This window comes from Dendrobates tinctorius, unplaced genomic scaffold (assembly GCF_039654945.1).
Source record: "Dendrobates tinctorius isolate UK_male_01 unplaced genomic scaffold, ASM3965494v1 ptg000084l, whole genome shotgun sequence".
NCBI lineage: Eukaryota > Metazoa > Chordata > Amphibia > Anura > Dendrobatidae > Dendrobates > Dendrobates tinctorius.
Window position 1 is genome coordinate 50,181,406 of NW_027361752.1, and position 144,179 is coordinate 50,325,584.

The 144,179-nt window shown below is 44.3% G+C and overlaps 1 long non-coding RNA gene across 1 annotated transcript; it reads left to right on the forward strand.

Annotated features, from left to right (window-relative positions):
* The first annotated feature begins 15,288 nt into the window (after nucleotides 1-15,288).
* LOC141097475 (uncharacterized) lies at nucleotides 15,289-114,056 on the forward strand. Its single transcript, XR_012233967.1, has 5 exons — nucleotides 15,289-15,488; nucleotides 20,348-20,423; nucleotides 20,528-20,653; nucleotides 111,460-111,485; nucleotides 113,538-114,056. It is a non-coding gene; the product is annotated as an uncharacterized lncRNA (long non-coding RNA).
* Nucleotides 114,057-144,179: the final 30,123 nt, after the last annotated feature.

Genomic DNA, 144,179 nt, shown 5'->3' on the forward strand with positions numbered 1-144,179 from the left:
GTACGACCATGGATGGGATAGTACGGTCATAGGGATAGGCACAGGCAAACCTCCTGCACTGCCTGTCAGATCGCTGGTCTGACACCTTGCAGTGCAAAGTGTCAGATTAGCGATCTGACATTATATAATAATGTCCCACCCTGGGACAATGTAAAAATGTAAAAAAATAAAATAACGTGTAAAAATATATTTTTAAAAATTCCTATATATATATTCCCCAATAAATTAATTTCTTTATGTAAATAAAAACAAACAAACAATAAAAGTACACATATTTAGTATCGCCACGTCCGTAACGACCCGCCCTATAAAACTGTCCCACTAGCTAACCCCTTTAGTGAACCCCTTCAAAAAAAAGGCAAAAAACAATGTTTTATCATTATACCGCTGAACAAAAAGTGGAATAACATGCTAGTAAAACGACAGATATAAATAAACATGATACCGCTGAAAACGTCATCTTGTCCCGCAAAAACGAGCTGCCATACAGCATCATCAGCAAAAAAATAAAAAAGTTATAGCTCGCAGAATAAAGCGATGCAAAAATATTGTTTATATAAAATTGTTTTCATTGTATAAAAGAGCCAAAACATTAAAAATGATATAACTGAGATATCGCTGTAATCGTATTGACCCGAAGAATAAAACCGCTTTATCAATTTTGCCACACGCGGAATGGTGTAAACGCCCCCCCCCCAAAAGAAATTCATGAAACGCTGGTTTTTGTTCATTCTGCGTCCCAAAAATCAGAATAAAAAGCGATCAAAAAATTTCATGTGCCCAAAAATGGTACCAATAAAAACATCAACTTGTCCCAGAAAAAATATGACCTCACGTGACTCGCTGGGTCAAAATATGGAAAAATTATAGCTCTCAAAATGTGGTGATGCAAAAACTATTTTTTGCAATATAAAGCATCTTTTAGAGTGTGACAGCTGCCAAGCATAAAAACCGCCATAAATAGTAAATCAAACCCCCCGTTATCACCCCCTTAGTTAGGGAAAAATAATAATAAAAAAAGTATTTATTTTCATTTTCCCATTAGGGCTAGGGTTAGGTTTAGGGCTAGGATTAGGGCTAGGGTTGGGGTTAGGGTTGGGATTAGGGTTAGGGGTGTGTTGGGGTTAGGGTTGGAGTTAGAATTGAGGGGTTTCCACTGTTCAGGCACATCAGGGGCTCTCCAAGCGCCACATGGCGTCTGATCTCAATTCCAGCCAATTCTGCGTTGAAAAAGTCAAACGGTGCTCCTTCCCTTCCAAGCTCTGCCATGCGCCCAAACAGTGGTTTACCCCCACATATGGGGTATCAGCCTACTTAGGACAAATTGCACAACAACTTTTGGGTTCCAATTTCTACTGTTACCCTTGTGAAAATAAAAAATTTCTGACGAAAAGATCGTTTTTGTGGAAAAAAAATATGATTTTTTTTATTTTCACTCCCGGATCTTATAAACTTCTGTGAAGCAATTGGGGGTTCAAAGTGCTCACCACACATTTATATATGTTCCTTGGGGGGTCTAGTTTCCAAAATGGGGACACTTATGGGGGTTTTCTACTGTTTAGGCACATCAGGGGCTCTCCAAACGTGACATGACACCCGCAGACCATTCCATCAAAGTCTGCATTCCAAAACATCACTACTTTCCTTCCGAGCCTCGACGTGTGCCCATACAGCAGTTTTCTACCACATATGGGGTATCAGCGTACTCAGGACAAATTGAACAACAACTTTTGGGGTCCAACTTCTCCTGTTACCCTTGGGAAAATAAAAAATTGAGGACTAAAAAAGATCATGATTGTGGAAAAAATATGATATTTTTATTTTCATGCCCGGGCGTTATAAACTTCTGTGAAGCACTTGGGGATTCAAAGTGCTCACCACACATCTAGATAAGTTCCATGGGGGGTATAGTTTTCAAAATGGGGTCACATGTGGGGGGTTTTCATTGTTCAGGCACATCAGGGGCTCTCCAAACGCGACAAGGCATCCAATCTCAATTCCAGCTAATATTGCGCTGAAAAAGTCAAACTGCGCTCCTTTCCTTCCGAGCTCTGTCATGCGCCCAAACAGTGGTTTACCCCCACATATGAGGTATCAGCAGGGCCGCCATCAGGGCATTACTGTCCTGACTGGCGTATGGGGCCCGGTGGGCAGAGGGGGCCCACATCGGGCCCGGCCTCCTCTGCTCACCGGGCCCTACCGGCGCTAAACCGGGCCACCCGCATGTCAATAGTTAACAAACTTAACAGCTGCCCGCCAATCGGAGGCTGGCGGCTGATGTCCGCCGCAGCGCATACCTCACCAGCGTCTGACGTCATTGTCAGTCGCCAGCGAGTGCGCGCTTCTGCATGGAGAGAGTCGGGGACGCCCGGAGGCAGGTAAGAAGAGCTTGTGTTTTTTTTTTTTCTTCTTATTTATTGAGAGCGGCGATCCGGGGGGCCCGGGGCAGATGGCAGAATGCTGGACACAATGGGGGCAGAATGCTGAACACGATGGGGGCAGAATGCTGGACACTGTGGGGGCAGATTGCTGGACACTGTGGGGCAGATTTTCTGGACACTGTGGGGCAGATTGCTGGACACTGTGGGGGCAGAATGCTGGACACTGTGGGGGCAGATTGCTGGACATAGTGGGGCAGAATGCTGGACATAGTGGGGGCAGAATGCTGGACACTGTGGTGCAGATTGCTGGACACTGTGGGGGCAGATTGCTGGACATAGTGGGGCAGAACATAGTGGGGGCAGAATGCTGGACACTGTGGGGCAGATTGCTGGACATAGTGGGGCAGAATGCTGGACATAGTGGGGGCAGAATGCTGGACACTGTGGGGCAGATTGCTGGACATAGTGGGGAAGAATGCTGGACATAGTGTGGGCAGAATGCTGGACACTGTGGGGGCAGATTGCTGGACACTGTGGGGGCAGAATGCTGGACATAGTGGGGCAGAATGCTGGACATAGTGGGGGCAGAATGCTGGACATAGTGGGGGCAGAATGCTGGACATAGTGGGGGCAGAATGCTGGAAACTGGGGGAAGATTGCTGGACTTTTTGGGGGCAGAATGCTGGACATAGTGGAGGCAGAATGCCGGACACTGTGGGGCAGATTGCTGGACATAGTGGGGCAGAATGCTGGACACTGTGGGGGCAGATTTCTGGACATAGTGGGGCAGAATGCTGGACACAGTGGGGCAGAATGCTGGAAACTGGGGGCAGATTGCTGGAAGTGGGGCAGAATGCTGGACATAGTGGGGGCAGAATGCTGGACACTGTGGGGCAGATTGCTGGACATAGTGGGGCAGAATGCTGGACATAGTGGGGCAGATTGCTGGACATAGTGGGGCAGAATGCTGGACATAGTGGGGGCAGAATACTGGACACTGTGGGGCAGATTGCTGGACACTGTGGGGCAGATTGCTGGACATAGTGGGGCAGAATGTTGGACATAGTGGGGAAGAATGCTGGACATAGTGTGGGCAGAATGCTGGACACTGTGGGGGCAGATTGCTGGACACTGTGGGGCAGATTGCTGGACATAGTGGGGGCCGAATGCTGGACACTGTGGGGCAGATTGCTGGACACTGTGGGGCAGATTGCTGGACACTGTGGGGCAGATTGCTGGACACTGTGGGGCAGAATGCTGGACATAGTGGGGGCAGAATGCTGGACATAGTGGGGGCAGATTGCTGGACACTGTGGGGGCAGATTGCTGGACACTGTGGGGCATATTGCTGGACACTGTGGGGGCAGATTGCTGGACACTGTGGGGCAGATTGCTGGACATAGTGGGGCAGAATGCTGGACACTGTGGGGGCAGATTGCTGGACACTGTGGGGCAGGTTGCTGGACATAGTGGGGCAGAATGCTGGACACAGTGGGGCAAAATGCTGGAAACTGGGGGCAGATTGCTGGCCATAGTGGGGCAGAATGCTGGACATAGTGGGGGCAGATTTCTGGACATAGTGGGGCAGATTTCTGGACATAGTGGGGCAGATTGCTGGACACTGTGGGGCAGATTGCTGGACACTGTGGGGGCAGATTGCTGGACATTGTGGGGGCAGAATGCTGGACACTGTGGGGGCAGAATGCTGGACACGGTGGGGGCAGAATGGACACGGGGCAGAAAGTGACAGTGAGACACAGGAAGGGGCAGAATGAGATACAGTGCATGATTGGAGACACGGGGCAGAATGGAGATACGGGGCATTATTGGAGACACGGGGCAGGATCAAAGACATGGGGGCATGACTGGAGACACTGGGGGCAGGATTGGAGACAGATGGGGCAGAATGGATACAATGGAGACAGATGGGGCAGGATGGGGAGATCATATGGGGCAGAATGGATTCTCATGAGGGTGGGATGGGAGAACGTATGGCTGAAGCCAGGAATGAGACACACAGGGGTCAGGATGGGGGATATTATTACCACAGGGTCTAATTAAGGGATATTATTACTGCAGTTATGTATTCATTTTATTTTTTGAGTATGCTGTTTTAAATGGGGGGCGGTCCTGTTACTGTGTAGAACGACACTATGTCGCCTTTTTTCTTCATGTGATGTAATGTCGAAGTTGGCAAAAATAAGTAATGTGTTCTGCAAGCGGAGCTCTAGATAACCGTGTTATTTCCTGCAGAGACGAGCCCTGGCTGGAAGAAGTGATGGCGATCTGTGCTGGATGAAAGATGAAAAGCAAAGATGAAGGACTTCACCTAGAGACATCACTGGTAAGTTAGTGTGTTACCTATGAACTGAAACTATGCACAGTATAGAGGCCCTGTGTATAATGTCATTGATCGCTGTATTACCAGTACACAGACACTGCATGCTAAGTACAGCTCTCCTGTGTATAATGGCACTTATGGGTTTTTTTATTACTGATCAGTATTGTAGTATTCAGTCACTATGTGTTGGTAATATGTGGTCTGGACATGGTGTTGCGGTATTTGTTCCTTGTATGTGATATTATTCAGTCACTATGGTAGTAATATGTGGTCTGGTCATGGTGTGGCGGTATTTGTTTCTTGTATGTGGTATTATAGGTCACTATGTGGTGGTAATATGTGGTCTAGACATGGTGTGGCGGTATTTGTTCCTTGTATGTGGTATTATAGGTCACTATGTGGTGGTAATATGTGGTCTGGACATGGTGTGGCGGTATTTGTTCCTTGTATGTGATATTATTGGTCATTTTAAAAATTGAAAAATAAAAATATACCTAAATTGTATCACATATTTTAACAAATATTTAATAGGTTACAGTAGATTAGAGCTCGGCCAAAAGAGTCTACCGTGTTATGGTGGCGGCTTAAAAAATCTTTTGGCCAAAATAAAAGCTGCCGGCTATATGTGTGATCTGGTGATGGGAACTGTTAATGTGTGATAGTTGGGAAGTGGAGTTTTTCCAAGAGAGAGCGGTGGGGCAGTGGACAGTTTAAGGGGTGGAGGCGGGGCTGGGTGGGGCCTGGACGGAGTCTCAAGGGGGCCCCAAAAATTTTACCAGTATGGGGCCTCGAAATTCCTAGTGGCAGCCCTGGGTATCAGCGTACTCAGGACAAATTGCACAATAACTTTTGGTGTCCTGTTTCCCTTGGGAAAATAAAAATTGAGGGTGAAAAGATCATCTTTGTGGAAAAAATATGATTTTTTAATTTTATGGCTGTACGTTATAAACTTTTGTGGCGTCCTTGAGGGTTCAAAGTTCTCACCACACATCTAGATAAGTTCCTTGGGGGTCTAGATTCCAAAATGGTGTCATTTGTGGTGGGTTTCCACAGTTTAGGCACATCAGGGGCTCTCCAAACATGACATGACACCCGCAGACCATTCCATCAAAGTCTGCATTCCAAAACATCATCGTCCAGCCAATTCTGCGCTGAAAAGGTCAAACAGCGCAACTTCCCTTCTGAGCTCTGTCATGCGCCCAAACAGTGGTTTACCCCCACATATGGGGTATCAGCGTACTCAGGTCAAATTTCACAATAATGTTAGGAGTCTAATTTCTCCTGTTTCCCTTGGGAAAATAAAAATTGGGGGTGAAAAGATCATTTTTGTGGAAAAAATATGATTTTTTAATTTTATGGCTGTACTTTATAAACTTCTGTGAAGCACTTGTGGGTTCAAAGTTCTCACTACACATTTAGATAAGTTCCTTGAGGGGTCTAGTTTCCAAAATAGGGTCACTTGTGGGGGTTTCCACTGTTTAGGCACATCAGGGGCTCTCCAAACACGTCATGGCGCCCGATCTCAATTCCAGCCAATTTTATTTTGAAAAAGTGAAACGGCGCTCCGTCGCTTCCGTGCTCTGCCATGCCCCGAAACAGTGGTTCCCCCCACATATTGGGTATCAGCGTACTCAGGACAAATTGCACAATAACTTTTGGGATACAATTTCTCCTGTTACCCTTGGTAAAATAAAAAAAATTGGACCTGAAATAATTTTTTAGTGAAACAAAGATACATTTTTTTAAACATTCAAAAAATTCCTGTGAAGCACCTGAAGGGTTAATAAACTTCTTGAATGTGGTTTTGAGCACCTTGAGGGGTGCAGTTTTTAGAATGGTGTCACTTGTGGGTATTTTCTATCATATAGACCCCTCAAAGTGACTTCAAATGTGATGTGTTCCCTAAAAAAAATGGTGTTGCAAAAATGAGAAATCGCTGGTCAACTTTTAACCCTTATAACTTCCTAACAAAAATAAAATTTGGTTCCAAAATTGTGCTGATGTAAAGTAGACATGTGGGAAATGTACTTATTAAGTATTTTGTGTGCCATATCTCAAAATTTTTTCAACATTTTTGCCAAATTTCCATTTTTTTCACAAATAAACGCGTTATATCAATTAAACTGACCACTAGCATGAAGTACAATATGTCACGAGAAAACAATGTCAGAATCACTGGGATGCATGGAAGCGTTTCAGAATTATTACCTCATAAAGGGACAATGGACAAAATTGTAAAAACTGGCCCGGTCATGAACGTGCAAACCACCCTTGGGGGTAAAGGGGTTGAAGCATGTATTTAAATAATGCCAACATATACAATCATGGACGAAAGTGTTGGTACCCTTGAAATAGTTTCAGAAAATGAAATATTTCTCCCAGAAAATGATTACAATTACACATGTTTTGCTATACATTGTTTATTACCTTTGTTTGTATTGGAACAACACAAAAAAGCATAATTTCACACAAAACCACAAAAATGGCCCAGACAAAAGTGTTGGCACCTTCAACTTAATATTTGGTTGCACACCTTTGGAATAAATAACTGCATTCAGGTTCGGACTGGCCAATAGGGTAACAGGGGAATCCCCCGGTGGGCCCCTGTGCAGATCTGAGCACCCAACCCCACTGTATGAGAAGCACTTGGCATAATTCAATTGATTCTGTATAGAAAAAGGCAGCATCTCATCATTCATTAATCAAACTACCCAGTTTCTTATTATATAGAGATATAAGTACATTTGTGAACTAGGGTAATGTAATATTTGTATGCATGTGGGCCCCCAAAGTCAGTGTTACTGGTGGGCCCTTGGCACCCCAGTCCAACACTGACTGCATTCAATCGCTTTCTATAACCATAAACCAGCTTCTTACACCTCTCAATTGGAATTTTGGACAACTCTTCTTTTGAAAACTGTTCCAGGTTTCTCATATTTGAAGGGGGCCTTTTCCCAACAGCAATTTTAAGATCTCTCCACAGGTGTTCAATAAGATTTAGATCCAGACTTATTGCTAGCCACTTCAAAACTCTCTAGTGCTTTGTTTCCATCCATTTCTGGGTGCTTCTTGAAAAATGTTTGGGGCCATTGTCCTGCTGGAAGACCCATGATCTATGATGCAAACCCAGCTTTCTGACACTGGGCACTCCACTGCAACCCAAAATCCTTTTCTTCATCTTCAGATTTCATGATACCTTGCACGCAGTCAAGACACAGCATGCCAAAGGCAACAAAACAACCCCAAAACATGTTTGAACCCCCACCATATTTTACTGTAGGCACTGTTATTTTCTTTGTAGGCATAATACGTTTTCAGTAAACAGTAGAATGCTGTGCTTTACCAGAAAAGCTCTATCAAAAGGATTTTGGCTTACTTGTGTACACTTTGGCACACTGCAGTCTAGCTTTTTTATGTCTCTGTGTCAGCAGTGGGGCCCTTCTGGGTCTCCTGCCATAGCATTTCATTTCATTCAAATATAGACGGATAGTTCGCGCTGACACTGATGTACCCTGAGCCTGCAGGACAGCTTGAATTTCTTTGGAACTTGGAACTTATCCACCATCCGGACTATCCTGTGTTGCAACCTTTCATCAATTTTTGCCTACCATCCACTTCCAGGGAGATGAGGTACAGTGCTATGTGTTGTAAACTTCTCGATTATGTTGCATACCATGGACAAAGGAACATGCAACATACAAGCAGAGTCAGCATGAGTTTGGAACTAATAAGTCATGTCAGACTAACATAATTTCCTTCTATGACAGAATCACTGACTGGGTGGATCAGGGAAATGCTGTAGATATAGTAAATCTTGACTTCAGCAAAGCATTTGACAAAGTATCTCACACAATCCTTTTTGAAAAAATGACTAAGTATGGAATACACAAAGCAACTGTTAGGTGGATTCATTACTGGCTTAGTGATCGGACCCAACGAGTGGTTGTAAATCACTGCACATCCAGTTGGAAGAATGTCTCAAGTGGGTTACCACAGGGCTCTGTCCTGGGCCCTGTATTGTTCAACATCTTTAGCAATGATTTAGATGAAGGAATTGAGGGTAAACTGATTACATTTGCTGATGACACAAAGCTAGGAGGGATAGCTAATACTAGAGAAGAGAGAGAGGATTCAAAAAGATATAAATAAACTGGAGCAGTGGGCAGCAACTAACAGAATGGTTTTGAACAGTAAAAAATGCAAAGTACTACATCTGGGCAATAAAAATGAAAAAAGCAAATAGAGAATGGGAGGAATAGGGCTAAGCAACAGCACATGTGAAAAAGACTTGTGTATACTAAAAGATCACAAACTGAACATGAGTCAACAGTGTGATGCAGCAGCAAAAAAAGGCAAATGCAATTCTAGGATGTATTAACAGAAGCATACAGTCTAGATCACGTGAAGTCATTATTGCCCTCTACTCCTCTTTGGTCAGACCTCATCTGGAATACTGTGTCCAGTTTTGGGCGCCACATTTTAAAAAAGACATCAACAAACTGGAGCAAGTTCAGAGAAGAGCGACAAGAATGGTGACTGGTCTGCAAACCATGTCCTATGAGGAACGGTTGCAGGATTTGGGAATGTTTAGCTTTCAAAAGAGAAGACTGAGAGGAGACTTAATAGCTGTCTACAAATATCTAAAGGGCTGTCACATGGCAGAAGGATCATCTTTATTCTCATTTGCACAAGGAAAGACTAGAAGCAATGGGATAAAACTGAATGGGAGGAGACACAGATTAGATATTAGAAAAAACTTTTTGACAGTTAGAGTGATCAATGAGTGGAACAGGCTGCCACAAGAAGTGGTGAGTTCTCCTGCAATAGAAGTCTTCAAATAGAGGCTGGACAGACATCTGTCTGGGATTATTTAGTGAATCCTGCTTTGAGCAAGGGGTTGGACCAGATGACCCAGGAGGTCCCTTCCAACTCTACCATTCTATGATTCTATGGAGATGGACTTGTAACCTTGAGATTGTTGATATTTTTCAACGATTTTGGTTATCAAGTCCACAGACAGTTCTCTTCTACTCTTTTTGTTCTCAATGCTTAGTGTGGCACACTCAGACACACAATACAAAGACTGAGTCAACTACTTCCATTTTTATCTGGTTTCAGATGTTATTTTCTTATTGCTCACACCTGTTACTTGCCATAGGTGAGTTTGAACGAGTATTTCATGTTTGAAACAGAGTTGTTTATCTACAATTTTGGAAAGGTGCCAACAATTTTGCTCAGATAATTTTTGGGATTTTGTGTGAAATTATGTCCAATTTGCCTTTTTTTCTCTTTTTGTGTTGTTCCAATACACATAAAGGAAATAAAGATGTGTACAACAAACCAAGTGTAATTGCAATAATTTTCTGGGAGACATGCTTTTTCTGGAACAATTTCAAGGGTGCTAACACTTTTGGCCATGGCTGCATATAATGTAGCATACAACATAAAATAATAAATAATATATTACCTAATAAAAATATACTGACAAGTTCTTGAAATCAAAGCAAGTATATCAAAGCAAATCAGATTAAATGCTCTGAAAACAATGTCTTGGCTTGGCTTATTGGTTCATATGATTAAAAGCCATTTCTAAAGCCTATTCCGTGACACCAATATTCTATTTTTGATGAGGAATGGTTCTGAAGTGGCAGACTGTGGGATGAAGTCTCCTCCTACACACAGAACATACCGGATATTTAGTAATATCTTATGTGTCATGTCATGAGTATATTGTAATTAGCATAAAATAAATGTTGCTTTGTTATGTAATATATTGGATTGGACTAGATCAATAGTCCCACCTGTGGCTCTCCAACTATTGCAAAATCACAACTCTCAGGTTGTTTAGACATGCTGAGAGGTGCAGATTTGCAAAAAATGGAGAACTAGTTGAATAATCATTGGAAATTCATTCAAATGCAATATACACTCTGTTCTGCCTTCTTCCACGTATGGCGCTGTGTGGATTCCAGCATACGGCTTAACCTTTCATCCACTCCCAGAAACAAGACTGGGGGTGCTTAAGTCTATATTTATTAGGATGATATGGACAACAATGGGAGATGATAACAGATTGTATAGTAGAACACAGTAGTAGATGAGATCAGGGGTTGTTGAACACAGATATGGATGATTCAGCAGATTGTTGTACAAATGTGGATGATTCAGGTAAAAACTACAAGAGATAGATAATACAGCATGTCAGTACTGGTAGACAGTATACAATACACAAATACTGGCAGGTAATAGCAATGCAGGGTATTATCACAACAGTAGCAATGATACAGGATGCTGTTATCATGCACTATATAAGAGCTGAGGGCTATAACATACACAGCAGCAAAGGAGAAAGAAATATCTAACACAACTAATGGCTGCAGCTTGCACTCACTGAACGGAGGATGCATAACTATCATGCAGTGTACTGGATTTACAGGAGCTGAACATGCATTGCAAACATCATGAGGAATGCATTATGGCCAGCTAACAGAGATTCATAACTAATAATTGCATTATCCTTACCAGAATCCGCTTGATGTAGCAATGGTTTGCAAAGAGCTGAGCTGAGCAGGTGTGAGATACTCAGGAGATGGGCGGTTCAGAACAATTAACCATTTGGGGAACAGAAAATTCCAAACACATGAATAAAAGAGAAGGGCAACTTATGACACCTAATGGCCATAGCTGTAACAGCACTTAAAATATCTAGCTGCACAGAATGGGCAGAACACACTCCCCAACATTGGAATTGAAACAGCAAGATGGAAAAGTCATGGAATTAAGGAAATTGCAGGATCAATAAACATGTTAAAGATATGCAAATGATGAAAAAGATGTAATCATAAACATCTTAGATGTATTCAGTACGGGAGTAGTTTGGAGATAGCAGGTGACCTCCGCTCTTGGTGTGTATCCCATCAATGAGTCAGAATCAGATAAAAGTATTGGAAGGGAAGTTTATTCTCTACACATTCTGAAGTATTCCAATGAAAAGTTTTTCTCCTGAGGAAGAGGTTGGAATATTTCAAAGGTGGTAATGAGGGGGGGGGGACAATTTAGTCTTTTGTTTTTGAAATGCATATGTCACGGTTCTGGAGCGCCTGCCAGGGCCGTGGGGGTACTCGGTACCTGGCAGTTCTTAAAGGGCAAGTGTCACGACAGCGGTGACCAAGTCCTTGGCCCTGGGCATCCAATGAAAGTGTTCAATAAAGTTTATAGGGGATGATTTAAAAGGGAATTAGTTTGTGACGCCACCTGTGGTATTCGGCAAATAAGGTTTTAGCCGACGCTGCATATTCAGTCCACTGGGGCAGATAGTGATGTAGCAGAGTTGGTTCAGCTCTCCACAGGCAGAGTTATTCCCCAGGGCAGATTATGGTGAATGGTGATGATGGTGGTTGTAGTGCAGGGCAAGTGACGCAGTAATAAATTGGAGGAGACAGCAATGTTCAGTTTTCACAAGTTTTACTCACAGTTCAGATGTTACAATCCCCAGCCGGAGTGCTGTGTCCTCAGGGTCAGTGGTCCAGACAGCTCTCAGGTAGCTTGGGGTGCACGTTGCCAGGGCTCCCTTAGATGTTCCTTTTCTGGCCATCTCACTACGTTGGCTACCGCCTCTCCTGCCCTGTGTCTTCATACACAGTGTCCCAAGCCAGCAGACTCGAATCTTGTCGGGCGACATTGGTCAGGCCCCTGGATCCTATATGTCTGCCTTTTCAAGGAATATGTTTCCTAGCTGAGTCCTTAGTTTATCCACTAGTTTTTTGGGCCAGTCCCCTAACTACGAGGGAGCGTATATGTTCGGGCACCTCCTCATTCGGCAAGCTATAATGCTTACTGAATAAGCTGCAGAGGGAACCCGGCTACCTGGATCGCTCCTGCTGACCAACTGTCCGGTGCCGCAGCTGCATGGGTCGCGGCTGTTTCACTGTCACAGCACATGCATGGAGAGCCTGTTTGTTGGGCTCTCCATGCATGTGTTGTGACAGTGAAACAGCTGCAACACTTGCAGCCGCGGCGCTGGACAGCTGATCAGCAGGAGCGATCCAGGTAGCCGGGTTCCTTCTGCAGCTTATTCAGTAAGCATTATAGCTTGCCGAATGAGGAGGTGCCCGAACATATACGCTCATCTCTAATCTAGATAAACTACTGATTAGTTATACAAGTGGGTCCCCAACAGCTTATCCCCCTCCCTGCTGACAGTGACTGGCAAGCATCTGCTTGTGCATATAGGTAGAGGCTTTTCAGTGGGAGAATCCACAGGGGAGCCACCTGTACGACTAGTAAGTAGCGTGTACCTTGGTCCCTGGCAGCCATTAAAAGTATGGTTTTCTCTGAAATGTCGCAGTGTTTCAGAGTCAACCATACAGTTGTGGCCGAAAGTATTGACACCCCTGCAATTCTGTCAGATAATACTCAGTTTCTTCCTGAAAATGATTGCAAACACAAATTCTTTGGTATTATTATCTTCATTTAATTTGTCTTAAATGAAAAAACACAAAAAGAATTGTCCTAAAGCCAAATTGGATATAATTCCACACCAAACATAAAAGAGAGGGTGGACAAAAGTATTGGCACTGTTCGAAAAATCATGTGATGCTTCTCTAATTTGTGTAATTAACAGCTCCTGTAACTTACCTGTGGCACCTAACAGGTGTTGGCAATAACTAAATCACACTTGCAGCCAGTTGACATGGATTAAAGTTGACTCAACCTCTGTCCTGTGTCCTTATGTGTACCACATTGAGCATGGAGAAAAGAAAGAAGACCAAAGAACTGTCTGAGGACTTGAGAAACCAAATTGTGAGGAAGCATGAGCAATCTCAAGGCTACAAGTCCATCTCCAAAGACCTGAATGTTCCTGTGTCTACCGTGCGCAGTGTCATCAAGAAGTTTAAACCCCATGGCACTGTGGCTAACCTCCCTAGATGTGGACGGAAAAGAAAAATTGACAAGAGATTTCAACACAAGAGCGTGCAGATGTTGGATAAAGAACCTTGACTAACATCCAAACAAGTTCAAGCTACCCTGCAGTCTGAGGGTACAACAGTGTCAACCCGTACTATCCGTCGGCGTCTGAATGAAAAGGGACTGTATGGTAGGAGACCCAGGAAGACCCCACTTCTTACCCCGAGACAAAAAAGCCAGGCTGGAGTTTGCCAAAACTTACCTGAAAAAGCCTAAAACGTTTTGGAAGAATGTTCTCTGGTCAGATGAGACAAAAGTAGACCTTTTTGGGCAAAGGCATCAACATAGAGTTTACAGTTGAAAAAAAGAGGCATTCAAAGAAAAGAACACGGTCCCTACAGTCAAACATGGCGGAGGTTCCCTGATGTTTTGGGGTTGCTTTTCTGCCTCTGGCACTGGACTGCTTGACTGTGTGCATGGCATTATGAAGTCTTAGACTACCAACAAATTTTGCAGCATAATGTAGGGCCCAGTGTGAGAAAGCTGGGTCTCCCTCAGAGGTCATGGGTCTTCCAGCAGGACAATGACCCAAAACACACTTCAAAAAGCACTAGAAAATGGTTTGAGAGAAAGCACTGGAGACTTCTAAGATGGCCAGCAATTAGTCCAGACCTAAATCCCATAGAACACCTGTGGAGAGATCTAAAAATGGCAGTTTGGAGAAGGCACCCTTCAAATATCAGGGACCTGGAGGCGTTTGCCAAAGAAGATTGGTCTAAAATTCCAGCAGAGCATTGTAAGAAACTCATTGATGGTTACCGGAAGTGGTTGGTCGCAGTTATTTTGGTTAAAGGTTGTGCAACCAAGTATTAGTCTGAGGGTGCCAATACTTTTGTCTGGCCCATTTTTGGAGTTTTGTGTGAAATGATCAATATTTTGCTTTTTGTTTCATTCTCTTTTGTGTTTTTTCATTTAAGACAAATTAAATGAAGATAATAATACCAAAGAATTTGTGTTTGCAATCATTTTCAGGAAGAAACGGAGTATTATCTGACAGAATCGCAGGGGTGTCAATACTTTTGGCCACAACTGTACATGTCTGTGATCGTATAGCCAGTGCCTGATACATGCTGCCCACAGATTGTGCAGCATGTATCAGCTAACAGGTTCACTTTTAGGGATAGTCTTGAGGGTAGGGCATAGGGTTATGGTTAAGAATTGGGCTAAGATTGGGGTTAAGGATAGGGTTAAGGTTAAGTATAAAGCTAGGATTAGGGTTAAAGGTAGGGCTATTGTTAGAGATAAGAGTTGAGCTAGGATTGAGGATATTGGTAGAGCTAGGGTTAAGGATAGGGTTAAGATTAGGGTTACGGGAAGGGTTAGAGTTAAGGCTAGGGTTAAAGGTAGGGCTAGGGATAGGGTTATTCTTAGGTTAAGAATTACATAAATTACTTACATAAAATAAACTCACAATTAAATGATCACAAACTACAGTAGATTCAGCTGGCCGATAAGTAGAAACTCTACTAGCTGGCTGCATTTTCTGATGTTTCAGATTAACCACTCCTTTTTCAAACTCCTTTCCAAAATCCAACATCTATATATGGCAAAAGTCAGGAGAAGTTGCCCAGAGGTTTTACACAGCAGACTCCTGTCAGTAACTGCTGCATTTTTTTTGGAAGGGGGTAATGGGAGGAGACAATTTAGTCTTTGTTTTTTTTGGCCCCATAGTTTCATGTAAACCACTGATCTTGATGCATTTGGATAGAGTGTCACGATTTGCAAGATATTTATCCCAGTTAAGAATTACAAAGCGCTGGTATGGAAAAACAGGAGTCATCTTAAGATTTCTCATATGGGTAAGAAATAATTAAGAAAATATTGTTTTTTGAAAATCATCCGTAGCAGAAGCTCAAAGCCTTAGCTAGTTTGTCCCATGCTACCAGCGGGTCTTTCATATGAGAGAATCAGGTAGATTATGGAAATCAGACTCTCATCAACCTCTGATCAGAGTGTGATCCGATTTTCCCGGATGAAGAAAAGATGGAGAAAAAAAATATCTCCAACTTCTCCGTTCTGTCACTGTGAAAATTGGACCGCAATCAGATGTCATCTGAGTGCAATCAGAGCAACATTGATGTATAGTCGGCCATAGAGTCTATACCATGGTGATGCTGCACAATAACATTAATGGTGGTTCCATTGAGTAGTGGTTACTATCTAGTAATCTTGTGGACATGATCCTACATCTGATGACCTCAAGTGATGATATCTACACCTTTACATGTATTGCCAATGTTATTACACATCAACCTCAATTGAGAGCTGTAGCTCACCACACCTTAACAGAAGATTACAAAACTTTGTACTTTCCTACCATATCTAGAGCGGCACTGTGCTGGAAGCAGATGTTCAAACCCAGATAATATGTGAAGTTGGCACCACGACATAACCTCAATGATAAGTGATGGGTGTGTATATTTTGGCACTGTAGCCAAGATTTAATAGTGTACGTGTCTAATATTGTATTGGAAAATGTAAAAGTGATCTAACTTCCAAGGAAGACTTTTGTTTCTCCTCATATCTTATGACTGTAAATCTTGTGGCTCATTAAAAGATTATTAATTTTGATTCGGTGATTCTGAAATACGATTACAGTGCAAAAGTATTGTACTTACAGAAAGAGGATGAAAAAGAAGATATGTTTTAATCCTAGAATTTATTCAACTTTTTTCCAAAACTGCGCTGGCTATATGCCGACATTGTAATGCCAAGGGGAAGAGCGGCTCAATGTTAGTGTATCTCAGATTTCAAGTCACACATTGCAAAAAAGCAAATCCCATGATAGTGAAACTGTCATGTTAAAGCAAGACAGACATTGAGTTTTGGATGTATGGTAAGATGTCATAAAAAAAGATACAAAAAATGTCTTGCATTTGCGGCTATATATCTACTATGGGTATTGGTAAGCCATCTGGCACAATGATGTATGACTTTGTGGCAAAAAATATTGGGTTGCCTAAGATCTCATCAGACTGGTCCCTTTGCTCTTCACACAATGTATACCAGTATAAGGGCCCTTGTGCATAGCCGTATTTTCAATCCAAGTGTCATCCAGCAAAATATCGGAATCACACTTGGATCTATGTTATTCTATGGGGACATGCACATGTTCAATTTTTTAATCGGACAAAGTAGGAACACAGAAAAAAATCACAGCATGCCCAAGTTTGATCGGCCATGTAAGTCAATGAGTCTGTAGAAAACCTCGGATTTCACTCATATAATATCTGAATGCGGTCCGATTTCCAGAGACTGACAGAATGGAGAAGGTGGAGACATTTTTTACTCCATCTTCTCTTCAACCGAGAAAATCGGATCACATTCTGATCAAACTCTGATCAGAGTTTGATGACAGTCTGATTTGCGTAATCAACCTGATTCTCTCGGTTGAAAGAATAGATGTTAGTGTGTCCCTAACCTCAGGTGGAAAGTCAAGCTCTGAGCAGATCTGGCCACAGGGTAAATGGCCAAAAGGAAACCCATGTCCCCAGTGTTGGTCAGTACTACCCATAACACTGCCTATATACATAAAGGTGGTGGAGTGAAGAAGATGATAAGAATAAGTGAAAATGGATCTATTCGGGTCTTCTTACCCAATTTTGGACCCTTTTTGGTTCTATTGTGCTAGAATTAAAGGAAACCTGTTGGGCAAAAAAGAGGTCCTTACCTGCCGCCTTAGTGGCAATCTGCAGGTGAGTCCCATTTTTAACAAGTGCAGAGAAAATTGCGCAGTTTGGTGTGGACACCGGCAGAAAACCGTATTTATGCTACATGTCAACATGGATTTACAGAGACAAAAAGGCCAGATGTCAAAAAATGAAGATTACAGAAAAATGAGAACGCTCTGGCTGCTGCGACTGTGAATCAATGAAACAAAAAAAATCCACAGGTCCCAACTAGAGACGAGCAGATCGATTCACGGCACTCTAGTCCAGCCTCCAACGTCCAGGTCAGAGATACCCGGCGTCTAGACGGAAGGCCCACGTATCTGTCACCTTCCGACATCCCAGCAGGGCAATTGATCTGTCAGAGCTGACGTGACATCGTCTGTGTGAGATGATGAACATGGCTCATCTCTAGTTTGAGCTGTCCCACATTTGTGTCTACACCCAGCAGTCCCGAGTGGTCTGCTGAAGTCCTTCACTGCCACTGCCTCTTGCCAGGGTATAATAAAATGGTAAATTTGTGTCGCTTGGTGGGTGGAAGCTAACGAAGTGGTCAAAATTTGCTGTATAATTTATCCCCCTTTCTTTTCAGTAAAAGTTTGGAGGTATGGATTGGTGACTTCCCACAAACTGCCATACATATACGGCACAATAATGGCACCAGGTCACAAACAGAGCCGGCATCATCATCAGCTCTTCCCCTCTCTGACCACAACATTCTCTCCTTCACGCTCACAAATCCTCGCCCACCCCAGCATACTCATACCTACCGCACGTTCAGAAGTCTACAAACCATTAACCCTCATACACTTTCAGACTCCCTACACTCATCACTGTCCCCAATCTCCTCTTTTTCCTGTCCCGATCTGGCAGTAGATCACTATAACAACACTCTCAGAAGCACCCTTGACCAAGTAGCGCCCCTCACCCTCAGAACCTCCAAGCACAAAATAAAACAGCCCTGGCTCATATCGCAAACTCGACTTCTCCAGCGATGCTCTAGGAGTGCTAAACGCTTCTGGAGAAAAATCCGCACACCAGAAGACTTCATCCACTTCAAATTTATGTTAAGAACCAATAACTCTGCCCTTCACCTCGCCAAACAGACCTACTTCACCACCCTGATCTCCTCACTATCCAATAACCACAAGAAACTTTTTTACACCTTTCACTCCCTCCTCAGGCCGAAAGCACAAGCCCCTATCACAGACTTTTGTGCTGATGACCTGGCCTCCAAACTTTATAGAGAAAATAGATATCTGTCAGGAAATCCGCTCCCAGCCAACAGGTGCCATGACTCCCATCACTCCCTGCATTTCACCTGGCTCACTCTCCACATTTGATCCCATCACAGAAGAAGTCTCCAGGGCTCCTCTCTTTTTCTCGTCCAACTACATGCACTACTGACCCCATTCCCTCACATCTTCTCCAGTCTCTCTCTCCAGTTGTCACAACTCACCTAACTACAATCTTTAATCTCTCCCTCTCCTCGGGCATTTTCCCCTCCTCCTTCAAACACTATCATTACTCCATTATTAAAGAAACCCACTCTCAACTCATCCTGCACAAACAACTACAGACCAGTCTCCAATCTCCCCTTCATCTGTAAACTCTTGGAGCAGCTGGTCTACTACCGCCTTACCCGTTACCTCTCCACTCACTCCCTCCTAGACCCTTCACAGTCCGGCTTCTGCCCCCTACATTCGACAGAAACTACTCTCATCAAAGTGACCAACGACCTTCTGACAGCAAAATGTAACGGTGACCACTCTCTGCTCATTCTTCTCGACCTTTCTGCAGCTTTTGACACTGTTGACCACCATCTCCTACTCTCTAGGCTCCAGTCACTAAGCATTAAGGACACTGCCCTCTCCTGGTTCTTTTCCTATCTTTCTGACCGCTCCTTCAGTGTTTCGTTCGCTGGCTCCACTTCATCTCCTCTTCCTCTCACTGTTGGGGTACCTCAGGGCTCAGTCCTTGGCCCCCTTCTCTTCTCCCTCTACATGGCCCCAATTGGACAGACCATCAACAGATCTGACATTTCCCTCTCCGTGGGTGACACCATAATTACATCCCGGCAGCAGGCGCACTGTCTGGGTGTTATGTTTGACACCAATCTCTCCTTCACCTCCCATATACAATCTCTTGCCCGCTCTTGCCGCTTACACTTAAAGAACATCTCTAGAATCTGCCCTTTTCTCACCATGGAGACAACAAAAACCCTCACTGTCGCCCTGATCCACTCCCGCCTGGACTGTAACACTCTATTAATTGTCCTCCCCCTCACTCAACTCTTCCCTCTCCAGTACATCCTTAATGCAGCAGCCAGGGTCGTCCATTTGGCTAATCGCGTCTGCTCTTCGCCAGTTGTTACACTGGCTGCCCATTCATTATAGGATCCAATTCAAAGTACTTCTTGTCACCCACAAAGCTCTCCACAGTGCGGCACCCCATTATATCTCCTCCCTCATTTCTGTCTATCAGCCTAACCGACTGCTGCGCTCTGCAAATGACTTTGACTAACCTCTGCACTAATCCGCACCTCCCACTCCCGACTCCAAGACTTCTCCCGAGTTGCGCCAATACCCTGGAATGCTCTACCCCAAGAAATTAGGACCAGCCACAACTTGCACAGTTTTAGGCGCTTCCTCAAAGCACATTTGTTCAGAGCGGCCTATCACGTTCACTAATCAAAGTCATTTTATGTGTAAGTGTGTGTGTGTGTGTGTGTAGCCCACTCACTATCTCCATCTATTCCCCACTCTCTCAAGATGGCTGGACCATCACTGTAAATACACACCTGTACTCTGTATCTCCCCCACCTCATTGTAGATTGTAAGCTCTCACGAGCAGGGTCGTTTTATTTTGCTTTAATTATTGTATTGTTAACGTTGTTACTTATGACTGTTGTGTTTGAAACTGTTAAACTGTAAAGCGCTGCGGAATATGTTGGCGCTATATAAATAAATATTATTATTATTTATTATCAGGACTGGTAGAAAGTAAACCATCTGACACATGGATATTGGAGAACTCTGATCAATGAGCGTACTGGGAAACCATTAGGTAAAATTCTGCTGCTCTGATTGATCAGTGGCTGGAATGTCATATCTAACCATGAAGGTATCTCAGATAGTTATACCTAATGCTACATCATTGCTCATTCATAGATAAGCGGTAATTAGAGGCTGATTGCTCAGGAGGATATCTGGAATGCTTTCACCTCTAGGAGCCAAACTGATGGACCTTCATGTTGATCTCTAGAGCATGCACCCGAAAAAATAGGACTTGTGCAGGTATGGTTTTTGTCTTTTTAATAAAAATCTAGAAATCTCCTAAAACAGAAAGAAATTGACACGTAGCTTTCATATAACTCTATGCACATGGGTCGCCCTCCCAGGGCTGTGGGGTACTCAGTACCGGGCCGGTATCAGCGGGATGTGTCACAGCAACGGGGACCCGGTCCGTGGCCCTGGGCGCCCAAGTAATGGGGGGGTATGTAATGGTATGAATGAATAGTTCATGACGCCACCTGTGGTGTTCGGCAAGTGAGATGTTAGGCCGACGCTGCATGCAGATCCTCTGGGGCTGGTGGTGTGTTGCAGCCAAGATGGTGAAGCTCCCCACAGGTGGAGCTGTAGCCCCAGGGCAGTGTAGATGTGGGGGAAGAGGAGAGGCACAAGCGGTGTAGAAGCTGATACCCAGATGTAGCAGGGTTGGATGCGTTGGCGCAAGAATGAATGGAGGACACCAGGGCTTGCAGTTCCAAAGCTTTACTCACAGTCTGTAGTACACACAGGTGCCTTCCTCCGTGCCGTGTCCTCCGGGTCAGGGACTCAGTCAACCTCCAGGCAAGATGGAATGCTCCCTTCCAACACTCCGCCAACATGTGTCTTTCTGAACGTCTCCTCTATAGCGCCTTTAAGTGTGAAGTACTCCCATTACTGACTAACACTGGAGTGCTTCCTGACAGATGTTCCCAAGAGCTCTACTTGTACGGCAGACAGCTGTAGCCTGCTTCGGGGACTGTCTACTCCTGAGTTCCGGCTCACTATCCAAGTTGCTGTTGTGCCCCCAAGTCTTAGATGGGAGTAGTGCATTTACAGCCCACTACTCCACCGGTGTCTGCTGCAGAACCATAAGTGTCCATATAACCTCGGGGACTGGGCCCCGGCCTTGCGCTTACAACTTCTAGGCAGGGTTCTCTTCTAACCCACGTCCTCTCTGTTCCCTTTTAATCCTACGTTCCGTACTTGTCTTTCTTTCTTATGGAAGCTCAGGCTTCAGTTCAATGTCTTTCTCCTTTCCTTTCCCGTGCCAGCAGACCCAGGTCACTGAGATCTGCTGCAGCACCTCCTTCCTCCATCCCTCTTCCAAGGATCTCCTTTCCTCACTCCTCTCTGAGTGGCTTCCTCTCTCAGACTGACCTGTAATCCTAAACCTTCCCGCTCTTTTATGTATTCTAAACTCCACCCGCCTCCCAGCACGTTTCGTGTTCCAAGCAGGGAAACACCAAAGGTGCTCTGCTACACTCTAAGCAAGGAGCCGCAATGTGGCTTTGCTGAACTACCGTGTTGTGTGGGGTGCGAGTGTTGGAGCGTGGTCAGGAGCCTCCAACTTACCTGGATGGTGGGGCACCACACCTCAGGAGGAGGTGCAGTACCTCTGTGGCAACTGAGCCTCAGGGGCGCCACATACACTCTAATATGGGAGCAAGAATTGTATCACTGCTTGTGAAGGCAAATTTGCCAATCAGAATCCTGGAAACACGGAATAAAAACAACATTGTGAACTGAAGTATCCGATAGCATCTGCAGTAGACAAGTTATTTAAAGCTTCACAACATTAGACTCAAGGGAACATGCAAGTGATCAGTGATTCACTAGGACAGCTCATCCCATTACTACAAACTAATATCTGTCCGCATTCTGTGTAACGTCACCGACATCATGGTGAAATCTTGGTCGGCACATGTGAGTGGATTTACAGGTTGCGATGAATCCAATGATAAACGACTTGGACATTAAAACAATGTTGCATACAAAAATACACAGAGGCAACATAGAAAGATCAATGGTAAAAAACAAAGGCGTGTACATAAGAACCAGCCAGGGTACAGACAGAATATAAAGGACTAGCTGAAGAGCCCGGCGTTGCCCGGGCATATTAACCAACTACGGTTAGTTATAACAAATTATAATGATTATATCTATATATATAAAGCTGAGTGTAGAGCCCCGCCCATTCCGCATAGCCACATCTAATATATAAAGCTCAATGTGTGTTTGTGTGTATGTCCGGGATTGCCATCTGCACCATCGCAGCTACAGCCACAAAATTTTGCATAGTTACACGTCTGGACCCCGAGAGCGTCATAGGCTATGTTGTGAGGTGAAATTTTAACCCCGCGCATTCCAATTCACCAAACAATTTGGCCTATTATTCTTATCATTTCTATGGTGTTATCGTCCTTCTGTAAAGCTGGAAATAACACAATTTATTACCGTGCCAACACAGACCACCCTCTGACACAGACTGCAGGGGGAGCTCAGTATCACACAGGATAGAATTAGATACACGGCTCAGCAGTCAGTATCACACAGGATAGGATTAGATACATGGCTCAGCAGTCAGTATCACACAGGATAGGATTAGATGCACAGCTCAGCAGTCAGTATCACACAGGATAGGATTAGACACATGGCTCAGCAGTCAGTATCACACAGGATAGGATTAGACACATGGCTCAGCAGATAGTATCACACAGGAAAGAATTAGACACATGGCTCAGCAGTCAGTATCACACAGGATAGAATTAGATACACGGCTCAGCAGTCAGTATCGCACAGGATAGGATTAGATATACAGCTCAGCAGTCAGTATCACACAGGATAGGAATAGATACACGGCTCAGCAGACAGTATCACACAGGATAGGATTAGATACACAGCTCAGCAGTCAGTATCACACAGGATAGAATTAGATGCACAGCTCAGCAGTCAGTATCACACAGGATAGGATTAGATACACAGCTCAGCAGTAAGTATCTCACAGGATAGGAATAGATACATGATTCAGCAGGCAGTATCACACAGGATAGGATTAGATACACAGCTCAGCACACAGTATCACACAGAATAGTATTAGATACATGGCTTAGCAGACAGTATCACACGGAATAGGATTAGATACACGGCTCTGCAGTCAGTATCACACAGCATAGGATTAGATACACGTCTCAGCAGTCAGTATCACACAGGATAGGATTAGATACACGGCTCAGCAGTCAGTAACACACGATAGGATTAGATACACAGCTCAGCAGAAAGTATCACACAGGAGAGGATTAGGTACACAGCTCAGCAGACATTATCACACAGTCACACAGGATAGGGTTAGATACACAGCTCAGAAACAGGATGTGCCAAAGGAGAGGACATTTTCATTCCAAGAATTCCACTCATTCCATCTGATTTATTTTTTGATTTTAAACGTCTCCAGTTTCCAGTTCAACTTCTATTTGCAATGTCCATTAGCAATGCTCAGGGACAGTCCTTGAAAGTAGTAGGGATCGATTTAAGTAGTAGGGATCGATTTGCAATGTCCATGCTTTTCTCATGGTCAACTTTACTTGGTCTGTTCAAGAGTTGGAGCTGCCAAAAATCTGTTCATCTTTGCACCGAAAGGAAAAACCAAAAATCTTGAATGAGTTGAAAATAAAATACTATCAATACTTGGGTAATCGTTTAGTTAATTTGTGTTGCAAGTCTGTAGTGTTGAATATATGATGTGAAATGTTTTTATGTGCAATATAATCATTATAATTTGTTATAACTAACCACAGTTGGTTACTATGCCCAGGCAACGCCGGGCTCTTCAGCTAGTTCACTATAATATCCAACATCATCCCATCAGCCAGAGCCACCGGACTACTACCCCTTGTCACGGGGTCCATCTCTGGTATCACACAATCAACAGAGCAAGCGAAGACTGAACAATTCCAAGACCTTTATTCAGGCAAAAATACGAAAAGGTCCATATTCAGTCCACCACACAAAGGATAAGATAGTCCAGAATAAGAATTCAGTCCAGTATCAGGATAAAATGTCCAGGGAAACGAGATTCCAAAACACTCTAGCACCAGAGGATAAAAATGGATCCTTCTCTCTGAAATGCAGCCTTTTCACCATCTTGTCTCTACCGGAACTGAATGGCCAGCTGCCGTTCTTCCCCCCACACCCTTCCTTGTCCAGGGGTAGTCAAACAAGTTGCCTCCCAGAGGAGAACAAAAGGCCTTAGGGATTAATGCACTACAGGGGATCATCAAGAGACAGATACAGTGAGGCTGCAGACTTACAATGTAATAAGAAAAACACTATGAAAATAACTGGAATTGTTAAAAATAGGAATATACAAAAAATGACATCCACATACATATCACACCATCACAACCTCTCCCCCCCCCATAATAAGTGAGCACGCCATGAGGTCTACACAGACCTCTGGCCTGCTCACTTTAGTCCACATTGCTCAGTTATTTATAATTCCTTGTACAGTGGCAGGAGTAGGTCGGCCTGGGGAGCCTATGGTTCTTCTTGTCGAGACAGTCCATCGGCGTTCTGGTGTTGCCTTCCTCGCTTGTATTGGATGGAGAAGCTGTAGGGTTGTAAGGACAAGCTCCACCGCAGCAATCTTCCAATGTCCCCTGATACGCGATTCAGCCATGTGAGGGGGTTGTGGTCTGTAACAATTGTAAAGTCTCTGCCATACAAGTAGGGCTGCAATTTTTTTTAGAGCCCATACGATGGCAAGGCACTCCTTTTCAATAGTGGCATAGGCAACTTCCCGATCCAGTTGTTTCCGACTGGCAAAAGCAAAAGTATGTTCTTCTCCGGCGGCGTTCACTTGGCTAAGTACTTCCCCAATCCCAAAGGTGGATGCATCTGTCTGCACGAAGAACCTGCGTTTATAATCCGGGGCAGCCAAGACAGGAGCAGTGACGAGGGCGGTCTTTAACGCTGAAAAGGCATCCTCGCATGCCGTCGTCCACGTCACATTCCTAGGCATGTTCTTGCGGGTCAGGTCGGTTAGGGGCTTGGCCAAGGTGCGACTCTGATGCGGTTCGTGGTGGTTGCTCCCTGGTGGGGTCCGGATGACGTAGTGCTTGAAGGGCCTGTAGTCGGGTGACTGCTCCCACAAATTGGCACTGTAACTCCCCAATGTCGTTCCCAAGGAAGATATCTGCAGGAAGTCCTCCCATAACTCCAATCCAACACAGTTTTTCTCCACAACCATAATCCAAACGCACAGAAGCTCGCTGTATATATTTGCGGGCACCGCCCGCCAGGACAATGGGAATTCCTGGACCCTGGTAAATTGCCTCGGGTCGAACCACACGGGGGGTCAGCGATAGTCAAGAATGCCCCCGTGTCTCTAAATCCTGACACTTTGTATCCATCAATAAAGACATCCTGCAGGTGGCGTTGCCGTTGCTCTGAGTAGCTAAAGGACAGAGGCCGGAGTCCGTACACTCCAGGAGGGGTATCTATGGTGCCGTGGTCGGTGGTCCACTCTGGTGGGGGTGGTGGTAGCTCTTCCTCAGGTGTGGTGGAATGTACAAGATGCACTGGACGAGGTGGGGCTGCGTGGGGCTCCCTCCGAATCCTGGAGGGACAGCCAGACTGCAAATGTCCAGGTTGCCCACACCCATAACACCTCCTCTCTGTGATACCCCCAGGTCGTGGTCGGAACTGCTGGGGCCTAGGATTGTGAGGCGTTATTGTCATCGGCTTGCGACTAGGTGGAAGGGCAGATATAATTGGAGGGGAATGGGGCGCGCGAGCAGGCCGTGGTTCATTGTCCAGAAGCCTCCTCCATTGCGGCCGGATAGTAAGGGCTTCATCGGCCAGGGCTGCAGCTCTATCCATGGTACACGGCGTGCGCTCCCGGACCCATTCCCGTACCTCTGCAGGGCACTTGGCAAGAAATTGTTCTATAAGGAACGCCTGTATAACATCTTCCACAGTAAAGGCGTTTTCTGCTTCCAGCCATCTCCGACATGCCTCGGACATCTTATGTGCATACATCCTAAACGATCCCCCCGTGGTGTATGGGAGGTCTCGGAACTTGGCCCTATATGAGTCTGGGGTGATAGCATGGTAATCCAGGATAGTCCGCTTTACAATGCTATATCCCGATTCCGCAGTGCATCAATGGCTCGGTAAGCCTCCGCCAAGCTTCCGTTCAGGAGCCCCACTAACAAACGCATCCAGCTAGAGTGGGGCACCTCCATCACAGCACACTGCTGCTCAAAGTCTTTGAAGAACCCCTCCACATCTCCAGAAGCCTCATCAAACGGCTTAAACTCTGTCCGGGTGATCCGTACAGGCTCCCGGATTGTTGGGGTTACACTCCACATTGCGTTACTCCCTTTTTCAAGCTCCATTGCTTCCTGTCTCCGCTGTGCTCGGCGGGCAGCCTCCTCCTTGTACTCCTGAGAGACGCCGGGGCCCAGAACCGCCATCTCTTCTTCAAACCACACCAACCACTGGCTTTTCTGGATGGGGATCTCTGTCTCCAGTGCTCGTCCTTCAGACATCTGGGAGGAGGTGGCCGGGCTAGCGCCCACCAGTAGATCAATTAAGGCCTCTTTAGTCAGTCCCTGGTAGTTCAGGCCCAGGTCTCTGGCTCTCTCCTGTAAACTGCATACAGTCCAATTTCTGTACTCACTCTGTGGGTGGTTCTCCATTGGGTGACGCTCTGTTGATCCCACTGCTGCCACCAGTTGTCACAGGGTCCTTCTCTGGTATCACACAATCAACAGAGCAAGCGAAGAGTGAACAATTCCAAGACCTTTATTCAGGCAAAAATACAAAAAGGTCCATATACAGTCCACCACACAAAGGATAAGATAGTCCAGAATAAGAATGCAGTCCAGTATCAGGATAAAATGTCCAGGGAAACGAGATTCCAAAACACTCTAGCACCAGAAGATAAAAATGGATCCTTCTCTCTGAAATGCAGCTTTTTCACCATCTTGTCTCTACCGGAAATGACTTGTCCAGCTGCCATTCTTCCCCCCACCCCCTTCCTTGTCCAGGGTTGTCAAACAAGTTGCCTCCCAGAGGAGAACAAAAGGCATTAGGGATTAATGCACTACAGGGGGTCATCAAGAGACAGATACAGTGAGGCTGTAGACTTACAATGTAATAAGAAAAACACTATGAAAATAACTGGAATTGTTAAAAATAGGAATATACAAAAAATGACATCCACATAACATATCACACCATCACACCCCTAATATCCCACATCATCCTGTCAGCCTGGGGTCAGAACCAGAGCACTGAGTGGATTTGCCCTGACTTCCATACTGGAGAACCCTTTAAAAAAGGCCTGGGGTCAGTACCAAAGTGCAGAGTGGATTTTCCCTAACTTCCATACCAATGATCCCTTTAAGAGACCCTGGGGTCAGAACCACAGAGTTGAGTGGAACGGTTTTAACTTCCATACCGGGTATCCCTTTAAGAGAGGCCTGGGGTCAGAACCAAAGTGCTCTGTGCTCTGGGGGGGAAAACAATGACTGGGAGCTTCTGTTCCCAGGGAAGCTAGATTTCTCCCACCAGGTCAGTGTCTGCTGAGGTGTTATCAAGTGGGAAAACATGCTCATATCAACCAATCACAGCTCAGCTTCTTTTAACCAGCTCTGGTGAAATGAGAGATGCTTAGTGATTGGTTGCAAGGAAAACTGTTGCTCATAGCAACCAATCACAGCTCAGCTTCATTTGAACAGCTCTGGCGAAATGAAAGATGCTTCGTGATTGGTTGGTGATACACACATACATACATTCAGTTTTATATATATAGATGTAACTACTGTAATACTTCCAATATGTACAAGAATATAACCACCATAATACTGCTCCCATGTACAAGAATATAACTACTATAATACTGCTCCTATGTACAGGAATATAACTACTATAATACTGCTCCTATGTACAGGAATATAACTACTATAATACTGCCCCTATGTACAAGAATATAACTACTATAATACTGCCCCTATGTACAAGAATGTAACTACTATAATACTGTCCCTATGTACAAGAATATAACAACTATAATACTGCCCCCTATGTACAAGAATATAACCACCATAATACTGCTCCTATGTACAAGAATATAACTACTATTATACTGCTCCCATGTACAAGAATATAATAACTATAATACTGCTCCTATGTACAAGAATATAACTACTATAATACTGCCCCTATGTACAAGAATATAACTACTATAATACTGCTCCTATGTACAAGAATATAACTACTATAATACTGCTCCTATGTACAAGAATATAACTGCTATAATATTGCCCCTATGTACAAGAATATAATTACTATAATACTGCCCCTATGTACAAGAATATAACTACTATAATACTGCTCCTATGTACAAGAATATCACTGCTATAATATTGCCCCTATGTACAAGAATATAACTACTATAATACTGCTCCTATGTACAAGAATATAACTACTATAATACTGCCCCTATGTACAAGAATATCACTACTATAATACTGCTCCTATGTACAAGAATATAACTACTATAATACTGCCCCTATGTACAAGAATATAACTACTATAATACTGCCCCTATATGCAAGAATAAAACTACTATAATAATGCCCCTATGTACAAGAATATAACTACTATAATACTGCCCCCAATGTACAAGAATATAACTACTATAATACTGCTCCTATGTACAAGAATATAGCTACTATAATACTGATCCTATGTGCAATAATATAACTACTATAATACTGCTCCTATGTAAAAGAATATAACTACTATAATACTGTTCCTATGTACAAGAATATAACTATTATAATACTGCTCCTATGTACAAGAATATAACTACTATAATACTGCTCCTATGTACAAGAATATAACTACTATAATATTGCCCCTATGTACAAGAATATAACTACTATAATACTGCCCCTATATGCAAGAATAAAACTACTATAATAATGCCCCTATGTACAAGAATATAACTACTATAATACTGCCCCCAATGTACAAGAATATAACTACTATAATACTGCTCCTATGTACAAGAATATAGCTACTATAATACTGATCCTATGTGCAAGAATATAACTACTATAATACTGCTCCTATGTAAAAGAATATAACTACTATAATACTGCCCCTATGTACAAGAATATAACTACTATACTATTGCTCCCTATGTACAAGAATATAACTACTATAATACTGTCCCCTATATACAAGAATATGACTACTATAATACTGCCCCTATGTACAAGAATATAACTACTATAATACTGCCCCTATGTACAAGAATATAACTACTATATTACTGCTCCTATGTACAAGAATATAACTGCTATAATACTGCCACCATATGCAAGAATATAACTACTATAATACTGCTCCTATGTACAAGAATATAACTACTATAATACTGCCCCTATGTACAAGAATATAGCTACTATAATACTGCCCCTATGTACAAGAATATAACTACTATAATACTGCTCCTATATACAAGAATATAACTACTATAATACTGCCCCTATGTACAAGAATATAACTACTATAATACTGCCCCCATATGCAAGAATATAACTACTATAATACTGCTCCTATGTACAAGAATATAACTACTATAATACTGCTCCTATGTACAAGAATATAACTACTATAATACTGCCCCCATATGCAAGAATATAACTACTATAATACTGCTCCCTATATACAAGAATATAACTACTATAATACTGCTCCTATGTACAAGAATATAACTACTATAATACTGCCCCCATATGCAAGAATATAACTACTATAATACTGCTCCTATGTACAAGAATATAACTACTATAATACTGCTCCCTATATACAAGAATATAACTACTATAATACTGCTCCTATTTACAAGAATATAACTACTATAATACTTCCCTCTATGTACAAGAATATAACTACTATAATACTGCCCCTATGTACAAGAATATAACTACTATAATACTGCCCCCATATGCAAGAATATAAATACTATAATACTGCTCCTATGTACAAGAATATAACTACTATAATGCTGCTCCCTATATACAAGAATATAACTACTATAATACTGCTCCCTATATACAAGAATATAACTACTATACTACTGCCCCCTATATACAAGAATATAACTTCTATAATATTGCTCCTTGGTGCAAAAATATAACTATTCATGCTCGGACTGGCCCAGAGGTCAATAGGGGAATGGTGGGCCCTCGAGGAGCAGTGATCCTACTTTGCACAGTATGAGTAGTGGTTGGCCCAATTACTGGTATTCTGTAGTAAGGTGTGGGGTGTATATTGGGTGTCATTAGCATAGAGATGATACTGGAAACCAAATCTGCTGATCATTTACCCAACAGTGGAGGAGTATAGAGAGAAGAGGAGGAGAGCTAGGATTCAACCCTGAGGAACCCTGACAGTAAGGGGAAGAAAGATACAGTGAAGGAGCGGTCAGAGAGGTAGGAGGAGAGCCGAGAACGCACGGTGTCCTCAACACCTATAGCGCGGAGTGTAGTAAAGAGGAGCTGGTGATCCACAGTGTCGAACATTGCAGAGAGATCCTGGAAAATCAGCGGGGAGCAGAGACCAGTTAGTGGATCCTTGGAGACTTTAGTTATGGCAGCTTCTTCTCTTAGATTAAGACATGCAGCAATGAATTTAGAAGGGGTCATTCTAAATAAAATATTTTACTCGCCCATTTTCTAGCGCTCGGCCGGCGTGCCTGCACTTTATAGTAAGTTCTGGGCTGTCATCTTGTCCTGTCGCTACTTGCTCAGAACTCTCAGGAATGCACAGAGGCAGCTGCAAGCCATCACAAGTTCTCCAAATCTGGCAGCACAGCTTGTCTCTGCTATAATAAATCTACTAAAGCCCATAAAAAACCTATCTCTGGAGATTAAGTGCGCTGGAATATGGACGAGACCCCAGATAAACAGCGGGAAGAGAGATTTGCTCAAGTTCTTCACTTCTTCATCTGAGTCTTCTGAAGAGTGTTGCGTTATCCACTTGCTTAACACCAGATAGGATGCGTCAGCAGGAGCAGATGAGGTGTGACTGCGGCTCTGTCACCCCCTGCACATGGATATTTACACCGCCGGCCTCACCATACACTGCCCTATACATCATACTTACAAAAAGTGTCCCATAGTGTGAGAATCCAAAATAATATCCTATACCGTGCCGCACTATGTACAGACCGTATACTGATCAAAGAAGAGCAACATTCAGGGAGCAAAGAAGATAGCCACACATAAATGTATTTCTATAACATGGCTCTATAATATCTAACAATCCTGATATATAAGTGGGAAATGATCAGTACAGGATCAGTAATGTAATGTATGTACACAGTGACTGCACCAGCAGAATAGTGAGTGCAGCTCTGGAGTATAATACAGGATGTAATTCAGGATCAGTAATGTAATGTATGTACACAGTGACTGCACCAGCAGAAAAGTGAGTGCAGCTCTGGGGTATAATACAGGATGTAACTCAGGATCAGTAATGTAATGTATGTACACAGTGACTGCACCAGCAGAATAGTGAGTGCAGCTCTGGTGTATAATACAGGATGTAACTCAGGATCAGTAATGTAATGTATGTACACAGTGACTGCACCAGCAGAATAGTGAGTGCAGCTCTGGGGTATAATACAGGATGTAACTCAGGATCAGTAATGTAATGTATGTACACAGTGACTGCACCAGCAGAATAGTGAGTGCAGCTCTGGTGTATAATACAGGATGTAACTCAGGATCAGTAATGTAATGTATATACACAGTGACTGCACCAGCAGAATAGTGAGTGCAGCTCTGGTGTATAATACAGGATGTAACTCAGGATCAGTAATGTAATGTATGTACACAGTGACTGCACCAGCAGAATAGTGAGTGCAGCTCTGGGGTATAATACAGGATGTAACTCAGGATCAGTAATGTAATGTATGTACACAGTGACTGCACCAGCAGAATAGTGAGTGAAGCTCTGGAGTATAATACAGGATGTAACTCAGGATCAGTAATGTAATGTATGTACACAATGACTGCACCAGCAGAATAGTGAGTGCAGCTCTGGTGTATAATACAGAATGTAACTCAGGATCAGTAATGTAATGTGTGTACACAGTGACTGCACCAGCAGAATAGTGAGTGCAGCTCTGGGGTATAATACAGGATGTAACTCAGGATCAGTAATGTATGTACACAGTGACTGTACCAGAAGAATAGTGAGTGCAGTTCTGGGGTATAATACAGGATGTAACTCAGGATCAGTAATGTAATGTATGTACACAGTGACTGCACCAGCAGAATAGTGAGTGCAGCTCTGGGGTATAATACAGGATGTAATTCAGGATCAGTAATGTAATGTATGTACACAGTGACTGCACCAGCAGAATAGTGAGTGCAGCTCTGGGGTATAATACAGGATGTAACTCAGGATCAGTAATGTAATGTATGTACACAGTGACTGCACCAGCAGAATAGTGAGTGAAGCTCTGGAGTATAATACAGGATGTAACTCAGGATCAGTAATGTAATGTATGTACACAGTGACTGCACCAGCAGAATAGTGAGTGCAGCTCTGGTGTATAATACAGAATGTAACTCAGGATCAGTAATGTAATGTGTGTACACAGTGACTGCACCAGCAGAATAGTGAGTGCAGCTCTGGGGTATAATACAGGATGTAACTCAGGATCAGTAATGTATGTACACAGTGACTGTACCAGAAGAATAGTGAGTGCAGTTCTGGGGTATAATACAGGATGTAACTCAGGATCAGTAATGTAATGTATGTACACAGTGACTGCACCAGCAGAATAGTGAGTGCAGCTCTGGGGTATAATACAGGATGTAATTCAGGATCAGTAATGTAATGTATGTACACAGTGACTGCACCAGCAGAATAGTGAGTGCAGCTCTGGGGTATAATACAGGATGTAATTCAGGATCAGTAATGTATGTACACAGTGACTGCACCAGCAGAATAGTGAGTGCAGCTCTGGGGTATAATACAGGATGTAATTCAGGATCAGTAATGTAATGTATGTACACAGTGACTGCACCAGCAGAATAGTGAGTGCAGCTCTGGGGGATAATACAGGATGTAATTCAGGATCAGTAATGTATGTACACAGTGACTGCACCAGCAGAATAGTGAGTGCAGCTCTGGGGTATAATACAGGATGTAACTCAGGATCAGTAATGTATGTACACAGTGACTGCACCAGCAGAATAGTGAGTGCAGCCAATGGCGGATCTTTATAGGGGCGGATGGGGCGGTCGCCCCGGGCCCAAGGTTTTTTGGGGGCCCAGGGGCAGGGGCGGGCTGAGCCGGGTGGCAGAGAGGCAAATGCCCCCCGGACCGCTCCCCCAGCACCTGTACAGGGCCGGCCGTGCCCTGTGCTGTGACGCCGCCGGCAGCAGACAGCCGCCCGCGTCACATTCTATGGGGCCGGGAGCTGTGCACGGCCGTCACCTTGACGGCTGCTCAGCTCCGGCTCACCCGGCTGTACTTCCGGGTCAGATGTCGGGCGTGCGCGATGACGTCATCGTGCACGCGCCGACATGTCCCGGATGCTGAATGCAGAGGCGCTGCTGGGAAGCGAGCCGGCTGTGAGGTAAGTATGGGGAACTTTTTTTATTTTTTTTTATTTATAAAATGAATTAAATGGGGGAGGGGGTGAGTGGGGGCTGTACACAATGAAGGGGGGGTGACTGGGGCCTGTATATGATGATGGGGGGGTGACTGGGGGCTGTATATGATGAAAGGGGGGTGACTGGGGGCTGTATATGATGAAGGGGGGTGACTGGGGCCTGTATATGATGATGGGGGGGTGACTGGGGGCTGTATATGATGACGGGGGGTGACTGGGGGCTGTATATGATGAGGGGGGGTGACTGGGGGCTGTATATGATGAAGGGGGGGTGACTGGGGGCTGTATATGATGAAGGGGGGTGACTGGGGGCTGTATATGATGAAGGGGGGGTGACTGGGGGCTGTATATGATGAAGGGGGGTGACTGGGGGCTGTATATGATGAGGGGGGGTGACTGGGGGCTGTATATGATGAAGGGGGGGTGACTGGGGGCTGTATATGATGAAGGGGGGTGACTGGGGGCTGTATATGATGAAGGGGGGGTGACTGGGGGCTGTATATGATGAAGGGGGGGTGACTGGGGGCTGTATATGATGAAGGGGGGGTGACTGGGGGCTGTATATGATGAAGGGGGGTGACTGGGGGCTGTATATGATGAAGGGGGGGTGACTGGGGGCTGTATATGATGAAGGGGGGTGACTGGGGGCTGTATATGATGAAGGGGGGTGACTGGGGGCTGTATATGATGAAGGGGGGGTGACTGGGGGCTGTATATGATGAAGGGGGTGACTGGGGGCTGTATATAATGAAGGGGGGTGACTGGGGGCTGTATATGATGAAGGGGGGGAGACTGCGGGCTGTATATGATGAAGGGGGGGTGACTGGGGGCTGTATATAATGAAGGGGGGGTGACTGGGGGCTGTATATGATGAAGGGGGGTGAGTGGGGGCTGTACACAATGAAGGGGGGGTGACTGGGGCCTGTATATGATGACGGGGGGTGACTGGGGGCTGTATATGATGAAGGGGGGTGACTGGGGGCTGTATATGATGACGGGGGGGTGACTGGGGGCTGTATATGATGACGGGGGGTGACTGGGGCCTGTATATGATGAAGGGGGGTGACTGGGGCCTGTATATGATGAAGGGGGGTGACTGGGGGCTGTATATGATGAAGGGGGTTGAGTGGGGTTGTACAGGATGAAGGGGGTTGAGTGGGGTTGTACAGGATGAAGGGGGGTGACTGGGGTTGTACAGGATGAAGGGGGGTGACTGGGGTTGTACAGGATGAAGGGGGGATGAGTGGGGGCTTCACATGATGAAGGGCAGTGAGTGGGGCTGAACATGATGAAGTGGGGGGTAAGGGGGACTGCACATGATGAATAAAGGGGTAAGTGGGACTGCACATGAAGTTGGGGTAAAATTAACTGCACATGAAGTTGGGGGGGAAGGGGACTGCACATGATGAAATGGAAGGGGGGATAAGGGGCTGCAAATGATGAAGCGGCACTGCAGATGAAGGCCATGTGCACACGATGCAGATTTGCAGCGTTTCCGCAGCGGATTTTACCGCGCAGAAACGTTGCATATCCGCATTGAGATGTACTGTACCTTTAAAATGAATGAAAAAAAAAAAACGCTGTGCAGACGCTGCGGATTTTTCCGCGCGGTTTTCCTGCGGTGCAAAATCCGCAGCATGTTACTTCTTTTCTGCGGTTTTCTATCTCCCCTGTTACCAAATCCACAGGGGGAAGACCGCAATGGAAAACCGCACAAAAACCGCATGAAAACTGCGTGAAAAATGGAAGAAATCCGCAGGAAAAATGCAGGTCATTTGACCTGCGGTTTTCTTCCATTCTGCACGGAAAAATCCGCAGGGCTCAAAACTCCGTCTGCACTCAGCCGAAGTGAGTGGGTGATAGGGGACTGCAATGGATGAAGTAAGGGGACTTCAAATTAAAGTGGGGACATTAAAGTAGATCCCCTATGGCCAGGATCACGTTGGGCGATTTTGTGCGTATTGGCCGTAGGCCTACAGCTTATGTGCAACGTCTTTTTAGGCCATGTCCACACGTGGTGGAATGGTGGCGGGTTTTCCGTATGGACCCGCAGCAAACCAAGTGCTGCGGTCCGTACGGCTGTCAATTCCCGCACGGGGACCGCAGCACTCAGGTGGGAAGGTGGGTACAGGGGCCCAGGTTTTATGAACAGCCCCGGGCCCATAGTCCACTTAATCCGCCACTGAGTGCAGCTCTGGAGTATAATACAGGATGTAACTCAGGATCAGTAATGTAATGTATGTACACAGTAACTGCAACAGCAGAATAGTGAGTGCAGCTGTGGAGTATAATACAGGATGTAACTCAGGATCAGTAATGTAATGTATGTACACAGTGACTGCAACAGCAGAATAGTGAGTGCAGCTCTAGAGTATAATACAGGATGTAACTCAGGATCAGTAATGTAATGTATGTACACAGTGACTGCACCAGCAGAATAGTGAGTGCAGCTCTGGGGTATAATACAGGATGTAACTCAGGATCAGTAATGTAATGTATGTACACAGTGACTCCACCAGCAGAATAGTGAGTGCAGCTCTGGGGTATAATACAGGATGTAACTCAGGATCAGTAATGTATGTACACAGTGACTGCACCAGCAGAATAATGAGTGCAGCTCTGGAGTATAATACAGGATGTAACTCAGGATCAGTAATGTAATGTATGTACACAGTGACTGCACCAGCAGAATAGTGAGTGCAGCTCTGGGGTATAATATAGGATGTAACTCAGGATCAGTAATGTAATGTATGTACACAATGACTGCACCAGCAGAACAGTGAGTGCAGCTCTGGGGTATAATGCAGGATGTAACTCAGGATCAGTAATGTATGTACACAGTGACTGCACCAGCAGAATAGTGAGTGGAGCTCTGGGGTATAATACAGGATGTAACTCAGGATCAGTAATGTAATGTATGTGCACAGTCACTCCACCAGCAGAATAGTGAGTGCAGCTCTGGGGTATACTACAGGATGTAACTCAGGATCAGTAATGTAATGTATGTACACAATGACTGCACCAGCAGAATAGTGAGTGCAGCTCTCGAGTATAATGCAGGATGTAACTAAGGATCAGTAATGTAATGTATGTACACAGTGACTGCACCAGCAGAATAGTGAGTGCAGCTCTGGAGTATAATACAGGATGTAACTCAGGATCAGTAATGTAATATATGTACACAGTGACTGCACCAGCAGAATAGTGAGTGCAGCTCTGGAGTATAATACAGGATGTAACTCAGGATCAGTACAGGATATGTATTGTCATGTATTTACAAAGTGACACATTTTTCTATGTTCTGTATGTAAGTATAAACTCTTCGGAATCTGATAATTTCAAGGTAAGGAACGTGAACATAAAACATTCCTCTTCTAAGGAATGAAAACATACAGTATATGAATTCAATCAATAGAACCCAACCTTGTGTTATGTGGGTGAGAACTCCATTCATTCATACACTCCCAGCATGATTTGTGGGCATCTGACACTTCTGAATTAGAAAGTGACACATTCGTCACATTCCATGGCTAGAGTCAGTTCTGTGTTGTAAATAGCTCATTTATAGATGAGACCCCGGCTATTAATCGCTGTCTGTTGTGTGGTTGGAGATCTTTCTACACCTTTGTGTCGCTCTGTCAGTGGGACAGTGATGGCTCCACCAAAATCCCTCCCAAAAATACTCCACTCGCCTAAATTCAGTGCAGTATGTTAGGTTCCTAGATTTCTCTGTGTGTTGGATCGCAGAGCTGTGGACATGACAGGCTGCACAAGAGTAGAAAAGCATGGCTGCATCACATCTGTCCATGAAGTTGTATGTAGTAGTGTAAATGATCTCCAATGAAGAGAATTTGTTTGAGCTGCAATACCACTGACAACCTGAGGACGTGTGTGGCGCTTTTGTTTTTGGAGTAATGCAGCCATGCTTTCCTAATCCTGAGCCTATCCCTCTACTCTCTTCCTGCTAGAGTGCCATAAGAGCATGTCATGAGTAGTGGGTAGTTCCTATGAGAGAACACACTCCATATTGTGTTTGTGGTGTCCATCTTGTCTTATAACACCAAGATTCACATTTCTATTCAAGCCCCTAAAGTTCCAATTATGTCCTATTACTTGGGAATCATACAGTATTGTATCATAATGGGGGATTGTATATGAGGATGGAGGACATTGTTAACCCCTTCACGCCGCAGCCCATTTTAGTTTTTTCTGTTTCTGTTTTTCTCTCCCCTTCTTTCCAGAGCCAAAACTTTTGTATTTTTCAGTCAATATGGCCATGTGAGGGCTTATTTTTTTGTGGGACAAGTTGTACTATAGACTGACTCCATTGGTTTTACCATATTGTGTAGTCGAAAATGGGGGGAAAAAATTCTAAGTGCGGTGAAATTGCGAAAAAGTGCAATTCCACAACTGTTTTTTTTTTTGTATTTTTTTACCTTGCTCACCGAATACTAAAACTGACCTGCCATTATGATTCTCCAGGTCATTACGAGTTCATAGATAGAGCTGGGCAGTGCTCATAGCAATCTGGCAATGACAACCACGGGGGTCTTCTTCAGGCTAAGTGCACACGATGCAGATTTGCAGCGGATCCGCAGCGGAATTTACCGCGCAGAACCGTTGCATTTCTGCATTGTGATGTACAGTAGCCTTAAAATCAATGTAAAAAAAAAACGCTGTGCAGACGCTGCGGATTTTTCCACGCGGTTTTCCCGCGGTACAAAATCCACAGCATGTTACTTCTTTTGTGCGGTTTTCCATCTCCCCTGTCACCAAATCCGCAGGGGGAAAACCGCAATGGAAAACCGCACAAAAACCGCATGAAAACCGCATGAAAAATAGAAGAAATCCGCAGGAAAAATGCAGGTCATTTGACCTGCGGATTTCTTCCATTCTGCGTGGAAAAATCCGCAGGGCCAAAAAGTACGTGTGCACTCAGCCTCAGACCCCGGGTTGTCTTGCCAACCCATCAGCGACCTGCGGTCATGTGAGATGGGCGCCGATGTGCAGGATTAGTGAGGCGCTTCCAGCGTGATCACATTAAGGCTATGTGCCCACATTAGCGTTTTTAAATGCTCAGAAAGCCGGACTCCTTCCCAGAAACCGCGCGTTTTATTTCCGTGCGTTTTATGCTCGATTTTTGCACAAAAAACTGCGCATTTTTTATGCGTTTTTTTCCGCTTGTTTTCTGGGAACATTGGAAATGGCTAAAAACGCAAAGCAAAGCGGAAATTAATGAGCATGCTGCGTTTTTAGCCGCTAAGCGTTTTCTGAGCGTTTAAAAATGCATGCATTGGCACAAAAAGCCAAAAATGCATTAAATTTAATGGGAAGCTTCTTTTAAGTGTTTCTGCAGCGTCTGATCCGGCTCAAACGCTGCAGAAACGCTTACAAAAACGCAACGTGGGCACACAGCCTCAATGCCAATGTCAGAGATTGACAGCGGCATTTAACGGGTTAACAGCCGCAGGTGGATCACAATTCCACTCACAGCTGTTAGGGGCACATGTCAGCTGCTCAAAACAGCTGACATGTGCCAGGAAAGATGTGGGCTCAGGCTGGTTTCACATTTGCGTTTTTTAGCGCTGGAAAAAAACGCACACCTGCGCATGCGTTTTTTCCCCTATATTTAACATGGGTGCGCATACCTGCGCACTGGTCAGCGCATGTATGCGATTTTCATGCGCTGCGTTTTTTTGGGGTGTGCGATTGGATTTTCCAGACGCAGCATGTTGCATTTTTTGGCCCTGCAAAAAAGCGCATGCGCACATATGAGCACGTTTTGCGCTAAAAATGGCCATTATAGCCTATGGATGCGCATATGTGCGCACTGGCATGCTCATGTATGCGTTTTTTTGCATATGCGGTTTTTTTTTTAAACCATGGAATTTAGGGGTTTGGGTTAGAGTTAGGGTTAGTTAAGGGGGTTTAGGGTTAGGGTTATGGTCAGGGTCAGGGTTAGGGTTAGGGTTAGGGTCAGGGTTAGGGTTAAGTATGGTTTTGTTAAGGATTAGGGTCATGGTTAGGGTCAGGATTAGGGTTAAGTATGGTTTTGTTAAGGGTTAGGGTCAGGGTTAGGGTTAGGGTTAGGGTTAGGGTCAGGGTTAGGGTTAGGGTCAGGGTTAGGGTTAGGGTCAGGGTTAGGGTTAAGTATGGTTTTGTTAAGGATTAGGGTCAGGGTTAGGGTCAGGATTAGGGTTAAGTATGGTTTTGTTAAGGGTTAGGGTCAGGGTTAGGGTTAGGGTTAGGGTTAGGGTCAGGGTTAGGGTTAGGGTTAGGGTTAGGGTCAGGGTTAGGGTCAGGATTAGGGTTAAGTATGGTTTTGTTAAGGATTAGGGTCAGGGTTAGGGTCAGGATTAGGGTTAAGTATGGTTTTGTTAAGGGTTAGGGTCAGGGTTAGGGTTAGGGTTAGGGTTAGGGTCAGGATTAGGGTTAGGGTTAGGGTTAGGGTTAGGGTCAGGGTTAGGGTCAGGGTTAGGGTTAGGGTTAGGGTTAGGGTTAGGGTTAGGGTCAGGGTTAGGGTTAGGGTTAGGGTTAGTTAGGGTTTAGGGTTTGGGTTAGGGTTAAGTATGATTTGGTTAAGGGTTAGGGTCAGGGTTAGGGTTAGGGTTAGGGTCAGGGTTAGGGTTAGGGTTAGGGTCAGGGTTAGGGTTAGTAAAGTCATGGTTTGGGTAGTGTGAGGGGCCACCTAAAAATCTTGGAAAAAAACGCAAACGCGGTAAAAACGCGCTAAAAACGCATACAAACACATAAAAACGCTGCGTTTTTTTCATGCATGCTCATAAAAATGCTTGAAAAAAACGCAGCAGTTGTATGCTTATGTATGCGTTTTTTCAATGCGTTTTTTTGCGGGAAAAACGCGCTGCAAAAAAAAGCAAGTGTGAAACTAGCCTTAGCGCCGGAGCCCTTGGGTATTTTTACAGATTTGTTTTTATTTTTTTCACTTTTTTTACAGTGTCCAAGGGTGCGACATCACTGTGTTATATCAGGTCGCTGATCTGAAACTTTGCAGAGCACTGTGTAGGAGGCTTCTCAGCGTCCGCTCTCAGCAGGCACTGACAAGCCACCTCCCTGCATGACCCGGAAGGACCCCGTAGCCATCTTGGATCCGGGGTCCTGCAGGAAGGAGACCCTTGGAACAACATATTGCGTTGTTCTGAGGGTCTCATGGAAGCACACAGGGAGCCCCCTCCCTGCGCGATGCTTCCCTATGCCACCAGAATGCTGCAATCATGTTTGATCGCAGTGTGCCAGGGGTTAAAGTGCATTTCCACACTTGTTTTTGTGGTTTTTAATTTACCATGCTCAGTATATGGTAAAACTGACCAGGCAATATGATTCTCCAGGTCAGTACGAGTATGCAAATACCAAATGTATACTTTTGTTTTATGTAAGTGGTGAAAAATAATTCGGAAATTTGTAAAAAAAAAAAAACAAAAAAAACCATTTTGCATTTGTCGCCATTTTCCGAGACCTGTAATGTTTCCATTTTCAGTATCTGGGGCTGTGTGAGAGCTTATCTGTTACTGCATTTTATTGCAATGTTACGGCTGCCGAAAAACGTAACTCTGATGTTTCTATTTTTTTTATCTTGTTACACTTTAATTTATCTTATATTTTGATAGATCGGACATTTCTGAACACAGCAATACCAAATATGTGCATTTTTTACTTTCTTTAATTATTTGATTTTTAATGGCTCAAAAGGGGGGGGTGTTTTGAACCATTTGAGGTCTTTTTTTTTATTTTTTTCATATTTTTACAAACTTTTTTGTTTTACTTTTTACTGTTTTCAATAGTCCCCTTACTAGACTTGAAGCTCCGATCGCCTGTGCTATACGTAGTATATGTAAAGCAGAAATCATGATCTCCTAAGAACACCGGCCACAAGCTGCCCATGACCCCTACTCAATATGATGGCTATCGCTCAGTATGATACTTCCACAGCCCCCTACACAAGTATCATGGCCCACACAGAAAAAGGGTACTCACAAAGATGATCACACAGACTCAGCATGATGGACCCCTCAGCTCCCCACTCCATATTATGGCCCCACAGTCACCCACGCAGTATGATGCCCTCACATGTACTGAGTTTACATATAGGAAAAAAACAATACTTACCTACCCTTGTTCTCTCGGTACGCTGCTCTGGTCTTTGCAGTGTGATGACTCGGCACAGCAGGCACGATGTAGTGACATCATCACGCCTGCAAGTCTTAGGTGCACAGGGTGAATGGTGGATCACAGAGCGTTCAGCTCTCTAATCCACCATGGTATACCTGTGGATTTGGATATTGCTGAGATTTTGACGATGGGTGGGGTGGAGACGGCTCAGTGCCGCATGGTCCAGGGCTCCCGGTTCACGTGCCCCATAGCAGTCTCATGGTTGTCCATTATGAACAGCACACCCCTGGGGAAAACCCCAGTGAAACATTTGTGTGATGCAAATTGGGGGATTCCAGTGTTGTGCTAAAAATTATAATACAGTTGTAGCCAAAAGTATTGACACCCCTGCAATTCTGTCAGATAATACTCCGTTTCTTCCTGAAAATGATTGCAAACACAAATTCTTTGGTATTATTATCTTCATTTAATTTGTCTTAAATGAAAAAACACAAAAGAGAATGAAGCAAAAAGCAAAACATTAATCATTTCACACAAAACTCCAAAAATGGGCCAGACAAAAGTATTGGCACCCTCAGACTAATACTTGGTTGCACAACCTTTAGCCAAAATAACTGCGACCAACCGCTTTCGGTAACCATCAATGAGTTTCTTACAATGCTCTGCTGGAATTTTAGACCATTCTTCTTTGGCAAACTGCTCCAGGTCCCTGATATTAGAAGGGTGCCATCTCCAAACTGCCATTTTTAGATCTCTCCACTGGTGTTCTATGGGATTCAGGTCTGGACTCATTGCTGGCCATCTTAGAAGTCTCCAGTGCTTTCTCTCAATCCAATTTCTAGTGCTTTTTGAAGTGTGTTTTGGGTCATTGCCCTGCTGGAAGACCCATGACCTCTGAGGGAGACCCAGCTTTCTCACACTGGGCCCTACATTATGCTGCAAAATTTGTTGGTAGTCTTCAGACTTCATAAAGCCATGCACACGGTCAAGCAGTCCAGTGCTAGAGGCAGCAAAGCAACCCCAAAAACATCAGGGAACCTCCACCATGTTTGACTGTAGGGACCGTGTTCTTTTTTTTGAATGCCTCTTTTTTCTCCTGTAAACTCTATGTTGATGCCTTTGCCCAAAAAGCTCTACTTTTGTCTCATCTGACCAGAGAACATTCTTCCAAAACGTTTTAGGCTTTTTCAGGTAAGTTTTGGCAAACTCCAGCCTGGCTTTTTTATGTCTCGGGATAAGAAGTGGGGTCTTCCTGGGTCTCCTACAATACAGTCCCTTTTCATTCAGACGCCGACGGATAGTATGGGTTGACACTGTTGTACCCTCGGACTTCAGGGCAACTTGAACTTGTTTGGAAGTTAGTCGAGGTTCTTTATCCAACATCCGCACAATCTTGCATTGAAATCTCTTGTCAATTTTTCTTTTCCGTCCACATCTAGGGAGGTTAGCCACAGTGCCATGGGCTTTAAACTTCTTGATGACACTGCGCACGGTAGACACAGGAACATTCAGGTCTTTGGAGATGGACTTGTAGCCTTGAGATTGCTCATGCTTCCTCACAATTTGGTTTCTCAAGTCCTCAGACAGTTCTTTGGTCTTCTTTCTTTTCTCCATGCTCAATGTGGTACACACAAGGACACAGGAGTCAACTTTAATACATGTCAACTGGCTGCAAGTGTGATTTAGTTATTGCCAACACCTGTTAGGTGCCACAGGTAAGTTACAGGTGCTGTTAATTACACAAATTAGAGAAGCATCACATGATTTTTCGAACAGTGCCAATACTTTTGTCCACCCTCTTTTTATGTTTGGTGTGGAATTATATGCAATTTGGCTTTAGGACAATTCTTTTTGTGTTTTTTCATTTAAGACAAACTAAATGAAGATAATAATAACAAAGAATTTGTGTTTGCAATAATTTTCAGGAAGAAACTGAGTATTATCTGACAAAATTGCAGGGGTGTCAATACTTTTAGCCACAACTGTATATGTAGGATGATACGTAATTGTCATGTTGTCAAACATCCTGTTATTCATTTCTATAGGTGGTGTCCAAAAATAAAACAATTCTGTGAAAGTAAGGCAGAAACATTGTGTGATGTCTCAACACAGAAAATAACACATCAATGTCAGCACAGGCCACAATATGTACTGTGCATTCCATACACAAAAGTATGAGACGAAGCTTAGTATGGACAGCTCCCAACAACCTCCTGTAACGTTACAGCTTCGTTTTCTTGCTTCTTATAGAGAGCTAATTTCCATATTTTTTTTCCCAAGTGGCTTGTAAGACTGCCTAAACCAGCTAGACATCTCTGCAAGGAGAAACCGTAACCCCCAAGCTTAATGTTTCATGTGTCCTCAATGGTTCCCAGCAAAAAGCCCTCAAACATTATTAAACAAGACAAATATTTTTGGTGGTATCTATCCTTTCAAGCAATATTCAACCAAAGGGTGTCTTTATACAATTCATAGTGAAACGTCAGGAGATAAGATTTCCTGTAATCTACAGGTGGACGGACACCAATGGTGGTGTTAAGGCCCCGTCACACAAAGCGAGATCGCTGATTTTGTGATGCTACAGCGATCTCGCCAGCGATCTCGTTGTGTGTGGCACGCATCAGCGACCGGCCCCCCCGCCGGGTATCGCTGATCGTGCAGGAATGTCCTGGGCCATTTTTTGATCGTTGGTCTCCCGCTGGCCATCACGCATTGCGTGTGGCAGCGGGAGACCAACGATCAGTGAGCTCCCAGCTCTGTAAGCAATTGATGGGAGCTGGTATCCAAGGTAAATATCGGGTAACTAAGTTTGCGTGTCGCTTAGTTACCCGCTGGGAGCTGGTATCCAAAGTACACAGCGGGTAACTAAGTGACACACGCACTTAGTTACCCGATATTTACCTTGGATACCAGCTCCCAGCGCAAGCACGCAGGTATCCAAGGTACACAGCGGGTAACTAGGCAACACGCTCGCTTAGTTACCCAATATTTACCTTGGATACCAGCATCCTCGCTGGTCCTGATCGCTGGTGAAATCTGCCTGTTTGGCAGCTCACCAGCGATCATGTAGCGAGGCACCAGCGATCCTGACAAGGTCGTATTGTTGTCGGGATCGCTGGTGCATCGTTTAGTGAGACGGGACCCTTAGACAGAAGTACATCGATGGTTGAACAACCGTTGAAAGAATGATTGTCTGGTTAACAATCACCTCGCTGATGCAGCCAAACACATTTTCTGGTGCCCATACACAATAGAGTAAAGTTGATAATTGTCAATTTCAACTTTTGTCAGGAGAAATTTAACAATGGATGCTCATTTCAGCTGACCAAGCAAAAGAAGTCATCATCTCGAAAGAAGTCATCCACATTTTAATTTTTGTTCAAGTCCACAAATGATCTTTTTTCGAAATAACATTCCCAAAAAGATTTTGTCCTTTGCCCTGTGTCATTGAATATGTATAGCCAAGTTGAGTGACTGTTCTGACCATGAACATCTCTGTATGCCAAAGTATTCTAGAATCAAATGTGAGCCTGTCTATCAAAAAAGCTAAGGCTTGGCCATACCTGGGTCATGCAACAGGACAAAGATTTCAAGCTTCTAAGCAAATCCACAGACGAATGGCAAAAAATGAAAATAATTTTTGTGATGAATTAGTCAAGTCACAGTTTAGAGCTCAACCCATTAGACATGCTATAATGGGACCTTTCACATGCTCAAAATATTGTGTTAAAAATCTTGTAACAATCCTTGAGTTCCCTTGATTCTGCCGCTCTTTTCCTTTTTCTGCTGCGTCGCTCCATTGCAAAGATATTCCCTTTTGTTGATTTTGGAGCACACCATGTGAAATCTCTAATTGTAGTGTAACTGGGCATTTTTTCTGTCTTCTCTGTGGGTGTGCTCCCTCATCCCTCTCAGATGCTCTCTATCAGAGCTCTACCAAGGAAGCACCTGGGATACATGCTTCCAGAGAAGATTCCGAGAGAAATACCCAGTTAGTTTGCAAGCAGAGATTTCACATATTGAACTTGAAAAGCAACAAATGTGAATATTTTTGCAATGGAGTGATGCAGTACAAAATAGAAAAGAGCGTCAGAATCAGGGGAACTCAGGGATTTTTATAAAGCATTTAACTCAATTTTTTTTTAACAAGTCACAGATACTCTTGAAAAGAATTGTGTATATGCAAATGCCTATAAACTCCAATGAACATGAGCAATGTTGTAAAGAAGAATGGAACAAAATTACCCCAAGAACAAAGTAAGAGACTGAAAGTTGAGTATTTCTAAATGCACCTAATTCATGGGGTTTAAGTTAATTTTTTCACACGCTGCTTCTACCTTTTTGCTTTGTGGTTGGTAAATAAATAATGACTGTGTAATTTTACTTGTCTTTTTGCTCATCTGACATTGCATTGCCTAACTTTAAGTCCTAGATTTTTTATTCCAAAAAAGGGTGTCTTTCTCAAGACTGTTTGTAAATTATCACAGTTACACAATACAAAACCAACGGACAGAAAAAAACAAAACAAAAGAAAAATAACTTTAGGCACTGCGTTTATGATGATTCAGAGAACGAAATTTACACTCTCAGAGTGCCAGCCTTTTACCTTTGTTAGGCTGGTTTCACATTTGCGTTTTTTTTCGCGGTAATTTAGCGCTAAATAGCGCATGCGTTTTTTTTCCTATACTTTGCATGGGATGCGCTTATGTGCGCTTACACATGCGTTTGTACGCGTTTTACCGCGCATGCGTTTTTTTGCGGTATGCGCTCGGGCGCACAAAATGCAACTTGTTGCATTTTTTGTGCGTCCGATTTGCCTCAAAAAAACGCATGCGCGCGCAATGCGTTTTTTTACAGCAAGACACCCATTATAAGTCTATGGTGAGCATATGTGCGCATTGGCATGCTTATGTATGCGTTTTTTTGCACATGCGTTTTTTTTTTACCATTAGTTTAGACAATGGAATTTAGGGGTTTGGGTAAAGTTAGGGTTAGTTAAGGGGGTTTAGGGTTAGGGTTAGGGTCAGGGTTAGGGTTAGGGTCAGGGTTAGGGTTAAGTATGGTTTGGTTAAGGGTTAGGGTCAGGGTTAGGGTTAGGGTCAGGGTTAGGGTTAAGTATGGTTTGGTTAAGGGTTAGGGTCAGGGTTAGGGTTAGGGTTAAGTATGGTTTGGTTAAGGGTTAGGGTCAGGGTTAGGGTTAAGTATGGTTTGGTTAAGGGTTAGGGTCAGGGTTAGGGTTAAGTATGGTTTGGTTAAGGGTTAGGGTTAGGGTTAGGGTCAGGGTTAGGGTTAGGGTCAGGGTTAGGGTTAGGGTTAGGGTTAGGGTCAGGGTTAGGGTCAGGGTTAGGGTCAAGTATGGTTTGGTTAAGGGTTAGGGTCAGGGTTAGGGTTAAGTATGGTTTGGTTAAGGGTTAGGGTCAGGGTTAGGGTTAAGTATGGTTTGGTTAAGGGTTAGGGTTAGGGTTAGGGTCAGGGTTAAGTATGGTTTGGTTAAGGTTTAGGGTCAGGGTTAGGGTCAGGGTTAGGGTTAAGTATGGTTTGGTTAAGGGTTAGGGTCAGGGTTAGGGTTAGGGTCAGGGTTAGGGTCAGGGTTAGGGTTAGGGTTAAGGTTAGTTAGGGTTTGGGTTAGGGTTAAGTATGGTTTGGTTAAGGGTTAGGGTCAGGGTTAGGGTTAAGTATGGTTTGGTTAAGGGTTAGGGTTAGGGTTAGGGTCAGGGTTAGGGTTAGGGTTAGGGTCAGGGTTAGGGTTAGTAAAGTCATGGTTTGGGTTAGTGTGAGGGGCCACCTAATGTTGGAAAAAAACGCAAACGCGGTAAAAACGCACTAAAAACGCATACAAACGCATAAAAACGCTGCGTTTTTTTCATGCATACTCATAAAAATGCTTGAAAAAGACGCAGCAGTTGTATGCTTTTGTATGCGTTTTTCAATGCGTTTTTTTGCGGGAAAAACGCGCTGCAAAAAAAAGCAAGTGTGAAACAGGCCTTATTAGAAAGAAAAAAAATAAAACTATTATATTACCGCATATGAAAAGGAAGTGACATATTCGTCTCACCATCCCATTGTCACAGATGGTGTTCACTTAAATGTACAATAGGTATATAAACCAGTTTTCTAAAAGTCACACAAAGACAAAACTAACGTGAACATTGAGTGTTGTCTAAGGTCATCACAAGAGAAATAACACATCGAAGTTACTGATGACATAATACAAATATTCCTAAACAGTCTTTTTTTGTAACATAACAGCCTAGCATTGTTGTTCAAGGTTACGTATCCGCGGGAGTGTTGGTAAACTCTGACCATGCATTGTCAGTCTCACTTGCTGGAGGCGCAAAGGTGTTTTTTTTTAGCTATGAATTGTGTAATAGTGACCACATTGGTAAGTTATCTATGATTACTGTTCAAATATTCAAAATACATGTCTGTGCACAGTAACGTAACAAGAGTGGACCTGAGACCAATTTTTGGGATGCAAAATTTGGACCTGGGCCCCACCTGCATCTTGGTTAGATATACGGACCCTTAGATCCTATAAAGACACATGTGTTCGCCCCTCATATAATAATGTCCCCCATCCTGGCACCTTCCTGTAATAATGTCCCCCATCCCGGACCTGTTCCTGATTTAGTGTACCCAATCCTGAGCCCCTTCCTGGTACAATGTCCTCCATCCTGGGCTCCTTCCTGGTATAATGTCCCCCATCCTATCCTCTTAACCCCATCCTGGGCCCCTTTCTGTTATAATGTCCCCCATCCTGGCTCCTTCCTATAATAATGTCTCCCATCCTCACCACCTCTTATGGTAATGTCCCCATCTTCGCCTCTTACTATAATAATGCCCCCATCCTGGCACCTTCCGATAATAATGTCACCCATCCTGACCCCCTTTCCAGTAATAATGTTCCTTCTTACTTTCCCCTTCTCCCATGGAGCACGTCGTCCTCTTCTGTAGCTAGCGCGCCTTCCGGCAGCTGACTTCGGCTTATCCGGCATGGCGCATGACAACCCTGCCATTCACCGTCCATGACAGATATGCCGACATCAGCTGCCAGCCTTTGATTGTCTGTACCACAATACATTAAAGCTCAATGTGCATTCTTGGACATATTTACAGCTGAATTAGGCGCTGATGTCTGTGGGCCCTCCTCACCCACAGGCCCAGTTGCGGACGTATCCTGTTTACGCCCCTGTCTGCGCATGTAAAAACTGGAGTAGAAGATATAACTGTCAGAAGAGCATGCATCATATGCATATGATCATCTTAAAGGGAAAACTAAAATTCAAGTAACTTTTCAGAATAAATGTCCTGTTTGTATACAAAGAATTACACAATTTCTGGCCATGATTGTATGCTGTATTTTCACCAGTTATCACCTCTGCTTCCTCTATATCTTAATTCGCAATTAACTCTGAGCCAGTGGGAACTGACTATCTGCTAAGATGTTTTGCATACACGGCACACACAGACATGAGCATTCCTGCTCTTCTTTCCTTAGTTAACACACAGAGAGAAGCAGCAGAAGCATAAAGGACATTATACAGTCGTCTAGCAGTATAGATATGAATCGAGCTCTGGGGTGAGGTAAAAGACTTGTTAGAATGCTCAACATGATCTTTCCGTGTCTTCCTCTGCTTGTTTTCTGACTCTGCTTCTAACTCCTCCTCTCCCTTCTCCATATTGAATAATCTGATATCTCACCATGCCAGCAATAAGTCTTGTGTTAAGCACAACGGATTTGAGCTATTGTTTCTAAACGAATATTGCGTTCAGGAGGCAGATAGGAGGGGAAGAAGTGGCGCATGAGTGGAGAAAGAAGCAGAATTCTATGATAAGATATATTACAAAGTTTCGTATAGTCATTGGTACTATTGATTCCATTCCCTTTTAAGAAATTTTTGGAAATCTGATGTTGGAATCGATTCTCTATCCGTGTGTCTTCTAGCTTGAATAGTTGAGGAACAGGGTATCAAAAAGCACGTTCGGTGGCTTGAAAAAAATGTCTTGCTCTACCATCCGCCCATACTAAATTCGGAAGCCTACTGTTTCTATGTAAAGAATGAGGAATATGCACTGGTATGTGGTCTACAACAGCAGAAGTTTCGAAGAAACTCTTCTTGGTAAGCTAAAAATAAGTCAGGCTTTGTGTAACCTCCTCTGAAGTTACCCTGGAGATAAATGTTTAGTTCTTTCTTTACTTATACAAAATGTACCAAGGAGGACCAGCGATGACCAATCTATAGATTACTGCTATTAGCGAAATGCGGATGGAGGAAGTGAGAAAGAATAAAGAAGAAGTGAGAGGGGGGAACACAGGTCTTAGCAACACCTATCAATGTTCTCTAGAAATATGTTGTATATATTGTATGTAGGAGCCACGTTGCTTTCTTGATATTTTTAATATTCCAGACTCGAGTGGAAATGATTAGACCCAAGACCAAAAAGAAAAACTCACCCCAAAAAATGTCCATCTATGAGGTCACATCTGCAATAAACAATTGCATATCTAGCGTGGGGCTCCTGCTGCTCACTGGTGTCTGTATATAGGCTCTACACGATGTTCGGGGCCATACTCTGGCTACAATATGTATGGCTGGTGGAACCTCGCGAGCAATGCTTAGAAGGGCATTGGGGTGGAGGCAGGATCGGACTGGCCCACCAGGGAACCATGACCTTAATGTGCTTCTTTTTGAGTCACTCCTTTGTTGCCTTGGCTGCATGTTTTGGGTCATAGTCTTGCTGGAAGACCCAGCCATGACCCATTTTTAATGTCCTGGCGGAGGGAAGGAGGTTGTCACTCATGATTTTACGGTACATGGCGCCATTCACTCTCCCATTGATGTGGTGAAGTAGTCCTGTTCCCTTAGCAGAGTAACACCCCCAAAACATAATGTTTCCACCACCATGCTTAACAGTGGGGGCAGTGTTCTTTGGGTCAAAGGCATTTATCTTCCTCCAAACATGGCGAGTTGAGTTCATGCCAAAGACCTCAATTTTTGTCTCATCTGACCACAGCACCTTCTCTCAATCACTCACAGAATCATCCAGGTGTTCATTGGCAAACTTCAGACGGGCCTGCACGTGTGCCTTCTTGAGCAGGGCACAGTGCAGGCACTGCAGAATTGTAAATCTTTTTTTTTTTGCAGTAGTCCACGCCTGGTTTTTCAGGTAACCTGGCTCCATTGCTATGACATCATCATTCTAGGACTTATATAGGCCAGATGCTTGGGTATTAAGTAGCATTGTCCACAGTTGCCTCAAGATTGTCAGGATTTTCTCCTTGTCTAATCATCTACATCCGTTACTTCTGACTTCCATGCTACTGCCAAAGTTATTTCCAACCTCAATTTTGCAAACTAATCTAGCTGTTATGATAGTGTAGCAACACACTCAGGAAAATAGGTTATGCAATAAAAACTGCAACTGACCCTGACGGTTCCTGTACAGACTAGAGATCCTGTCCTGTGCAGTCCCTAGTGGTTCCTGCGTGATTTGAGATAATCCTAAGCACAGACTAGATGAGGCACTTGGACCTACGCTGCCTGAAAGACCATCGGGTGCTTCACGTTCCTCCTGAAGAACCAATGGGCAGAGCAAATTAACTATAGAAGGGAAAGTGTGCTGAAATAGAAAAAGATCCCAGAGTGAGTAAAACAAACCATGAAATACAAAATAAAGGATTGAGTACATATTGTTAGAGAATATGTCACCTACTTCCTAAAAAGAAACAGAAGATAGTTGCAAGGTAAGGAATATAAACAGCAGATAGAAAAACTCTAGCTGGACTGTCACTGACTGGCTTAAACTACAGCAGCATGGCATCTAAATGAGACTATCACCAGCAGAAAATACCAGCAGGGGAAAAGTATACAAATCCACACCTGAAAGGTGATAGGGCAGACAAATGAGTAAATGAAAATACCTGTTACCCTGAAAAGACTGAAGCAAGGATAAGGCTACTTTCACACATCAGGTTTTCGGCGTCAGGCGCGATCCGGCGTCGTGCCGGAGCGCCGGATCCGGCAAATATTTCGTAAAACCGGATGTGACGGATCCGTTTTTCTGCCGGATCCGTCTTGTTCTTCACAGACAAAACCGGATCCGTCTCATCCGGTTCATCCGGTTTTTGTTCCGTTTTTCGACGGATTACACCGGATCCGGTTTTTAAAATCCCCTTGTGGCCTTCCGAACGGGATTGGCTACTGAAAAACTATATATAACATGTTCCTACAGCCCTTCTTTGACAGGTTGGAGAGGAGAAAGTGCAGGTTGGAGAGAAGAGCAAGTTACTGGCGAAGATGGATGTTGTCATTGGAAATATTTTGAAGAATTTTGAAGAATTTGGCGGATTTTACAGCGGAGGCGAATCGTTTGAGGGTGATTGTTCTGGAGAAGGAGAGAGCGAGACAGCAGCGCATCAGGCATCGTAGACGACGTTTGTGGATCCACCCCATCACAGCCAAGAGAATGACGCGTGGGGTCTATCCTACACTCTGCATGGACCTTAGACGAAACCCGGAGAAATTTTTTGGATATGTTAGGATGAAAATGGAGAATTTTGATTACTTGGTGGAGCGCATTGCACACCTCATAAGAAAAGCGGACACCTATTGCCGCTTCTCTGTTTCACCCGCAGAGCGTCTGATGGTGACTTTAAGGTAAGCCACATTTATTGGATATGCTCGCATCAGAGCACACTTTCACTGCAATCTTGTTGGTGGTAGTTTGTATCTCCAAGTGTTAGAGCTGAGTTTTGGTATGTAATGCTGTGATTTTAAACTAATTGATTGTTTTTTAATTCCCCACAGATTTCTTGCAACTGGAGAATCCCTTTCGTCACTGCATTTCCAGTAAAGACTCGGGATTTCCACCATATCTGGAATAGTGAAGTACACATGCCGTGCACTGTGGGACTCCTTAGCTGAAGAGTTTTTACCAGAGCCCACAACAGAGAGGTGGATTGAAATTTCAGAAAAGTTTCAACAGATATGTCAGTTTCCGAACTGCTTGGGCGCTGTGGACGGGAATCATAACCGCATTGTAAAGCCAGCCGGATCAGGATCGGAATATTTCAATTACAAGAAATATTTTTCCATTGTCCTCATGGCCATCGCTGACGCGTAATACAAATTTATTGCTGTTGATATTGGGGCCTATGGCCGCTCCAATGACTCTCAAGTTTTCAAACTGTCTGCCATGGGGCGTAAACTGTATGGAAACACCTTCCAGTTCCCACCCCCTAGACTGCTGCCGCAAACATCTGGTCCACCTATGCCATTTGTCTGTGCAGGGGATGAAGCCTTCCAGCTGTCAGAACACCTTTTGAAACCGTACTCTAGCAGAGGATTGTCAAGAACAAAACGCATTTTTAATTACCGCCTCACAAGAGCAAGAAGAATGGTTGAATGTACCTTTGGTATTCTGACAGCCAAATGGCGGGTCCTATTGACTGCGATCAACCTCAAGACAGAAACTGTGGACGAGGTGATCAAAGCTTGCGTGGTACTCCACAATTTTGTTATCTGCAAGGAACCCATTTCCATTGAGGACACCTCTGAAGAAACCACCTTGCAAGATTACCATGACATTACCACTAGAAGTTCTGTGACTGTTTCAGTAATGAGGGACAATTTTGCACTATACTTTATGTCACCTCAAGGCAGAGTACACTGGCAGGATGACAGAGTGTGAAAGATTTGTGCCCTTAACCAAACTTGTGTACCTTCTGTACCAACAGTATATACCTTTGCCAACCAAAGTTGGCTATCTTGTCATGGTCTTACTATTTTTACCTTTAGGCCACAGGTGTGTACCTGGTTGTGTTTTATGCAAAGTATTTCACCTTTTAACAAAAGTTGTGTACATTGTTAGGAAATCACCAACAATAAACACAACTTTTTAGGTGAAATACTTTGCTTAAAACACAACCAGGAACACAACTGTGGCAAAAAGGTCAAATTTACCCACAGTTATATACCTGGTTTTGAATACCTTTTGACCTTTGAAATTATTTAACCTTTTTTTGTAAACATATTTCGCCGCAGAAAGAAATGACAGACAACCAGTGTAAACAATAATTTAACTTCTATTTAAATTTTTTTTTTTTTGTAAAATGTTTTTAAAGTTAAAAAAACTTTTTGAATAAATGTTTGAAAACAAACAAATGGGCATTTTTATTAAAAAAAAACATTACAACTCGGTGTAGTGTGGGGTGGAAATACTGCTGGAGGGGCTGCGGGACACTTCGACACTGGGAGTGTGGAGAGAGGACTGGGATCGTGGTGGGGAAGGAACAGTTAGAGGTGAAGGTGTGGAAAAAGCTACAGAATGGGTGGACATGTGGGAGACATAAGAGGTGGTGGGCGGTGGAGTGGAGGGTTGGGCAGGGACTGTAGGAGCAGATGATGTTGATGGCAAGTTGTATGGGGAAGGAGTTTGGTACGGGGAAGGAGTTTGGTACGGGGCAGGTTGCTGGAAGTGGGGAGATGTCTGGTACTGGGGAGGTTGCTGGTACTGGGGAGTTTGCTGGTACTGGGGAGTTTGCTGGTACTGGGGAGGTTGCTGGTGCTGGGAAGGTGGATGGTATGTAATAGGAGGGGGAGGATGGAAAGTGGCTGGAGGGGGTGCAGGTGGAGGAACTACTGTGGTGGGAGGAGGAGGTTGGGAGGTAACGTGCTGGAGAGCACCGTGGCATGAATGCATTACATGCATCTGCTGGGTAGGAGAGAGCGTTTCCATGCGCTCCACAACAGACCTGAAAAAGGTGTGGTTTGGCGAAGATCTTGCTTCTGAATGCATGGTTTGCAGAAGTGTCTTCACCTCCAGAATGCTGGAGTTGATCTGCTGAAAGCCTGCGGAGATTTGCTCTGACAAGACTTTTAGACAGTTCTGGAAAGATGCATTCAGATGCAAGAACTCTGGCGCATAAGTCTTTTCCTGACCCCTCTGCCGCTGCCGCCCAGTACCCGCAGGTGTACTAGAGGTGGCAGGGGCAGAAGGGTGGGGTAAAGGGAAAGCGATCTCCTCACCAGCAGCTTCATGTAATGTAGGCGGCCACGATGCTCCTGTGCTGGTGGATGGGACAGATGGGTCGAATGTGTGGGAAGGCTGGGAAGGTGCAGATGTACCGGGGCGGTCGAAGTGTCCCTCGGTGCCGGTCTCCTCAGGGATCGCCTCAGAAGGGTCCAATCGTGCAGGCTCCCGAGTGCTGCTCACCGTGCTGTGGAATAAAGAGAAAAAAAAACAATTAAAATACTGACATGGTATGGCCCTGGCTGAAAAAAAAAAGTTACATCTAAACATTTTTTTGTCACATGTGGTGTGTAATATTTACCTTCTGGTGAGCATTGTCTCCCGGAGGAACGACAGGGCTCGTGCGTACTTGTACTTGCTCCTGCGTCCTCCAGATCCACTTGGGGCCCGCATCTCTTTATTGAACTCCTTCTTGAAACGATCCCTCACAGACCGCCACCGCTTCACAATTCTCTCCCCTGAAACGAGAAAGGACAAAGTGGTTAGTATACAACATCAGTGTTTCCCAAACTCCAGTCCTCATGGTCCCCAGGGGTCATGTTTTCAGGATTTCCAAAGTAAATAGAAATCCTGAACACATGATCCGTGGGGACCACGAGGACTGGAGTTCGGGAAACACTGGTTTAAATCAAGCAACCGGTACTGTATATACTTACGCTCTTTAATCTGGGCCCGAGCATCGAGGTCCTCCCAGCGGTCCACACGGAGCGAACAGATTTCCTCCCAGAGTCGTCGGGTAACGATCAGGTCAGCGTGGCGGCGGTCAGCCATATTCCATAGTGGCTCCCTTTCTCTGACGAGATCGATGAGGTGGTCCACATCAATACCTCCATCCTCACCGTCAGAGTCGGGAGCACGCTGTGAAGGCTGTTAAAGAAAAAGACAAAAATAACATAATTAGCCTCCACAAAAGAAATGAAATAAAAAGTGCAAAAAAAAAGCAAAAATATTTATACTTACACGCTGGTGACCGCCGCGTCGCTGTCGCCGACGACCCTGGGAGGCACTGCGAGGACCTCTTGGCCGAGCACCAGATGGGGAAGACTAGAGAAGAAAACAAAAAATGTTATGTCTTTGGATGTAGGCATTTGTTTGCTGTGTGTGGTCTGCAGAACATTGTTTTCTATGTGTTGTGTGTAGTGTGATGTTGTGTTTCTGCGTTTGATGCAAAAATCTTACCAATTGTGAGCCCACTCCAAGTGTCTGTCCACCCCTTCCTTCTTCTTCTGGGAGCTCCTCTTCATCTTGTGATTCCTGTTTTGAAATAAAAGGCAATGAATAGACATATATTACAGAGATGATGGATTTTGGAAATAAAAACTTACCGTCAAACGCTGACGATGCGAGGGAGGACTCCCAGAAGAAGATGTGCTGTCTTCCTGCTGGCCAGACTCCATGGCTGTGGGTGGTGTTACTGCTGCTGCCATTGCTGCTGCTGCTGCTGCATCTCTTGGGCGGCTGTTGAATAAAGAGAAACAAAGGGCCAATGAATATCTTGATATTCCATGGCCCTAGTTTGGAGGAATGGGGGATTTGATAATTACCATCTCTCATCTGCTGCTGGACTCCCCTCCCGTTGTTCAGCATGCTGCTCCAATTGGGGTGGTGGTGGTGCTGATGGTGCTGCTGCAGATGTCTCCTGCCTTCTCCTGCACCTGGTTCTTGGCTTGGGTGGCATGTTGGGTGTGGCTGAGGGTCCCATTGTCTTGCTTTTATATATGTGTCGTGTGGGCAGAGCTACTGAGCATGCTCAGACCAAAGAAACCGGATCCGGCCGCCGGATCCGGCTTTCGCCGGATCAGGCGCATTGCGGCGCTCATAGGCTTTCATTGTGTGAAAAAGCCGGACACGCCGGATCCGGCGTGTCTGGCTTTTTCGCCGGAGACAAAAAACGTTACAGTAGCCGTTTTTTCCAGATGCCGAATCGCGACACATTGCCGGATCAAGCGAAAACCGGATGAAACGCATGGCCATCTGGCTCGATCCGGCTCTAATGCAAGTCAATGGGGGGGAAACCGGATCCGGCATTGCATTTCGCCGGATCCGGTTTTTGTCAAAAGCGCCGGATCGCGCCTGACGGCGAAAACCTGATGTGTGAAAGAGGCCTAACAGAAACTAAGCACCCGGAGAAAAGGTGTATCTGCTGTGGCTAAGCGGACAGAGAAGCCGACCAAACAGCACAGGCTCAAGGGTTCGAACCCAGATGCATGACATGAGTCCACACCTACCTCTCAGCAGGCAAGTTACCAGCTTCTCAGAACTGTTCTCAGTGCTATTCACACCTGGCCTCTACAACCAAGGTAATATATCTCTTCAATTGAGTTTGCCTAATATTCTTGTTAACCATTTCCCTGCTTGAAGTCCCAGTTTGCATACATTTCACATAGTTTGCATGCATTGCTGCTACTAAACTTTGACCCGTTAAAAGATGGCAGACTGTATTTGATTATCTGTTATTCCTGTATTTAACCATTACCCTGCTGGAATATACCAGACTGCATTACTATGATTAACTGCAACCCTGCTGGATGATGCCAGGTTCCTTTACAGTTTCTGTTCCCATGTGTACCCACACCACAAGCTCTGCTTTATATGTACTACCTGTTCCACTTGTTAACTGCTACACTGAATATCCCGCTGTCCTGATCCATGTGTCATCTGTCAAGACCCGCTATGCTGCACTTTCACCCTGGCTGTGCTGCTCAGCTCACCGAAACCTACAGCTTAGAGTAGTTATCTCAACAAGCGAGCACATAACTGTATGGTAGTATTATTTAGTTAATATATGATGACAATATTTAGTCATGATATAATTGTATTTAGCCTCTGTACTATGACACTATTTGGTCATGGTAAGTCGGTATTATTCAGTCACTGTATTATGTTTTTTTACTATCACTATATGGTAATACTATCTGGACACTGTAAGACTATCTTATTCAATCACTCTATAATGGTATTATTCAGTCACCCTATTTTTTTTTATTTATTAATTATGTGGCTGTATTACTTTTGCACTGTATGGCTGTATCATTCACTACATACAGTGACTGTATCATTCACTGCATTATTATTATGCTTTATATTTTTCAGTCATTGATTACTAGCATTAGTCAGTGTATGACAGTATTATCACCCACTGTATGGCTGTATTATTCACGCACTGCAAGGTGGCATTATTCAGTTTCTATATAGTGTTATTATCTAGTCAGTGCATGATGTATGCAACCATGGAATTATTAATATTCCATCAGCAATTGGTGGCATTTTTCAGTCATTGTATGGCAGTATTTTTTCAGTCATTGTAAGGCTGTATTATACAGTTACCATACATGGGCATTATTCAGTCACTGTATTATGTGAGTACTATACGATGACATTTTTTAATATAAGGTATATATTTTTACTGTGTGTTCTCTGCAGGCTGAAATCAATATCATAAGGGAGTTGTCTCCTCTTATCATAAAATGGCTCGATATTATTTTCCCGGCTATCAGATTATAACTCGTAAAGCCAGTTTAACAATCATTTTCACGTCCATGTCCATTGAACTGCTGCTTGGGACAAATTCCGGCCTGGAGCAGTCAGAAATTTGCATGGAACAAGGAGCGGCTGTGGAATAAACATTTATTGGAATCCACTGCACTCTGCCCTGTGGCTGCGATGATGTAAGTGCCGATCACCCAGATTGCAAAGTACAGAACATAGGTGGATTGCATCACAGCAGAGAGCAGAGGTACAAGATAGCAATTACCATTCACAATGTATTGTTAGGAATTGTGGCGGTTCGGACACACCTCGCTACTGCTGCAGCTGCAGGAAAATGCATTGATACTGTTATATGGTCACTATAGGATGGTATGATTTGATCAATGTAGGGTATAATGGTAGTACCGTGCATCCGTATTAATTAGAATAGTGTATGGAAATGTAATTTGGTCAATGTATAGCATTGTTATTGCTAATGTATAGCATTGTGTCCAATCGTTACACCGTTGCCTCTACCTTGTACCAGTCATTACACTGGCTATCCATCCACTCCAGAATTCAGTATAAACTTATTACCCTCACCCACAAAGCCCTCCATGGCTCAGCACCACCCTACATCTCCTCCCTTGTTTCAGTATACCACCCTACCCGCACCCTCCGTTCTGCTGATGACCTGAGGTTAGCATCCTCAATAATCAGAACCTCCCACTCCGGTCTCCAAGACTTTACACGTGCTGCACCAATTCTTTGGAATGCACTTCCCAGGTCAATACAATTAGTCCCCACAATTTTAAGCGTGCCCTGAAAACGCATTTATTCAGACTGGCATACCGCCTCAACACATTAACCTAATTTATCCCTGTGTGGCACAGCGAAAAGTTTTACCATAACCAGGTTTCCCGCATCATGTTCCCACATGCTTTATGCATCCATTAGCCCTCTGTGTCTGTACTGATACACACTTAACATTATGGCTGGTCCATACAATCAGGGCAACTGTTACCACCCACCTTTCGTGTCTACCTCTTTCCTCATAGACTGTAAGCTTGTGAGCAGGGCCCTCACTCCTCTTGGTATTTGTTATAATCTATGTGATTATTGTTATGCTGTAATGTCTATTGTCTGTAGAAGTCCCCTCTGAAATGTAAAGTGCTGCGGAATATGTCGGCGCTATAGAAATAAAATTTATTATTATTATTGTTATATCGCTACATATGGCATAACATGGTCATTTGCAGAGATGAGCCAATCTTTTGAAATTTAAGTTTGCCATTTTTGCCAAAATTTTCCAAGGAAATTTATTTGCAGCAAATTGATACGCCATAAATCCAATCCAAAGAATTCAGTTGCTCTGAAAACATGTGTATAACACTGTGAGGTCTACTAGTACTGTATCCAATCTCTTAATGCAAAATCAGTCTTAGTAATGTCACAGTGACCTGCATATTTATGGCTATGGGTAAATGGACAGTAACTGTTCTTCACTTCTGTACTGTTTATTCAGTGTTTTATGGCTTTTTCTCCTTATCTATGCTAAGCTGTGGGCTGTGACGTACTCTCGCTATCCAGATTCACCCCAAAAAGTCAGCTGCATTCCCTGCGTCTGCTTTTTTATTGGCTGATTGGTTCTGCTCTACCAAGCTGCAGGATATTATTGTGGGGGGGGCTTGCAATGGCAGAACCTAATATCATGTGATTCTTCTCTGGTTGATGTAATCGTTTGCAATGAGTAAAATGGTCATGGCCATTTTGGGTGCTTTGCATTATATTTTAATTTGATAGGTTCAGGGAATTCTTAAATATTCTGCACAAAATATAATTTATTTGCTCATCTTTAGTTATTTGTATGCTTTATGTTTGCACTTCACATGGGATGGGCATGGGGGGCACTGACTAGTGTAAAATTTGTTCTGTTCTTGGAGGAGAAGACAAGAAAATTGGCCACTTTTCATTGATAGTCTATGGGAATTGGCAAGGCAAAAGATACCACAGATGGAGCGAAAGGGACAATGCCAATAATGGCCACTTAAATATATTCTGTGTTTCCCCCCAGGTGCACAAAAAGTAAGTATAATGTAATGGGGACAAAAAAAAGCTAATATAAAGAAAAAAGTTATGTGTGGATAATCCTTCTAGTTATGAGTCTCCAATTGAAAACGCCATTAATTAAAGATGAACCACAAAGAGCACCTCGTACTCTGTAGGATCCATGGTGTCTTTACATTACATGGATTCTTTACTGATTTCAGTGGGCACCATGCAATGCTTCGTTTCCCCTGTGGTGGTGCCGCAGGGAATCTGAACACTTGCTTCCTCCATTGATCGCAGCTGATCGCTGCTGATCGCTGGTAGAATTTCTCTTATGTATGAGCAGGAAGGAGCAAACTGCAGATGAGAAATTGGCATAAAACGGTGATAAATATTTACACCTGTCGGTTCAATCTGTGCCTCTTATGTCAATAAATTTGACTCCCTTCCTTTCAAAAGGCTCTTTATACGAGGCCAAAAATCTAGAGAACCCACATGAATAAGCAGCTTATAACCTCAGTGAGTGTGATGGATGTGTAAAGCATGCCAATGAAATCACAGAGATGGAAAACACTTGTCAAACTGTGAAAGCCAACAACCCAAAAATGTGCAGAGAGCACGGCCTTGTGTCTACAGGCACTTTGTGCGCTATTTGACACTGGCATGAGCAAAACTAGTCACATTTACAGGTCAGAACTCTGGAAAAGAAGAGTGAATGCCCATATAGGAGCCGTCACGGGGGCCATATTGATGTCTCCCGGCTTTGATTCCTTCTCCATGAACCATGGACCTAATTTCCCAAATCCTCTTCCATTAACAAGAAGGAAGCCCTACAACGGATCTTGCCACTCGCCAACTATCATCCACTGGAGAAGGGTGCCGCTTGTCTCAGGGTGCCTTTTTGGCATCTGTGATATGTAAACCACACTTTTAAGAATTGAGATTGTGGCGTGTGGTGCAAAAAGAGTGCTGCCAAAACTATTCTTACATAACCATGCCTCCTTTTTGCAGAACACACCACCTCCACGTCCCATTCCCACCTCCTCTGAATATCAGTCTGTTGACCAAGTGTCTTCTTGACGCCACATATGGAACCTTTCAGCCAGTACTACGTATTGGCTTCTATGTCTATGGTGCCCAGAAGATTCAGCAACTTTTCCTAGTGTCCTTGAGGTCTCCTCTATTTTCGAGATCCTCTTCAACATTCCTGGAGAGATAACAAATATGACTTGGCTTATTGATAAAGACAATCCCAAAAATCTCCTATTGGTTTGTGTCCACAGGGACAAAGCAAACCCTGTAAAGTCAGATCCTGCCATCATACTCTAGATGTTCCCTACTTCATGTTCACCTAAGGGACTGTCTGAATGGAGTATGACAACACCGAGTTTGTTTGTGGTCTGTAACCATTGTAACACCTTGGCTTGCATAAGAGCTGTACACAACATTTATTTTATTATTCTAGCTGCATAGGACCCATTAAAGGTCACCGTTGGAGGTTAGGGTTCTTCTCCAAGGACCATTATTGGAAGGTCCCTCAGGTCTGAAGTGTATAAAACCTACAATTCACACACGCACCATCATAAACTGAGATTTGCAGCCATAATTATTCCTTGGCCATGTTCCACAGCTTTTATCGCTATGAGTCACCGCTCCTCCGCATATGAGAACCTGGGCTCTGATGAACAAACACTGGGTGGATGGATTTATTAAAGAGATATTTGGCAATTAATAATTGCCCCAGTTAAAAAGAAGGGATTCACCTTTACATTTCAATTGCAGCCAGGGGGCACGTAGATATTATGATAGGGAGTTAGCGTGATTCAACACATTATTATCAGTCCATTGATTACTAATAATGACTAATGATAATTTAAATCCCCTTTTTGCCAATTCCTACCACAATTTTATCTGGTGCAGCATTTTCCCTTATTGGAAGGTTCCTATACAATTTTTTATTTCTCCTGGTACATGATTTGGTTTGGACCCACTGACTCTTCCCAGATCTTGTGAAAAAAAAATGTGATCGCAACTGCTCAATCATTTTGTTTTTGGGAGGAGACAATCATCCAGGAGAGGAACCCAACAGTGGCTTTCTTCCCTCTCTTCATTGTGAACATATATGAGGTGTTGGCTGAGCGAGCATAGGGAAGAAGACCATGTAAACGTGAATGGCCAGTCTTATAGTTGCTGATGGAGTCAATGTACAGTTGTGGCCAAAAGTATTAACACCCCTGCAATTCTCTCAGACAATACTCAGTTTCTTCCTGAAAATGATTGCAAACACAAATTCTTTGGTATTATTATCTTCATTTAATTTGTCTTAAATGAAAAAACACAAAAGAGAATGAAGCGAAAAGCAAAACATTGATCATTTCACACAAAACTCCAAAAATGGGCCAGACAAAAATATTGGCACCCTCAGCCTAATACTTGGTTGCAAAACCTTTAGCCAAAATAACTGCGACCAACCGCTTCCGGTAACCATCAATGAGTTTCTTACAATGCTCTGCTGGAATTTGAGACCATTCTTCTTTGGCAAACTGCTCCAGGTCCCTGATATTTGAAGGGTGCCTTCTCCAAACTGCCATTTTTAGATCTCTCCACAGGTGTTCTATGGGATTCAGGTCTGGACTCATTGCTGGCCACCTTAGAAGTCTCCAGTGCTTTCTCTCAAACCATTTTCTAGTGTTTTTTGAAGTGTGTTTTGGGTCATTGTCCTGCTGGAAGACCCATGACCTCTGAGGGAGACCCAGCTTTCTCACACTGGGCTCAACATTATGCTGCAAAATTTGTTGGTATTCTTCAGACTTCATAATGCCATGCACACGGTCAAGCAGTCCAGTGCCAGAGGCAGTAAAGCAACCCCAAAACATCAGGGAACCTTCGCCATGTTTGACTGTAGGGACCGTGTTCTTTTGAATGCCTCTTTTTTTCTCCTGTAAACTCTATGTTGATGCCTTTGCCCAAAAAGCTCTACTTTTGTCTCATCTGACCAGAGAACATTCTTCCAAAACGTTTTAGGCTTTTTCAGGTAAGTTTTGGCAAACTCCAGCCTGGCTTTTTTATGTCTCGGGGTAAGAAGTGGGGTCTTCTTGGGTCTCCTACCATACAGTCCCTTTTCATTCAGACGCCGACGGATTGTATGGGTTGACACTGTTGTACCCTCGGACTGCAGGGCAGCTTGAACTTGTTTGGATGTTAGTCGAGGTTCTTTATCCAACATCTGCACAATCTTGCATTGAAATCTCTTGTCAATTTTTCTTTTCCGTCCACATCTAGGGAGGTTAGCCACAGTGCCATGGGCTTTAAACTTCTTGATGACACTGCGCACGGTAGACACAGGAACATTCAAGTCTTTGGAGATGGACTTGTAGCCTTGAGATTGCTCCGGTTTCCTCACAATTTGGTTTCTCAAGTCCTCAGACAGTTCTTTGGTCTTCTTTCTTTTCTCCATGCTCAATGTGGTACACACAAAGACTCAGGACAGAGGTTGAGTCAACTTTAATCCATGTCAACTGGCTGCAAGTGTGATTTAGTTATTGCCAACACCTGTTAGGTGCCACAGGTAAGTTACAGGTGCTGTTAGTTACACAAATTAGAGAAGCATCACATGATTTTTCAAACAGTGCCAATACTTTTGTCCACCCTCTGTTTTATGTTTGGTGTGGAATTATATCCAATTTGGCTTTAGGACAATTCTTTTTGTGTTTTTTCATTTAAGAAAAATTAAATGAAGATAATAATACCAAAGAATTTGTGTTTGCATTTTCAGGAAGAAACTGAGTATAATCTGACAGAATTGCAGGGGTGTCAATACTTTTGGCCACAACTGTACCATACTAGTTTGGTAGGGGGCCGGATTGGGGGGTGGTCCACTGCTTACCACGACCGGACGATGCAAAGATGAGACAGAGGCAGAATTCAGTTGTAACAGATCCGGGTTTATTGGCCGTCCTCCTGACGACTCTAGCCATGCACCACAGTTCCTTTACAGCTCTCTGTTTCCAGGCCCGGGTACCTTTCACCTTTCCTTTAGTCGTGATGACGTCCCTCGCGGATCTTTCGCTGGGGCTGTCCTAGACCAATCTACCGCCAGCGCTTCACCTGCCCGAGGTCATAGTCCAATCGGTACCCCCGGGGCCTCGTCTGTAGTGCGATACGACGTGTCAGGGCCACCCCCTAACTGTCTTCTCCTGTCAGTCCCCTGGTCGAGCTCTTCACCGTTCTCCGTCTTTTGTCCTGAGTCTCTCTCTGCTGAGCTCCTCCCGGGACTAACCTCTCTGGAACCCCAACCAGTCCTATTTATCCCCTCTCTAACTGGGAATTCCCCTCCTGGGTTCCTATCTCCCCACCCCCCATGACTAAGCAGTTTCTATAGCCGTAAGCTGATGTTAAGTCCTGAACTACACTTCCCCCTGCTATCTTGTGGTCAAATTTCGGTACTGCACTAACCTTTTCTGTCGTTCCCTGCTGTTACCTTTCTGTCATTACCAATCTCAGTCTGAAGTGCACACATCGTCCCCTCGTACTTCCAGTCAAATCTGTCCATCAAGTCACCTTACCCACTCTATTTGGAGCCCACCCTGACCGAGCTTTAAATAATGGTGATCTAAGCAGCACAGAAAGTCTACTCTGCCCAAATTTGACATCTTTTATACAGTTTGCATCATTCTTCCACATACCATTTAGAGGACACATGTGGGAGAAGGGGCTCTGGTCAGGTGAGACAAATGTAGATGTTTTCGGGCTAAATTCAAAAAGTTATGTGTGGTGGAAAACTAACACTGCGCATCACTCTGGAAACACCATCCCCACCATCACACATAGTGGTGGCAGCATCATGCTGTGGAGATACTTTTCTTCAGCAGGGGCAGGGAAGCTGGTCAGAGTTTATGTGAAGATGGATTGAGTTAAATACAGGGCAATCCTGTAGGGAAACGTGGTAGAGACTGCTAAAGACTTGAGACTGAGGTGTAAGTTCATCCTCCAGCTGGAAAATGGCCCCAAATATCCTGCCAGAACTACAAAGGAGGGTTTATATCAAAGCATATTCGTGTGTGTGTGTGTGTGTGTGTGTGTGTGTGTGTGTGTGTGTACGACCCAGCCACAGTCCAGAACCAAATTCCAGTGAGAATCTGTGAGGAGACTTAAAAATTGCTGGACGTCTCCCATCCAATCTCACTGAGCGAAAGCAAGTGGGCAAAGAAAGGACAAAAATGTCACCTCTAGACACAAAGCTGAGAGAGACAGACCCCAAAAGGCTGCAGCAGTAAGTGCAGTGAAAGGTTGTCCTACAAAGTATTGACTCAGGGAGACTTAGTACAAGTAACTGTTAATTAATCAGCACACCGATGTTCTCCCTGGAACTTAGTACAAAAAGAGTTACTCATCAAAATGTCTGACATCATGATTAAGGGTGTGCAGTCTCCAGAAACGCGTTGATATCGCATATCATGAAACTTACATTGTTGATTCTGTTTTATCCTCCATTGAGCATTTTTGGTAAATGAAGAAAGAAGTTTGTTTACAAGTTCATTGAGTTGGATTTTCTCCTGTCCATGTGATTGCTCTACACCTTGATGCAGCGTTTCCTGTGCTCTGAACACCTAAGGATGTCTACTACGGTGAGCTGCCGTGATCTATATTTGTTTAATACAAATGAACCTCCCAATTTTCAGATTTACGGTATATTTTTAAATATTTAGAAATCCAAGAATCATTTCCCTTAAGCCCCCGTCACACACAGCGATCTCGCTAGCGAGATCATTGCTAAGTCATTAGTTTTGTGACGCAACAGCGCTCTCACCAGCGAGATATCCCCTGCCCGGTATCGCTGATCGTCCTGGAATGGCCAGGACATTTTTTTGATCGCTGGTCTCCCGCTGGCCAGCACGCATCGCTGCGTGTGACAGGCGGGAGATCAGCGATCAGCGAGCTGGATCTGGTAACTAAGGTACACATCGGGTTTCTAAGCAGCACGCGGCACTTAGAAACCTGATGAGTGCCTTAGTTACCAGCGCGCCGGTGCAGGGAGCTGGTAACCAAGGTACACATCGGGTTTCTAAGTGCCGCGCACCGCTTAGAAACCCGATGTGTACCTTGGTTACCAGCTCCCTGCACCAGTGCGCTGGTAACTAAGGTACACAGTGGGTAACTAAGCGAAGTGCGTCGCTTGTTACCCGCGTGTCGTTGGTGCTGATCGCTGGTAAAGCTGCCTGTTTAGCAGCTCACCAGCGATCATGTAGCGACACACCAGCGATCCTGACAAGGTCATATTGTTGTCGGGATCGCAGGTGCGTCGCTATGTGTGACGGGGCCCTTACACTTCACTAATACCGGCTACTTGTGATAGTATATCACATAAAATCCCAATAAAATATATTTAAGTTTGTGAGTGCAATGTGAAAAAATGTGGGATAGTTTGCAGGGTATGAATACTTTTTAAGGCACTGTATATGCTGTGTATATACTGTATATATATATATATAAATATATATATATATATATATATTAGTCTTACTATACGATTTGAAATTGTCAGATCAGATAAAAGCTGGCTAGTCATTATCTGCAAGTTTTCTATTTTCACTCACACACTTATCAGTAGAGGGAGGTTATACATTTGTCCCTGGTCCTGTAGATCAATGTTATTGAGCAATGTTAGACAATTACTGTACTGTCTTTCGCCCACCTGTTATCAACATTGCAAAATCCTAATCTGACACCAGGTGGTTAGAATCTATGGCCTCAGTCCCCCAATAGAGTGAAACTGTGGCCAGTTATTACCAAAACCTGGACTGGATCCAATAGGAAAGAAATGACAAAGCATTCAAGCTTTTCTATCACGATTGCATTGTAGAGTGTCTCAGGATCAGGGACTCCTCCCCTGTACCTAACGCTAGGGGCACCCTAGCTCACCTTGTTCCCCAGATTACTTCTGATGGTGAAGGCGCCGGGGCCACGTACCTTGTCTTAGCTCCTGAATCTGCCGTCAGTCTGTACCTTCCCCCACCCAGGGAAGAGGGGAGTATTAGTGTACCGTAATACACCAACCAGACTAACAAGTTAATATGAACAGGGGTAGCGGAAAATACCGAACACACAAATATTCTCACACAAACAACATAGGTAAACACCGGGGAGTGGAGAATGGGGAATAACCTAAGTAGTGGAAGGAAGGGAATTAGCACACAGCCAAAACCTAGCAACAGTCTCAGATTAATCCACCAAACGCCTTCTCCTCACTATGCAGCATAAGCTAGCTCTGGCAATGAGTGCTTGCCTGGGCCCACATTATATAGGAGAGGGGAGTGGCCAACAGTGAACAGCTGAGAGCCTTAATGCAGGAAAGCTTGAACTAAGCAGACTGACCCCTGCACTGCTAAAAGAAACCCACACCATTTAATATGAAGATGAAGTCCTTCTAAACAATGCAGGAATAGGAGAAATCAGACGGTGAGGTCTTCTGGCTCCTCTCTGTCGCAGTAAACTTATGACACTTTCATTCTTATTCGACCCAAGTTTTTTGACCATATGTTGGTAACTCATAAGTTATAGCTGCAAAAAAAAGTGTGGTAACTATGTTGCATTCGCTTACAGAGATACTGGCCATTTTATGTTTCTTTTTTTTAAAAAAAACAGGAAGTGCAGCCATTTTGGTTGTCACCTTTAAATGAACCCCTCTGTAAACTGGCACTTTGTCATTGATAAAACATTCTGCCAAAATGAAAACATTACTCTCAGCTTCTGAGAGGCTAATTAAAGGCTGACAGCTAATAAAGCCACATTTCCTGTATTTCCCTTTGTAAAATGGCCACCATAACAGAACTGAAAAATGCTAATATCTCTGGAAGTATATAAAATTGAATTATTAAACTTTTACCAGTTGATCCAACTTGTGATTTACTAATATATGAAAAATTTTATGTTTTGGGTTGAAAACCCACTTTAAATTGTAATCTCCTATTCTGTGATACTCTGGAGTCTTGCTGGGTTTTCAGACTAACATAACATGGCGGCTTTTTTTCCAGAAACAATATCCCAACCTGTCTGTCCATGGGTCGAGTTCGGAATTGTAGCTCACACTATCTGAAGTGAATGGGCCGAAGCTGCGATACCAGGAGCAGACATATCTTTCAATTGCTGGAAACCCTTTAGAATTAAAATGTAATAAGCAGAAAAGTTTTAATTAGTTTACATCTTGCCGTAATAATCATTACACCCCATTACCACATACCAGCAATGGGAAGAAACTTTCCTTTAAGGCATTGGTTTTTTGGCTTCCCTTCCCATTGGTGTTGTGACGTACATGCCAACTCAGTGATGGGTGACTCATGTTTTTTCACATCAGCCAGTACTAAGAAATGCTAATGAAAGCTTCATGAATAAATATAAGAATGCCTGGATTACGTGTAACCAGTGTGATTAAAAGTGAACCTGCAGGGTTGGTCCTCATGAGCCGTTTGCTGACTTTGCATTCCAAGTAATCTTGGCACTGTTGTCTGACCTTGTTGCCACTGAGAGTTGTCCACTAATTATAATTATTTAAACATTGGTCTTATGGCTATTGCAGAGGAGTCAGTGACCGCTGCAGCCAATTGTGGGTAGCTGATTGACTGCAGTGGTCATGTACCATCTGGGGTAGAAACTGTCACAGTTGATTAGTCGGATCCGGTAGCAGCAAGAATGAATGGCCGGTGTGTTGGGGCCACGATGGACCCATTTATAAAATTCTAATAAGTAGTGGACAGCAGTCTTAAAGGGGTTCTTGACTTCTTTTTTATTTTTAACAAAGGATTTGCATAATCAAAAAATAATTAATTCTCACTTACCGATCCATGGTTGATCCCCTATTTCTCTTAGGGGTGTCCCACTGGTCTCCTTGCTTCCTTTTTTCATTGGCAATAGCTATGTAAAAATTGTGGTTAATAATTGGCTGAAGCCGGGCTCTGTAGATCCCGTTTTTGATCACCCAGACATGTTGTGGTCGTGCGCTGCTGCACTCAGTGATTGGCTACAGCCGGTCTCTATACACCAAATTTTGGTCATGTCACACCTGGGGCCAATGATTAGCTGCAGCAGTCACATCCTTGATGATAATGGAAGTAAGGAGACCGGCGGGGGACCTGGGCACTGCTAGGAGAAGAGCAGAAGAGGATCAGAAGGCGAATAATTATAGTTTTTTTGCTTTAACCATGTGTAGGCAATTTTCAAAATAAAAAAGGAAATGTACAACCGCTTTAAGAGCTATGTTGTAAAGAAGAAGACACTAATATAATAATTGGCACATGGTAGCAGAGAGGCCCCGTGTCACCAAGCATCTCCAATGTCTCCACAGGGAAGATTACTAGTCCCATTTTCTGTACCCGTATATTTTCCCTGATAAGTGATGGATATGTCGAGGCTGGTGCAATATTCCATCCTAATTACGATGTCTCTGACCGTACTTCTGTACCGGGGGTCACTCAGAGAGAAATGTAGGATGGAGAAGACGATAAGAAGTACAGTACATCTTGGCAATTTGTAGCCAAGGAGATGCTTCGTTGTGGGTGAGCGAATGATGAGAAATGGTCTGATGCAGAGAATAAACATATCCTGTATATTCTAGTAACTGTGTCAGTGCCAAAACTATAATAGGGGCAGTAATTAACCAAAAAAACACAAGAAAAACCTTCTGTTAATCAACTCAATGCAATCCAAATAAAATAGTTTACAGCAATCCTTACCACAATGTTATTTAGGACATCGTGGTGCAAGTCCCAGTTTGCAAGTGAAACGGAAGGCACAGGGTGGAAATCTAGCGGTGTCACTAGTCCTCATACACGTCCCTATGACACATAGGACGGTCATGGACCTAACCAAGGTCATTATTCCAAGCAGTTGTCATCTCGAAAGGAGATCTGTGAAGCACCATGTGAGACCATGACAGTATCCATGACCTGGAAAAATGGAGACTAGCCCAAGATCCACATTTGGAGCATGCAGATCTTCAGTGCACCACAGGATAGGTCATCAGTATGAGATTAGTGGTGCTCAGGCTCCTCGCTCCTCCACGGATCAGCTGAAATCAATTAAAGAGTGACATTACGGTGTTATTCTCCCAAAATCAAGTTATCTCCTTCCATAGGATAAAAGGCAACTTGCTGGGATCCCCAGTGATCCCAAGATTGAGGTTCTGGAACTCTGAGAAAGGGGATCTGCAGCCCCTTCCTGAATGGAGATGAGATACGCATGTTCAACTTCCACTCCATTCACTGTCTATGGGATTATTGGCTGAAGTCCCAGTATCCATGAATGGAGCAGAGATGGAGCATGTGCGATTCCTCTCCAGTCAGGAAAGGGTTCCAAAACTCTAAAATGGTTTCTCGGTGTGTTCCACTCATCTCATCCCCTACAATCAGCAATATATCTTCTATCCTATACATAAACTTGTTTTTTTTTTTAAATGGGAATAACGCTTTAAGTATCCTAAGGATCTACAGTATTCATCTGTAATCTCTGAGGCAACTCAAGCAAAGCAAATGTTCCATTTTCCTGCAGCACCTCCGCAGGAAGAATAAAGCACTGCACTTCTCCCATTGAAATCAACAGTTTATTTATGTAATGCACAGACATCTCGGGTCCTCCAGAGCAAAATATGTTCTTTGAAGCCACTATCATCTATGGTTAATAAATGAAAGTCTTGGAACAGCTGCCCCCCTATATGAACTCAGTAATTGGGAATTAGTTAATAGATTTTATCTACCAGACAAACATTTTATTATCTCGTGTTCCTGAGTTTTCATCTCCAGCTGCATCTTGTCTGTGGTAATATGCGTGTTGATGTTGGCCAAGGTTGCCCTCCCCTTGTTAGAGCAGAAAACTCACACCACAGAACATGTATTGTCAGTGTAACCAGGGCTTGTTAACGTCGTGCTTGTGGTCATACCTGGAAGCTTTCACATTTTACCGGTTTAGTTTATTACTTTTGCTTCTCCATTATGACTTCCCGATTGATTCGAAGAAATTTTGGCAAAGATTCCAAACCCCAATAACCTGCTGTCGATGTAGTGTATAAGAAAATATCAGCTTGGCAAGTCGCAAGTTGGGTTTACAAATACAGAATAACATGTAAAAACTGTACTACATAGAAATCATGTGATGGTTCCTGTTTATCTGATGATAAAAAATAAAGGAATTAAAAAATAGCACTGTAATAAATATGTGATCTCAAAGCACAACTGTCACCTGTCATAAATATGGATTTTTTTGCTACTTGATGTAAATGCCGCTGCACTCCTGAATCCGACGTTGTCCTCCTTTTGTTCCTGCGCCTCTCTGTTGCTAAGATATGGCCCCCTCTTCCCTGCATGAAAATCTACTACTTTTATCCAAGTGGGCATGTTCCACAACTCTTTTCTGTATGCAACTACTTGAGGGCCACGCCCACTTGGATAAAAAAAGACTAGATTGATATACAGGTAAGAGGACATATCTCAGGAATAGAGAGGCGAATAAACAAAAGAAAGACAACACTGGATTCAAGAGAGCAGCTGCATTTGCACCAGGTAAAAAGAAATACCTATTTATGACAAGAGACAGGTCCTTTTTAAGCACAGCCTAAATGGGTTCTCCACTCTGGATGGTTCCTACTACTTAAAAGGGTCCCTTGACAATTAGATCACAAAGTATCTATCCATTTGCCTGTTTTGTTTTTTTGTTCCCCATTATGGGTATGATTTTGACTACTTGAATGTTTTCACCTAATTCATCATTTGTAACTATTCAAAATTCCACAATTTTTTTTCCTCAAATATAATCCAATATAGTGGAGTACAAAACCAAACGCATAGACAACACCTTCAGGGGGGCCCAAAAGCTGCCAAAACAGCTCAAATTAGGTGTAGACACCAGGAAAAGTGGCATTGACACAGAGGACAATTATGGTAGTATAATTGTGCAGCATGGATGCAAGGGACAGGGCTTGGATCAGCATTTCTAGATTAGACATTGATCAGTGACAGGTGGGTGACAGACCGATGTAGGCCTCTTATGCTAGGAGCCCTGTTTAGGCAACACACATGAAGGAGACCCAACTTGGAATCAAAATATTTCCAAAAAATAGGCCTGGTGCTCTGAGACCTCTTCCACTACAGGCAACTCACTAGATGGAGACCCAACTTGGAGTCTCCACATTTAAATTGTCAGACACTGCTACACTGCTAAAGTGGCATCAATTTCCCTAGTATAATATAATGGTGCTCTGAGACCTATGCCACTACAGGCAACACAAAATGAAAACCAAATAAGAGTTTCCATTTGCCAAAATGTCATTACTCAGGAGAAAGGAAAATGAGGAGCAATAGGAGGAATATGAGGTGCTTAAATAAAAGGGCAAATTGTAAAAGTAACAGTGGTGGACACACCTTCTGATTGTTGTGCCACCAAGGTGTAGGAGGAGGAGTCCCCGCTGTGTGCCCGGGCCGGAACCAAGGGGACTGTTACCAAGGTTCCTAGGGGACTTGTTTCCGGGGGACAGTATTAGGAGACGGACCCCAGAGAGTTCCAGAAAGGATGGGGGAGGAGCTAATATAAAAGGGGCTGAGGACGCCAGCAGACGTCAGATGACGGAGCAGGAGAGAAGGAGCAAGGAAGCCAGAGGGCGCCAGAGACCAGAGAGGAGAGCTGCGACTGCAGAGACTGAAGGGAGACTCACCACAGACAGAAGGGAGACGGCACCGAGCCATCCAGCAGAGGAACACCGACTGCCCGTCCGCGCTCCAAGCGGCCGCCACCACCAGACCCCAGCCCGCGGCTGCGGCTTGCTTACTGCCGCCCGCGGCCGCCACCGCCAGACTCCAGCCCACGGCTACGGCCGTCGCTGCCCCACTTCAGCCCGCGGCTGCAGTCAGTCCGCCATCACCCGCGGCCGCCGCCGCCTCACTCCAGCCAGCTGCTGCGGCCTGCCCACTGCCGCCCGCGGCCCCCTCAGCTCGGCTCCAGCCTGCGGCTGCGCCTCCACCCATTGTCCGGTCCCCGGGCAACGCCACACCACCTCCGTCGGGAGGCACAATGCAGGTGAACTATCCGGGGGAGCCTGCTGTGCCTCCACTCCGCCTGAAGTCTTCACCAGATCCTCGTCGGCTGGGCCCAGCAACTGAAACGCCGAAGCATCATCGATCAGCACCCTGCCGGATGTCAGAGAGGATAAGTGACACATTGTATTTAACATTCAGGACCCGTAGTCAGCCATACCACGGCCCTATAGTGACGGTCTTAGTCGTGTTTGTGTTACCAGTGTACTCTTGTTCTGATCCCTGCGAGGATAACTGCTGTTAGCTTGTTTGGTTGCTCGAGATAGCCCCTTATAGGCATCTATATATATATATATATATATATATATATATATATATATATAAAAGTTAAACTTTAAAGTTCATCCCGTCTCCCGTCTCGTCACTGCATCCCACGTACCTGTGATCACTACAAAAGCACTTGTTAGTAACATCAGCAGCAGTAGCACCTGAAGCCACAACAGCCTGGTCTGCCCAGTCTGTGACTGGGATGCAAAAGTCATTGGAGAGCCATGACTTGTTCATCTTGATGAAAGTTAGGCAATCTACACTTTCAGTGGACAGCCGGATGTGCTTATCTATCAGGACACCACTAGAAGCTCTGAAGACACGTTCTGAGAGAACGCTGGCTGCCGGGCATGACAAAACCTCCAAGCCATGACTGGAGAGCTCAGGCCACTCTTCTATTTTTGAAGACGAAAATGCAAAAGGGTCCAAAGGCCCCCTGATGGCATTATTAATGAGGACGAGATACTCCTGCACCATCCTCTCCAGTCATTCACTATGTTTCAGACCTGTACTCTTTTCTGCTGGTGCACAAAATGGTCTAAAAATGTGTGAAATTACTCACAGAAATTGCTTCTGCCACTTACACTCTGCTCCTAATGTTTTTGTGTTGACGCCTTGACGTTCCTAGGTTTGGAAGAATAGAACTGCGATGCACACTGTGTGCCTCACTGCTGCTTTGGGGAAATCCACCCTTAAGATGTTCTACAAGCGTGATTCGAAACTCCAGCATGTGCGTGTCCATTTCCAGAAGGGGAAGCATCTGCCAAAATTTACTCTTTTACCACAGATCTAACAGAATGGCAACCCAGTAGTTAGCACTATTTCTAATCCTAACAATATGGGTTTCATGTTACAGATAGTGCAGCAAGAAGGCACTCATGTGTTGGGGTGCTTCTATGAGGTCCAAGTCCATGGTGTGTTGGTGGCAGAGTAACACTCAAGATTGCTTTCTCCATCCCCTCCGGCCAACCACAGACAACAGAGAGGGGATCATTATACTCTTGCGCGCCCATCACCTTTTCCTCCTCGTCCATTTGTCCCTTAGCTCCTGCACCTTCACTAACAATTTTGTCTGGTACCATGAGCCCCCCTCGATTGCTGTAATCCACATTCACATGGCACCCGCCTGTGCGACAACAGTCCGGGACTTAGAGATATTGTTATCTCTTCTGTATCCTCCTCTACTTCCACCTCCTCCTCTAGGCTAGAACCACCACATCTTGGAGCAAACTATTCAAAGTGTACTCCAGCATGTAGATGACCGTAATAGTGATGCCGATGACGGCATCATCAGCGCTAACCATCTTAGTAGCCATTTCAAAACTGTGCAGAAGGTTGCGGAGGTCTTTCATCTGTGCCAACTCTGCAAGTGTAATTTGCACCACGTCCATACTGCTATGGCCCAGGACATGCAAAATGACCTACTCCACCAAGGCTCGTCGCTGTTGCTGCAACATGTGCAGAGTGGAATCCCACCAAGTCGGCACATTGCATATCAACCTCTGTAGCAACGCAAGTCGATGACACACTGTAATTGGAATTGAACACACAGCAACCGCGCTTTCTGCAGCAGCGCATCCAGCCTGGGATAGTGGCTGTACCACCAGGTTGAGGATGTGAGCCATGCAAGGCATGTGTGCGAGGTTGCCCCGGCGAAGGTCTGCCACCAAGTTTGCACCATTATCGCACACGACCTTACCTAGACGTGGCTCTAAGTTCAGTTGAGACAGCCATTGCTCAAACTCGGTTAGCTGTCCACAACTCTTGAGCTGTGTGACTGCAATCTCCAAGGCATATTAAGAGTCATCCAGAGCCCAGTCAGCGAGCTGTAACTCCCCTGGCCATGCTTGCTCATCCAGGTGTCAGAGGTGAAATGCACCCTGTCAGACATTTATTTTTTCAAGGAATGGATGATTTTGTCTGTGACATGCTGGTGTAGTGCAGGCACAGCTTTCTTAGAGAAGTAATGGTGACTGGGCAACTGGCACTGGGGGACTGCGGCAGCATTTCTGTGGCCAACAGATTGGAAATGGTTAAGTTTAAGCTAATAGCTTTGCCATGTGTAAGAAGAAAAAATCTTTTATGTGACCTCAACTGTGGGACCGAGGGCTATCTACTGTTTGTGAAAGGATGGAGTAGGGTGTACTCAACAAACTGCTGTACTGTGAGTGACGTGCAAGCGGAGATGTTATGGTGGATTGAGAAAGAGGTGGTGTTCAAACAGTCAAAAACAGCAGGCATGTCCACTTCTGTAACAGTGACGGGCTCTCCCCCACTGTAGCGAGTAAACAAGTGGAGGTTCTGAGGCCAGTGACCTGTGTGAGAAAACTTGCCATGGTGACGGAGGAGTAAGAAACATCAAATGGGGTTGATAGGGCGGGCGATGGTTGGCAGGCCCGCTAGGCCGCATTTTAGCTCAGTGACATTCCCAGACTAACGCATGTTGATCGCGCATGTGCCGATTCATGCATGTTGTAGTCACATTATTGAAATTTTTGTTTTTTTACAAAGTTAGCAGATAATGTGAGTTGGGTCATCCTTTGTGGTCTCAAAAAAGGCCCAGGCTAGGCAACCCTTCCCGCCCCTGCGAACTGCAGATTCGCGACCGCTGCTGATCAGAGCCAGAGTCAGAGTTGTGGCTGAGGATGCAGAGCTTGTCGTGGTTGCATCATTCCGTGTCTGTGCGGTAAGCCACAACGTAACCTCCTCCTCCATCACCTCTGCTGAGCTACTCATCTGCGTGCCTCTGGGTTCACACCAAGTGGGGTCTACAACCTTATTGTCATCCTCTGTTCACTGACTCTTCGCCCTGAGAGTTACCCTCCTCCTCTTCCCGCCCTTACACCACAGTACTGTATGCGTGCGCCTCAGGTATCTGAGTCTCATCAGGATCACCTCCACCCACGGAGCTTAACGTCTGGTGATGAGGGTTTGGATTCTGCTTCAACCCTATTTAGTCCAGCCCCAGATTCAACTGAAAAAATTTGAGGCATTGGTGCAGATGCTTTCCTCCTTTGGAGTCTGTGAATTTTTGGAGCAGACAGTTGGAGAGTTGTGTCGCAGTGGGAAACAAGGGTGATTGGGGTGCCACCTCTGAGGATTATACTGTGTGTGATGTTAAGGTGGATGAAGATGAGGTGAGGCCACTTGATGTAGTGCTTGCCATCTACTGGAGTACATGCTTTTTCTGACCCTCATCTACAAGGCGTACCGCTGTACGGCTGCCAAAGAAAGGGATTTGAGTAGCCCATCGAGTAGCAGAAGTTTTCAGCTGTCTTTGGACAGGACAAGCCGGTGTTTGTTCGGTAGAGCTTTTAATAACATTATCACCTACCCCACATACACGTCGAACACCAAGCCTATCCTCCTTCCACCACAACCTCGATTTTTCTCATTCATGTTGGATGTACCCTTCCTCTCTTTTAACCAGCTGTTTCACAACTTTAGACCCAGACCGGTCAGTCATCCGTCACTAAATTATCAATATCAGTATTTATTTGCTGAGATAATGTGGTTGGACCACAGAATTAGCACAAAGGATTTATATGCTAAAGTGGCGACTTTTGACCACAGAAATAGCACAAATTATTTACTGTATATGCTGGAAAGTCAATTTGACACAGAATCCTATCTTTCTGAACTTGCTGAGAATAAACCACCTAACTATCTGACTACTTGCAGCAGCAGCCCCTCACTGCGCTGTTACGCTCACAAAATGGCGCCGAAGCCACATGTCCGCTTTTTATATTGTGACTTCAGCAGACAATGACAATGTGCCCTGATTGGCTGCCGGAATCTCCACACACTAAGTTAATAAAAAAAAATGAATAACAATCCGCCACTTCTCTGACCTCTCCACACCCCATCCCTTCATCAGACACGTCCCTGCTCATCATATAGCACCACTATCCTAGTCAAAGTCGTAGAAAAAGCAATAGTCGAAACTTGATCATTAACCAAACTTTTCCTCAAATTTGGCAAAGTTCGGCCAAATCCGAATGTGCAAGGTTCGTACCAAATTTGTGATTGGCAAACTTTTTCCGAACAAGTTCTCTCATCTCTTCCTATAAGTGAAAAAAGGAACATGTCTCAAGAAAGCAAATTATCATCAGTGGATCTACTGCCTTCGACCTTCCTTGGAGAGGGTTGGCAGTCAGGACCGATAGAAAATAATTGGAAAAATTGGGGTCTTGCTGTAGGTGCCCACTAGGAGTTTGTTCCAAAAAATGTAATTTTATTTTTACAAAGAGGTTCAGTTTTAGACCAGGTCAGACTTGCGAGTGCAATGAAAGAAACTCGTGCGAGTCTCTCGCTTCAATACCCGGCACTGCCGCCGGCACTTGGGACCGGAGTGTGCGGCTGCATGTAATTCTATGCAGCTGAATGCTCTGGTTCCGAGTGTCGGCGGCAGCGCCGGGTATTGAAGAGAGAGACTCGCGCGAGTTTCTTTCATTGCACTCGCAAGTGTGACCCCGGCCTTACACACAATCACCCTCAAAAGCTATATAAAAGAAAATAATCGAAAATCACTGTCTTAAGGCGAAGTATCAAAAGACGCCGCAGGGTATGAGCGTCTGAATTACTGCGAAGTAACAATGCATAATTCTGGCATAAAAAAGGACAAATACAGATGTAGCATTGTTACACTTCACATTTAATACATGAAATATCATTGAAACGTCAAGTTAATGTTTGCTACCTCTAGATGATGGGGCATCTTCTTTTCTTCCTTCTTGTCTCCTCTGTAAGTGCTGACTACTTCGTTTAACGATTTGGTTTAAGTGGTTATCTTGATCTGTGTCCAAATGGCTGCTGTCCCAGGCGGAGGAAACCCAGGCTTCAGGATTAATGAGTTGCTGAGCGTTTGTTCAGCCACAAGCCTCACGAGTTGGGTAGTAGACGTTCATTTAACCTGCAAAGTTTGACATTTACACATAAGTATTATACTAACTAGTGTCTGATACCCCTGAGGTGTAACTGCCAGAGAAGATGACAGCAGCAACCAAGATTAGTGGTGATAAGAGCTCTATATACAGTAGAAAACACAGGATCCACCATTCACAATAGGTGATATCACAGCTCACCTCCTCCTCTTCCCGTACATTTACTGATAACACCTCTATAGACAGTAGATAACACAGGATCTACCATTCACAATAGGTGATGTCACAGCTCACCTCCTCCTCCTGTACAATGACTGATAACACCTCTATATACAGTAGATAACACAGGATCCACCATTCACAATAGATGATGTCACAGCTCACCTCCTCCTCCTGTACAATGACTGATAACAACTCTATATACAGTAGATAACACAGGATCCACCATTCACAATAGATGATGTCACAGCTCACCTCCTCCTCCTGTACAATGACTGATAACACGTCTATATACAGTAGATAACACAGGATCCACCAGACACAATAGATGGTGTCACAGCTCACCTCCTCCTCAATGACTGATAACATCTCCATATACAAATATCATGAAGTTTATGAAAGTGTCTAAAAAGTCCAAATGGCCCTCATAAAATCTGCAAGACATTATATTGTGAAACGTAACAATTTCTCTAGAACATTTAGTTGTTTTTTTAATTTAAAGGCATTGTCTGATAAAATAATATTGATGACCTGAAAGGCTATCAATATCTGATGGGTGGGGGCCCGACAACCTGCACCTCCAAATCAGCTTTAATTTACTCGAGCCATAGTTGGATGTAAACATTTTGAACCAGAGTTGCAAAGCGCAGCTGCATGTAACGTGTAGCATCAGCAGCTGGCTACTGTAGAACAGCTCCTATTACAAAGAATTGCAGGTGCTCTGCAGCACCCGGCAGCAGCTGCTACACGTTGCATGGAGCACTTTTCAGCTCTGTACATCTGGCTGCCGCTGGAGCAAATAGCAGCTGATCGGTGGCAGTACCAGGTGTCTGACAACCAGCGATCTTATATCCTGATCATTAATATTATTAGACCAATCACTTTAATGTTTTCGCTTTTACTATTTGTTTTTGAGACAGTCATAGGCAAAACATGCAAATAAACTAAGAAAAATTGTATATTCAAATATCCAAGGGCGCTGAGACTTTAGCACAAGTGTGTGTCTTTGTTGGTTTCTACATGCCAGGACATCACATTCTGGTCGTGTTCACAGTAATGCGCCTGGGATTTCATGGATATAATGTTCCAAACAATTTATTTTCCAAGTTTATGTTCAGAAATACAACAGATGATGAACTGAAGTAGAGAGCATTACCCCAAGAAACGCAGCAGTAAACATGTACCTACAATAATGAAGGGCAGAATTAGCGTCTTATCCAAGCAGAGTCAGAAGATTAATGTTACCAGAGGAGAATAAACTGCAGCTGAAAAGTCTCATTCCACCACTATTCCTCACATGCTTACAGGAGCTTCCACTAACAGGGGCTGCACCAAAGCCAAAAGCACGAGAATGCAATTAAAGGGGATTTTTACACACTATAGCAATAAGATTCATTCTAAGTAGAGTTGAGCGAAACGGGTCGAAAAAATTCAAAAGTCGCCGACTTTTGGCAAAGTTGGGTTTCATGAAACCATGCAGGTTGCTGCTGATTCTGTAGGGAGAGCGTTAGGCAGGGAAGAAGACAAAAAAACTGCTTCTGCTGCTAGCGATTTGGCCTGCACAACACACAAGTCACTGTGTGTGCAGTGCAAGGGGAGGCTATATTGTGGTGTATCAGTGGTGTTGGTTGTTGGGCTGCCTTTTAAGGCTTCCTGACACGCTGGCATTGCTGTTTACCCACTGCTCCGCAAACTGCTTTTTTAAAAGCAATCCAATCTCCCTTATCCTCTCGTCACTTTGGTCACAGGCAGCTGTGCCATCGAGCGTGTCACATAGCGCTCAGATATCAGTGGGCCGCACACCATCCACAAGTGTCCAGTGTCCAAAAGTGTACGCAGAGATTCAAAATCTCCATTATCCTCTCGTCACTTTGGTCACAGGCAGCTGTGCCATCGAGCGTGTCACATAGCGCTCAGATATCAGTGGGCCTCACACCATCCACAAGTGTCCAGTGTCCAAAAGTGTACGCAGAGATTCAAAATCTCCATTATCCTCTCGTCACTTTGGTCACAGGCAGCTGTGCCATCGAGCGTGTCACATAGCGCTCAGATATCAGTGGGCCGCACACAATCCACAAGTGTCCAGTGTCCAAAAGTGTACGCAGAGATTCAAAATCTCCATTATCCTCTCGTCACTTTGGTCACAGGCAGCTGTGCCATCGAGCGTGTCACATAGCGCTCAGATATCAGTGGGCCTCACACCATCCACAAGTGTCCAGTGTCCAAAATTGTACGCAGAGATTCAAAATCTCCATTATCCTCTCGTCACTTTGGTCACAGGCAGCTGTGCCATCGAGCGTGTCACATAGCGCTCAGATATCAGTGGGCCTCACACCATCCACAAGTGTCCAGTGTCCAAAAGTGTACGCAGAGATTCAAAATCTCCATTATCCTCTCGTCACCTTGGTCACAGGCAGCTGTGCCATCGAGCGTGTCACATAGCGCTCAGATATCAGTAGGCCTCACACCATCCACAAGTGTCCAGTGTCCAAAATTGTACGCAGAGATTCAAAATCTCCATTATCCTCTCGTCACTTTGGTCACAGGCAGCTGTGCCATCGAGCGTGTCACATAGCGCTCAGATATCAGTGGGCCGCACGCAATCCACAAGTGTCCAGTGTCCAAAATTGTACGCAGAGATTCAAAATCTCCATTATCCTCTCGTCACTTTGGTCACAGGCAGCTGTGCCATCGAGCGTGTCACATAGCGCTCAGATATCAGTGGGCCTCACACCATCCACAAGTGTCCAGTGTCCAAAAGTGTACGCAGAGATTCAAAATCTCCATTATCCTCTCGTCACTTTGGTCACAGGCAGCTGTGCCATCGAGCGTGTCACATAGCGCTCAGATATCAGTAGGCCTCACACAATCCACAAGTGTCCAGTGTCCAAAAGTGTACGCAGAGATTCAAAATCTCCATTATCCTCTCGTCACTTTGGTCACAGGCAGCTGTGCCATCGAGCGTGTCACATAGCGCTCAGATATCAGTGGGCCTCACACCATCCACAAGTGTCCAGTGTCCAAAAGTGTACGCAGAGATTCAAAATCTCCATTATCCTCTCGTCACTTTGGTCACAGGCAGCTGTGCCATCGAGCGTGTCACATAGCGCTCAGATATCAGTGGGCCTCACACAATTCACAAGTGTCCACTGTCCACAAGTGTGTGCAGAAATTCTAAAACTCCCCTGTCCTATAGACACCTTGTACCTTGTTTTACATTACTATATAGTTTGTTGGATTTTGTCTACATTTCTACCAAAAATGAGGAAGGCTGGTGGAAGAGGCCGTGGAATTGGGCGGGGGTTGGCAGCTGGTAATGATGGTGTTGGTGGTGGATCTGATGGTAGTGGCAAGAGCAAAATAGGACCGAATGCAGGAGGTGCTGACCCTGTGTCATCATCTGGCTACATAAGGCCTCGAACGCTTAGTTTTCTAGGAGTTGGCAAACCGCTTTTAAAGGCAGAGCATCAGGAAAAAGTTTTGTCTTACATTGCTGACTCAGCCTCCAGCTCTATCGCCTCCTCTTCTTCAGTTGTAAAAAGTAAAAGCACTGAGTCGTCATTGGAGGCTCATGTTCATGAACCACACCTTTCCTTGTGTCCTTCACCCCAACCAAGATTGATGGATGACGCAGGCCATACTACTGATTACTCCATGGAGCTGTTTTCACATACCATGCCTGGATTATCAAGTGAAATGGTGAATTACCCAGGCCAAGATGAATCTGACATGGAGTGCACTGATGCCCAGCCGCTGGTGGATGATTCTGCTGGTACATTCACTCAGAGCACTACATTGTCCTCGCAGTGTACAGAGCCAGATTCTGACCCTGATGAGACTCAGGTGCCCCTTCCCGCACACTATACCACCATACACGGTGACACAGAGGAAGGTGCACATGACATAGAAGAGGAGGTGATGGATGACCCAGTTGTTGACCCAGATTGGCATCCATTGGGGAAGAGGGTGCTGCTTCCAATAGCTCAGATGAGGAGCATCCACAGCAGACATCGACATCGCAACAGCTGTTATCTGGCAGGCCCGGAGCACTCCAAAGACAGGTTCCAAACATCAAAAGAGTTGCTGGACAGCTTGTCCAGAGGGTCAAAAGATCACAGCGTGCTAGTCCGCAAAATGTCTGCCAAAGTAGGAAGAGTGCAGTGTGGCACTTTTTTGAACAAAATCCTCATGATCAGGCCAAGGTTATCTGTAAGAAGTGCGCAAAGACCTTTAGCCGAGGGAAAAATCTGAAAAATTTGAATACCAGTTGCATGCTTAGACATTTAACCAGCATGCACTTGCAAGCGTGGACACAACACCAAACCTCAAGTGCCACATGTGCAACTGATCACAACGAAGGTAGTCAGCAACGCTACATTGTTTCCCCCACTGTAAGCCCACCGGTTAGCACAGCAGCAAATGTTGAGGTGTCGTTGCAAGGCCACAGCAGTCAGGGAATCCCACTGTTATATCAACGAAAGACTGATTCTAGGCCATCAGAAAGAACACCAACTCCATCACCATCATCAACCCTCTCTCAGTCCGCCCTGTCCACCGCTACTTCCACCATATGCAGCTCTCAAGTCCAGCTCACCCTCCCAGACACTATGAGTAGGTCAAGAAAGTACTCAGTCTCTCATCCGCGTACACTGGGTTTGAACGCCCACATTGCCAAACTAATCTCGTTTGAGATGATGCCCTTTCGGTTGGTGGAAAGCACAGCTTTCCGCGAACTCATGGCCTATGCAGTACCACGCTATGACCTACCCAGTCGCCACTTCTTCTCTCGCAAAGCCATCCCAGCCCTCCACCATCATGTGAAAGACCGCATTGTCCATGCACTCAAGCAGTCAGTGAGCGGAAAGGTGCACCTCACAACTGATGCATGGTCCAGTCGGCATGGCCAGGGCCGTTACGTGTCTATCACTGCGCACTGGGTTAATGTGGTGGATGCAGGGTCCACAGGGGACATCGGTGGTGGGACAGTGCTGCCTAGCCCACGGTATAGGAAACAGTTGGCTGTAGGCGTTCGACCCTCCTCCTCCTCCTCCTCCTCCAGAAGCGAAAGCTCGTCCACAGAGCGCAGTCGTACGAGCACTCCATCTGCAGCTGCCACTGTTGCACACGATGTGTCCCCCTATCGAGCAGCTAGTGGAAAGCGTCAGCAGGCTGTGTTGCAGATGATGTGTTTGGGCTACAGACACACCGCCGAGGTGCTGGCCGAGTACTTGAAGCGACAAACTGAGTCATGGCTGGGCAGTGTACATCTTGAGGCAGGCAAGGTAGTTAGTGATAACGGCCGTAATTTTGTGGCAGCCATAGCCCTTTCAAAACTCAGCCACATACCTTGCTTGGCTCACACCTTGAACCTGGTGGTGCAGTGCTTCCTCAAAAATTATCCGGAGTTAACAGCCCTGCTCCAGAAGGTGCGAAGACTGTGCGCGCACATCCGCCGGTCGCCTGTACACTCCGTTCGTATGCAGAAGCTGCAGCGATTGCTCCACCTTCCCAACCACCGCCTCATTATCGACATTGCAACAAGGTGGAACTCCACCCTGCACATGGTGGAGCGGCTGTGCGAGCAGAGGCAGGCCATAATGCATTTGTGGGAGGATACACGGCCAGGCACTTTGAGAGCAGACATGGCGTTGACAGGCGTGCAGTGGTCGAAGCTGAAAGACCTTTGTAAAGTCCTTCAGTGTTTTGAGGAATGCACACGGCTGGTAAGCGCAGACGACGCCATCCTAAGCATGAGCATCCCACTTATGCGTCTGCTCATGCAAACTTTGACGCACCTTAAGGAGCAGGCGTCTGCAGCCAATGTTGATGAGGAGGAAGAGGAGGAGGGAATCCTTGATGACATTCAGCCATTGTCTGCTCAGGGACCTCTCCTGGACGAGGTGGAGGAAGAAGAAGAGGAGGAGGAGGAGGATGATGGGGATGATTACTTAGGGGAGGAGGATGCATCTCGTGGGGCAAGTGAAAATGTTGGCGTGGCAAGGTCTGGTACAGGGTTTGTGCGTGACTGGAGGGATGTGGATTTGCCAGAAAGTGCTCCTCCACCCAGCACTCGCAGTGCATCATTGACACCGGGAACATTGGCCCACATGTCAGATTATGCCTTGCGGATCCTAAAAAGGGACCCCCGCATTGCCAAAATGATGAACGATGACGACTACTGGTTGGCCAGCATCCTGGATCCACGCTATAAAGGCAAATTACAAAACATCATGCCACAGGAGAACCTTGACCTAATATTGGCTAATAAACAAGCAACTCTGGTAAATCGGTTGCTTGAGGCATTCCCAGCACACAGCAGCGGTGATGGTTCTCACAAGAGCCATACGGGCCGGGGGCAGCTTGGCAGAGGTGTTCGTGGTGCACACAGCAGAAGTGGCGTTGGAGACAGGGGTTTCATGACAATGTTGTGGACTGATTTTTCAAATACCGCTCACACAACTGGTAATACTGCATCGATGGAAAGTGACAGGAGACAGCAGTTGTCAACTATGGTTACAAACTACTTTTCCTCCCATATCGATGTTCTCCCACACAGGTCATTCCCCTTTGACTATTGGGCCGCTAAACTGGACACCTGGCCTGAATTGGCCCAATATGCCTTACAGGAGCTCGCTTGCCCAGCTGCAAGTGTGCTATCGGAAAGAGTCTTCAGTGCAGCTGGATCAATCCTGACAGAAAAAAGGACCCGTCTGTCAACCCAAAATGTGGATGATCTAACCTTCATTAAAATGAACCACGCATGGGTTTCCAAGGATTTTGTCCCACCTTCCCCTGATGACACATAGGGTGACAGAAAAATGGCTTGCTTTGGTCCACCTCTTCCTGGTACTTCACCTATTTCGCCTTTTGCATCAGCTGAATGTCCAACATCAACATATGCCACTTTCTAAAACTCCATAACTGTGCTGCCTCCCCCCCCATGGCCGGGGTCACCACCTACCGCACGACACCGTGCGAGTGCCGTTGCCCTGGACAGGTGGGTAGGCCGACTCTTGGGCGCGGGCACTGGCACAGGGTCCCTCATAGTGCAATCAAGTGTCTCTGACGGTGGTGGTGCACACCCGCCGTCAGACACACCGCTGTACTATGAGGGGCCCAGTGCCAGTACCGACGCCCACGAGTGGGCCCCCTTGCTTGGCCAGGGCCCCAGCATTTGCAATCTTTACCTCTCCCTGCTCCTCCGCTGTGTAATCTGGGCCGTCAAATCCATACTGTGCCTGACACCGTCTGAGCCTGCCTCCTGAGACATATATTTTGAATGTGTACGCTATCCATACATGTTATCCAGGGATATGGTACCCTTTCTAACCTTTGTGCAATGACGTGCAATCCATACTGGGCCTAACACCGTCTGAGCCTGCCTCATGCTGTATAGACATATATTTTGAATGTGTACGCTATCCATACATGTTATCCGGGGATACGGTACCCCTTCTAACCTTTGTGCAATGACGTGCAATCCATACTGGGCCTAACACCGTCTGAGCCTGCCTCATGCTGTATAGACATATATTTTGAATGTGTACGCTATCCATACATGTTATCCGGGGATACGGTACCCCTTCTAACCTTTGTGCAATGACGTGCAATCCATACTGGGCCTAACACCGTCTGAGCCTGCCTCATGCTGTATAGACATATATTTTGAATGTGTACGCTATCCATACATGTTATCCAGGGATACGGTACCCTTTCTAACCTTTGTGCAATGACGTGCAATCCATACTGGGCCTAACACTGTCTGAGCCTGCCTCATGCTGTATAGACATATATTTTGAATGTGTACGCTATCCATACATGTTATCCGGGGATACGGTACCCTTTCTAACCTTTGTGCAATGACGTGCAATCCATACTGGGCCTAACACCGTCTGAGCCTGCCTCATGCTGTATAGACATATATTTTGAATGTGTACGCTATCCATACATGTTATCCGGGGATACGGTACCCCTTCTAACCTTTGTGCAATGACGTGCAATCCATACTGGGCCTAACACCGTCTGAGCCTGCCTCATGCTGTATAGACATATATTTTGAATGTGTACGCTATCCATACATGTTATCCGGGGATACGGTACCCTTTCTAACCTTTGTGCAATGACGTGCAATCCATACTGGGCCTAACACCGTCTGAGCCTGCCTCATGCTGTATAGACATATATTTTGAATGTGTACGCTATCCATACATGTTATCCGGGGAAACGGTACCCCTTCTAACCTTTGTGCAATGACGTGCAATCCATACTGGGCCTAACACCGTCTGAGCCTGCCTCATGCTGTATAGACATATATTTTGAATGTGTACGCTATCCATACATGTTATCCGGGGATACGGTACCCTTTCTAACCTTTGTGCAATGACGTGCAATCCATACTGGGCCTAACACCGTCTGAGCCTGCCTCATGCTGTATAGACATTTATTTTGAATGTGTACGCTATCCATACATGTTATCCGGGGATACGGTACCCTTTCTAACCTTTGTGCAATGACGAGCAATCCATACTGGGCCTAACACCGTCTGAGCCTGCCTCATGCTGTATAGACATATATTTTGAATGTGTACGCTATCCATACATGTTATCCAGGGATACGGTACCCTTTCTAACCTTTGTGCAATCACGTGCAATCCATACTGGGCGTGAGAACGGCTGGCGAGCTGTTAAGCAAGCTACAGCACCTGTCCAGACAAGTACAGGGATTCCCTAGCGAGGAGACTTATTTGATTGTTTTCAATGTTGGGACAGCAATTTTTGGGGAGCACTATACTCTGGAGAATGATAGATGGGGCCCACCATACACTGGAACATTCCAAAGGTAGACATCAGACACTGGAGCAGCATTTACAGGGCCCATTATACACTAGAGCATTAGAAATGGGGCCCATTATGTTTGGAGCATTATTTGGGCCCATAAGACAGTGGAGCTTCATCCATGGGGACCAACATATACTGTAGCATTATGTGGAGCTCATCATATACTGTTTCAAACATTATATGGGACCAATGATTTTGTATGGAGAAATAGATGGGCCTCGTCATGAGATGTAAAAAGTGAGGTATTTTTCATTGTACTATACCGCTATTTCTCTGCCGTATCGGAGCATGATGAGTTGTGGTATGTGTTAAAGGGGCGCTCTTTCGCCCAGGGCACATGAAAACCTGCAGCCAGCCCTCCCCCCCCCACAAATTTAGCCAAATAACCCCCATTTTTCAGTGCGTAACTTGTATTATGAAGTTAATTAAGGTTGACAAGCTTAAGTAAGAAGAATTGATGCTTTTGGCATTCAAATGGGCACTGTAGGTGTGTTTCCTGTCCTCCTCTCACTGCCGACTTTTATTCCCCATTGACTTACATTGGGTTTCGTGACGACCCCGACTTTTCCCTATAATCGGACGATCTTGCTCGACCCGACTTTTGGAAAAGTCGGGTTTCACGAAACGAAACGCGACCCTAAAAAACCAAAAGTCGCTCAACTCTAATTCTAAGTAAAGGTACTGTGTACATACATTACATTACTGATCCTGAGTTACATCCTGTATTATACCCCTGAGCTGCACTCACTATTCTGCTGGTGCAGTCACTGTGAACAGACATCATTACATTACTGATCCTGAGTTACATCCTGTATTACAGTTGTGGCCAAAAGTATTGACACCCCTGCAATTCTGTCAGATAATACTCAGTTTCTTCCTGAAAATGATTGCAAACACAAATTCTTTGGTATTATTATCTTCATTTAATTTGTCTTAAATGAAAAAACACAAAAGAGAGTGAAGCAAAAAGCAAAACATTGATCATTTCACACAAAACTCCAAAAATGGGCCAGACAAAAGTATTGGCACCCTCAGCCTAATACTTGGTTGCACAACCTTTAGCCAAAATAACTGTGACCAACCGCTTCCGGTAACCACCAATGAGTTTCTTACAATGCTCTGCTGGAACTTTAGACCATTCTTCTTTGGCAAACTGCTCCAGGTCCCTGATATTTGAAGGGTGCCTTCTCCAAACTGCCATTTTTAGATCTCTCCACAGGTGTTCTATGGGATTCAGGTCTGGACTCATTGCTGGCCACCTTAGAAGTCTCCAGTGCTTTCTCTCAAACCATTTTCTAGTGCTTTTTGAAGTGTGTTTTGGGTCATTGTCCTGCTGGAAGACCCATGACCTCTGAGGGAGACCCAGCTTTCTCACACTGGGCCCTACATTATGCTGCAAAATTTGTTGGTAGTCTTCAGACTTCATAATGCCATGCACACGGTCAAGCAGTCCAGTGCCAGAGGCAGCAAAGCAACCCCAAAACATCAGGGAACCTCCGCCATGTTTGACTGTAGGGACCGTGTTCTTTTCTTTGAATGCCTCTTTTTTTCTCCTGTAAACTCTATGTTGATGCCTTTGCCCAAAAGCTCTACTTTTGTCTCATCTGACCAGAGAACATTCTTCCAAAATGTTTTAGGCTTTTTCAGGTAAGTTTTGGCAAACTCCAGCCTGGCTTTTTTATGTCTCGGGGTAAGAAGTGGGGTCTTCCTGGGTCTCCTACCATACAGTCCCTTTTCATTCAGACGTCGACGGATAGTACGGGTTGACACTGTTGTACCCTCGGACTGCAGGGCAGCTTGAACTTGTTTGGATGTTAGTCGAGGTTCTTTATCCAACATCCGCACAATCTTGCGTTGAAATCTCTTGTCAATTTTTCTTTTCCGTCCACATCTAGGGAGGTTAGCCACAGTGCCATGGGCTTTAAACTTCTTGATGACACTGCGCACGGTAGACACAGGAACATTCAGGTCTTTGGAGATGGACTTGTAGCCTTGAGATTGCTCATGCTTCCTCACAATTTGGTTTCTCAAGTCCTCAGACAGTTCTTTGGTCTTCTTTCTTTTCTCCATGCTCAATGTGGTACACACAAGGACACAAGACAGAGGTTGAGTCAATTTTAATCCATGTCAACTGGCTGCAAGTGTGATTTAGTTATTGCCAACACCTGTTAGGTGCCACAGGTAAGTTATAGATGCTGTTAATTACACAAATTAGAGAAGCATCACATGATTGTTCGAACAGTGCCAATACTTTTGTCCACCCTCTTTATGTTTGGTGTGAAATTATATCCAATTTGGCTTTAGGACAATTCTTTTTGTGTTTTTTCATTTAAGACAAATTAAATGAAGATAATAATAACAAAGAATTTGTGTTTGCAATCATTTTCAGGAAGAAACTGAGTATTATCTGACAGAATTGCAGGGGTGTCAATACTTTTGGCCACAACTGTATACTCCAGAGCTGCACTCACTATTCTGCTGGTGCAGTCACTGTGTACATTCATTACATTACTGATCCTGAGTTACATCCTGTATTATACCCCTGAGCTGCATTCACTATTCTGCTGGTGCAGTCACTGTGTACATACATTACATTACTGATCCTGAGTTACATCCTGTATTATACTCCAGAGCTGCACTCACTATTCTGCTGGTGCAGTCACTGTGTACATACATTACATTACTGATCCTGAGTTACATCCTGTATTATACCCCAGAGCTGCACTCACTATTCTCAATTTAAAGACTGTAATTACAACCCAGCATGCGCTTTTGAACAGATTGACAAGCTAAGGCTTCTCTCACACTAGTGGATTACTCAGCAGAGTGCTATGTGATGTTTTATTAGACAGCACTCAGACCAGTGCTGTACTATGGGGCAGTGCAGTCCTGCAATTATTTTTCTAATACTGATTCAGTATGAGAGAACAATTTTAGCATGCTTTAAGTGCATCCAGCACTCGGATCACGCACCCATACAAGTTTATGGGTGCATATGAAACATCTGACCGCTCTCAGATGACACCCGAGTACAGTCCAATATATGCGGACTCCAACAATGGAGAGGATGGAGAAATTAAGTTCTCCGTCTTCTCCGCACCTGTGCTCATGCGAGTCATCAGAGAAGAGTAAGATGGCGCTCGTATTAAACTATCACAGAGTTTGAGTCGAATGTCATTAGCATAATTGGCGCAATTCTCTCGCATGAGAGAGTATACGGCCGTGTGACCCCGGTCTGACAGATGCTCTTCGTTAACCCCTTTATGACCTGTGCTGTATAGGTAGGTCATAGGTCACGTCCTGGCATTTGTTGCGGGCTTTGGCGCTGAGTCCGAATCTTTAACAACAAATGGCAGTTGATTTGATCAGCAAACATGTGACCCTAGCAGCCGCGGGTGTCATTGTAAATCTCCAACCCAAAGCTGTTTCCTCTGCATTGTTTAGCGTCGGGGGGGGGGGGGGGGGGGGGCACTTACTTTTTACAAGAGTGTTAAAAAAAAGCTTTGCTCCATAAATAAATGTTGTAAAATTCCGCGATTTCAGAAGTCTCAGGTTCCCTTTCTCTAATTTGACATTATACAGAAACCTTCCACATCAGTATTAATAGGGGGCCATCTGGAGGGGGCAGATACTTTTTCACTGCACTGTGTTTTTACATTTAGCATTTTAACTGTTCCGTCAAGAGGATGTTTCCTATAAATATTTGGACTGATGTCAAACACGACCGTGAGGCATTAGAGGCATTAACTTGCCACGGAAAGTTCCCACCATCGTCATGTTTGTCCTGATCTAGATAAGGGAGCCGCGACTTTAGCAATTCCCAAACCTGGAGATTCATCAGACATGATGGGAATCTTGAGTAATTAGCAAATGAGTATTGGAAAACTGTAATAGTTATAGTAATTAGGCTCCAACAGTAATTATGTCAGATAATGGTTATAGGAAAGAGGTGGGATGCGAGGACCCCTACAACAAAGCTGTGTAACGGGGGCAGATGTCAGTATCCCATGTAATAGGATCGGACGCCAAGGACGTGTATTCATGTTTCCTGTTCCCAATGGCAATATCTATTTTTTTTACCTAGTAACAATCTTAGGCCACATTATAAAATGCTACCTAATTTATAAACATAGTACTGCTATATAGTAACCTAAAATAATAGAGAGATCTCCAAAAAATAGTGCCATATATAGAGGGCCTCTAGAAATAAAAAACCCAAGCATATAGTGCCCTAAGTTAGAGATAATGCCAAATACTTAGTGACCACAGAAATAATGCCATACACATAGTGCCCCAGATATAGTTCCATACACATAGTGCCCCCAGAAATAATGCCATACACATAGTGCCCCCAGATATAGTGCCATATCCATAGTACCTCCAGATATAGTGCCATATACAGAGGGCCTCTAGAAATAAAAATTACAATCATATAATGCCCTAAATTAGAGATAGTGACCATGCAAATAGTGCCATACACATAGTGCCAGGGCCGCCATCAGGGCATTACTGCCCTGACTGGCATATGGGGCTCGATGAGCAGAGGGGGCACGCATCGGGCCTCCTCTCTTCTGGTCATCTGACCCCAACGGCAGGAATCTGCCAGTGTAGAAACTGAACCTGCGTCCAGGGCCGGTTTTAGGCAAAGTGGGGTCCTAGGTAAAAGTTTAAAATGGGGCCCCAAATGCTAACATATTGCACATCACTCAGAAGCATTTCTGTTGTATTTACGTTCGCTGTGTTCAGGCCACTAAACGAGTGTGATAGACAATATTGAAGTCATTCGACGCTTGTTTCCTGGCCTCTTTACACCAACTGAGGAATAATAATGGGGGGAACCGAACAATCACTATTAGATCAATCTGTCTCCATAGAGTATCATGTTATCAGCAGCACATACATAGTTTACACCGGTGATGTGCTGCTGAGAACAATGATTTTTGCTCCGGCATAAGCAATCCAATCACTTGATGAATATACAGCATTTTGCTTATTTAGTATAATACACCGCATAGTCCTCCATATAATATAATGTGCCCCACAGTCATCCATATAGTATAATACACTTCCCAAAGTCCTCCATATAGTATGATACACTCCCCATAGTCCTCCATATAGTATAAAACAGTCCCATTATTAAAAAACACTCCTCAGTCCTCCATATAGTATAATACACTCCTCATAGTCCTCCATATAGTATAATACACTCCCTATAGTCCTTCATATATTAAAATACATTCCTCAGTCCTCCATATAGTCCTCCATATAGTATAATACACTCCTCATAGTTCTCCATATATTAAAATACACTGCTCAGTCCTCCATATAGTATAATACACTCCTCATAGTGCCCCATTTAGTATAACACACTCCTCATAGTGCTCCATATAGTATAACACACCCCTCAGTCCTCCATATAGTATAATACACTCCCTATAGTACTTCATATGTTAAAATACACTCCTCAGTCCTCCATATAGTATTATACTCTTCCCATAGTCCTCCATATAGTATAATACACTCCTCATAGTCCTCCATATATTAAAATGCACTGCTCAGTCCTCCATATAGTATAATACACTCCTCATAGTGCTCCATATAGTATAACACACTCCTCATAGTGTTCCATATAGTATAATACTCTCCTCAGTCCTCCATATAGTATAATACACTCCTCATAGTCCTCCATATAGTATAATACACTCCCTATAGTCCTTCATATATTAAAATACACTCCTCAGTTCTCCATATAGTATTATACACTTCCCATAGTCCTCCATATATTAAAATACCACTGCTCAGTCCTCCATATGGTATACTACACTCCTCATAGTGCTCCATATAGTATAATGCACCGCCAGTCATCCATGTAGTACAATTCACTTCCCATAGTATAATGCACACCATAGTTCTTCATATAGCATAATGTATTCCCCATAGTTCTTGATACAGTATAATGCAGCCCACATATAGTATAATGCAGCCACCCCACAGAGTATAATGCAGCCCCACCATACAATACAATGTATCCTCCCCATAGAATATAATACAATCCCTCCATAGAATATATGGTAGGCCCCCACAAAATATATTGCAGCCCTTCCATACAATATAATGCAACCCTCTTATATAGTATAATGCAACCCCCTCATACAGTATAAAGTAGCCCCCTCATAGATTATGATGCAATGACCCCCATAGAATATAATAAATATAATACAGCCCCCATAGAATATAATGTAACCTCCCATAGAATATAATACAGTCCACCTCCCCTTAGAATATACTGTAATGTAGCCCCCAGAGAATATAATACAGCATACCTCCCCATAGAATATAATGCAGCCGCTCCATAGAATATAATACAGCCCACTTCCCCATAGAATATAATGTAGCCCCCTCCTTGGGGACTAGTGGGCAAAGGAGACCGACTCCTGTCTCCCCTGTCCCCTTGTGTCAGTCTCTCTTGCCCACTTGTCCCCGTGTGTCCCGTTGTGCCTGTCTCCCTTGCCCACTAGTCCCCGTGTGTCCCCTTGTGCCTGTCTCCCTTGTCCCCTTGTGCTTGCATCCCTTGTCCCCGTGTGTCCCCTTGTGTCAGTCTCCCCTTCCTCCTAGTCCCCGTGTGTCCCATTGTGCCTGTCTCCCTTGTCCCCTTGTGTCAGTCTCCCTTGCCCACTAGTCCCCGTTTGTCCTCTTGTGTCAGTCTCCCTTGTCCTCTAGTCCCCAAGGAGGGGTGGCCAGCGTTCATAGGAAATTATGATTTTTGCTGCACATAGCAGGTCTCAAATTGATGTATTCCAAAGATCGTAGAGGTGGATAACTCCTTTAATAATCTACGTCTTTAAACTGCATTGAATACAGATCAACAGGAGCAAAGGAGAAATCATTTGAAGCACAAAAATGCCAAATTTGCACCATTTTTGGGAGCAGATGCAACGTTCTCCTTCCTGAGATGCTGATAGTCACAATTGCCCAGTTACAATCATTTGTGACAAAGCTGATTACTCAGCATTGTTTAGCATCGCGGGCACTTACTTTTTACAAATCAAATTGTCTCTCCTGGATGAAGCGGAGATAAGACAGTCCTTTGAGGATTTTCTTCAACGCCAGGTACTATTAGGGTACCGTTACACATAGCGACGCTCCAGCGTTCCCGACAATGATACGACCTGTAAGGATCGCTGGTACGTCGCTACATGGTCGCTAGTAAGATGTCAAACAGGCAGATCTACTCAACGACGCAGCAATGATGCGGCGATCCATATAACGACCTCGGCGGTCGTTGGGACCTTGTCACACAGCAGCTATTCTGACCACTCAGACCTCGATAGCGTGAGTTCTGAGTCGCCAACGAGGTCGCTCATCGTTGTTATGGTGTCAAACACAGCGATGCATGCTGGCCAGCGGGACACCAACAATCAAAAAATGGCCTGGGACATTCAAGCACGATCAGCGATATCGCAGCGGGGGGCCGGTTGCCGCTATGTGTCACACGTAGCGAGATCGCTGGTGAGGTCGCTGTTGCATCACAAAATCTGTGACGTTTCAGCGATCTCGCTAATGATCTCGTTATGTGTGAAGTACCCCTTACTGGATCTTTGTAGTAGTAAATCAGAGTGGTGGGAGATGTTCAAGAAAAGGGTGGTGAGTTTCTTCTGCCAGCTCTGGGTGATTACAGGAAGAAACTGCAAGCTGTCAGTGAATAGTAAAACAGTTACAGCACTTGTTGACACTGTGGAGTCCCTGAGACGATCCAGATCAGGGATCCTGGAGGTTGTCAGATCATTCTACTCGCACCTCTTGGGAAAGAGGGATCTTGATTGGCATGGGATGTCTGCTTTCATGGCTGAAGCCATCCCTGAAGCAGGGGTAGACCCCTCTCTTGATGTTTTGACAGAGATGATCAGGGAAGAGGAAGTTAATAGGGTGATTGAAGGGCTTGCCCTAAAGAAATCGCCCAGTCCAGGTGGCGTAACATCTGAGTTCTATAAGACCTTTGAGGACGCCTTGGTTCCCCTCTTGACTGAGGTACTCAAGGAGTGACTTTCTTCGGGCAGTCTGCCAAAGTCAATGAGGAGGTCTGATCTGTTCATATTGTCAAGGTATAAGGACCCCTTACATTGAAAATTGGCATCCCATAGCACTTCTCAATACCCACAGAAAGGTTCTGGCAAAGGTGCTGTTTAATCGGCTGGTGAAATTTGCACCCTGACTCCTTTTGGAGGCTCATCATTGCACCCTGACTCCTTTTGGAGGCCGCAACACATTTAGTGCTGTGCTGTGTGTATGAGAGGCAGCGCAGCACCGTAAGGATGGTCACTGGAGAGGGTTCATGCTGTCACTGAACTAGGTTAAAGTGTTTATGTGGCGCCCCTGAGGCTCAGTCGCCACAGAGGTACTGCACCTTCTCCTAAGGTGTAGTACCCTACCATCCAGGTAAGGTGGGAACTCCTTTCCATGCTCCAACACTCGCACCCCACACAACAGGGTAGTTCTGCATAACCACATTGTGGCTCAGTGCTTAGAGAGTAGCAGAGCACTTCTGGTGGTTCCCTGCATGGAACACTGGATGTGCTGGGAGGTGGGTGGAGATTAGATATATAAAAGAGTGGGAAAGTGTAGGATTACAGAACAGTCAGTAGGACAGTCAGTCAGGAGAGTCTGAGGACGGGTCTGAGAAGAAGGAGTGCTGCAGCTGCCTCAGTGATCTGAGCCAGCTGGCACGGGAAAGGAACAGAAGGAGAAAGACGTAGAACTGCAACCTAAGCTTCCATAAGAGAGAGAAGGATCAGTACGGAACGAAGGAGTAGGAGAACAGAGAGGAGATGTGGGTTGGAAAAGGAACCCTGCCTACAGGTTCTCAGCGCAAGGCCGGGGCCCGGTCCCCGAGGTTGTATGGACACTTATGGTTCTGCAGCAGACACCGGTGGAGAAGTTGGCTGTAAATGCACTACTCCCAACTAAGACTCGGGGCACAACAGCAACTGATTAGAGAGCCAGGACTCCGGAGAAGGGAGTCCCCGAGAGAGGCTACAGCTGTCTGCCATACGAGTAGAATTCTTAGGAACATCTGACAGGAGGAACTCCAGAGTACCACGGTACTGGAGATCTTCATACCTTAAGGCGTAATAGAGGAGTCGTTCAGGAAAGGTGCATGTTGGCGGAGTGTTGGAGCTTTCCATCTAGCCTGGAGGTTGGCTGAGTCTCTGACCCGGAGGACACAGCCCGGAGGCAGGCACCCTTGTGTACCGCAGACTGTGAGCAAAGCTTTGGAACTGCAAGCTCCGGTGTCCTCCATTCATTCTTGCGCCAACCCCCTCAGCACCGCTACATCTGGGTACCATTCTTTACACTGCCTGTGCCTTTCCACAACCCTTACAACTACACTGCCCTGGGACATCAGCCCTGCCTGTGGAGGGCTATACCATCACTGCTGCACCACACCATCTGTCCCAGAGGATCTGTCTGCAGCGTCGGCTTAACACTTCCCTTGCCGAGCACCACAGGTGGCGTCACGAACTATTAACTACACATACATTCAGCCATTGACTTGGGCGCCCAGGGCCATGGTCTGGGTCACCGCTGCTGTGACACATTCCCCTGACACCGGCCCGGTACCGAGTACCCCACATCCCTGGGAGGGCAACCCAACTTGGTGTCACGAACAGGATGACGAGACCCGATGCCATCGGGTTCTGTGTGCCTAAAGCCCCCGTTACACACTGCGATATCGCTAGCAATATTGCTGTAAAGTCACCGATTTTGTGACGTTGCAGCGATATTGCTAGCGATATCGCTGCATGTGATACTTACCTCCGACCGGCTCCCCCGCTGGTTATCGCTGATCGCGCGAGAAGCTCCTGGACCATTCCTCGTCGGTCACTTCCTGCGGCGCTTCCTGTGACGCCGACGAGCGACGCGTGGAGCCGGGCGGGAGGACGCAGGATCGCCGCGTCTGACAGGTAAGTAGCGATCCCCGTCCCCAGCGATGTCGCTAGTGAGATCTGCCTGTGTGGCAGCTCACTAGCGACCACCTAGCGATGCACCAGCGATCCTGACCACGTCATATCGCTAGTCGGGATCGCTGGTGCATCGCTAGGTGCAGCGGTACCCTAAGATTTGTTAGACTTTATACTTTTGAAAATGTGCAGAAGACCTGATTTGATGGACTGTAAAATGGACATTAGAAATGGCCGCTGGCACGGAGAAGGGCGTGAAGAGATAGGAGGTCCTAGGAAAAGACCGCGAAGAGTCTTGGGCCTCCCCTGCCTGAATTACTACGTGACAGCTACATGGCCCACCCCCCAAGGGGTTCATATACTGGCTTGGTATGGAGGCTGGAGGCGCTGGAAGAAGACACCTCCACCGGAAGGAGAGGCAGAAGAAGCCAGTGGCGGGAAAGGGGCCGAGGCAGGAAGAACGCCAGAACGCTATTTTGGAGAGTGAGGGAAGGAGACCTGCAGAGCGCGGGGAAACGGTTCTTCCTGGCGCCATGGCTGAAGGCTCCGACCCGATCTCTGAGATGAACCGCCGACAATTGGAAGAATACATGTACAAGGTACATGTCATCCCCTGAGGAAGAGGTTTTATGACCTCGAAACGCGTTGGGAAATAAATATATTAAGTACACAACTTGTGAGGAGTGATGGTCTGGCAGCGCACGTTTTAATCCATAAAAAATCCTACTAGTGAATCTGAAGATTTATGGCCACAGCGTGGTCATTTGGATGTGCAGCAAGCTGACCGCGTTTCTTTATGCCTGTTACTCTCCTATATACGGTGAGTATAAATTATTGTTTGATATCTTGGTTTTCTCAGATAAGACCCTATTGCGCTTTTTTCCTTGCAGTTTCAATTATGACAATTGGAAGAAGAAATAGCCGAGCTGACAACCCGTCTGCAGCTGTGGCAGGAGGCCTTGGAGAAGCTAAGCCGGCAGCGCGCCCAGGAGGGGCCTACACCTGCAGTACCCGCGACACCGGTACCAGCCGCTGCTGCACCAGACCTTTTCCCGGCAAACCCCGTGGAGCCTGGAGCAGCTGCCATGCCACCGGCAGTGTACTCTGTCCCCTCCTTGCCGCTGATACCGGAGGTGTTATACCCAGCCCTAGGAGCTGAAGCGGAGGAAGACAAGCCCCTGCCCGAACCTGACACTGCTGCGCAGGGCCCGCCAACGACCCCCGCGGAGCCGGAGCTGCTGTTGGCTTCACCGCCGTCCCCGGTGTCTCACCGGGCGGCGCCCATCGCCACCACGCCTGCACCGGAGCAGAGACCGCACCGCCAGGAACTCCCAGGTATATACCCAGGCCCTCCTAATGGGTTGCCCTCTGAATTCACGTTGTTAGAGATGGGGAGGTGGAGGAGGTCCCGACTGCGAGGGGTACGGTTGGAGCAGGCACGCCCGATTTGACATCTGCAGGGAAGAAGTCTGGATCGTTTTGGGACCGTGATCTCGGGATCCCTTCGCTGCCAAGTCCCCAGGTAGTTGCCTGCCAGCACCGACAAGCTGTGGAATCCCTCGGTGCTAGGCCTCGTACCAGAACAGCGGAAAGACCTATCGAGGAGGAACAGTTGATGGGCATTGAGATGCACCATGGGTTCCCTTTGCCACAGCTTCAAGGCCCTTTAGCAAGAAACCAGAATCAAGATGAAGATACCACATCTGGTAGCAGTACCCAAGCTTCCAGAACCCCAGGAGGGGATCAGCAATAAGAAAATTTACAGTAACTCTCGTGACCCAGGAGGGTTTGCTTAGCACCAGTTGTACCTTTTAGTTGCTCATCATGGTTTAATTTTTAGTTTTCCCCAACATTGCCCTGTTTGATTGGCAGCATTTCTGCACTTGGAACTGAGGAGATAATGAACGCAGTATGATCCAAAACTTTTATTGTAAATAGTTTGCGCCTCTTTAGGTGCTCTTTCTTCGTTTTACATAAAGACACTTTGCGAAGATGATGTTTTGCATAGACACTTTTCGAAGATGATGCCTACCTCAAAGGACACTGCAAGAGATCCCGGCTGGGAGCGGTGTCCAGCACTTACAAGAATAATTGTTGAATGTTTTACTGTGAAGTATTTGATAATGTGTTTTATAAGAGTATTAGTAATTGAGAAATGACTTTTAGATAGAGTGAGGAATGTTTTGATAGCGAATAAAGAATAAAAAATTGAACATGACAGGTGACGGACCAGTTACTTGTGGTCAGCGTCTTGCGTCTAGAAGAGAGAAAAATGATAAAGAAACGTGTACTAGAGAAGGAAAAGCTGAATAATACTGAAGTGATAGTGAGTCACAGATAATGGCACTTAGAATGAAAAAATTTTCACTGTTTAACTTAGAATTTTAGATAGGATTGTTTGTAACGTTCAAGAATAAGTACCTCCTATACTAGGAAGTTTAGTATAAGAAAAGTTTGTTCTGCATAACAAATTTTTTGTATGTTTCTTTGCTATCAACTTTGTTGTCTTGCAGCCCGCGGACGTGCTGTGTTTAACGGGGGGGTATGTGGCGCCCCTGAGGCTCAGTTGCCACAGAGGTACTGCACCTTCTCTTAAGGTGTAGTGCCCCACCATCCAGGTAAGGTGGGAACTCCTTTCCACGCTCCAACACTCGCACCCCACACAACAGGGTAGTTCTGCACAACCACATTGCGGCTCAGTGCTTAGAGAGTAGCAGAGCACTTCTGGTGGTTCCCTGCATGGAACACTGGATGTGCTGGGAGGTGGAGTCAGTCAGTAGAGTCTGAGGACGGGTCTGAGAAGAAGGAGTGCTGCAGCTGCCTCAGTGATCTGAGCCAGCTGGCACGGGAAAGGAACAGAAGGAGAAAGACGTAGAACTGCAACCTAAGCTTCCATAAGAGAGAGAAGGATCAGTACAGAATGAAGGAGTAGGAGAACAGAGAGGAGACGTGGGTTGGAAGAGGAACCCTGCCTATAGGTTCTCAGCGCAAGGCTGGGGCCCGGTCCCCGAGGTTGTATGGACACTTATGGTTCTGCAGCAGACACCGGTGGAGTAGTTGGCTGTAAATGCACTACTCCCAACTAAGACTCGGGGCACAACAGCAACTGATTAGAGAGCCAGGACTCCGGAGAAGGGAGTCCCCGAGAGAGGCTACAGCTGTCTGCCATACGAGTAGAATTCTTAGGAACATCTGACAGGAGGAACTCCAGAGTACCACAGTACTGGAGATCTTCATACCTTAAGGCGCAATAGAGGAGTCGTTCAGGAAAGGTTCATGTTGGCGGAGTGTTAGAGAGGAGCTTTCCATCTAGCCTGGAGGTTGACTGAGTCTCTGATCCGGAGGACATGGCCCGGAGGCAGGCACCCTTGTGTACCGCAGACTGTGAGTAAAGCTTTGGAACTGCAAGCTCCGGTGTTCTCCATTCATTCTTGCGCCAACCCCCTCAGCACCGCTACATCTGGGTACCATTCTTTACACTGCCTGTGCCTTTCCACAACCCTTACAACTACACTGCCCTGAGACATCAGCCCTCTCTGTGGAGGGCTATACCATCACTGCTGCAGCAGAGGATCTGTCTGCGTCAGCTTAACACCTCCCTTGCCGAGCACCACAGGTGGCGTCACAAACTATTATCTACACATACATTCCGCCATTGACTTGGGCGCCCAGGGCCACGGTCTGGGTCACCGCTGCTGTGACACATTCCCCTGACACCGGCCCGGTACTGAGTACCCCACTTCCCTGGGAGGGCGACCCATTTGATTGGGTTAATCATGAGTACCTCTGGTCTGTCCTTCGGAGTTATGGCCCACCGGGGGGTTTGTCGATTAAGACCTTGTACGATGGGGCAGAGAGTTTCCCACTTGTGAACTGTTGAACTGGTAGCTCTTTTGAAGTTGGATCTGGTGTTCACCAGGGTTGTCCCTTGAGCCCGCTGCTGTACGTGTTTGTGATTGACCCAATTCTTAGGAGGGTGGGATTGGACCGTAGGCCTGTATCGGGATGGACCGAGCAGCAGCGGAAGTCACTCTGAGGGTGGCGGCGTATGCTGATGATGTCACTGTTTTTGTTTCCTCTCATGAGGAGGCAAGGTGGCTGATGTCAGAGGTAGATCGCTACTCAGAGGCATCTGGGTCCAAGATCAACCGGGATAAGTGTGACAGTCCCTGGCTGGGAGGAGGATATCCTGGTTGTGATCTCCCAGACACCCTTCCAGGACTCAGTCTCTGAAAAAGTCCTTGGCATCAAATCTGGCCAGGGGGATTACCCCAAACAAAATTGGGACAGCAGGCTAGAGATAACCACTCAGAAGGTGAACCAATGGAAGGGTTGGTCTTTGACCCTAAGGGAAAGGGTAAACCTGATCAAAACTAACCTGCTCCCTTAACTGATTTATCTGGGCAGTGTGTTCATCTTGCCAGAGTCTCTCTGGACTCGGGTCTACAGTTTGTTCTTCCAACTGTTATGGGGGAACAGACTGAACCTGGTCAAGAGGGAGGTTACTTACCATATGAGGAGAATAGGAGGGTTGAGTATGGTCAACTCTGTGGTATTCCTTGTGGATACTTTCATTAAGATCAATATTGTAAACCTCTGTAAAAAGAGGGCTCCTCCATAGGTATTCTTCTGTAGGGGATGTGTGGCGCCCTCAGGAGTATGGTCGCCACAGTGGCATTACCTTCCTCCTAGGGAGTGTGATGTCATGCTTGGAAGTAATGAAGGGTCTCTCTATCAGTTAAATACAACACACAGCACAGTTCCCACTCCAGGCCAGCAGAGGGAGCTCTGAACCAAAACTGGGGGAGGAGCTGCTCTCTGGGGGCCAGGAAGGGGAAATTAGTTAGTTGGTGTGAGGAGGGCGAAGTGTGTGGACGTGAGGAGAAGAGCTGGAGGAATGAGGAGAGTTGGGCTCACTTCTAGCTGTAGCGCATGATCTGGAGTCCGGTCTCCAAGGTTGTACGGATACTGATGTTCCTGCAGCAGAAACCGGAGGAATAGGAAGCTGTAAATGCTCTTTTCCCACGTAAGACTCGGAGGCACAACAGCAACATGTGAGCCAGAAGATGGAGGCTACGGCTGTCTGCCATACGAGGGAGTTCTAAAAGAGAACAAGCAAGTGGAACTTCAGTGTAACACAGTACTGCAAGTACCTCAGAAAGCGCTAGAAAGGAGACTACACAACCCATCTGCATAGAGAGATTCCTAAGTTGCTTCCAAGCTGGCCAGCCTCTGTTCCATCTGTAATCTGGGCCCTGGACTGCACTTACAAAGCACAGTAAAGGTAACGGAAACTGCACCCTGTTGTCTAATTGCATTCTTCCTGCAAACCCTCCAGCACTGCTACATCTCTATGCCAGACACTACACCCTCTTCCTCAACACCTATTACCACTGCCCTGGGACCACAGCTCTAACTTTGGGGAGCTATTACATCTTGCTGCCTTATACCATCTGTCCCAGAGGATCTGCCTGCAGCGTCGGCTTAACCCCTTCATTGCCGAGCACCACAGGTGGCGTCACGTATCATCCACTTATAAACTTTAACCAGCCACTCTTAACCCCTTTTACATGGACGCCCAGGGCCACGGACTGGGTCACCGCTACTGTGACACTTCCCTCTGAGATACCGGCCCGGTACCGAGTACCCCATTGCCCTGGCGGGCGATCCAGAAGGTTTCAGCCTTTCTTCCAAGAATGAGAGCCAGGAAGGAAAGGGAAGGATCTTCGCACACCTCATGGACATCTTTTGGCTTACGCTACCTTTGTTCTGAAGGTAATTCACTGGTTAGGTTTGGGAATTTTGGAGATCAGAACTCTGCCAAGGAAACTCTTTGACAAAAGGGTTCTGTTGGCCCATTTGCAGAGACCTCTGATGCTCAGGGATTGCTCAAGTCAGGATCTTGGGATGAGTTTGCATCTTTTGAATTCTATCAGGATCACTTCGAAGTTTTGGGACTTGCCTTGGCATTGCTTCCATGGTAAAATGTGTGTGAGGCACACTGAAGTGTAGGAGCTCTGAGGACAGGAACTGTCCTCTGGAGCATTGTGCTACCGTGCTTGAAAGCATGGACCACTTCCTACTTCGTTGTCCCTTTAACACAGAATTGTACAACAGGGTGGGTGCCTCCACTGGCTGGTCTCGGCTGGCTGATCTCTCTTATGCAGAATGGGCTTATGGAGCATTCGGAGACCTTGGTGGTCGGGACCGCTGCACCTTATTTGTAATTAGCACAGTGGTAAGATATCACACAAGGAACACACGGTGCTTAGCATCGACGCAAAGGAAAATCCTCCCAGTGGACGATGTGTTTAGGACTATACTCGGTGACCTGGTGAAGGTGCGCTCTCTGGAGTATGAGACTGGGCACAAGTAGGGCCGCTCTCCTCTGGAGGGGCTTTTCTTTTAGTGTGCCTTAGTCTGGTCATCTCCTTTCCTGGTGGTGGGCTGCTGCTGACACTGTAGATTTTTGTTTTGTTTGATCATTATACAGTGATGTAGGGCTGCAGGCGCCGAACTTGGGCTTTGCTAGTTGTGGTTATTGTAGTGTTTGTTGCTGTATGTATGGTATATAGGGATATAGATTTAGGTGTAGGTGTTAGGTTGGGTGGTGGGAAAAGGGGGAGGTTCATCTTGTGGGACTATGGGACACTGGGGTGTTTAGGTGAAAAACTGGCATTGCTTGTTCTGGCCAATGGATGTTGGACATGGACTGAGGTATGAGACGCAGGACCAGCTCTCAGGTCACTGCGGGGATTGGGAATGGTGGACATGAGTGTGGGGTGTTGGTTATTTTACTTTAGTATTGTATATTTTTGTATAGTTAGTGTTTGTTTTATATAAAAAAAATTGTATATATTTTTGTCGGCTTTTTAAATCTTATTGTTTATTGGTTATTATTTTCTTTGATAACTGGACCAGAAGGTGTAAGTAGTTATTATTAATTATTATTCTGTATATAGGTATAATATATGTGTGAGGAGAGAATGAGCGGCTGGACCAGTGTTATTATATTTGATTATTTTTCTGGTTGATATTTTTGTTTTGATTCTGTTATTGTTATGTTTTTCATTTTTATAATAAAAAATCTAAATGACGTAACTCAGGATGAGGATAAGTTATGTAATGTAATTTATGGCATGTATGTATAAAGTCCTGTAACTCAGCACTGTACAGGATAGACAATGGAATGTATATGACTACTTGGTTCCGTTTAAATTCACGTATTATGCTGTCTTGAGTCATGTTATGCCATTTTTGCCGTAATAAAGGACTTTCCATGTCCCACTTGACAGCTTGCATACAGTGTATATCCAGCAGACCTTTATGTGGGTACTTTCCCATAGACCAGCGTCAGCATTATTTTGTGGGAACGTCTGCATTTCTTGCCGTCTTATAGAGATGTAATCATCTCCAGCTGTTTTCCCCGGATTTGATCGATGTTTGCACTCGTCTTACCTTAGCCCAGAGCAAGACAAGTGTTTGCTGCTAATTGTGAAATGCCCTTATTTAAATACCAGTTTATTCAATTGGATTTAAAGGGGTTTTCCAATTTTACATTAATAAAGCTTAACCATTGTCTGACTTAAAGTTCTGTAACTTAATGATATTGTATACTTTGTCCTCAATGCATATAAATAATATGGGGCTGTCATAGACATCAGTCTCAACACAGCTTTTATAATAACAAATGCAGTGATGCCAACATAGTACAGATACAATGCACACAGTGATGTCACAGTACAGAGATGATGCACATAATAATGTCACAGTACAGGGATAATGCAAACAGTAATGTCACAGTACAGAGATGATGCACACAGTGATGTCACAGTACAGGGATAATACACACAGTGATGTCACAGTACAGGGATAATGGACACAGTGATGTCATAATACAGGGATAATACACACAGTGATGTCACAGTACAGGGATAATGGACACAGTGCTGTCATAATACAGGGATAATACACACAGTGATGTCACAGTACAGGGATAATGCACACAGTGATGTCACAGTACAGGGATAATGCACACAGTGATGTCACAGTACAGGGATAATGCACTCAGTGATGTCACAGTAGAGGGATATTAAACACTGATGCCACAGTACAGGGATAATGCACACAGTGATGTCACAGTACAGGGAAAGTGCACACAGTGATGTCATAGTACATGGATAATACACACAGTGATGTCACAGCACAGGGATAATACACACAGTGATATCACAGTACAGGGATAATGCACACAGTGATGTCACAGTACAGGGATAATGCACTCAGTGATGTCACAGTAGAGGGATATTAAACACTGATGCCACAGTACAGGGATAATGCACACAGTGATGTCACAGTACAGGGAAAGTGCACACAGTGATGTCATAGTACATGGATAATACACACAGTGATGTCACAGCACAGGGATAATACACACAGTGATATCACAGTACAGGGATAATACGCACAGTGATTTCACAGTACAGGGATAATGCACTCAGTGATGTCACAGTAGAGGGATATTAAACACTGATGTCACAGTACAGGGATAATGCACACAGTGATATCACAGTACAGGGAAAGTGCACACAGTGATTTCATAGTACATGGATAATGCACACAGTGATGTCACAGTACAGGGATAATGCACATAATGATGTCACAGTACAATACAGTGCTGTCACAGTACAGGGATAATGTACACAGTGATGTCACAGCACAGGGATAATACACACAGTGATATCACAGTACAGGGATAATACACACAGTGATGTCACAGTACAGGGATAATACACACAGTGATGTCACAGCAGAGAAATAATAGACACAGTGATTTAATAGTTCAAGAATAATAAACAGTGATGTTACTGTATAGGAATAGTAGACACAGTGATGTCACAGTACAGAGATAATAAACAGTGACGTCACTCCTCAGAGATACTAAACACGGTGGTGTCTCAGTACAGGGGTAATATATAAAGTGATGACACAGCAGAGAGCTAATGTGATGTCACAGTACAGGAATTACTGGTGGAGTGATGTCACAATACAGAGATAATAAGCATATATCACATAACGGGAATTGTAGATGTTCTGATGTCACAGTACAGAGGTAATACACACAGTGATGTCACAGTACAGAGGTAATACACACAGTGATGTAACAGTACAGGAATAGTAGACAGTGACTACAGGTCACTGTCTTTCCACCACTGGACACTTTACTGATACATTTTATCTCCAGTATTACAAGGACTCTACTATGAATCTTGGGGTCCAGGATACTTGGTTCCTATTCTGGATTCTCACATCCGTGTTTCATGGTCCATACTTGGACTGCAAATCGCCTATTGGCCGTGGGTCTCCCGACCTGATCCCATATATGCCTGAAGCTGTTGAGTTCGGGTCTGGAGACTTGCATCCAGTCCGTACATCATGGACCGAGTACAGACCACGAAACATAAAGGTGTGACTGTGAATCCAGCCTTACCGGTTTGGCAGCCCCGGGAACAATTGTGGTCAGGTCAGTGAGAAGCTGAGAAAACGATCCGATTTTGACCTCTGGGTGATAATGAGAATACACCTATTTCTTGACAGAAAGCAGAGGTTTTAAAAAAGGTCATGAAAAGGGGATTCATCATCGTACCCGTCACACCAGATTTCTGGCATCTGACAGTAGGACATTTTTGCTCTTATTGAGTTTGGCGCATTATTCCCGCGACCGGAGCATGAAACAATATCTGATCCGTCCGTGAGTGAGATACGTCCCGGCGTCCGGTCTCGGGTTCTGGACTCATCGCCGTTTATGAAGGAGAATGTGAGTCTTGTCTACAATGTATCAGTCTTATGTAAAATGAGTTTGTGGTTTTTGGCAAATGTGGAACAAGTAAGATCAGGCGAATGGGAAGTAACCGCCGACATCTGCAAGTGATTGAGTGCGTGCAATAAAGAGACACGAGCAGAACCCCGGGCTGCGCTGCTGACGTTACTAGCTGGGTGCACCTAGTGCTGAGTAACAAGCCTTAATTGTGCGCTGGACTCCTGCCAGGGACAGACATTGGGTTTATTCATGTACTTGTTCTACAGTTCACAGCTTCATCCTCTGTGGTCAGTGCACCTCGTGGGTGGGGGGTTCTTATAGCTAGAGGATTACTGCCGAACTACAACTCCCAGCATAGCATGCTATAGTATATGTCCAATCCTTGCTCTGCTCGTAATGTGACTACCCAATATCTCCCACCTCTCATGTCACAGAAGCAGAGATATAGGGGTCTGTTTGCTGGCGGTCCTCACGTTGCAGAATTGTGCCTTTCCCCAGGGAAATATATCAAGATCATCGGGGCCCCAATGCTAGGATCTGAATTGGGCCCCTGCTCCTCTATCGGCTTGGTCATGCCATGTCGGAGGAATCGGGTGAGTTCAGGGCAGTCACAGAAAACCTCTTCTGGCCAGAAGACTTGGCTGCTGTATGAGATGTCATTTAATAACGCACTTCATGGGCGGTTCTCAGCTCTTCTCTGTGGGCGTCTTCTTGAAGACCACTCCCAGTTGGCTATAAAAAGAATAGATTTACATTCAGGGAAGATGGGGCCTTATCTCAGGAATGGAGAGGAGTAGGAAGAAAAGAAAAACAGTGCCATAATCAGGAGAACAGCGGCATTTACACCGGGTAAAGAAAATGATATGTTTATGGCAATTAAAAGGTTCCCTTTAAAATGGTTGTCCAGACTTTGATACTGATGGCCAATCCTGAAGCTAAATTGTCAATAACAGATCATTTGCGGTTTGACCCTAGAGCTAGAAAAGCACAACAGCATAGCTCCACACACTGGGTAGTGGCTGCTCTCTGGTACTGAAGCTCAGCTCCCATTCACTTCAACACTACTACACAGTGGGACCTGGTCACAGCTGATTAGTGATGAGCGAGTATACTCCTTGCTTGGGTTTTCCCAGGGCATGCTCGGGTGATCTCCAAGTATGTTGGCGTGCTCCGAGATTTAGTGTTTGTCGACGCAGCTGCATGATTTGCGGCTGCTGGACAGCCTGAATACATGTTGGGGTTGCCTGTTTGTTAGGAATTCCACTCATGTATTCAGGCTGTCTAGCAGCCAGAAATCAAGCAGCTGCGTCGACCAACACTAAATCTTGGAGCACGCCAAAATACTCGGAGGACACCCAAGCATGCCCTGGGAAAACCCGAGCAACAAGTATACACGCTCATCGCTACAGCTGATCGGCAGTGGTGCCAGGTGTCGGACCACCACCGACATGATATTAATGATGCTAAATGAACGTATGATCGCTGGTGGTCCGAACTCTTAGACTCTCCCCAGTTCCAAGAATAAGTGACCCAATTTTTTTTTAACAAATGGTGGTAGTGCACATGCCCAACCACCCCATAGAAGTGAGGGAAGCGACGATCACACATATGTTCAAGCACACATTTATCATCTATACCGTGGATGTAGGTAGAGGGACAATTCCTGTAGCTGCAAGTGACATTACTGGAACATTATTGTAGACTTGTGTCACCCCTCCCCCCCAAAAAAAAAACCCCAAACCTGCATATAGATTTTTTTCATATACAGTAGCTATTGCGTGAGCAACAAACACATTGCTGGCAAGAAATGTATAGTTTTATAAAGTTTCTTTTATCTCTGCGGATCTATAAAAGTTTCCTGCAGAAGTGACGTCTGCAGAGGCCGCAGAGCCGCGGTTTATCTCCCGTGTAATTAGGTCAGAGACGTAGGTGTAAGCAGGCGCAGAGAACAAAACCACAGAGACGTTCCTGCCGATATAAAATGCAGCTGATACAATATAACCTCACATAATATAGCGTGATGGGTGACGTGAAGGACGACATTCTTCTGCAAACAATCGCTGGAATGAAGCTTTTGCGGAGTCGCAGGTGAGGGCAAACACTGGAATCGTGCCTGCTCATTCAACGCGCGTACGAGGGTGAGGGGACAAGGCTGCGAAACGAAAGGCACCCGAATAAAGCCCCGCTCATGGAAGAAAGAAGGTGGCAAGATTAACTCTTTCATCAGCATACCGAAATATAACTTGGATCCCAGTAGAAAAACTTGCGCCATGTTCTATTTTAAATGGATTGTCCTGGTTTGGCACAAAATTCTGCAGTCTCTATATATATGACTGCAGACTGGTGAATCCTCACATCGAGCACAATGCACGCTGTCAGGATTCCTTAGTGCCAGAGCAGGCAGTCATGTGACCCAAAGTGTGCGATATGCCACATTCCGACTAGACCTGCAGACTCAACTCGATTCAAGTCTAGTTGGAATGTTACCGGGATTATGCAGTTCGCATACTCCCAGCTCTAACACCATAGGATCCTGACAGTGCGTAAATTCATGGCCAACTTGGACAATCCCCTTAAGACATAGGAGCCTCCTTGTGGAGACAGCCAGTTAATATACGAAGTATTGCAGGCCAGGAGATGATCCCTGAGAAAAAAAAGAAGCTATGCAAATTAGATCTCTTCTAGAATAAGTTCCAATTGTCATTCCCATCATGCACAAGGATGGAGCAAAGATTTTATCCTCTATATACCATGGGAGGAGGGTTCTCTTTGTAGGCGAGGCAAACAAGAACCCACACCAGAGGTTTGGATAACACTTTAAATTAAGGGGTTGTCAAGGCAGTTGATATTGTTGATCTGTATAAAAAAAATCACAGGGGGTCCGACACCCAGCATGTGCACGAACACTGATACCTGGAGCCGCTAGCACCAGATGTGCACGTTGCACAGAGGCGAAGCAGCAGAGATCTTCAGAGACAGTTGCGTCTCCTGCGGCACCACACTGGCGGACTCATGCCCATCCTACAGTGACAAGCTCTCATCATGGCTGTGGGAATTAACACCAGTGGGGAAGAGGGTTGCTCCTTTACCTTACCATCTAAGTTTTTGTATGGGGGAAGGGAATTGACAACTCATCTGAGCACCAATCTGGGTCTCAAAAGTGGTTGTTAGTGTTGATAATAAAATTTTTACCCTCCAAAAATATTGGAGCCCAAAACATACAATCCAAGATTTACCATCGGGTCTAATAAGCAGAAAGTCCAAACTTTGCAGCTGTCTGAGTTTGGAGGTGTCGGCAAAACTTCCTATTCGGTTTTGTGCTCAGCAAAGAGAAAAAAATAGCAAAATCTCAAAAGCATTGTGCAGTGGCTCTGGTATTAGAACCCTGTACGCGATGTTAGATTCAAAAGGCTTCAAATTAATTTAATTTGAGTGAATTTTGAATTTGCTACGAATTGAAGAATTAAAGGGAAACATCACAAAATGATTTTATTAGATTATGTTATAAAGACAGTCTTAAGGAGTGCAAATGATAGGTCTGCCAGTCATGAAAGATGTTTTGAAAGCAAAATTGAAAGTTTAAAGTTGTTTTTTTTTCTTTTACTTGCAGTACCCTTTTTGACCAAATTTCCACTGGTAAGTTCTGCCATAGACATTAATGCAACAGCGCCACCCTCTATGAAATCTAATTGAAATGCACTGTAAATATATATATATTTTTTAATGAAATTTTCTAAAATAGATTTGGAAATATAGCTTCTGCTGGCTTTCTCTTAGCCAATAGCTCTACCCAAATGTATAAATATCTGGAATATGAGATCTGATTCATATAAATCCAACAAGGATCATTTTTTCTGAATCTGTTTTTCTAAAGGAATACTACCGAAAAGAAGCAGGTGAAATGTCATTGTCACCCGGAGTATAATAACATAGTAGCTGAAAGTGTGATTCTAGAGAGGAGACACAATCACACTAGCTGCAGGCGATCATTGTCTCCGCAGAAGCAGCTTTTTCCTGGAATTCTGTCTAAGTCACAATATAAGTGGCAGAACCACTTCTGCTCCACCCGCACCCCCCACTTTCCTGGCAGAATTTCAGATAGTGAGAATGGAAACTACCCAGCATGATTGATAAAGATGCTGGTAGTCAACTGCTGTACATATAATTTGGCTGTGGATTGGAGAATTAAAGGGAAGCTTTACAACATGACTATATTATATAATGTTATAAAGGCAACCTTAAGAATTACAAATCATAGCTCAGACAGTCTAGAAAGATGTCACGGAAGGAAAAAAACTTTTTTTTCATTTAATTTTTTTTTTTACCTGCAGTACCACTTTTGACCAATTTTCTACTGGTCATTTTTGTCATAGATGCCAATGCAACAGCGCCCCCCCACTTCATGAAATCTAATGCAAATACATTAAAATTGTCAATTTCTTCTTATATGTATTAATGTAATTTATTGTTATAGCGCTTCTGGGCTCCAGAAAATAAAAACTGGAAGGTTGGCACTTAACCGGTGGTCATAAACCTTTTTTCTGTTATAAAGGTATTATGGGAGAAGTAGTGTCACAGTGAGTGTTCTAAAAGTGACAGCTACGAAGAGCATCTCTCCCTCTGGGGCACCTGGCAATTCCATGCATTACATGGGCTGCCCATTGATTTTAATGGGCACCAACTATGGGGCGCTAGTCAAGGATATACAGCTCAAATAAGGAGCTTGCTGTTGGTTTTTCCCATCAATTACAGGTCCTGGCTGAGGGTCACAGCAGCGGGATATTTTTGGTCAGGAAGCTATTGTGAAAAAAAAAAATTCTTAAAATTCACGTTGAAGGAGAACCATTAAGGCCAATCAGGAAGCCAAAAATAGTGACTCCCCCCAACTCCCCCGGAACGCCAAAAATATAGACAAGAGGAGACAAAAATTCTGAATTCCGGACAGTCCCAGCAATATCTGCTCTATTGGCAACTACTTTCTTCACGGGGCGTGATGCCACTTTAATGGTAGTTTATTGGCAATTCTTCTCTCTAGTTGTTTACTTGACTTTTTGACTTTTTGTTTCTTTAGTGTTTTTGTTTCTTGACTTTTTGACTCTTCTTGTTTCTTTTTTGTTTTTTGTACATTTTTTTCTTTCATTTTACATTTTTGTTTTTCAATTTGACATTTGTCCCCGGGGGCTGTTAGTATCGGAGACACGATCTTCTCTGACAGACAATAACACGCGACGCTTCCTACCGCCATACATGGTAAAAAGGAAGAGCTGCGTACCCGTAACGGGCAGAGGAGTGTCGGCTTTACAGCATCACAAACCCAGTGCCCTTCCAGTAAAGTAGAAAGGTGTGTCCCACGTGGGAGTGACGGATAAGTGCGCGGTGAGCCGTCAGTCTAGTCAGCTCCACTTTTACTAGCCTTGGGCAAATCATTAACCCTCCATATTCTGTCATCACACATGTAATTCACGGTTCACTGACGGGACGTTATCTAGGAATGTAAATAATAGTTATTGGCGGAGGGTAATACTCCAAAGAGGCAACGCAGACATGCAACCCTCCAAGCCAGGGGTCTCATCCCTAGTTGGTCTGCAAGGTGTCCAATGAAAAATCGCCCCCACTTCATTCTTCACCGTTATGTAATGTTGCCTTTTAGTAATTTAATATTTTTTAATCCATCTCTGTCTTACATAGGTTCTGTACCCGCCATCGCCTCTTCCTAAAATCTGACAGCCAGCCCCCGTATGACTGCATGGGTTGCACATAACCAGTGCCGGACACAGATCCGATCCACTACTCGTGGGCAAGGACCTGGACAAGACGCCCCTCCCCTGAGGAACCGCACTATCAGTATACAAGGAGTGTGGAAAGTAGCCAAAAAGTCATAGAAAGTGGGTGGCAAAACAGTGCACCACAATAGGGTCCCCTTTTGATTTTCGACATGGTACCCCTTATCTTCCATATACAACAGCGGTTGTGACAAGAACCATGAATATATAGTAACATTTCATAAAAATGATCATTCCTCATAAAAAAATAGACAACTGAGTAATGTTCTTTGCCAAAATGCATACTATTATATAGCTATAGGTGTATATGTATCCACAGTACATATGTATTTGGATAGGATTCTTCATGTAGCAAAGGGGTCACGTTTATGTTCCACGTGTCTTAGTATCTGTTCTATGTACATATAAAGTATCTAACTTCTCACTCTGTGAACTAACTTCTTATTTCGGTATCTCTTTGAGCTTCACTAGGCAGAAGTAACTGGTGCACAGTTGTACAAATATTCATTTTGTTTTTCTCGGCAGCTCAATTATTCTGTTCTGAATAATTTCTTATTTAATCTTGATCAAGGTCAGAGCTTATTTTTACTTATACAGAGCTCCAAATTCTATGTCTCCTTGATAGAATGAATGATAAAATTCTGTTTTCCAGCAACCACCACCAGAGGGAGCTCAGGAGCTGACTGTATACTGTTGATACATTGAGACGGCCATTACTGTATACCTGAAGCTCATGAGCTCCCCCTAGTGGTGGCTATAGGAAGCCAGAATTGTATCATTCAGCTCTGTGTATAAATTTTAATTTATCAGAAAAATCAAACTCTGAATATATATTAACAAATTTCTTGGCAAAAAAATATTGACCCTTTTAATGACATAGTGTTAAAAGGAGGACTTTAAAGCATCACATGGCAGAATTGTATGTGAATGGCAACGCACCTGGTTACATTCAGACTGAATCCAATGGACTACTGGAACCACATATTGATTGTATAAGGGCTCTGTCTTGTCAGCTGCGCTCCTGACCCAGCAGGATTTGATCGGGGGTGGTTTCCAGCGATTCTTTTCATTCATTCAAAGCAATCAGAGATCTTGAAAATGGCAGAAAATTAAAATACAAAATAGACGGTAATAGACTTCAGTGATTAAATGATATTTAAATAAGACTGGGAAAAAAAACCTTCGGCTTCATTTTTATAGTATCCTGCACAATTATCGAGAAGATGACAATTACTGCTGTCATACTTTACAATGGAAGTACAGTGAGGAACAGAGCTATCTCTGATCTCGGCCTTTATACCCCCTTAGATGCAGTGGCCAATAGTGATGGTGGCATCTGAGGGGGTCAGACAAAGAGAAGGCGGCTCCTTGTTGGCCAATCCCCACCCATCTGACCCTGCACTAGACGCTTGATGCCCAAGATTACGGTGGAAATCCGGGGTCTAATAATGGCCTCTATATCCACCATGAACAGACGATTCCACTGTCAAACGTCTCCTTTGGGACCAATAAAGATTGTAAAAATAAATTTAAAAAAATAATAAATAATAAAAGATAACGATGAACAATAAAAATGTTTAATTATGGGAACAATAGTAGCCATAATGAGAACATAGCAAAATGTAAGAACAAAACAAAGGTCGAATTGTTAGACTTTTCTTTCTATTCCTGCCGCCAGAATTAATAAAACGTAATCAATAACTTATATGTACCGCCAAAACGATGGTGCTGAAAATGTAAACTTATTTGTTAGTTATGGCATTTGGAGCTTTATCAAGAAATATATATATATATATATATATTTATACACTCACTGGCCACTTTATTAGGTACACCTGTCCAACTGTGTGTTAAGACTTAATTTCTAATCAGCCAATCACATGGCGGCAACTCAGTGCATTTAGGCATGTAGACATGGTCAAGACAATCTCCTGCAGTTCAAACCGAGCATCAGTATGGGGAAGAAAGGTGATTTGAGTGCCTTTGAACGTGGCATGATTGTTGGTGCCAGAAGGGCTGGTCTGAGTATTTCAGAAACTGCTGATCTACTGGGATTTTCACGCACAACCATCTCTAGGGTTTACAGAGAATGGTCCGAAAAAGAAAAAAAATCCAGTGAGCGGCAGTTCTGTGGCCGGAAATGCCATGTTGATGCCAGAGGAGAATGGGCAGACTGGTTCGAGCTGATAGAAAGGCAACAGTGACTCAAATTGCCACCCGTTACAACCAAGGTAGGCAGAAGAGCATCTCTGAACGCACAGTGCGTCGAACTTTGAGGCAGATGGGCTACAGCAGCAGAAGACCACACCGGGTACCACTCCTCTCAGCTAAGAACAGGCATCTGATGGCTACTTTCAGCAGGATAATGCGCCATGTCATAAAGCTCGAATCATCTCAGATTGGTTTCTTGAACATGACAATGAGTTCACTGTACTCAAATGGCCTCCTCAGTCACCAGATCTCAATCCAATAGAGCATCTTTGGGATGTGGTGGAACGGGAGATTCGCATCAGGGATGTGCAGCCGACAAATCTGCGCCAACTGTGTGATGCCATCATGTCAATATGGTCCAAAATCTCTGAGGAATGCTTCCAGCACCTTGTTGAATCTCTGCCACGAAGAATTGAGGCAGTTCTGAAGGCAAAAGGGGGTCCAACCCGTTACTAGCATGGTGTACCTAATAAAGTGGCCAGTGAGTGTATATATAAATATATAGTAAGTGCTTAAAGGGTTAATGGTATCTGCTTCTTGTGATTTTTTTTGCTCTAAAATGAACTGAAAATTTAAAAAATAAATTTGTAGGGGGCAGTACGTGCGCACTAATAACTGTAGACATATTGGGGGGTTGATGTCGACCATCAGGAATTTTAACGTACCAAAAAATGCACAGAAATGGAGGGGAGGTTAGTAAAATTGTGTGTCTAGCGCCCTCTAGAGGAGCTACACAGAAGTTCTACAGAGCAACTGTAAAGTTTGTCACTTTCTCTGTAAGACTTTTGACGTCAGCTGTCAGGGGTCGATGGGTCCATCTTGCTGCTCCAATATGTTTTTTCTCTCTATAACATAAGCTGATTAGTCCATTGTCCTTCTCGCTGGGTTTCCTGTTGATTAGATACTGGAATTTCCTGTTACATATATTTGATGGTGATTTATTAGGGAGATGTATGGGTGGAGCCGGTGTCAGCAGGCAGTCCAGCAGCACGGTCCCTACATACTCCTTGGTTTGCACAGTCACATTGTAATACAAAAAGAGCCTTCAATTTTTTTTTTCTGCAATTGTAAATCAAATTTAATAGCAAAAATAATTTAAAAAAAAAAATTGTAAAAAATTGATTTCCTCAAGTTATCAAACCTGGAGTTATCAGTTGGCAGCGATGGTTTGCGACTCCTGCCCAGAGAAAGCGCAAAAGTGTCTATTGTCTCAAAGCTGCATGACGGCCGACCTTGTTCTTGTCATCCAGCATTGATTCAAAATATAAAATTTCACGTTTTAGCCCAAAATTGCCAACTCTCAGTTTTTGTGTCTCTTGCTGGCCACGTGGTAACCACATATGCAAGTGCCCGAATGGTTGCTTCCACAAAATAAAAAGAAAATTCTGTTTACCTGCTGCCACCAGTAGAGGGAGCTCTCAGCATAGACTTTTAGGATGTGTCCACAGTCCAGATTTTTCATGTACGATCCCTGTAAATTAAGGTCTAAAAGGGGCAGGGTTTATGTAGACCCCACCAAAAAGGGGAATGTTCCTATGCAGGTTCAATTCATTGCTGAACAGTTCCGGGGAGGGGGGGACCCGGGGACAAGGGGCTTAAAAAGGACCCAATAATTGGACATTTTGAGAATAACTTTCACTTGTAATATTGATTGATGGAAGAAAGAAAAGCAAAAAAAATTGATGGTTACTCTTTAAGGGTAAGTGAAACAGAGAACCTCTCGCCAGGTCAAAAGTGTCCAGTTTTTAGTCTTTTTTTATTCTCACTGCTTCCTTGAGTATTAGGTTTTTTGTTTCTTTTAAATCTGCCATGCGATTCCAGAGATCTCAACCTTTTTGCTTAGTGCTAATTTTTATGGTCTTTACAACAAAGGGGGCGTGGCTCACAGGGTAATTATGCTGAACAGTCTAAAGACACGCCCCTGAGAATCCTATGATACTTATATAACTCATAAATCCATAGCACATATAAAAGTGTGCAACTTTATAATATATTTTATCAGAAAAATCTGCTTCTTTCTCCTTCTGGACTAAATATTCATTCTCATTTCATGAATAAAATCTATCAAATATGTATTTAGTGAAGTCAGATTTTCAAATTACTGATAGTTGGTGCTTTTAAAACTCTATGGAGAGGGGAGGAGCTGGAGGCGGACATAGACATTCTGCTGCAAGTTCGCCTGACATGACAGTAACAGTTCTCCATAGAACTTTATAAGCATCAACTGCCATCTATCTCAGTAATGGAAAAATATTTACTCACTGAATACACATTTTACCCAATAATTGGACATTTTGTGAATAATTTTCACTTGTAATATTGATTGATGGAAGAAAAAAAAGAAAAAAAATGACGGTTACTCTTAAGGGTAAATGAAACAGAATCCTTTAGGCTATGTGCCCACGTTGCAGAAATGCTGCGGAATTGTCCGCAACATTTCCGCAACTCCCCGCCGTTTTGCAAGCGTTTTTAGCTTGCAGAATGCTAGTGCTTTTCCAAGCGATTTGAAGCATCGCTTGGAAAAGTGATTGACAGGTTGGTCACACATGTCAAGCATAGTGCTTGACATGTGTGACCAACTTTTTACTATTGATGCTGCCTATGCTGCATCAATAGTAAAAGATAAAATGTTAAAAATAATTAAAAAAAAAAAAATAGGGATGTACTCACCTTCTGTCGGCCCCCGGAGTTCTCCCGAACCTCAGCAGTGCTGCCGGCAAGTTCCAGAACTTGCCGGCAGCGCAGCTGAGGACTTCGGGGGCCGACAGAGGGTAAGTACTGTATATCTCTATTTTTTATTTTATTTCTATTTTTTACAGGAATGAAAATGATGAAATGGTAAGACAGGATGTTGAGAAGGCTGAACTTTTAAATTCCTATTTTGCATCTGTTTTCTCTCAGAAAGGAAATGTAACATCAACTGTTCTTCACTGTCCTATTAAGGGAATAGAAGAATCCAGGATATCTATAAACAGAAAGATAGTGAGGAAACACTTAGCTAACCTAAATGAATTCAAGTCTCCAGGTCCAGATGAATTACACCCCAGAGTACTGAAGGAGATAGCAGAAGAAATTTTTGAACCCCTCTCCATAATCTTTGAAAATTCTTGGAGAACAGGAGAAGTGCCAGAAGACTGGAGAAGAGCAAATGTTGTTCCTATCTTCAAAAAGGGGAAGAAGGTGGACCCAGGCAACTATAGGCCGGTGAGTCTGACTTCTATAACAGGAAAGATCTTTGAACAAATTATTAAACAACATGTATGTCAATACCTGGATAAGAATGAAGTGATTAAACAGAGTCAGCATGGGTTTGTAACTAATAAGTCATGTCAGACTAACTTAATTTCCTTCTATGACGGTATCACTGATTGGGTGGATCAAGGAAATGCTGTAGATATAGTATATCTTGACTTCAGCAAAGCATTTGACAAAGTCTCTCATACAATCCTTATTGAAAAAATGACTAAGTATGGAATGGACAAGGCAACTGTTAGGTGGATTCATAACTGGCTTAGTGATCGGACCCAAAGAGTGGTCGTAAATGGCTGCAAATCCAGTTGGAAGAATGTCTCAAGTGGGGTACCACAGGGCTCTGTCCTGGGCCCTGTATTGTTCAACATCTTTATCAACGATTTAGATGAAGGAATTGAGGGTAAACTGATTAAATTTGCTGATGACACAAAGCTAGGAGGGATAGCTAATACTAGAGAAGAGAGAGAGAGGATTCAAAAAGATTTAAATAAACTGGAGAAGTGGGCAGCAACTAAGAGAATGGTTTTTAACAGGGAGAAATGCAAAGTACTACATCTGGGCAATAAAAACGAAAAAAGCATATACAGAATGGGAGGAATAGGGCTTAGTGACAGCACATGTGAAAAAGACTTGGGTATACTAATAGATCACAGACTGAATATGAGTCAACAATGTGATGCAGCAGCAAAAAAGGCAAATGCAATTCTAGGATGTATTAACAGAAGCATACAGTCTAGATCACGTGAAGTCATTATTTCCCTCTACTCCTCTTTGGTCAGACCTCATCTGGAATATTGTGTCCAGTTTTGGGCACCACATTTTAAAAAAGACATCAACAAACTGGAGCAAGTTCAGAAAAGAGCGACCAGAATGGTGACCGGTCTGCAAACCCTGTCTTATGAGGAAAGGTTGCAGGATTTGGGATTGTTTAGTTTGCATAAGAGAAGACTGAGAGGAGACTTAATACAGTGCCTACAAGTAGTATTCAACCCCCTGCAGATTTAGCAGGTTTGATAAGATGCAAATAAGTTAGAGCCTTCAAACTTCACACAAGAGCAGGATTTATTAACAGATGCATAAATCTTACAAACCAAAAAGTTATGTTGCTCAGTTAAATTTTAATAAATTTTAAACATAAAAGTGTGGGTCAATTATTATTCAACCCCTAGGTTTAATATTTTGTGGAATAACCCTTGTTTGCAATTACAGCTAATAATCGTCTTTTATAAGACCTGATCAGGCCGGCACAGGTCTCTGGAGTTATCTTGGCACACTCCTCCATGCAGATCTTCTCCAAGTTATCTAGGTTCTTTGGGTGTCTCATGTGGACTTTAATCTTGAGCTCCTTCCACAAGTTTTCAATTGGGTTAAGGTCAGGAGACTGACTAGGCCACTCCAACACCTTGATTTTTTCCCTCTTGAACCAGGCCTTGGTTTTCTTGGCTGTGTGCTTTGGGTCGTTGACTTGTTGGAAGATGAAATGATGACCCATCTTAAGATCCTTGATGGAGGAGCGGAGGTTCTTGGCCAAAATCTCCAGGTAGGTCGTGCTATCCAACTTCCCATGGATGCGGACCAGATGGCCAGGCCCCTTGGCTGAGAAACAGCCCCACAGCATGATGCTGCCACCACCATGCTTGACTGTAGGGATGGTATTCTTGGGGTCGTATGCAGTGCCATCCAGTCTCCAAACGTCACGTGTGTGGTTGGCATCAAAGATCTTGATCTTGGTCTCATCAGACCAGAGAACCTTGAACCAGTCTGTCTCAGAGTCCTCCAAGTGATCATGAGCAAACTGTAGACGAGCCTTGACATGACACTTTGAAAGTAAAGGTACCTTACGGGCTCGTCTGGAACGGAGACCATTGCGGTGGAGTACGTTACTTATGGTATTGACTGAAACCAATGTCCCCACTGCCATGAGATCTTCCCGGAGCTCCTTCCTTGTTGTCCTTGGGTTAGCCTTGACTCTTCGGACAAGCCTGGCCTCGGCACGGGAGGAAACTTTCAAAGGCTGTCCAGGCCGTGGAAGGCTAACAGTAGTTCCATAAGCCTTCCACTTCCGGATGATGCTCCCAACAGTGGAGACAGGTAGGCCCAACTCCTTGGAAAGGGTTTTGTACCCCTTGCCAGCCTTGTGACCCTCCACGATCTTGTCTCTGATGGCCTTGGAATGCTCCTTTGTCTTTCCCATGTTGACCATGTATGAGTGCTGTTCACAAGTTTGGGGAGGGTCTTAAATAGTCAGAAAAGGCTGGAAAAAGAGATAATTAATCCAAACATGTGAAGCTCATTGTTCTTTGTGCCTGAAATACTTCTTAATACTTTAGGGGAACCAAACAGAATTCTGGTGGTTTGAGGGGTTGAATAATAAATGACCCTCTGAATAAACTTTTCACAATTTAAAAAAAAAATTAAACAAAGAAATAACATTCTTTTTTGCTGCAGTGCATTTCACACTTCCAGGCTGATCTACAGTCCAAATGTCACAATGCCAAGTTAATTCCGAATGTGTAAACCTGCTAAATCTGCAGGGGGTTGAATACTACTTGTAGGCACTGTAGCTGTCTACAAATATCTAAAGGGCTGTCACATTGTAGAAGGATCAACTTTATTCTCATTTGCACAAGGAAAGACTAGAAGCAATGGGATGAAACTGAATGGGAGGAGACACAGATTAGATATTAGAAAAAACTTTTTGACAGTTAGAGTGATCAATGAGTGGAACAGGCTGCCACGAGAAGTGGTGAGTTCTCCTTCAATGGAAGTCTTCAAACAGAGGCTGGACAGGCATCTGACTGGGATGATTTAGCGAATCCTGCTTTGAGCAGGGGGTTGGACCAGATGGCCCAGGAGGTCCCTTCCAACTCTACGATTCTATGATTCTATGACACCTGACTGGGATAATTTAGCAAATCCTGCTTTGAGCAGGGGGTTGGACCAGATGGCCCAGGAGGTCCCTTCCAACTCTACGATTCTATGATTCTATGATTCTATGGTACCCAGGGCATGGAGGAGAGTCATTGCTCGCATGGTGGGCATGGCCACATGCGTAAAGTGAGCATTTCAATGCAATCCTATGGCGAAGGAATCGCCGCGATTGCACGAAATTAATGGACATGCTGCGGATTTTTCCACAATGCGATCCCGCATGGGCACAGCAATTGCAGAAATGCTTAAAAACCACAACGTGGGCACACAGCCTTATGTTATTCTTTCCATGTTTACGCTTTAAATCTCTGACAAGTAAACAAAGATTTCGTGAATTCTACATCTTATGGAAAATCAAAGCGGTTATATCTCCGAGAGATTTTCTCTTTTACGTTAAAGGCCAATTAGAGCTGTACTAATCCAGTTAAGAAGGGGCCATTATATTGTTTGAAGTGCTGTTTTCTGCAGACTCGTACATGGCAGCCGCTCTACAGACGACCTCATTATTTATTGAAGTACTAGGATCTGTTCCTCCAAGAGACTTTCCTTACAACAGATTTGTTAAGATATTTGTCCTTGCGTGTTTCCTGCCGGCTCTTATCTCCCACCACACACTGCGTCTTTCTAAGAAACAACCAGAACAAAATGGGGATTATGAAAAAAAAAAGAAAAGAAAAGATGACATTTGAAGATCCTAATAAAAGCCGCCATATCTGTAAAAGTCAAAATACCCCCAAATACCACTAACCAGTGAGTGCCTACATCGTAAGGATAGGAAAATGTCTCTATTTACCAAACTGTCATGACCAGCACTACTGCTGGCACCGATTTGTCGCGAACACCACTCGTTCATGACCTCCGTGCCTCGGATGCTACTGTAAGGGGGGACTCCACTTCTCATACTCACTCATCCACTCACCTATGCAATGAGCTCAGACAGTGCTCACATGCACACCACATTTTTTGCTGCCACCCCTTACAGTTTTTATAGGGCAGTGAGACATGGGGTAAGAGAAGGATGGTGGGTTAGATTTGATTCTAATCCAGTTTCAGCCCTCATTTTCTGGTCTGGGTCATATTTTACACCAGAAATCTCCTAGAGAAAGAATATGGCCGTCACGTTACCGAACATCTTTCAAGCATTTTAAACATAGCCCACATGAAGATGATGTATCCATAATTCAGGGAGATGTTACGTTCCTGTGGGTTGCCAGCTACCAATACTTTTGCAATTTTAACCACAGATGTCAATGTCCCCCAATCATGGATATATCCATCAATTGTGTCAAACTCGGATTTTATAGAAAGGGCATGGAAAATACTGTACATCCATTTCCATGTGAGGTCTCTAATATTTTTATGTACCGTCTGCGGTAAGAAGACCTTGCATTGATTAGTGCCTCTTTGGTAATTATGATGTGCACAGTCAAAGTTTGCCCTTAAAACAACAGTCAGCTACTTGCTAATTACTCTGTATGCACCCTCCATGTCTTCTCTCCATCAGATAACCATCTTCTATTGTCTGTTCATAGTGGAGTTTGCAGGCAGTGATCCAGTGCCCTCGGCCTTTGAGCTGTATAACTCATAACTCCACTTATAACACAAACATTCACACCTTTTTTTTTTCACGGTCTCATCAAACTATGTCCATGTGCAACACCCGCTAGGGCCGTGCGGCACTCGGTCCGGGCCAGTCCGTTCTTCAGGGGAAGTCACGGCAGCAGTGACCCGGTCCATGGCCCTGGGCGTGCAATAGAAATAAAGATGATTTTGGGGAACAAAGATGGGAATAATTTGTGATGCCACCCGTGGTGTTAGTTCTGCAGTTCAGATCCACTGGGGCAGTTGGTAATACAACAGAGTTGGTACAGCTCTCCAGGGGTAGAGATAGACCCCAGGGCAGTTATGGTGTTAAATGTGGTTGTGGTCGTAGTGCAAGGCAGGTGTCGCTGTAAATAAGTCAGAGGACACAGTGGAATGCAGTCTTCACACTTTTTATTCACTGTTCTTTCAGTTACAATCCCCAGCCGGGGTGCCGTGTCCTCCAGGTCAGTGGTCCAGCCAGCTCTCAGGTAATTTAGGGTACACTGTACCAGAATCCCCTTCTGATGTTCCTTCCCTGGTCATCTCACTGTGCTGGCTCCCGTCTCTCCTGCCTTGTGCCTCACACACAGTGTCCCAAGCCAGCAGCCTCGGATCCTGTCGGACGATGTTCTTTTGGTCCACTTGATCCTATCTGGCTGCCTTTTCAGTGAATGTGTGTGGATTTGGCAGTCACACATACAGATATTACAGCCTCCGGTTTTCTAGCTGAGTCCGCAGTTTCTCCACTAGTCTGGGACCGGTCCCCTACTGTGACCTGATCCCTCCACGCGACTACAGTCGGCGTGGATTCGGGCACCACGGGTGGATTCTTCACTTCCCATGCCCCTAGAACCCCGTCTTTCTCTTCTCTAGTCTAGGGACGAGCTCCTCACTGCTCCAGTCCCCAACACCAGCTAACTGCTCTCACTCCCTTAAGCTCCTCCCCGTCTCCACTTTCTCCACCCACACCTTCTGCCTATTCCCTCCCTGGCCTGGAAAGGTCTAGTGTTGGGTGCTAGTGTGTGTGTACTGGGTAGTGTCCCCTCCTTACGTGAGAGCGGAGTACCACACCTCTGGATGAGGTGCAGTACTTCTGTGGCAACTGGACTCTCAGGGGCACCACACGTGCCCCATTGTAGCACTTGGATATCATTGAAAAAAGAACCCTTCTTAAAACTCTCTGATTTGATCAAGAGCAGATTCTCAAAAAAGAAGTTCTTGCACTGGCAGACCCAGGCTCCACGTATATAAACTGGTTGGCCTTTCCTTTCAGTGTGTGCTTAAGGTGAAATGGATGATTTGCTTCAGATTTCCATCCTGATATCTGCTTAGAGCCTGAGCAATTTGACCATCTGTGATCACTTGATTGCCGGGATGGAATCTGTTTATTGGACAGTATTTGCATAATCCACCTTCAAACTTTCACTTGGCATAGATCTGTAGGATGGATTGGGCATGGAACAGTAATGAGACCAGCAAGATCTAAGGTCACCATGGCAGGAGAACCAGGTTTGGGTCGACAGACCAAAGATGCAAAGGCTCATAGTGAAGATATAACGAGCACAAGCCAAGAAAGCAGCTGGTTCTAGGTCAAACAATGGAGTGAGACATTCATAGAACAATGGGGCAGAGAAATGGAGTAAGGATGGATCATGGAGTCAGAGTACCAGTGAACTTAGGTGGAGAAGTGGCTGAAGAAGTGCTGAGGCAAGGCAAAGTTAGCCCGAAGGAGACAGAAGGGAGCCATGTAATTTTGTGATCATAGAATTATGAATCATAGAATGTTAGAGTTGGAAGGGACCTCCTGGGTCATCTGGTCCAACCCCCTGCTCAATGAAGGATTCACTAAATCGTCCCAGACAGATGTCTGTTAAGCCTCTGTTTGAAGACTTCCATTGAAGGAGAACTCACCACCTCTCGTGGCAGCCTGTTCCACTCATTAATCACCCTATCAAAAAGCTTTTTCTAATATCTAATGTCTCCTCCCATTCAGTTTTACCCCATTTCTTTTATTCTTTCGTTGTGCAAATGACAATAAACATGATCCTTCTACAATATGACAGCCCTTAAGATATTTGTAGACAGCTATTAAGTCTCCTCTAAGTCTTCTCTTTTGCAAGCTAAACATTCCCAAAACCTCTAACTGTTCCTCATAGGACATTGGTTGCAGACCGGTCACCATTCTGGTCGCTCTTCTTTGAACTTGCTCCAGTTTGTGGATGTCTTTTTTAAAATATGGTGCTCAGAACTGGACACAGTATTCCAGATGAGGTCTGACCAAAGAGGAGTAGAGGGCAATAATGACTTCACGAGATCTAGACTGTATGCTTCTGTTAATACATCCTAGAATTGTGGAAAGAACGGTTTCAACCTGTAGTGGAATAATAATACTCGTAAGAAATTCTGTGCCCACCGTTAATCAGTGAGGACAGCAGAGGAGATCGGGTTGAGAGAGAATCTTCAGGAGGGCATGGAGATAAATACAACAAAATCCTAGAGCCTTGTGGGTGGAAGTCTGCCACTATTACTAAATCTGTGGAGGTATTCAAGTCTGTGGAATGGGGGGAGACTTCACCAGAGATTTGTGATGAGGAACATAAGCCTTCTGGAAACCAGAAAGAAGAAAACCTCACTGTGTCCCAGCCCCAAGACATGGATGCCACCGTAAGATCAGTGACATCTTCAGTAGGGACTGGTGTTGGCTGCAAAAGGAGAGTTGGTAGAAACACCCTCAAAATGTTCAAATCACCAGTGTACTCTCAGGACTTCCCATCTGGTACATCCAAGGTATCAGAGGAAGAAGTAATAAAAACATTTCCAGTATCCAAGGGGTAACCATCTGCTAAACCTTAACCCCTTAACGACCGCCGATACGCCTTTTAACGGTGGCAATCAATGCTACTTATGCCTCAGCGCCGCTTTTTAACGGCGCTGAGAAATGAGTGTATAGCGCCCCCCAGAGTCGGAATTTCTCTGGGGTCTCGGCTACCGCGGGTAGCTCAGACCCCAAAGAACATGATTCGGGTTGGCTTCTATCGACCCCAGTGTTGTGGTCGCCGTTATTAATGAAATAACGGCGACTGCAAAAAAAAAAAGTCCGATTTCCCATTTAATGTCTCTCTCCTCTGATGTGATCGCACATCAGAAGAGAGAGAAATGGGGTCCCCCAATCCCCTCCCCCGGTACCTCCGGAGTCCCTTCATCCCCCCATGAAGTCCCTCGGGCCGTCGGCATCTTCTTCTGGGAAGAAAATGGAGGGCGCATGCGCAGTACGCCCGCTGAGATCTGGTGGTCGGCACCCGGCAACAATAGGATATTTTTTCCATTGGTTCATTTTGATCACTGTGATAGACCCTATCACAGTATTCAAAATATAAAAATAGTAAATCAAACCACCCTTTATCACCTGTTATGATTGGGTCACCGAGGAGCAGAGCAGGCGCAGGCTAAGCCACAGAAAACCAGAGAGGTTGGTAACGAAGCGGATTGCAGACCCCTGATCCTATCCACACAACTAGCAGTAGCCGTGGAGCGTACCTAAGATGATTCTAGACGCCTCGACACAGCCGGAGAACTAAATAGGCCTAAAGCAAGAAAAGGAAAGGGGAAATCTAAACTGCCCCAGAGCAGACCCCAAAGGATTATTCAGCCCCCAAACATACAGTTGTGCCCAAAAGTATTGACACCCCTGCAATTCTGTCAGATAATACTCAGCTTCTTCCTGAAAATGATTGCAAACACAAATTCTTTGGTATTATTATCTTCATTTAATTTGTCTTAAATGAAAAAACACAAAAGTGAATGAAGCAAAAAGCAAAACATTGATCATTTCACACAAAACTCCAAAAATGGGCCAGACAAAAGTATTCGCACCCTCAGCCTAATACTTGGTTGCACAACCTTTAGCCAAAATAACTGCGACCAACCGCTTCCGGTAACCATCAATGAGTTTCTTACAATGCTCTGCTGGAATTTTAGACCATTCTTCTTTGGCAAACTGCTCCAGGTCCCTGATATTTGAAGGGTGCCTTCTCCAAACTGCCATTTTTAGATCTCTCCACATGTGTTCTATGGGATTTCTGGACTCATTGCTGGCCACCTTAGAAGTCTCCAGCGCTTTCTCTCAAACCATTTTCTAGTGCTTTTTGAAGTGTGTTTTGGGTCATTGTCCTGCTGGAAGACCCATGACCTCTGAGGGAGCTTTCTCACACTGGGCCCTACATTATGCTGCAAAATTTATTGGTAGTTTTCAGACTTCATAATGCCATGCACACGGTCAAGCAGTCCAGTGCCAGAGGCAGCAAAGCAACCCCAAAACATCAGGGAACCTCCGCCATGTTTGACTGTAGGGACCGTGTTCTTTTCTTTGAATGCCTTTTTTTTCTCCTGTAAATGCTATGTTGATGCCTTTGCCCAAAAAGCTCTACTTTTGTCTCATCTTCCAAAACGTTTTAGGCTTTTTCAGGTAAGTTTTGGCAAACTCCAGCCTGACTTTTTTATGTCTCGGGGTAAGAAGTGGGGTCTTCCTGGGTCTCATACCATACAGTCCCTTTTCATTCAGACGCCGATGGATAGTACGGGTTGACACTGTTGTACCCTCGGACTGCAGGGCAGCTTGAACTTGTTTGGATGTTAGTCGAGGTTCTTTATCCAACATCCGCACAATCTTGCGTTGAAATCTCTTGTCAATTTTTCTTTTCCGTCCACATCTAGGGAGGTTAGCCACAGTGCCATGGGCTTTAAACTTCTTGATGACACTGCACACGGTAGACACAGGAACATTCTGGTCTTTGGAGATGGACTTGTATCCTTGAGATTGCTCATGCTTCCTCACAATTTGGTTTCTCAAGTCCTCAGACAGTTCTTTGGTCTTCTTTCTTTTCTCCATGCTCAATGTGGTACACACAAGGACACAGGAGTCAACTTTAATACATGTCAACTGGCTGCAAGTGTGATTTAGTTATTGCCAACACCTGTTAGGTGCCACAGGTAAGTTACAGGTGTTGTTAATTGCACAAATTAGAGAAGCATCACATGATTTTTCGAACAGTGCCAATACTTTTGTCCACCCTCTTTTTTATGTTTGGTGTGGAATTATATCCAATATGGCTTTAGGACAATTCTTTCTGTGTTTTTTCATTTAATACAAATTAAATGAAGATGATAATACCAAAGAATTTGTGTTTGCAATCATTTTCAGGAAGAAACTGAGTATTATCTGACAGAATTGCAGGGGTGTCAATACTTTTGGCCACAACTGTATATTGTCGGTGAGACAAGATGAAAACACAAACACAGCTAGGAAAATAGGCTGAGCAAACAATGGGGCCCACAGTAACTAGAAAGAACAGGAAAGGAAAGACACTGTCTGCAATCACACAAAAAACCCTGCAAAAATGTCCAACACTTCTGATAGCAAAAACGCTGAAGTCACTAGACTTCTCCTACTATATCAGCACTCTGGCATATTCTGAAAGCAGAGCAAAAAGAGGCCAATCTAATAAGGGACAAAAAACAAACTGACACAAACAGTAACATAAGGATGGAAATTCAGCACAGCCCCAGCTGGGGCTAGCTGACCACACAAAACTGAATAGACAAAACCAAATCAAATGTGAACAATACCAAAGAACACTTAGCTTGAGCATGCAGGGACTGAACTGGAAACTAAGACCTCAGGAGGCAGGAAAAATCACCAGCAGGGAGAGAGGGAGTCGGCTGTCTTAAATCCAGTCAGAGACTCCAGATGTCCAATTGTCGTCCTCATTATCAGGTGGCAGGCTTCTGTCAATTAGATCAGCTCCATTACCTCCTGTTACCACCAGAGGGAGCCCGGAAAGAGAACTTGCGACTCCTCTGTCAATACAACCAGCTCCACTACCTTCACTAGCAACCAGAGGCAGGCCAGAAAGTGAATTCACAACAATCACCCCCTTAGTTAGGTAAAAATAATAAAATAAAAAAAATATTTGTTTAAATTTTTCCATTAGAATTGGGCTAAAGTTAGAATTAATGTTGGGCTAAAGTTAGGGTTGGGCTAAAGTAAGGGTTGGGGCTAGGGTTAGGGTTGTGGTAATGCTTGGGATTACGGTTAGGGTTGGGATTAGGGTTCGGGGTGTGTTAGGGTTAGGTTTGTGGTCAGGGCTATGGTTAGGGTTGGGATTAGGGTTAGGGGTGTGTTGGGGTTAGGGTTGGAGTTAGAATTGAGGAGATTCCACTGTTTAGGCACATCAGGGGGTCTCCAAACGTGACATGGCGCCACCATTGATTCCAGCCAATTTTGTGTTCAAAAAGTCAAACGGTGCTCCCTTCTTTCTGAGCCTTGTCATGCACCCAAACAGTGGCTTTCCCCCACATATGGGGTATCTGCATACTCAGGAGAAATTGCACAACAATTTTTTTGGTTCATTTTCTCCTGATACCCTAGTGAAAATTTTTAAAAAATTGGTTCCAAAGTAATTTTTTTTACAAAAAAAAAAAAGTAAAATGTTCATTTTTTCCTTCAACATTGCTTTAGTTCTCGTGAAGCACCTGAAGGGTTAATAAACTTCTTGAATGTGGTTTTGATCACCTTGAGGGGTGCAGTTTTTAGAATGGTGCCACTTTTGGGTATTTTCTGTAATATTGATTCCTCAAATTCACTTCAAATGTGAGGTGGTCCCTAAAAAAATGGTTTTGTAAATTTTGTTGGAAAATGAGAAATCGCTGGTCAACTTTTAACCCTTATAACGTCCTAACAAAAAAAAAATATCTTTGCAAAATTGTGGTGATGTAAAGTAGACATGTGGGAAATGATATTCATTACCTATTTCGTGTGACATCACTCTCTGATTTAAGGGTACAAAAGTTAAAATATTTGAAAATTGCAAAATTTTCAGTTTTTTTCCAAATTTCCTTTTTTTCATAAATAAACGCAATTTATTTTGAAGAAATTTTACCACTAACATGAAGTACAATATGTCACGAAAAAACAATCTCAGAATCAGTGGGATCCGTTGAAGCGTTCTAGAGCTATAAACTCATAATGTGACAGTGGTCAGAATTGTAAAAATTGGCCTGGTCATTAAGTACCAAATTGGCTCTGTTACGAAGGGGTTATGGTCAACATAACTTCAGAACCCTGACTTCCTAGCTTTCAGAGATGAGACCAGTATAGGGTTAAGGTTTCACCATGGAAAAAGACAAAAAACCCAAGTATAGGATGATGCTGACAGGGTTGCAAATATTTTTGTATTTTGTGCTTGTGTCTTCCAGTAGGAACACATGGAAGTGGAAGAAGGCTACAATCCTTAGGTCAGTGAAAATGTCATTACCTTGAGGCCAAATTCCTCCATACTCCCGAAAAGAAACCTATGTCTAGTGTTTGAGTCATCTAAACACTGTTCCTACAAAATCAGCATTGTTGTTTGTTGTTCCAGCTTGAGCTGGTTGATTTTATCCTTCCGGTGTGCCTTTCTGTTAGGCTCCAAAGGATGGCTGCTCCCAAGAACATGGTATTCCTCACCATAGGAGAGGTTTTGTGGACACATCTAGTGCATTTTGCATCTTCCAGTGGACTAACGTGTTCTTTTCTTCTTTCACAATTGGGATTTTAACTTTTCTTTTTTTAATATAGTCGGATTTAGCGGCTTTTATGGATTATTTGATGTTTTATTTTACAAAGAGACCAGAAAAAGAAACATATGTGGTGTCTCTATGTCGCCTTGGCTTATACTATATTTAGGACAGCATTTCGGGATGGATTTTAGAGAACATAATCTCCAAAGCTGATACAGACTTCATTCATCTGACTTTGTGTTCTATTTTTATATCCTGGTATAACCCAAATTTCTTTCTCAATCATTTAATGACTTGGGGTCGGTAGGGTAGATGCATGTGAGACACGTGTAGAATGGACTAGAGAGGTTTCAAATGTTGACAGTGTCGACTGTGGACATTATTGTCTGAAATGGCCTCACTGCAACTTAACTTTTTTTTTCCTGGCATCTCCTCCTAAAGATACAATTACTAAAACCTTCTAATTTTTCGACAGTGTTAATTTTGATTAGACCGTCTTAAAATGAAAGTTTGCTGGATGAGGTATGTGGGGAAACGGGGGGTCGGCGGGCGCCCAAGTCCGCTAGTCGGAACCGCATGGACCAGGGATCGTCCCGCCTAACGCCCACTCTCCCGTTAACATGGACATAACGCTACTCAGATAACACAGGGTGACAGTAGAACAATGTGGCACTGCTTTATTGAACCACAAAACAGGCAGATAACACATAGAACAGTCCCAGCAAAATTCCCCAAGATGGTGCACATTACAGAGTTTCACCCTTCCGCTGACTCGCCGGGATAATGGCACATGTTGCGTCAGAGCTGCCAGTGTCGGCTACCCCACCTGTGGTACACACACAGAGAGGAGGTAACGTCAAGCATAGGAAGATGACAGTCCATTGAGTCCATACAAGGTCCAAAGCCAGTTGACTCAAGAGTCACCACTTCGCTTCTCTGAACATCTCCATGGAGCCAAGCGACCAGCAGGTCCCATTCCTGGCTTTCTCCAAACGTATCCATGGTTCAGCGGTGGTCAATGGATCTGTATCCTTCCAATGGGAGCCGAAAACCCCTAGGATGTTTCCTGTAGCATGATAGATCCATATCCCTCGTGATGGGCTGTCCTGTGTCTGGTTCTTTGGATGTTTTGCAAAATGTCCAGCGGTGTCGCTCTCTCAGTCTCTGAGTCTCTTTGTATAGAGGCATATAACCAATTTTTAGATTTACCAGTGTCCTTCAGTCCAGCCTCACAGATAAGGAGGATAATGGTGATGACCAAGTTGCCTTGTTTGATTATGTAATCTACAGTATTTGCATAGATTTTCCTCCTCTGTTTTAAAAAGCAACAAACTATCTAGGCTAGACAATGTATAATTAGCATATCAGTAGACCTCACTATTAATCAAATGTTATATCAAATATCAGCTTACAAGTCAATATTCCAGACTTACACAAACAAAAGTCTGTTTTCTTAATCCATCAGAAATCAACACTTAAATCCAAAAGACAACATACAGGTAAAAAGTCAATTCTTCTTGGTTTGCTAAACATAGTTGTCTGGGTATCGTAATTAAGATATAATCTGGTTTCTTCACAACATAACAACATATCTGGCCCAACTTCAGCCACATTTGTCTAACTTTATGTGGCCGTATAACTTTGGGTGCAATATTTTATTTATTTATTTTTACGCAATTGCATGCATTTGGGGTTAAAAATTATTTTTGCAATGAGGTTTCACTAAAATATTTGACTTTTTCAGGATCTTTAGTTTTGCTGCACAATCAACTTTGATGTGGTCTGTGGTCATACAACAGCTGAGGAGCACAGAAAAAAACAGATAAAAGAGTTCTGAATGGATTCTAAGTTAAATCAGTCTACAGCAAACATTAAAAAGTGCTACACAGAAGCTTCAGAAGGTAAAAAAGCAACATTTTTAATGATACCCATTAGCAAAAATAATTTTTAGCCCCATATACATGCTTCTAAGGAGTAAAAATGAACCCCTTTAATGCAGCTATTGATTGGATTACATTTTGCAATAAATTTGTGTCACAACTCTGGTGCATGTTGTTACTTTCATGCTTTTAAATCTCCTTCAAATTTCTTATCACTTTTTCTGTTATACAGCTCCACCTATGTGGTGTCTCTGACTCGTTATTGTGTTTGAAGAGAATCAGATTCTCCTCCTGACATTTCTGGTTTAGTAAATGTTTGCATTCCTAGTCAAATAATAATTATCTGTATTATTCTGCTTAGAAATGTATAAATACATTGACAACGGTGTGTTAAAATTCCCCAGGGTTGTGTTGTGATACACATTCCAGCTTGGTATGTCCCCCTTCAAATTCCCCAGGGGTGTGTCCCTACACAAATTTCACTGGTGGTGTGTCTCTACACAAATTTCCCTGGTGGTGTGTCCCTCCACAAATTCCTCATGGGTGTGTTGCTACACAAGTTCCCCAGGGGTGTGTCCCTCCACAAATTCCTCATGGGTGTGTTGCTACACAAGTTCCCCAGGGGTGCGTCCCTCCACAAATTCCCCAGGGGTGTGTCAATACACAAATTGCCCGGCGGTGTGTCCCTCCACAAATTCCCCAAGGGTGTGTCCCTCCACAAATTTCCCAGGGGTGTGTCCCTCCACAAATTCGCCAAGAGTGTATCCCTACACAAATTCCCCTGGGGTTTGTCCCTACACAAATTCCCCAGGGGTGTGTCCCTACACAAATTCCCCAGGGGTGTGTCCCAACATAAACTCCTCATGGATGTGTCCTTCACAAATTCCCCAGGGGTGTGTCCCTACATAAGTTCTTCATGGGTGTGTCCCTACACACCCCTAACTGTTAACATCCAGTTGTCATTTAATGTATACATTTTTAGTAGGAATAACAGAAGAATAACAGTAAATTCTTCTGATATCATTGAGTATGGGGGCTTCTCATCCATTGAGGGGGACTTACTCACAATTTTGCCTAAGAACACTGCCATGAATAGATAATAGGATATAAACATTCTCCAAGAATAACTTCTCCCATCATCCAGTAGCAATTTAGTGATGAACAAGACTTTTTACAGCATAACGGAGACCATGTCACAAAGCAAAAGTAGTAACTAAGAGGGATCAAAACATTAAAATTTTGGTTCTGTGATCAGGAAACTACCCAAATCTCAATCCCACTGAGAACCTGTGGTCAATCCTCAAAAATTGGTTGGACAAACAAAAACACAGAAATTGTGATAAACTCTGTCATAAAGAATATTTAAAATCCATAAGACATCTCCAACAAATCACCCTCACATTGAACATAAAGGATTAATTAGCTGGGGAAGAGAAAAACAAATTATAAATGGAGATGTGGGAGGGAGCTGACATTTCAATCTCCTTTAAAGTAGGGGTTTCCTGCAGTGGCCAGGCAATTACAGCATAGATCTTCTCTAAGAGCCAGACTGGGTTCCATTCACGCAAAGGTGGGGAACTACGCTTCCCAGGGATAAAGCTTCCTCTGATCAAAGCACTGCTCTGACACGTTTTAGAGCCAGTGGTCAATGATAAATGTTGTCGTAGTGAAGGGATAAACATAACTCATTCACTCACATCACTGTAAGTAATATTGGTCCGATGGATGATGCTATGATGCCCAGTGTCATCTTTGACAAACTAGTGGCAGTGGTGGGATCTGTGTGACCCCCCTCATACAATACAGCTACTTATATTAGAGTGTAGAGGGCAGGATCTCGATCGTGTAGTGTGAAACGTCCTGACATCCATTAGCAAACTGCAATGTATATGGGCATTATAAAAAAAGCAAAAAGCCTGTTCCCAAAAAAAGCCTCCTTGTCTGATAACAATCAGTGACTACAACCACATGAAACACATAAAACCTGAACTGTGACAAGCCAACCAGATAGAAATGTTACGGAATAATAGAGATCATGTCTTCTTTGAAAATCACATTATTTCTTCATGCCTGGCAATTCCCCTCCGGGAACAGCATATGATGCACATGATTCAGGCTGGAACCGATTATTGAGCCTTGAATTCATGTCCTGACGTAGAGCTGACAACTGTAAAATCTGGAAAGATGACATTTTTCTGAAATGAATCACTCGCGTCAATCAATTCCGCTATCCCTACTTTTCCGTAAGTGCATGAGTGTAGCTTTAAAGGTTTCTAGAGGATCAGCTAAGATAAAGTCACAGCCAACTTTATACAATCCACTCCACTTCTAAAAAAATATATTCATTAAATGGGCTCTGAAGTTATTTTGTAGACCCCTCACCCCCTAAAATGGCTCGATTTTTGGCTAATCACAATGTCTGCAAGACCAGTTGACCTTTTAATTTGCGTTGGGCCGTCCAGAGTTCACTCGAAAAATAGGTTCGAATCCCCGCGGCTGTTCGACAGCCGCAACACATGTGGAGATCGTCTGTTTGTAAGGCAGTCCCTCATTGTGTTGCGGCTGCCTGACAACCGAGAGACTTAGAACCATGGGGACTCGAAAATATTTTTCGAGCACGCGGAAGACACTCGGTTAGCACCTTATCCCTGCACGTTTGCTCATCATAATGTCAACATGCGAACATTCCTGATCCTTTGTGTTCTCAAGACGGTTAGGTGCCGTGAGAGAGTCTGGCAGGGACTTACTCCCCTCTACCCATTGAGAACACATGCACACTTTCTCCAACCAAAGAGACATGAGCATGGGGACAAGGGGCTTAAGGAGGAATAGCGACCATCTGTCTGTATATTAACACCAGAAGTTGTAAAGTGATGTATAATTTGTTGATACAACAAGAATGATAACAACAACAAATTATTATTCCAGCATATTTTTCATCTGTGACCTTGGTGCAGACACATATATTATATAATTTGACCATTTTTATTATTATCAGAATCTGTTCTTTTCCATAATATATGTGATATATTTCTGTATACCCTCTAAGTTGCAAGGTGCTGTATAATATGATGATACTTTAAGAAAAATAATGATAGTAAAAATAAATAATAATTTCAGCATTTTTTTCCTTCTGTGACACAAGAATTTCATATCTACCCTGTATAGTCCCTTAATTGTAATCAGAATCTTCTCTTTTGTCATATCTTATATATGATCTGTCTTTATATTTAACTTCTAAGTTGTGAAGTGCTGTATAACATGTTGGTACTTTAGAAAAAATAATTATTATAGTAAGAAAAAGTAATAATTCTAGCATTTTTTTCTTCTGTGACACCAGAACTGTCTAAATCACCATATAGATATTTGAATATAACCAGAATTTTGTAATATCTGATATTATCTGCCGGAATTTTTATCCTCTCAACTGTAGAGTGTTGCAATATATAGTGATATTTTATAAATAAAGAGTAATCATAGTCATTAGAAATAATAATTCCTGCAGATTTTTTCCCATCTGTGATACATCTCGTACAAACGCTGCCGAAAATCTGATATATCAGTTTTCTTTTCCTATTGATTCTAGGAATAATGGATGATTGACAAGTTAAGAATACATTTAGTTTCTCAAAAATCATTGCATTTCAGTTTTTTTGATAGACACTGCAGGTCACTTGTCACACTGAAGTTTTTGTTGACAATTTCCAGCTTTTTAAGTGGGCAAGATTTTTGCTGTTCGAGAATCTGCACCTTATATATTTAGACATTTTGCGCTCAGTTCTTACAGATGCAGAGGCTGAAGTTCCTGGTTCTTTTTTTTTGCACACCTCCGGATTTACTGTAGAAATAAATTAATTCTGCGTACCTGGAGCAGCCCCTAGAGGGAGCTCACTGCACCTGGATTTATAGGGATCTGATTGAGCTCAGAGAGAGTCGTGTACATGTATGTACAGTGAGCTCCCTCTAGTGGCACCTGCATGCAGGCAGAGCAAATAATATCATCTAGCACACAACTTAAGGAGAACTTGTCAGAAGGATTTATAAACTTGTGTCATCTAAAGGTTCAGCTGTACAGAGGTCACATATGAACTGTTGTAGTGCCCTGATTAAGACTTCATTATGCCCAAACCTGGTCCATTAATTAGCCCAGAACTGAAATGTTGAGCCTGCGCATAGCAATCAATTCTGGTCTGCGCTTGCCCCTTCCTAGAAGTGAGATCCGAACTGGCGCGTGCACAGAACAAGTTGTTGGTTCTGCCACACCACCACGAACATTGTGCACCAACTTCTGGCTCTTTCTCAGCAGACCATATATGTGCTTAGCGAAGGTTGACCAGGACACTTAAAGGGTAAACATACACCTAGTGGACCCTTGAGCCATCATTTCCAAGTGGAATGAGAGTTTCAAATACTTTTCAGCTTACAGATTCCAATGACTGACACATCCCCAATATAGGTAAATCCGAGGATTTCGACCTTGATCCATGGCGGTGGAAGTAGAGTCTCTTGAGTCCCGGTAGTGTACTCACATGGTAGAAATACTTTACGCTCTGGGCAGGCACTTATGCCACAATGATCTCCCCCAAATGTCCACAGCTATTAAAACTGGTCGGCCTGCAATATATAAAAGCCTCAGACGCTTATTATTAGTGGAGAGTCTTACCGCTTCAATAACCATTACCGAAACAGTCTTGCTAAAGTTTTACAAAGCTGGTAAACTCTCACAGGTCATTTGCTAGCGAGATTTAACTTTATGGATCTGTGAGCCACAAGTTTAAAAAAAAAAAAAGGAAAAGACCAGAGATTGGAGCCTTTCCAGACCCTCGGAGTTGAGCTTTCCAGAGGGTCTGCAATCAATTAGGCTCCAAGTAACATTTTCAATAACTCCATTGTAGAGGGAGAAGAAATCTATCACAGTCGTGTAGCCCAGCTGACAAACTCAACTAAACTGACTTCATGCTTCTTACAAGAAGACCATTAATGGTTCCAGCAATGAAGAAACACTTTGTTTTAACCACATTTATAAAAGGAGCCATATATCCAAGGCTTCGAAACATCGCCCATCACCTGGAATAAATAATGTGGCGCAGTAATTGCCGAAAATTCAAGTAATAATACCATTTTGTTTTAAGAGCTGTTCCACATATCCAAAAATTTGTTGTTGATGTCGGACTGGGCAAATGAACAGGTTAATATAATTATCTCTGGTGGTCTAGGGTAGGGAAATAATTAATGCCAGCATCCTTGGAAATATAAAGTAGTATTAGCATCCCGGGTGGAAATATGGAGCAGTGGAAGGGTGAATGTCAGTAATTCTGTGGGTGCAGGACTTCAAAAGGGATAATGTCAATTTTCCATCTGTTTTAAAGGCAATGAAGGGGGTAACCTAAGTATCTGTGGTGATCCGAGGCAATGAATAGGTTAAGTCAGTGACTGGGGTGAACATAATTCCAGGTGGTCTACAGTGGTGAAGGGATTAATGTAAGATTCACTGGTGGTCAAGAACAGTCATATGGTTAATTTTAGGGTCTCTGATGGTCTAGCGCAGTGAAATTGTAAATTTTAGGATCTCTGGTGGAGGCAGTGGAAGGGTTAATGCCGCATACCTGGGATCTATTGAGTTATTGACCCTCCAGGCTGAAGTGTTGTCCTGGCTAGATCAAGGAAAGGCTCCTGATATGAGGGCAGAGAGAGATGGAGAGAACTGTGCAGCTGTAGATGTAGGGCTGCACAGTTCTCTGCGCCTGATCACTGGGTGAAGAGCTAGCCTAGGCAGGAGTGTAATCCAGTCCTGAGCGGAATTACAGTAGTCAGAGGTATCAGTCACAGCATTGGCAAATTGGCAAAGTGTTATCCCTTTATGGAGAAGGGAACAGGTATGCACAGTTCTACAGACCAAAAGAGAAAAATTGGAATAGTCAGACAAGAAAGTCCTAATTCATCTAAATAGAGCCTTGTAAATTCCACTCGAAGGGCGGACTGTCCATGCCAACTTCGTAGGTAGCAGCAGACATCTCCTTTTGCTGGATCGTGCACAAGGCTTGCATGATACTCACAGATATTACTAATCTGGGGGGGATCTACAATTCATGAGCTGCTCAGAACATCTGGAAACATCCTTCGTTTCTCGAGATGCGCTCCACCCTACTTTTCACAAGTGGATCTGTTGTGGTAGACAAAGAGCTTTAGTGCAGTCATTCAAGAGACCTTGGCCAAAAGTTATGAACCAAGGTTGGGGGCAGCAAGTGAAAAGGTAGATTCATTCTACAGTCATGCTTTAGAATAGGAAGACTCAGGAGAATTACAGTGTTTTGAAGAACTCGAGATGTTCACATCGGAATCCTTATTTGGAATATACATGTAAATGGATTTGGTCAGGAGCAATGATAAATCTGACCTATGGAACATCAAATACACTGCTTCACTTCACATAGTACATGATAGAACTCTGATAGGTTGCAGCCACCACTAGGGGGAGCTCAGATCTATGGATGCTGTGAAATCTCAAAGCAGTGAGCTCCCTCTAGTGGGAGGTGCAGGAAAAGTTCCACAGCTAGTATCTGTAAAAGAAATGACAGGATCTGAGCTCTGATTGCTGCTGTTTAACAATTTAGATGATCCTGTAATTCACCGTATTGACTCCCATCGTCCCTCGCAATGCAAATGCGGGGTGCTAAATAGATACCATGGCAGCCAGGGAGTACCTGCTTAAACACCTTCATAGTCTTTGTACTCCAGTGAAGCTTACTCACAAGTTGGGTTTCATAGGAGACCATTATGTACACTAAATACTCCTATACAGGTTCAAGCACTTAAGGCACGGGAGCACAACACATTTTGGTATAATATCACCCCCACACACTGCCCCTCTCCATAATATGTCCCCTACACTGCCCCTCTCCATAATGTGTCCTTGACACTGCTTCTTTCCACAATAACCCACCACACTGCCCCTCTCCATAATATCTTCCCATACTGCTCTTCCCCATAATAGCTCTTCAAACACACTGCCCCTCTCCATTATATTCCACCCAAACACACTGTCCCTCTCCATAATATCCTCTAAAATGCTCTATTAATTGGCGTCCACGCTACTCGACTTTCCCCTCTCCAGTCCATACTTAATGCAGCAGCCAGGGTCATCTACCTGGCTAATCGGTACTCGGACGCGTCCGCACTTTGCCAGTCCTAACATTGGCTGCTCATTCATTATAGGGTCCAATTCAAAGTACTTGTTCTCACCCACAAAGCTCTCCACAGTGCGGCACCCCCCTACATCTCCTCCCTCATTTCTGTCTATCCCGACCGCTGTGCTCTGCAAAAGACTTTCGACTAACTTCTGCACTAATCCGCACCTCCCACTCCCGACTCCAAGACTTTTCCCGCACTGCGCCAATCCTCTGGAATGCTCTACCCCAAGAAATTAGGACTATCCACAATTTGCACAGTTTTAGGCGCTCTCTCAAAACACATCTATTCAGAGCAGCCTATCACGTTCACTAATCAAAATCATTTTATGTGCAAGTGTGCGTGTGTAGCCCATTCACTATCTCTATCCCCCACCTTCTCAAGATGGCTGGACCATCATTGTAAATACATCCTTGTAAATACACACCTGTACTTTGTATCTCCCCCACCTCATTGTATATTGTAAGCTCTCACGAGCAGGGTCGTCTTATTTTACTTTAATTATTGTATTGTTAACGTTGTTACTTATGACTTGTATTTTGAAACTGTTGACCAACGACCTTCTGACAGCAAAATGTAACGGTGACCACTCTCTGCTCATTCTTCTCGACCTTTCTGCAGCTTTTGACACTGTTGACCTCCGTCTCCTACTCTCTAGGCTCCAGTCACTAGACATTAAGGACACTGCCCTCTCCTGTTCTCTTCCTATCTCTCTGACCGCTCCTTCAGTGTTTCGTTCGCTGGCTCCACTTCATCTCCTCTTCCTCTCGCTGTTGGGGTACCTCAGGGCTCAGTCCTTGGCCCCCTTCTCTTCTCTCTCTACATGGCCCCAATTGGACAGACCAGCAGCAGATTTGGGTTTCAGTACCACCTTTATGTTGATGACACACAACTATACACGCCATCCCCTGACCTTACTCCCGCTGTACTACAGCATGCCAGTGACTGTCTGTCCGCAGTCTCCAACATCATGTCTGCTCTCTATCTGAAACTCAACATTTCCAAAACTGAACTTCCTCTACTCTTGCCGTCTACTAACCTCCCTAAATCTGACATTTCCCTCTCCGTGGGTGACACCTTAATTACACCCCGGCAGCAGGCGCGCTGTCTGGGTGTTATGTTTGACACCAATCTCTCCTTCACCTCCCATAAACAATCTCTTGCCCGCTCTTGCCACTTACACTTAAAGAACATCTCTAGAATCCACCCTTTTCTCACCATGAAGACAACAAAAACCCTCACTGTCACCCTGATCCACTCCCGCCTGGACTACTGTAACACTCTATTAATTGGCCTCCCCCTCACTCAACTCTTCCCTCACCAGTCCATCCTTAATGCAGCAGCCAGGGTCGTCCATTTGGCTAATCGGTACTTAGACGCATCTGCTCTTCGCCAGTTGTTACACTGGCTGCCCATTCATTATAGGATCCAATTCAAAGTACTTCTTGTCACCCACAAAGCTCTCCACAGTGTGGCACCCCATTATATCTCCTCCCTCATTTCTGTCTATCAGCCTAACCGACTGCTGTGCTCTGCAAACGACTTTCGACTAACCTCTGCACTAATCCGTACCTCCCACTCCCGACTCCAAGACTTCTCCCGAGTTGCGCCAATACTCTGGAATGCTCTACCCCAAGAAATTAGGACCAGCCACAACTTGCACAGTTTTAGGCGCTTCCTCAAAACACATTTGTTCAGAGCGGCCTATCACGTTCACTAATCAAAGTCATTTTATGTGTTAGTGTGTGTGTGTGTGTAGCCCACTCACTATCTCTATCTATTCCCCACTCTCTCAAGATGGCTGGACCATCACTGTAAATACACACCTGTACTCTGTATCTCCCCACCTCATTGTAGATTATAAGCTCTCACGAGCAGGGGCGGCTTATTTTGCTTTAATTATTGTTTTATTATTAACGTTGTTACTTATGACAGTTGTGTTTGAAACTGTTAAACTGTAAAGCGCTGCGGAATATGTTGGCGCTATATAAATAAAGATTATTATCCCACACAACTGCTCTTCTCCATAAGATCCCCCTCACACTACTCTTCTCCGTAAGATCCCCCTCACACTGCTACTGCTTTCATAATTTTCACCCCAATTCTCCATAATGTGCACAAACAATAACAACCCCCCCTACAATAATAATCCGTACATTAAATCTTCAGCTCCTACATGGAGATCTTACCATCCCCTGATATGTCGGCCACATCCTCGCCACTTGTGAAGGGACAGCAGCCGTGTGATTACCGGATCATGCCACTGCATACCTGGGGAGGGGCTGACGATGACCGCTCTGCGTTTGTCCCGGCCCTGATGTCTTCAAGTATAGGAAGCCGTCGTCTACCGGTTCTTCTCTGGCCATATGTTGTGCCGGCTGGCCCTAAGGGGATGAAAAAGTAAAGAAAAAAAATAACAATATATGTTTTAAAAGATTAAAAATAACGAAAAGTTTGAATCTCCCACCTTTTATCCCCCTTCAAAAATAAACTTGTTTAGGTTCACCATGATAAAATCGTGTTACAGTGTAAGTTATATGGGAAAACGGAATTAAAATGTAAGAAATTTTCATAGAACTTCCCCAAAATAGATGCAATAAAAAGAGATCAAAATACCGGACAAACCCCAAAAAGTTATCATTGAGAATTACAGTTCAGCATGAGAAAAACAAGTCCTGATACAGGTCCATCAACGGAAAAGTTATGGGTCTCCGAAAATAGGAACACAAAGAACAATTTTTTTTTCAAGGGTCTGAATGTTTTGTAACAATTAAGCAATACATCTATATGTATATGCATAAACATCTTTAATAAATTTAGTATTGTTATAATCATACTGACCCGGAGAATAATGCTACACAATGAACACCATTGAAATAAAACCCAAAAGACAATGGCAGAATTTATTAATTTCACACCACTAGGATTTTTTTTTTTTCGTTATATGGTAAAATGAATGTTAAGAGTCGACTCAAAACTACAACTCTTCCGGCAAAATACAAGACCTCACATGGCTATGTCAAAATACAAATAAAAAAAAGTTGTAAAAAAGGAGGCAAAAGTTAACAACAAGTCTTGAGAGGGTTAAATGGAACCTGTCAGCGAGATTTATCCCTATAAACCTCTCCTTCCATTTTTTTCTCTGCTAGTAGAGCCACATACTTCATAAGAAAAACTAAAACGTTCAGAGATATAGTTATTTTTCCCCTTTAGTAGGGATCGTGTGTAAGTGTCGTGAAGGTAGTGACATTCTTACTGGGCGCCGTCTTCTCCCGTTTTCAGCGGTGCTCCGGTCTGTTGTGGCTCCATGTGTCTATGAGCTACAGAGTCATACAGACGCTGCTGTGAGCAGCAGAGGACACTTTTTGAATTTTCTCAATGTAAGTCTATGAGACTCAGAAAGGGACTAGAGAATTAGAAAGCATAATTTAGAATCTCATAGACTAATCCGCAGCTCCACACAGTGATCCGGTGGGTTGCAGATCACATGGAAATAAAAAAGATCAGTGGAGAGGGAGTTTAAATATTTTTTTTTAAATAATTTTTTTAGACTCACACATCCTGATTACAAGATTACAATGACTGATAACACCTCTCCGATAGATAGGACAGGATCAAACAGTAGATAATACAGGATCCACCGTTCCCATTTGGTTGATGTCACAGCTCACCTCCTCCTCCTGTACAATGACTGATAACACCTCTATACAGTGCCTTGCAAAAGTATTCGGCCCCCTGGAACTTTTCAACCTTTTCCCACATATCATGCTTCAAACATAAAGATATCAAATGTAAATTTTTGGTGAAGAATCAACAACAAGTGGAACACAATTGTGAAGTTGAACAAAATTTATTGGTTATTTTAAATTTTTGTGGAAATTCAAAAACTGAAAAGTGGGGCGTGCAATATTATTCAGCCCCTTTACTTTCAGTGCAGCAAACTC